Source organism: Pan paniscus, chromosome 3 (assembly GCF_029289425.2).
Source record: "Pan paniscus chromosome 3, NHGRI_mPanPan1-v2.0_pri, whole genome shotgun sequence".
Classification (NCBI taxonomy): domain Eukaryota; kingdom Metazoa; phylum Chordata; class Mammalia; order Primates; family Hominidae; genus Pan; species Pan paniscus.
Window position 1 is genome coordinate 70,721,657 of NC_073252.2, and position 144,179 is coordinate 70,865,835.

The window sequence follows — 144,179 nt, forward strand, 5'->3', positions numbered from 1 at the left end:
CCTCCAGTTTCCTTGATCTTTTGACAGTATTTGGCACAATTCACTATTTTCATCCTCTTGAAATGTATAGATTATATGACACTGTTTTTGTTTTGTTTCTTAATTTTCTTGCTAACTCCTAATTTATGTCTGTTTTTCTCATTTAAGAAAATTCTGCTCCCACTTTTTTTCTCTATGGAAATCTAATTCACATCAGCATTTAAGAACATTACAGACAATTCTCAGATCTCCAGCCCTATACCTCTTCTGTGAACTCTACACTGCATGGTGTCTCCAAACTGTATCAGTTGATGGGCTTCACAACACTTTTTTATTTCCCATTCACCCTTAACCCACCCAATGAGATTCACCTTTCAAATTCAAAACTTGGCAATCAATCCTGATTCTTCTCTCTCCATAACTCCCATAACTGCAAGCCCCTTCTGTCTTCTAATATATAGATAGCACCCACTCATCTCTTACCCACACTCTTGCAACTAAACACTTCTTATTGTTCACTCTTGCTCCAATATCAATTTATTTGTTTTTCAATATCCTATATTATCATGAAATAGTCTTAAACATGACATAGAAGATTCAGCATTATTTATATAAACTCTAGCCAGCTCCCCAAATTTCTCCTTTTCATCTGCTCAATTCCTCAGAAAGATCAATTTTCATTTTTTTCTTAAATATGTTGTGCTATTTCTTTCAGGATTCTGTATATGGACTTTGTTAATTCTACTTTCTCTGCTTGTAATTCTCTTTTCCTCACTCTTAGAATGACTACAAACATTTTATCTTTCAAGATTCAGATCACTTAAGCACAGGGACTATTCTTAACCACCATCTTATTTTTTTTCCTTCCTAGAATTTATTATTGCTGAGAATTGTTTTATAAATTTCTTTTTAGTTAAAGGTCTAGGAGAGAAGGAACATTGTTTGCCTTCTATCTCTGATTCTTCAACAATTAGCACCCTGCATAACTCATAGTAAGTATTAATTAATTGTTAGCCACTTTAATGAGTAATATCAGAAACTGGTTTTTGATGAGTGGGTGTAACATTTTATTATATCTTATTTTGTATTTTGTCTCTCAAAAAAGTAGATTTAATTCATGTGATTGTATCAAGTATTTATTCACAATGCTACTCCTTATCAAATAGCTTTTTAAGTAGAGAGAAGTGATAACTGATGATATCACATTATACATTACCTGAGCTTTCAGTAATCTATGCTGTGTTAAACTTTTTACTGGTCTACATAGTCATATGTGGATACAACAGTAGTTCAGAACATATTTGTAATTGTATATAGTGTGTTTAGAAAGAAGAAGATAGAAGAAGAAGGAGGAGGAGGAGGGGGAGGAGGAGGAAGAGGAGGGGAAGGAGGAGGAGGGGAGGAGGAGGAGGGGGAGGAAGAGGAGGAAGGAGACGAGGAGGAGGAGGAGGAGAAGGAGGAGGAAGGGGAGGAGGACTAGGAATTAACCTAGCACACCCAATTCTATTGCGTGTTGTTGCGTAGTGTTTTTAGAGGCAGGAAGTTGTTATTGTTTCCTCTCTTTAAAAAAACTGTAGTGATGTTCATAGATTTAACTCTTTCAATTGTCATCAGTCATTAGTGGACCCGAAAATTTAAGGTGGCACTATTTTGAGGCATCAATCTAAATCACATCCATCAATTTAGAATACATTTTATAAACTCTCCTATCAGTGAATGAATCAAATAATCTTTCAAGATTATCTTATTATTTTTTTCTGATAATCCAGTCTCTGCACGTTATATGAGCTTAGTGGTTGCTTACACCTCAATAAGCATTTTATAATCCTTCGGATCATTCTCTAAAAGAATCACTTTCCCATGTTACAGGTGTCAAAGCATATTTAAGTTAGAAGAATAGTGTCTCAGAGTAGATGATGAACAGCTCTTAGAGCTGATTTCTGAGTTCTTGTCCCTTACTTTTATAGCTCACTACTTTACAAGTTTGGCAGGGGAAAAACTATGGCCCATGTGCCTAATCCAGTTTATTGTCTATAAATAAAACTTTATTAAAAATATTCATCCTCATTTGTCTTCATATTCTCTGTGACTGTTTCTTTACTACAGCAGTAAAGTTAAGTAGTTGCAACTGACATCAAAGGGCCCTAAACACGTAAAATATTTACTATATGGCCCTTTGCAGAAAATGTTTGCTGACCCCTGGTTTAAGATATTGACCTTGGCATCTCTCATGTGTGGGCTTCAGTTTCTCTGGCTTTAACAAAAGTGTTGGGTTATGTGAACTCTAATACTGTTGCCGTCTCATATTCCTTTATCTTATATGCCTTTCTTTAGCTGTGTCTGGGTTTCTAGACCCAGACTACATTAACATTTACTATTTCATGTCAATAGTATAAATTTATGTTTCTGCTTTTCCCTTTCCTAGTTTGAAATATTAAATAAATATGTTATCATCAGTAGAGTAAATATTAACTGCATCAGGAATGAAGAATCAATATTTTCTGCCTCTGATTTATTTTTTATTCTACAGAGAAAGGTGAGGAGGCGCCATCAGGTGATAATAATCAATCAAAAATTTGCGGCATATTATCAGAGCTATAGTTTTGGTTTATTTTACTTATCTTAAACATCTTTGGCAAAAAATACTGCAATCAAGATGATACTAAATATCAATACACACTTATTTCATTTCAATCTGCAACCAACTTTCCTAGTTTATAATATGTAATATATTTTATTTACTTAAGTGCAGAAATAATTTTTGGTAAACCTGTTTCTAAGAGGGAAGATATTTACATATACTAAATGAAAAATGAGTGAAGTTTTTTTACATGTAAAAAAATAGAAAGAACATTTGTAAGATTTCTATATTTGTAAATTTGTAGAATATTTGTAAATCAAGGCATCTTAAAATTTATGACAACGACAAAAATGGACCATGCTATTTATTTTCAGCCTTTTTCTTCCTTTGCACATTTTGTTTTCAACTTCAAAAAAATTAAAATCACACATAAAATTATAAAGTACAGAATATATTAAAATAATTTCTTCAAAACCTTATATTGGGCATATTCATCTAAATCAATTTTTAAAAGAATGTAGTGCTGAATGAATGGTCTCAACTCTGCCTTGCTTTGCCCTTGTAGCTGTGATGGCATTGCCTTGTGAAGACATGCCAAAACATGAGCCAATGGCTATATCCCAACAAGAATCCAAAGGCTGAACAATGACTTCTTAATGGAAGGCTTAAAAAAATAAAATTGGTTTCTTCATGCATAAGGAAAAAAGAAGTAACGTCCTTCATGGCAAACTGCTGTAGAGTGTCATCTTGATGCTATTGAAAATGAAGTTTTAACTTCATTCTTTATAGGGACGATGATAGAAATGTACCCTGAAAATTGTAATATAATATTCAGGAGCCAGAAGCCATGCCCTTAAATATTCAAGTTTTATATCAGTAAGATACTAACTTTAAAACAGAAATACTACTCAGATTTGCTTGATTCACAGGGTTTGTTTTTGCTTTTCTCAAACTTTTTAATCTTGTCTCTTAGCTTATTCTTGGTTGAACAATGTTTTCTTTGATAAGCTTTGGATGCCTCTAAGAGATTACAGTGATGTGCTGTCAAAGAGACATGTGCTGTGCTTCCCTTAAAAAGGAAGATGTAAATGTGAATGACATTAAACGTCTTTATCCAAATCAGCTTCTTTCCTCCATCCTTCTCTTTCCGCAGGAGGAAAATCAGTCATGTCTGCACAAATCCCAATTCCATTAACCTTTCAGCTACTGCTGAGACATGGTTGTACTAAGGTCCCTAACATTATATATGTCAAAAATTGGCTGGCATGTCCTTTATAAGACTCTCTTGTAATATCGACTATTTCGGATAGTTCGTAGTTTTGTTACACGAGAATATTAAAGTGCAGTACAATTTTGACTTTTAGAATTAATACCTGAACTTGAAGTTCATTGGAGAGGTGAGGAGCAGCAAAGGCAAACACACACACACACACACACACACACACACACACTTTTATTTCTCTTATGTTACGTTTTGTAAAACTTAAAATTTTCTACGTTTAAAGTTCATAGAAAGACAACAAAGAGAAGAGTAGTGAACATTACTTCAAAACATATAAATGTATTCTCTCTCACACTCACTCTTGGAAATGATAGAAATATGTGTAAATTGAGCCCATGAGACAACACACTGTAGCAAATAAGAATGAGAACTCTACAACCTCATTGCTTAGTTCTCAATGTATTTTCACATTTTATAAAACATGTAGCTTGGGGAATATAACAACTTTTTTGTGTATCATTTTTCTCAATTGCAAATGGGTATAAAATTGACTAACCCAGTTATTGCAATGATTGAATTAGTCAATATTTGCATAGAAAATAGCAAGCATTCACTATACGGTAAATGTAATTATATTTACTCATAGATTCTAAAAAAAGTGATGGATAAAACTAATGTAACTTTTTAAATAATGAGCAATAAATATCTATTATAAAAGAACAAGGCTGGGCATGGTGGCTCATGCCGGTAATTCCAGCACTTTGGGAGGCCAAGGTGGGTGGATCACTTGAGGTCAGGAGTTCAAGACCAGCCTGACCAACATGGTGAAACCATGTCTCTACTAAAAATACAAAAACTAGCCAGGCATGGTGATGTGTGCCTGTAGTCCCAGCTACTTGGGAGGCTGAGGCAGCAGAATCTCTTGAACCTGGGAGGCGGAGGTTGCAGTGAGCCAAGATCGCACCACTGCACTCCAGCCTGGGTGACAGAGTGAAACTCCATCAGAAGAAAGAAAGAAAGAAAGAAAGAAAGAAAGAAAGAAAGAAAGAAAGAAAGAAAGAAAGAAAGAAAGAAAGAGAGAGAGAGAGAAAGAAAGACAGAAAGAGAAAGAAAGAAAGAAGAAAGAAAGAAAGAGAGAGAAAGAGGAAGAAAGAGAGAAAGAAACTTATAATACAAAGTAAGAGGCAGGATTTTTGAGACCATGTTAGAATAAATAATAACATTTCTCAAAATTATATTAACTCTTTTTGAATCTGATAATATTACCACCTTATGACTCAAATTACAGAACATCAAGCCACACTAGATTATGATATTTGCTTATCAGACACTCAAAAAATGAATGAATTATTTGCAGTGGAGAAAATGGAATGGATTCAGAAGGAAAGCAGAAGGAAAAGCAGATACAATGGTTCAGAGAAATACGAGTTTTGCAAATATCCTGTAATCCAATATGTGATCTTTTCTCTCTCCTGTATTTTAGCCTTTTTATGCATAGGCTTCATCTTATTATCTAATATATTTGGTTAGAACAATTCCCTTGTTGAAAGAAAACCAAAACCTATCATCGTTTGTACTTCTTCATGCTACCACTGTCTATTTGCTTTGAATAAAAAATAATTTAAAATATGATATAACATCTACTTTTCCTCTTTAAATCCCAATAATTTTGTTTTCAATACAAAAATTTTATTGAAATTACTTTCTTCAAGATTACCAGTTATTTCCTCCAAATTGAATAAAAAGTTTTCCATTTTTATTGTTTGCTTGTGTTTTCCTCTCATCTTTTAGCTACCTATAAGTGTTGGCTGGGAAACAGCTGATCTTGATCATCTGTGTTCCCAATATTGATGAGTATGGTTTGTCTCTTGTTCTGTGATTACGATTACTCCTCTACCTCATTGTTCTAGACTCTTTGTGTTCTCTGGAGCCCTTAATGCATGCAGCATCCACCAACGTTACGGATATAGGACTCCATGTTTTGTTTAAAAAATTATTTTTTCTATGCATTGTATAGTATTATGACTTCATCTATCACATCTGTGCAAAGAATGAGAATGTCCTTGATATTTATTATGAGAACCAGTACATAGAATGATAGATGGAATGATTTAGTGGAGAAGAGACTGATGTTTTTTGGTAAGAAAGGAGATACAGACGTAAACAACTTTTGTCCAAATCATCTCCTTTCTTCCTTCAGGAGGAAAATCAGTAAACAGAAATGATAAATAATGACCCATTATTGCCTAAAATTCACCAGTTTCAAAATAGAATATATTATTCCCTTTTTCTGTAACTGGCTCTGTGTTTTTCCTGGAGACTCAGGCTTTAAGCTAGGAGTAACTTTCGGGTCTTCCCTTTTTCTATCATATTTTATATATTCAATTGAAAATCAGTTTACCATGAATTCATACCCTACATTACCGAAAATTTAATTGTAGCTAATATGGGTTGAATTGTGTCCCTCAAAAGTTATGTTGAAGTCCTAACCTCTAGTACCTCACAATGTGACTTGTTTGGAAATGGGGTCATTGAAGATTTAATTAGTTAAGTCAAGATGAGGCCATACTTGAGTAGAATGTACTCTAAATCCAACGTGACTAATGTCCTTACAATAAGAGAAGAGACAGAAACACGGGGAGAATCCTGTGTGACAGCAAAAGGAAAGATTGGACTGATGTGGCTGCCAGTCAAAGGATGCCAAGGTTGTGTGGCCACCAACAGAAGTTAGGAAGAAACAATGAAGATTGTCTTCTAGAGACTTCAAGACAACGTGATTCTACCAACATCATGACTTTGAGTTTCTATTCTCCAGAACCGTGCAGCAATAAATTTCTGTGTTTAAGCTACCTAGTTTGTAATACTTTGCAGTGGCAGCCCTGGGAAAGTGATATAATGGCATTTCTCATTTCTCAATCACTAAACATTTGTGAGCCCACATACTGTTCTTGGCTTTCTATTGAAAGTTATCTACTTGTTCAGATTCTAATTGTGGTTATGTTTATTTTTCTGTGCATTTTTATCAATTGTATCAGATACAGTGCATATATCATGAAGCTCTAATATTACATGCATACATGTTTAGGTCTTCTTGATGAATTGACTGCATTACTGTTCTAAAATGATTTTTACATCCCTTGTGATATTCCTTTCTCTAGAACCAATGAAACATTCCAGTTTTTGTTTGATTAATGTATATTTATCCTGATATATTTTTATACCATGATATTAACATAGCGTATTTCCTCCATTATTATAATCTATGTGTGTCTGTGATCTAGTCAACATATAGTGGTGTCACTTTTTTTATCAAATATGATAATACCTTCTTTTGAGATGTCTAGATCATTTAAGTTATTGATGGTATAGTTCATTTTAAATAAACCACTTTGCTATGTATTTTCTTTTCTTTCTTCCTTTTTTTTTTCTTTTTTTTTTTTTTTTTTTCGAGACAGAGTCTGGCTCTGTCACCCAGGCTGGAGTGCAGTGGCGCAATCTCGGCTCACTGCAAGCTCCACCTCCCAGGTTCAGGCCATTCTCTTGCCTCAGCCTCCTGAGTAGCTGGGACTACAGGAGCCCACCACCACACCCGGCTAATTTTTTGTATTTTTAGTAGAGATGGGGTTTCACCGTGTTAGCCAGGATGGTCTTAATCTCCTGACTTCACGATCCGCCCACCTCAGCCTCCCAAAGTGCTGGGATTATAGGTGTGAGCCACCGCACCCGGACACTTTGCTATGTGTTTTCTATTAGTGATATCTGTTTTTTGTATACTTTTTGTTCTTTTTCTGTCTCTTGAAAATATATTGAGTATACAATTTACTCCTGAACAACCTGGGTTTGAACTGCATATGTCTACATATATATGAATATTTTTCAGTAAATGCATTGGAAAATATTTGAAGATTTATGACAATTTGAAAACAATCTCAGACAAAACACATAGCCTGAAAATATAAAAATTAAAAAAGATATGTCATGAATGCATAAATTATATATATTAAGAGAATCAATGAGAAGAAAGAATATCTGCCTGAACAAGGTTTTCATACAGTGCAAAGTGCTCTACTCTGGAAAAATATCCCAAAAAGGACATTTATGAGTAAGGAAGAGAAGCTATTACCAGGACTTGAGGCAGAAAACTTTAAGCTAACTCTACTGTTTTGTGTAAATGCAGTTGGGTTAATGATAAAGGCTGTCCTCATTTATAAAGCTGCTAACCTCAAACCTTGAAGGGAGATGATAAACACTAGGTGCCAGTCTTTTCGTTATATAGCAAGAAGGCCTGACAAGAAGAACATTTCATCTGGATTGGTTCCATTGATGCCTAGCCCTTGAAGTCAGAAGTAACTCAACAGTAAGGGATTGCCTTTGAAAATTCTTCTGGTATTGAACAATATCCCTAGCCACCCAGAACTCCATGACTACAATACTGAAAGTATTGAAGTGGTCTACTTGCTTCCAAATGCAATGTCTTTGATTCAGCCTCTAGATTAGGGGAGTCATAAGGCCCTTTAAGATTCACTATAAATGACACAGTATGAAAGGATTGTCAACATTATAGAGAAGAACCTCGATAGAGAGAACATCATAAAAATGTGCAATGATTACACTATTGAAGATGCATTCTTGTTACAGAAAAAGCTGTGAAAGCTATCAAGCTCAAACCAATAAATTTCTGCAGGAGAACTGTGTCCAGATGTTGTGTGTGACTTCACCAGATTTACAACAGAGCCAGTCAGGAAATAATGAAAGAGACTGTGGATTTAGTTAAAAGAAAAAGAAAAGAAAATGAGTGTAAAGAGTTTTAAGATATGAATCTTAGAGAAATTCAAGATCTAGTAGACAACATACTACAGGAATTAGGAGAAGACAACCTGATTGAAGATGAGTGTGTCCAAACCAGTGCCAGATGGTGAGGATGTATAAGAAGCAATGTCAGAAAACAAGTTGACATTAGACACTTTGGCAGGAACGTTCTGATTTTTCAAGACTTTTACTTCTTTTACCACATGGACACTTCTGAGATGCAGGGAATAAAACTAAAGAAAATGGTAGAAAAAGAATTGGTACCATATAGAAACATTTTTAGAGAAATGAAAAAGCAAAAACATCAGACAGAACTTATGATGTATTTATGTAAATTTACACAGCCTGGACCTGCCTCCCCTTTTTACCATCACTCGTTACATCTCTGACAGCAAGATTAACAAATCTGGCTACCTAAGACAAATCTTGCTACCTAAGAGAGCAAGATTAACCCCTTCCCTTCCTTCTTCTCCTTAGCATACTCAATGTGACAATGATGAGGATGAAGACCTTTATGATTATCTACTTCCACTTAATAAAGAGTAAGTATATTTTCTCTTTTGTTTGATTTTCTTATTTTTTCTTTACTCTAGCCTACTTTACTGTAAGAATAAAGTATATATATGTATATATGTATATATATGTATATATGTATATATGTATATATATGTATATATGTATATATATATGTATATATATGTATATATGTATATATATGTATATATGTATATATGTATATATATGTATATATGTATATATATATGTATATATATACACACACACACACACACACACACACAGAATATGCATTGTTCAATTGTTTTTGTTACCTGTAAGGCTTCTGGTCAACAGCAGGCTATTAGAAGTTAAGTTTTTGGGAAACTAAAAGTTATATATAAATTTTTGACTATTCAGGGGGCTGATGCAGCTAATCCTTGCATCATTCAAGGGTCAAATGTATTTTATTATTTTATTTTGTTTTTCTTTTTAGATTTTGGAAAATTTTTGTTGTGTTACTTTATTGTTTATGTATTGTAGTGTACAAGTATAGCTTATCACAAGCTATATTCAAATGATATTTTACCTTTCTGTGTTTAAAATTAGAATTTATAACAGTCACCTTTCAGCAATTGTCATATGTTTTATTCTTATGTATGTTGTAAAGAAGGATTGGTACACTGTATCCTGTGGGCCAAATTTAACAAACACCTGTTTTTTATAATCTCAGAACAACAAAAAAAGTTTTTTCTCTTTTAAAATGTTATGAAACAAACAGAATAATGTTCAACAGAGAAAAAATAGGTTCTACGAAGCCTAAACCACTATCCTCTATCCCATTATAAATCCCTGCAATGCATTGCCATAGTTTTTCCCTTAAACGATAAATTAACTTTTAAAGAGCTTTGTTTTAAATGCCCATTGTATCAACATTTCTGATTTTCTTCACTCCTATGTGTAGATTCAGATTTTTATTCCATATTTTTCCTTGCTACGTGAAGGACTCCTCATTATTTCTTGCAGTGAATATTTGCTGGTGATAAATTCTTTAAATTGTTTCAGCTTTTGTACATCTCAAATCGTCGAGTCTTCCCCCTAATTTCTGAAAATTATTTTCCCTGGTTTTAAAATTTTAGACAGTTAGTACTTTATTTTTTATTTCATTACTATATAGAGTTCTGCACTATCTTCCAGCTTACATTATTTCCAAAAAAAGTCAGCTGTCATTTTTACATTTGTTCATTTGTTGATTTTTTTATCTGACTGTTTTTGGAATTCTCCCTTTAAAACAGACTTTCAATAATTTTATGGTAATTTGGTGTAGTTATCTTCTTGTTTCATGTGATTAATGTTCTTTAATTTGTGTATTTATAATTCTCTTCAATTTTGGACAGTAATTTTTTGAAATATTTCTTCCATCCTTGACCTCCTTTGAGGAAATCCAGTTACACATATATTAGGACACAAACATACATACCCAACACCTCACTTATGTTCGGTACTAATTAGGTGTGTTTGTTTTCTGGTCACTCTTTTCTGTCTTTCATGTTGGATTATTTTTATTACTTTGATCAGTAATACTTTTGGCTACAATAAATAACTTCTCTTAATTCTATCTAGTGTAGTTTTCATCTCAGTCATTGTGGTTTTCACTTTTAGAAGTTTCATTTGGGTCTCATGGTATTTTCCACGTCTCTAATTTACATGTTAAAGTTTTCCTCTAGCTTTGTGGACCTATGAAATACAGTTATATCAGTTTTCATGCCTCCTATGCTGATACCAACAGGTTTGTCATTTATGTCACTTTTGATTGATTAATATAATCCTTATGACAGGTTTTATCTTTCTGCTTCTTTTTATGCTTGGCCAATTTTGACTGGATTATAAACATTGAAAACTTTATGTAATTGATTGCTGGGCATGTTTTTATTCATACAAAAATGTTCCTGTAATCATACAGACAAAAATTATTTAGCTTTCTTCTGGGATGTGTTTAAGTTACTTAGAAAGAGTTTGATACTTTTGTAACTTGAGGAGGTTTTTTAAATTTTTCGAGGGGGACAAGATAAAGATTTACTCTGTGTCCTTTTTCTCTGCTACTGAGGACTCTTCTGAGTGAGATAAGTAATGTGCTATAAATTATGAGGGTTTTCCCTCTGCCTGGTAGGAACAGAAAATATTCCCAGACCTACAAAAGCTTCAGATATTGTGCCCTCTAATCGTCGGGTGATTTTCCCCAGTCTTGAGTAGTTTCCTCACATCCATGAGCTGATCAGTACTCAGATGATTACTCAAAGTGTGTCCACTAAAGTAGGGTTTCCCAACCCTAGGCTGCCTACCAGTACTGGTCTGTGGCCTGGTAGGAACTTGGCAGTGGAGCAGGAGGTGAGCAGTGGGTGAATGCGCATTACCACCTGAGCTCCGCCTCCAGCAGCGGCATTAGATTCTTACAGGAGTGAGAACCCTATTGTGAACTGCACAGGCAAGGGATCTAGGTTGCATGCTCCTTATGAGAATCTCATTCCTGGTATCTGAGACCGAACAGTTTCATCCCCAAACCATCTTCCTACCACATCTGTGGAAAAATTGTCTTCCATGAAACTGGTTCTTGATGCCAAAATGACTGGGGACTGCTGTTCTAAAGATCTCCGAGCTATCTCTCTGAGCAACTCTCTTTTCTGGTACTAAGATCTGTTAATTGCAGCTTCCTTAGCTTCTCTAGACTGCCAGCTTCATCTCCTCATGTAAGGGAAACTCAGGCTGCATTTGTTTTCTTCCTTTTTGCAACAAAGCCTGAAAATATAGGGCAGTTGGAAGACTCTATTTGTTTTCAAAATCTCAGGTGCCATTGTCTTTTGTTGCTTTTTCCAATGTCTTAAGAACTATTGTTTCATTTTTTAAAAATTTTCTCAGTTGCTTCAAGCAGAAGTAAAAGGTTGGTGTCAATTTATCCATCTTGAATGGACATACAATTTCTAATATTCTATTTTTAACTCAAATTATAGTGGATTATTAATATAATAATAGAATTATTCATGAAAAGAATTACTTTATCTGCAATCTATGTAAAATATATTACATTATGCTCTACTTCATTAAAAACACATTACTATCCCTAGAATATTTAGCTGAGTGCGAATAAGCCCACAAGTATGAGGAAACTACCAAAGGCTGAGAAAATTAAGATAACATTTAAGCATAATATACGTAAGTAAAAATATGACAGCTATATACTAGTCAATAAACAATACGCTATTAGAATATATTTCAAGGCCTGAATATTTTCCTGTAGTTAGTGAAAGTCTCATTAAGAAAGTGATAATGGTTATCCACAATAGGAAAAACAACTTCCCTGATTATATAAAAGTCATTAATAAATACAGCTTTGAACAATAATTAATATATAAGGAATCTTTAAGACAATGAACATAAGATAATCATCATACATATTTTGGTGATAAGGCTTTTGTGTGACTCCTTCCTTTCATGCTTTTAGATTGCATGTAATAATGATGGAGTCAAGTAACATTCTCAAGTAACTAGAGAAGTTCTTTTCTGCATTTAATAAATATATACATAAAAATAAATGGAAAAATTGTATTCAATCTTAGAATATTAAATAGAAGAAATGAGACTTATCTACAATTAACTTCCTTAATATCATTCAAATACACTAAATACAGTAAATACACTAAATATAGTAAATGCACTTTTCTACAGACACTACTGTCACCTTAGTTCATGGTATCCTCTTCTCCTACTTTATCATTTTCATGGCTTACTTATTACTCTGCCTGGACCCAATCTTCATTCCAATTCATTCTGCACCTTCTTGCATAGTAATATTTTTAAATTCAAAGTAAAAAAGTATTTTTCTCACTGACGAATAACCTTCAATGAGTTCTCATTATCAGCAGGATAAAAACCAGCCTTTCTAAAATGATACTAAATACTCATCAAAATCCAGTTCACAAATGAATGGATGAAAAAAATGAACTAATCATATTAATTTTTTCATCCTCAAATGTTGGAATGGTGATTCACCCATAGTAGGTGCTCAAAATTATATATATGTCATGGTTGGATATTTAAAAGATAAGGACTTTTCTCTTTTTTAGTTTTTTTTTTAGCATATTGCTTTAATGAGGAAATATGTAAAAATTATTATTGTTCCAGAAGGTAGATGAAAAACAGCATTACTGAGCCAAGTACTGGGCCTGGCATAGCTTGCACCTAAGCAATGTTTATTGAACAAATGACTCTGCATTTATGTATTACTTGGATTAGTATTGCAAAAAATATGAAATTAAATAGTGTATACGCTGGACACTTAGCACCATTCACACAAATGTTGCCCAGGAGGTCTGCAGCATAGTTAACTCTAAATTTATTCAGCTATTCTGCCTTCTTATATAAAATAGCACTTCTCTCAAGCTGAATTATCTTTTTGTGTCTTAATATGGTTCTTAACTTCTTTCATTACCTGCCATTATATTTATTATATAACATAATGTGAATGTAAGGATTTTATTATTTTATATACCACTACCTGTCCAATACCTAAAATAGCACCTAGAGTACAGTAAAGATTCATTAAATAACTGTTAAATGAGTGAATACATGAACGAAAGCTTTCAGAGACCTCCCTCTTTATTCTTCATTAACTTCCATCACTATTAGAGCAAGGACGCAATTTTGCAGTTAATAAATTAGATGAAATCTAGAAGACAGAATTGTGGGTGGAAGAAAAACATTCTCAATATCATTGCTGATCTTTGAAATTTTGAAGACATAGCTTCACATATTTTAGAATGGCTATAAGTCTTTAATAAATGAAGTTCAAATACTATGTGCAAAAGTGTTTATCCTTCTGAAAGAATACCGGCATCATTAAATAAATTCTGCATCAAACTAAAGCCTATAGAATCTGTCACTTCCTGACACGGCGATTATATTTACAAAAAAAAATTCTATTTTATATTTAAGTCTACTTGAAAGACTCTTGAATCTACTGGATCCAAGTCTGACCCTTTTCTATTTCTATTTTATAACTTATCTAATCACTAAAATGAAGAGTTCATGAACGTAGATGGATAGCTACAATGTGCCATATATTTGATCTCTCTTATTTGCACAGCTCAATATAATGGAAATAGATATACTAAAGAACCAAATAATGAAGTCACTCTGTCTGTCATAACATTGGCACTTGTATTTTCTTTGTTAAATACAAAACAAAAAGCAGAACATGAAAGGGTGAGAAACACTCATGTTAGTGTACTGACTTAACTGCCTTAAGTTACAAAACACTCTACATTGTAGAAATTGTTTTCGCATAGATGATCTCACACTTTTTAAAAAATAGATGGCTGGTGTCTGCTTTTAAATATGTAAAACTTAAGAAACAAGCTATCAGTATATTTTATTCATTTAGCTGCCAAAGAATAATATTTTAATATGACAAGATTTAAAACACAAGAGTATATTTTTTACCTTTTCTTGTGATTAGAGATTTAATTGGCCTATATTGCTTTAAAATAGCCTGTGCTAGTTGCCCTATCCAATAATATTACTACTTAGGCAAAAGAGAGTAGGTTGAAATGAACTTTTATGATTTTCAAACATCATTTCGTCTTCATCACATTATTTGCAGCATTTGCTTGAAGTGAGTTCATTTGCCATCTTGTACCCTGCAGAGGCATCTTTATAAGGATATCTTTTATTTAAAATAAGGAAATCACTTTCATGATAGGTTTTTATGTCAATTTCAAAATATCTTGTAATTGTCCAATGTGTTTAAACTTGTGTCTGCCTTAATTCTTACCCAGGATATAAATAAACACTTTCAATTAATGGATTAATGCAGAATTACTGTGAGTACTTCAGAGAGTTAAATTCCATTACATTTCCTAAGTGTTAATCAATTAGTCATTTCACTAGCTGTAGGTCATAAGATTGGAGTGCCCCAATGAATTGATTCCCTACTCTTTTCATGAACGAAAATATGCTTATTAATTCAATTCAATGAAATGTGTCACATCTGTGGCTAATTTTAGCTTTCCCTTTTCAATCTCACTGGAAAACTCCACCCCTCACCTTTGGACTGCACAAAAGCTAACCTCTACACATCCCCCCTGACATGTGATTAAACGTGCTTCAAACTGCTGGCATATGCTGTATACCAAATATTGTACCTATCAAGCTTTTACATGTTTTCATTTTGAAATTTCCATTTAAATGCAAATTCCGCCATTTAAATAGAGTCCTCCTGTTCTTTATTACACTATAATTACTACTTCCCATCTTCCTCGGACTGACTGCAAGAAAGGGCATAGGTCACTTTACGAGCCCTCTAAAAGTGCAGTTGAAATCAAGAAGTCATCATCGCCAGCATTTCTGAGTGACACCCATTTGTTAAGGGAGGCCTGACGGACTGATTCAAACAGTGCCCTCAAACATGTCCTGTCCTATGATTTACAGGAACAAAAACAAACAAAGCCCACAGCTACCATTTCTTCAGGACCATGTGAGTTAAATAATGTAGTCAGGATTTGGCACAAGTAAATAGCAATTGAAACGCTGCCCTCATTTTGAAAGGAGACACATGCCAAGTGATACAAGCTAGTTCCCATGCCAAGAGATAAGCAAGAAATACAAATATATTTAGATATTCTCTATCCTGATTAAACAAAATGCAATCAATCATGAGTTAAACTGAATAAAAATATGTTAGAACTAATATTTTCCATAGGTCTGGTTAGTAATATCATTGGCAATAAAATACAATGTATAAATTTAATACAAATTTGAAAGTCCTTAGGGTGTATGCGTATAAATAAAATTAATACTAGGAATTTTAGATGGTAAAACTACACAGTAACAAAATCCATGAGATATAACATTTTGAATACTTAATTATTAGCATTTAATACAACCTTAAAATTATATATTTCACATATATATTTTGTGGCATTTTTTGGGGAAAGGTTGAAGGTGAGAAAGTGGGGTTGGGATGCTGTGAGTGTCAACCAGAAAAAAGCAAAATTCTATTAGCAGTTTATCTCCAAAATGTTTACTTGAATCTCTGTTTTGATAGGCTGCATTATATAGTGGAAAAAAAAAGAATATTTGAATCAGATGAACATGGGCTCAAGAGGATTAAAATTATGAAATTGGTGTCCCTGAGCAAGATATTTAATCTTTTTCTGAAACTGGAAACAGAGATTATAAAACATCTCTGAGGGAAGCACATAGTAAGGGGAGAGAGAGAGATGGACAGATGGATTGCTTTAGGTAATAACATCATTGAACACAAGACAGCTAACTTCCACAGACATTGAAAATACCTATGCACTCAGTTCCAAACTCATTGGAACTTGTGTTAATATTTGATTACAGGAGAAAAACCCATCCCTTAACTCATAATTTCTTGATACTTAAGCCTCTCTATTAATTATGACAAGATTTGAAACACAATTGAATATATGTTTACCTTGTCCTGTGATCAGATAATTAATTGGTCTATATTAGCTTAAAATAGGCTATGTTGGTTGTCTTATGGGTAATATCAATGCTGTATTTTTATCCCAGTTCATTGGGTTACAAATTCTAGGACACTGAGTGAAAAACATTACACCAGCACTGAAGGAGCCAAACACAACCATTTATATACAGGATATCTTCAATTTGAGCCCTGTCATCTTTAACCATATCCTTTTAAAGTGCATTAAATCACCAACTAAAAATTTATTATTTGTTCTTCTGCTTGCTTTCAACTGGACTCCTTGTTATCTGTCTCTAAAATAGAGGTAAATCAGGCTTCATTTTCTAAGTAGAATTTGAATATCATACTTGCTATTAAGCCAACTTAAATGTTACTCACAAAGCTCTGATTTGGGTAGTCACTGGTCCATTCTGAACTTTGTAAAGTACGTCGTGCCAAAGTTGCTCTTTCTATCAATAATATTATTTATTCTCAGTTGTCATCTGGGATTATGTCCCATACCAATATTGAGATCATATTTCCAAAATATTTAATGATCATTCAATTCTTTACAACTTCTCATTCAGGTAATTTATTATACTATAAAGTGCACGTATAAAAATATAAATATATTCTAAAACACAAAGCATTCCACAGCATATGATATTGCTATTTAATAGTGGGTATTCTTTTCTTTTTACAAAGTAATATAAAGATTTGGCTCTCTCTTTAACCTAAAAGAGCAAATAACCAGATCCAATATTTGTAACCATCTGGTTATACTTACATACCTGATAAGGCTGTGACTACAAGAGCCCATGGGGAACTTTTTGTCCAAACAGACCATAATGTTCAGTATTCTGACTCAGTGCATAGGTTTGGATTAATAAAATGTTACTCCTATTGAATGATTTAAATCCCATTTTAAATGTTGTTCACAATTGGTGAATCCTGTAAGTTTCAATTTTGCTTCTCAAACTATTCATTACATTTTCTTCTAAGATTATGTTCTGGACGAATTTTTTACTTCTTACATTCATTTCTGGAAATTAATAGCATGGCCCAAGCACATTTTTTTCATGTGAAAATACATATTCTTTAAGCCTTATGCTATGGATTTATCTTTACCCTTATTCTATTTTCCAGACAACAATATTTGAACTCCATAAATTGTTTCAAAATGTCAGCAGAACGCAATTGCTGTTGTCAAGATATTAACAATATCAATAATTGAATCTTTCTCCCTTCTCAATTCGTGGTGCTAGCTACATTATGACATCTCTCTAGTTTCTGGCAGTTCACCAAATTATTCCTTAACTTATTTCAACTTCAAAAAGTGGAGCACCTGTAGAAGATTGTAGTTACACCCACTTATATTTCATTCATTCATTTATTCTTTCACACAACACCATATCTCTTGAGTGCCCACTTTATGCCGGGTACTAATCAAGCACTGGGGATAGACATATAAGTGAGTCAGATAACTCTCTGCCCTCATTAATTCTTAATTTAGTGAGGGAAGGCATAGAATCATAACCAAATAAATATATTGCATGATGTCAACCACTAGCACCACAAGCAAAGTAGAGAGGACTAAAGTGAAAGAGAGTGGTGTGAGAGAGGAAGGAAAATGCGTTAGAAATGGAGTGGGCCTGGCACAGTGGCACACACCTATAATCCCACTACTTTGGGAGGCCACAGTGGGTGGATTGCTTGAGTTCAGAAGTTCAAGAGGAGCCTGGGTAACATGGGGATACCCCGTCTCTACAAAAACTAAAAAAAAAAAGTAGCCAGGCATGGTGGTGCACACCTGTAGTTCCAGCTACTTGGGAGGCTGAGGTGAGAGGATCCATTGAGCCTGGGAAATCATGGCTGCAGTGTGCTAACATTACACCATTGCATTCTAGTGTGGGTGACAGAGCCAGATCCAGTCTCAAACAAAAAAACAAACAACAACAACAACAAGGAATTTCGAAATATCTTTTACTAAGATATTAAGTTTGAGAAAAAACTAAAAACTTGACTAAGTGAATGAGAATCTTTGCAAAGATTTGGGGCAAAGGCTGTCCCAGGTAGAGAATAGCCCTGGAATAGGAACTATTTGTTGTGTTCAAAAAACAAAAATGCTGTTTGGTGCACATTGAGCAAAGGAGAAGATTGATTATAAATGAGGTTGGGAGGGGTCTCCCTGGGCTGCACCAAAGGGCATTTGAAATTCAAAGGAAGGGCTTTGAATTTTGATCTGTGTGATGAGAAATTTTGTTTTCAGAAAGATCCCTTGTGCTATTATCTGGAAAATTGACTGTGAGTGGAAGAGTGGAAAGAGTTTCACTATTGGAGGCAGTTTTAGTAGTTCTGGAGAGATGATGGTTACAAAGACCACGGTGGCAGCAGTAGGAGTGATTGCAATAGAGGGCCAAGTCACTACATCCATATTTAAAGTTAGAGCTTATAGGGCATATTAGCCCCTTAGTTTCCTAGGATAAGACTGTGATCTTTGAATTCTTTCTGTCTCTCTTACTCCGCCTACACTATCTATCAGCAAAATATATTAGTTCATTATTCAAAATACAAACAGAATCTAACCATATCACTTGCTTCATTAGTATCAACTTGGTTCAAGCCCATGGTGTCTCTAGCTAGGATAAATATCTCCTAACAGGCTATCTCATTTTCCCTAACTCCATGTCATCTATTGTCAATACAGTAACCAGGAAGATACTGTTAAACTATAGGAAGGACCATTTACTTTTTCTGCTCAAACATTTGAAGTGGCTTTAATTGATGTGGTTTATTGCTACGCCTTTTGTTCCCTCCTGTACTCTCTCAACTCACTCCCTTTCAATGCTAGACTCCTTGCTGTTGCAGCAGCACATGCCACAAATCTCTACCTCAGGAAATTTTTGCACTCTCTATCCTCTGCTAGAATTCTCTTCCCCCTCTGCCTTACCCTTCCACTTACTTCATATCTTAATGCAGTGTCAACATGTCAGCTAGACCTTCCCTAACTTGCTATTTTAAATTACAACTCCTGAAGCTAAACTTTCTCTTCAATATTTCTGTCTTTTTTACCCCATAACTCCTATATAGTCTATATATTCTATTTATTTTATTTCTTATTGTATGTTTAATTTGTGCTGCTCATGAAGAAGATCCAGCCCTCCATCTCCTGGGTACATGGAAGAATTACATTTTTGGCCCTTTTATGTTTGGGTGGGACCAGGTTACTAGTTCTGGTAAATGAAGTGTTGAGCAATAGAACTAGAAATATGTGTCATTTCTGTTCTGGAATATTTGACTACCGGTATGAGGCCCTCCATAGTCTCTTTTCCTCTTCATTTGTGATTGGTGGAAAAAACAATGGCTGTACCATAGGTCTTATAGAGCAGAGCCTCAAGCCAACCTCTAATAAACATTCAGCTTATACAGTAAATAAACCTTAATTGTTTTTAAGATTCTAAGAGTTGGGGGTTATTTAATAGGGCAGCATTTACTTAGTCTATATAAGCACATCTCTTTGTCTGTTTTGCTCATTGTTGTATCCTTAGAAACTGGAAGAATATCTTTCACATAGTAACTTACCAAAAAAATGTTGAATAAATGAATTAGACATTCAGTGACTACTAATTATGAGATTATAATTATTTCCCTGTTGTAGTCAAGAATGGCTCCTCACTGAACCCTACCATTAACCATTAAACCTCTTCATCTCCATAATACATTATACTGGAATATCAATCTGATTCTAATACTGAATCACATTTATGAGTTGTAATGTTCATTAGCCATGAGAGATTATAGATGAGCCAAAGCCTTTCCTAGAACTTGATCTGTATGGTTGTATTGTCAATCATGGTGAATACTGATGGCAAGGAGGCTAGAGAAAACAAAATGAAATGAGAAATTAGGCATGTTTGCTGGGGGTTTCAGTTATCTGTGTTGCATCGCTGGCAAGAGAGAATACTTTGCTCAATACCATAATCCTTTAGGAGGAAAGACAGTCTTATAGAACAGCAACTCACTTCAAGTCAACATGGGGTAGAGAAAAGGCTATGCCCTGCAGAGAGCAAAAATCCCATCTAAGAGTGCGAGAGTGCGAGGCTGCATACTGTTTATGCAGGCTTTATCATAGTATTACTCTAGGGTAATTTTTAATTTTTGTTTTTAAAATAATGAGCAGTAAATGCCAGCTCTAGTTAGAAATAAAGCATCGTTCGTGATTTAGCATGTCTGTGTAACTGATTCTAAATTTCCCACTCTGCTGCAACAAGCACAGCTTGAAGCAGCTGGACACATCAAGAGATGGCCATAGTTGATATTAGAGACCAGTAAATGAAAATAGAGAATTACTGAGTTGCTTGTGTCAAGTTATTAGTAGACTCAGCAATATTATTATTATCTCTTTTCTATTCAGAGTGCTTAAGTTGCTTTAGTCATTAACATTTCATCAGATTTTAAGCAGCTGCCAAGAACTGCTCTTACAAAATGACGACAGATACCATCGCTAATAATGTCTACTGTGGGTAGCAGAGAGGATGTTTTTTTTTTAGGAACACCACAAATCTCTGTCTTCCAAGCATGAGTCTCCTTGGTAAGATACATGACCTCACTCATCTAACTGCATAGCCAGGGTAAAGATAACACAGATTTTCAAAGAAAAATGATGGATTCACTATGAGTGGTGTTGCAGGGAGTACTTGAAACCCCAAACTGGAATTCATCCCTTTGGTATTTAGTAGCATGAAATCATCTGGAAAATAAGCACTTTGCTATCTTGATCTTAATGATATGAAGTTTAGCATACTTTATACACACACACACGCACACACACACACAGAAAGAGAGACAGAAAGAGAGAGAATTGTTTTAAGATGAGGAGTTAGCTTTTCTGTGTCACTTGAGTTTTCCAGACAACTGAATTTTATCCACAGTTAACTTTCACAAAATATTTATTCAGTTAGCTAATAAGTCCCAGTGTTCATGGGACTCTATTTCGTCAAACCAATTGTAAATGCTAAATAATCAATTTTGATTTTAATTTAATAATCATTGAGTCAGAGTATTAATGCCCACTACAGAGTAATGGGACCATGGAGATTTAAGGCAAGGTAATATTTCCAGTCATTAAGGTGAGATATGTCTGTTTGTCCTCTGTATTATGTTCAGTAATTCCCTTAAGGGTATAGGGAATAACTTGTTTAAATTTTGTGAGATCTTCAAGTGTAACTCTACTTTAAGCCCTAGTATCAATTAAGTCCACAAAATTTTGTCAATAGGGGCATTTCATCAGATGTTAAAGTTAATTCAGAATCTGTGTTGTACAAGTAAAGAGCCAGTTGGTGTCCTTTTATCTTTTCGTTTTATCTTTGTTATAAATTTCTTTCAGTAAATTTTGAATTTTCGATTGAGTTAAATTTCAGATGTTTTCATTTTTTTTGTTTTATCTCTCTGCATTCAGGTATTTCATTTGTTCGTTTGTCTATATTATCTTTTTTTGTGTGTTTGTTTTATTTCTTGATACATTTTAGGAAGTTCTTCTGTACTTTGCTCATTTTTATACACTTCTTCCTCCAGAGGGCCTCAAATCAGTAATTGCCAAAGTATGTACCTACCTCATGGCTATTGTTGCTTTATTGCATTTGAGAACCATAGGCTTGAAGTGGGTTTACTGTGCCATGGGTTTGCTATGGGCATTTTTCTTATGACTCTGAATGTCAGAATCTTTGTTGTGAGAGAGGTATAAGCAGCATCAGTAGCAAAAAGGCATTTTGTAGGATTCTAGTGAGCCATCTGCTTTTAACCCTGTGACTTCAACATAACAAGTGGTAAAATTGTTTTTCCACAGGAGCAACCAAGCATGCAATGGGGCTGTATATTTTTGGCTCTCAGTTTTTCCTCTGAACACTCTGTAGAATTGGGAGAAACCCCTGGTTGAGACACTACCAGTGGCCAATAGTTATTTTTTTCTTTGTTTTTTTTGTTTTGTTTTGTTTCTGTTTTTACTACCTAGAGTATTGTGTTTCACAGCTTTTGCTAGAACCAAAAGATAAAATTTGATCTAAAATGCCCAGATAGGTCTGGATCAAGGCCCCGAATCAAGCCCATTTGAAAAAGGGCATCACTTTTATACAGTCCCTATTCACCAGTTATTGCAACTTTTCACTTAAGTAGGCTAAATTTATAACAGAGGCTCAATAAGACTCAGACAATGCAACACAGAAGAACATTGCTGAAAATGCTTCTAAGCAGGCTGCAGAGCCAGCTGGTAATCCACTGCAAGAGAAGACCATAGTAGTAGGAGCATCATCCACACATTCTGCTCTAATGCCCACTGTTCCTATTATTATGGCCACAACAATATTGTATATGAGTCTTACCCTAAATCTAGTTTAAACAATAGGACTGATGATGCCACACTTGCACATAGATGGTACAAAAAGATTTATTTCTCACATAATGAAACTTTCCAGGGAGTGTAGGCCTGATTCACAGCTGGTGTAAAAATCACTTGAGAGAGCTGGGAAAGGAAAATGGCATGACTTTTATGGAGCTTAGGGCACTATGCTGGGGTTAAGTGTTTCTCCTCTGGCTGGGGCTGACATGAATTAAATTTCTTACAGGTACCAAAGTAGGGAAAACTGAACTTTCTTATCGGCTTGTCAGATTTGAAGGGGAAGAACACTGATTGGGCTTGAAATCTATTAGTAGTAAAAAATAAAAAAAGAAGTTAGACTCTTTTTATTTTTTTGAGGCGGAGTCTCACTCTGTTGCCAGGCTGGAGTGCAGTGGCACAATCTCGGCTCACTGCAACCTTCGCCTCCCAGGTGAAGCGATTCTCCTGCTTCAGCCTCCAGAGTAGCTGGGACTACAGGCATGCGCCACCACACCCAGCTAATTTTTGTATTTTTAGTAGTGATGAGGTTTCACCATGTTGGCCAGGATGGTCTTGATCTCTTGACCTTGTGATCTGCCCACCTCGGCTTCCCAAAATGGTGAAATTCTTATTATACTCAATCAACCTTACTTCCTTTGTGAAATTTTCTTTTCAAAGACACTGCCCCATATTTAATTCATGACAAGTTCAGCACAATAACACAACTTATTATGATGTGAGGCAAATCATTCCTTAGCATTCCTAGGAGGAAGGGCCATCCATGTCACTATCGGTTCTCAGCTGGACTGCTTAACATAACTTGTCCCTGCTTTCTCTTTTGACCACCTAAGACCAAGCAAAGCAATGGCACCATTCATGTTCAGTACAGCAGGATAAACAGCTACAGGTGGTTAAAGCGGCAAGTGTTATAATACAGAAATTAGGTGCATACAAAATGGTTGGATGAGTTCTAAAGAGAAGTTCTAGGCTTGATTTAAAAAAAAATGACTTATAGAAATGAATCAACAAAGGAGCTACAATCTAAGAGCTACTACTGAAGCCATGCCAGAATTCATTGTGTATCATCTTTTCTCAAAATAGGGTTGCTGTAAAGATTTAAATAACTCATATAAATAGTATGTTAGCACATTGTCCAGAACATAATAGAAATGATGGATATTTTTATTATCCATCATTTGTGGGTGGTATAGTTTGCTTTTTGCTATCCTTAGTTTAAATCACATCATTGTTTTATAGTGTTCATTATTTTGTTTTCTAATTTTTGAAATAAATATTAACTCTAGTAATTCTATATTTTTGTAACAGATAATATTTCTCTCAATTACATCACTTTATTTATGTTTATTTCAACAAAATGTCAGACTATCTAAAATACTTTGGAAATCTAAGTCTAATTGATCAACTTTCCAAAAGATTTTCTTATTGCATTATGTGTGAATTACTATACGCTAATTCACTTTATGAGTATAGACCTGATTTTGCTGAGGAGTGATGTGAAGCCTATTTTTTAATGTGTCCTTAAAAATGTTTTGGTTCTAATATTATTTGTATTCTAAAAATGATTTGTTATAAATTATATTATAACCTAAATATTAATAAGAACAGCATATTGGAACACACATTCTGTGGTCTTCTGTGCAGAAATAAAGGGTTAGGAAACACGAATGTAAAAGAAAAAATATTTCATCTTTTCTTCTATAGGATAATGATGGTTATTAAAATCCAAATCTCTCTATATATCTTTCAAAACCATGCAGATTAACATGAAAAACAAAATAATGCACAAACTATTGATGTCTAGTGTTTAATTTAGGAAATACTTCTAATTATGTTTAGGCAGACAAACTTTCTGAAAACATCAGAGCCACGGGATTTTTTTTCAGAACACTTGGCATAAGTAAATGAAATAATTTAGATTCTGGTCTTGCATAATTCTTCTACTAAAAGTAAAATTATATGTTAGAAATTTTATATTAATTGCATTCCAAAGACTTTATACATTGCATGAGTACTTTCTAATATCACACTTTAAATAATAACAACAACTGTTTCTTGAAGCTGAGTTAGCTTGACTTCTCTTGAAAAATGAAATAAACTTGAAGAATTGTTCAGATTTTCCTACTTGAAGAATGCTGCTAAAATTTTCTTTTTTTATTATGCTTTAAGTTCTGGGATACATTTGCAGAATGTGCAGGTTTGTTACCTAGGTATACATGTGCCATGGTGTTTTGCTGCACCCATCAACCCATCATCTACATTAGGTATTTGTCCTAAAATTTTTATATTAATTATTTTTCTGTCTTCTATAGCTGGTATGGTTCATATCTGTTCATATGTTCATATGTTCATACATTTGTTTTCTATCATATAGATATTGTGTCTGATTATAGATGGCCACCTAGTAACCCATCCCACTCCTTGAAAACTTTTGTGAGCTTCTGAGATATTGAATAACCAGATAAATTACCAACTCCAGAAAGGTAATTGAACATTTCTTGATACTTAAAATATATTTGAATATTTAAAGTTTAATGCCCAGACTCTGAGCAACACATTCTAATTTCATGTTTTAGTAAAAATAATTCACATATAGAAAATCACAATTCTAGTCACATGAGCAAAACAGTGTAACAAATAAATGTTCTATGAATAATGTGAATTCAAACAAAATTAAGTGAGGCTCGGAAATATCTAGTGGAGTTCTGATCTCCTCACAGAGAGATCACAGATAAGGAAGCTGATAAGGACAAAGTGCTATTTTTTAAATGAGAAAAGGGGATGAACTCATTACAATAAAGCCTAGGTCCAAGACATTGCATGATGCAGAGAAGCAGAAGTCACTTGGGATGAGAGATATGTGGAAGCATCTTTTCTGATAAGCTAAATTGAAACCTACACAGGGCTTCACTAGGAGGGCAAGAATTATCCCTCAAGGCCAAGAAGGAATCCATAACATCTAGTACACTCATGCATCAATGTAGTTCTATGGTTTTGACCTGGATAGAATTCAGACTGAACTTCTTCCTCTTAATCTCAGTCAAGTTATTTTATTCTCCGTGTGTGTGTCTGTGTGTCTGTGTGTGTGTGTGTGTGCATGTGTGTGTGTGTTTGTCTTAAGTATTAAATATGAAGACTACTATATTATGGATTCATTGTGGGAATTAAATAAAATATTCTGTGTAGATCATTTTAAATTATGGCTGTTATATAGAAAACTCAATAAATGGTAGACTATGGTAAGAACATTACACTTAGGAAACAGCATTTAAACACACCCTCTTCATTGGATGGAGCTTAATGTGATTGTAGTATTAGTGTAATTTTATTACTTTTATTTTAATGTAACAAGATTTCAATACACTTCTTTCAAATTAAGTATACTTATTAAGTTTACCATTGACAGGCAAGCATCTTACTTACGCTGCATTGAAAGGAAGTTATTTTCCTGCTCTGATTACCTCTGTTACCATAAAAGTTTTAATTTTTCACTACTCTGTGGTTCCTGTCTTTGGAATAGTCTAAATGTAATTTAGGTACTGCATCACACCAATATTTATAGAGTATATTGCATTTTATGATCGCATAATGAAATGCAAGCATATGTAATCTAATAAATTTAATTTAGAAGAAAAAGCACACAGAAGCAAATACACACACTGCTTTATATACTCCCTAAGGAAACGTTCTTGCTTGCAAACTAGCAGCCTAGCATTGGTGACAATCAACATATTATGAGACTATTGACAATCTTGTGAGTCACAAATGGAAAAATAGCCAACCTGATACAGCAGGAGGCAGTCAAATCCCTAAGCAGATGTAGGTGGGTCCCCAGTGAAACCCAGCCTTCAAGCCACAGACAGTTTAAACCCTGACAAGCAAGCTACAAGTCTCAAATAAATCTGTGGACCAGACTGAGAACCTCTCTTCTTGTTTGGTGCACTTTCCTTTTATTGATCCCCTCTCTTCACTATTTTACATATACCTACCCTTATTTAATTAGTTTCTTACATTGTTGTGCCCATCTTTGAGTGCTGGCTTCTTTTAGCCTTTTTTTTTTCATCTTTTTTTCATACTCACAAAACAATTATCACTCACTCCTCCATTTGGAGCCAATAAAAGCCCTGGACTCAGCCACACTTTGGGGAGCTACCTGACTTTGGGTAGGGGGCCGTCTCCTTCAGGTCCCCTCTCCGCTGAAAACTGTTCCATTGCTCAATACAACTCTCTGCTCTGCTCACCCTCCAGTTGTCAGCATAACCTCATTCTTCTTGGTCAGGGAACTAGAACTCGGGAACCACGGAATGCAGGTATGAAAAAGGTTGTATGTAACATTGTAGCCCTCCTCCCTCTCTGCTAGCACTAGGCGGTTGCCCCACATGATGGGAAACAGCCTCAGGACCCAGCCCAGGAGTCGCGGGCCAGGTCGGAGCAATGGGACTGAAAGAGTTGTTAACACACCCCGATTCACCAAGCAGATGGTGGGAATAACATGCACTCTGGGGCTCTGCAGTCACTGGTGTCTGAGTTTCTCCAGCACCACCCCATTCCCCTTGTCCAGACACCAGCACCCAAGGTGGAAGCAGGTCACAGGATAACCAGCCCAGCTGCAGGCTGAGTGCAGATCCCAAGGTGAGCATGGGATCTGGGCCAGAAAACAAGCCATGTGCAGCCAGCCAGGCCAAGTGGGTGGAGTACCTCCTGCGGGGAGCCTGGGGCCAAGCAAGACCCCGGGCAGTGGCACCAGCAGCCACAGAAGTCTCCAGCTGGCAAAGTGGCACCAAAAAAATCCTGTGTCAAACCCAGGGTTGTGAATAATTAAGCTATCTCTAGACAATTAATGATGAAATAATATTACTAAGTAGTTTCGCTGAATGCAAATTAACATGATGGGCACACGCACAGCTCTTGACACATTTGAAATTCCAAATAACTTACATAATTTCATACAGGGTTCAGAGATCCACCATTGGCAGAAGAGCAAGGACAACAGAGCACGTTACAATAGGGCCAGCCATCTTTCCTTTATGTAGCAATTGGGTAGCCAGATCACTAGTTACTATCTTGCTATTCACACATGAATCTGTTGGTTTTGGCAGACTGGACTGATCCTCAGATGAAGAGTTAATTTAACCCTCAAACATAGGGTTAAATTAGCTCTTTCTATACTAGTTAGCTAAAGGAGAAACACATGCCATCCTTGAGGATGGAAACTACTCTGGCCTTATAATGGGTTATAGAAATATTTCACACACATTATCTTCTTTACACTTTAATATAGTATTTTGGGCATAGAAAGCAAAACCTTCATTATTTCTACTTCAAAATTATGGAAACCAGATCTCAACAGATGAGGTTCAAGTCTTCAGTTTTTTCTCTAAAAGCAAATAATGTAATTGAAATATAAACCTCAATTCTGAGCCCATTCTAAATTCATTTTCTGTGTACTTCTTTGCCTTTACTATGGTTAGCAAACACCATACAACTTTGCTATGTGACATCAGAGTGCATGTCACAAATGTCCTACTGCTATAATTGAAATTTCCATTATATTTACAGCTAGTTCTTTGCCATCCATCTTATTTATATGGCCATCACAGATAAGCAGGCTCCTAATGAGACATCTAATGCAAAGAAGCTGTTAATAAAGAACATTCCCATATCTGAATGTGACAGCTATATCTCATACAGTTCTTGTTCTTTCAGATTATAATAGATGACACTCTATTTTGTTAACCTGTGATTTCAGAAAAAAGCATAATGCTGCAAAACGCCAGCTACTTGTTTGCCTTGCAGATAAACTTCTAAGTTATTTCACCCATTATTTCTCTTAATAAACTATTTAATATTTTGATGCTAAAGATTAGTGGCAACTTTCAGTTCATTCTTTCTCTGATGAATCCGAATTATGTATAGGTTTCTCCTCCTGAAAAAATTCTCCCTGGGACTGAGACACACAGAAAATTGTAAGAACTACCTGTGTTTCTCCTTTAGCTAAATACTAACAAAACCAAAAAGAAAAGAAAAACAAAGGTCCTTTGTGTCTTATTTCTAGAGCCTTTAAACAAGCTATGCAATTCTAAAACTGCCTCCTAGATTCCTAATGAGGAATTGTGATGATCTCTAGGCACAAGCAATTTTTAACCAGGAGAGCTAAGTGCATGCACATGCGACCGAAGGCACTCTTTATCTCACAGGTTTGTGGCAGCTCTGAAGACCCTTCTCACTAAACAACAAAATAAATCTTTCTAGATTCTTGAATTTCATTAATTTCTTTCTTACCAAAGGCTCTGCTATTATTATGTGTTGTTTCAATATAAGGAAAGAAAGAATACGATGTAGAGGGGTGGTCAATACAAATATAGATATGTATTTCAAGAATAGGTGGTTGACTTTCTCACTTCTCAAAGGAATATAATTTTAATTGATTCTAATCTTATTGTGTCTTTATATTGGTTCTATGTATTCCAGCATTATTAACCGCATTTTGTATTTCTATGTAGTACTTCTTCTCTTATGTTTTATTTTACTACTTTTAAATCCATCAGTAGGATGTAGAGTTTTAAATGGTATGACTTTATATTAAAAAGTTTTAACAATATATCTGATGCCACAAACTTCTCAATTAATAAGTTAATATTTTTAATTAATAATTAATATTTTTCTTATCCTTTAAGGAAGAATGGCAAAGAGTACAGGAATAATTTCAACAGAAAAAAATGAAATGAAACAATATTTGCCAAGTTCCATTATAACTACTTTACAAATATTGACTCATTTAAGCCTTAAAACATCTCTGCGAGATGGTCATTATTATTATCCCCATTGGACAAATGGGAAATGAAGGCACTCAGAAGTTGAAGAACTTGATTGCTCAAGTTTATGTAAACAATAAGTAATTGAAGAACAAACTGAGGCAAGCCCACTCAGGGTCATACTCTAAGCCATGATATCATACCTTACATATCAAATGAGCCTGTTCAAGATTTAGCAACCTCTGGACTGGGCGATTTTCTATATATCTGAAGAGGTAATTTATAATGAGATTATCACTGTCTTTCTGGTTTTATCCTATAGCTTCAAATTAATCCGAATAAAAATCTCAGCAAGTTTTGTTTAATAAATTGGCAAGCTGTTGGCTGGGTGCGGTGGCTCGCGCCTGTAATCCCAGCACTTTGGGAGTCCAAGGCGGGTGGATCACGAGGTCAGGAGATTGAGACCATCCTGACTAACACGGTGAAACCCCGTCTCTGTTAAAAATGCAAAAAATTAGCCGGGCGTGGTGGCGGGCGCTGGTAGTCCGAGCTACCCCAGAGGCTGAGGCAGGAGAATGGCGTGAACCTGGGAGGCGGAGCTTGCAGTGAACCTAGATCCCGCCACTGCACTCCAGCCTGGGTGATAGACTCCGTCTCAAACAAACAAACAAAAAAAAAATGGCAAGCTGTCTCCAAAATTCATATGAGAATGCAAAGAAAACTGAGTAGTCAAAATGATGGAGTAAAGGATAAAGTTGAAGGACTACAATACCTGAATTGAAGTTTTATATAAAGCCACTGTAACCAAGACCTTGTGGCATTTGTGAGGATAGACATATAGAAGAATGGAATAAAATAGAAAACCATAAACAGATGCACACATTCACTGTTACCTTATTTTCACCAAATATTTGAGGAAATGTAATGTCTAAAAGGTAATCTCTTCAACAAATGCTGTTAAAGCAACTGAGCATCTGTAGGGGAAAAAAATATTACCCTCTTCCTTACCTCAAACCATACCAACAATTAACTTGAAGTTAATAATAAACCTAAAGGAAGAATTTAGTCTATAAAACACTTCTGCAAACAGAAAATCTTTGTGGTTTTGGCATAAGTAAAGGTTGCTTAACTCGCATAGAGTAAGTACTCATATGAAAAATGAAAATTAATAAATTTGAATGTATTGAAATTAAAACATTCTGTTCTTTGCAGATATATTCAAGATGAAGGCAAGCCATATACTAGAATAAAATTTTATTTCTAAATTATTATATACATTGAAATTAGTTAAGATACCCATTATTGATATTATTTATAAATCACATATGACGAAGAACTTGTATCCAGCATATTAAGTATATATAAAGAAGCAAAGATATACAAATAAGTAATGAGGACACAACAACATCAAATATAGAAAAAGAAATCTGTACAGCTGCATTACAAAACAAAAAATAAAATATCCATACACATAAATATTTCTTAACACTATTATTCATTAGGAGAATGCAAATTTAAACTATTATATACCTACAAAAACAGCTAACATTAAAAAGTATGACAGTCTTTACATCGACAAGGATGCGGACTAACTGGAAGTCTCAAGCGTTACTGGTGGAACTGTAAAATGATACAACTACTTTGGAAAATAGTTTGGCACTTTCTTTTTATTTAAAAATATACTTGCCTGTTCATATCCTTCGCCCAATAGACACTTCTCAAAAGAAGACATTTATGCAGCCAAAAAACACATGAAAAAATGCTCATCATCACTGGCCATCAGAGAAATGCAAATCAAAACCACAATGAGATACCATCTCACACCAGTTAGAATGGCAATCATTAAAAAGTCAAGAAACAACAGGTGCTGGAGAGGATGTGGAGAAATAAGAACACTTTTACACTGTTGGTGGGACTGTAAACTAGTTCAACCATTGTGGAAGTCAGTGTGGCGATTCCTCAGGGATCGCCTGAGGAATACCATTTGACCCAAATAGAAATACCATTTGACCCAGCCATCCCATTACTGGGTATATACCCACAGGACTATAAATCATGCTGCTATAAAGACACATGCACACGTATGTTTATTGTAGCACTATTCACAATAGCAAAGACTTGGAACCAACCCAAACGTCCAACAATGTTAGACTGGATTAAGAAAATGTGGCACATATACACCATGGAATACTATGCAGCCATAAAAAATGATGAGTTCATGTCCTTTGTAGGGACATGGATGAAACTGGAAACCATCATTCTCAGCAAACTATCGCAAGGACAAAAAACCAAACACCGCATGTTCTCACTCATAGGTGGGAATTGAACAATGAGAACACATGGACACAGGAAGGGGAACATTACACTCTGGGGACTATTATGGGGTGGGGGGAGGGGGGAGGGATAGCATTAGGAGATATACCTAATGCTAAATGACGAGTTAATGGGTGCAGCACACCAACATGGCACAGGTATACATATGTAACAAACCTGCACATTGTGCACATGTACCCTAAAACTTAAAGTATAACAATAATAAAATTAAAAAATATATATATATATACTTGCCATTCCACCCAGGGAGTCTATTCTGTAGCTTTTTATTTTAAATAACTGAAAACATGTCTACACAAATACTTTTTCATGGATTTTTCTTGTAGCTTTATTAAAACTCCAGAACTCAGCAGAGTCCAAATGTCCATCAACAGATAAATTGGTAAATAACTTATGGTATAGCAAAAGGATGTGATACTGCTCATTAACTTAAATAACAATATACCAATGCATGCAAAAATATCATTGAATTTCTAAAACATTATGCTGAGTGAAATAAATTAACACATAAGAGTAAGACTTCTGTAGTTCCATTTATATCAAAGTATAGGACATACCAAACTAATTTATAGTGACAGAAAGCAAATCAGTGGTTGCCAGGGTCCAGAGTCAGGTAGAATTTATTGAATATATGGTGGTACAAATATTTTATATCTTGATTATTATTGAGACTACATTGTGGATTACAATTGTCAAAACTAGTTGAACTATATACTTAAAAATAGGTGCACTTATTGTATGCAAATTATCTCTCAATAAAGTTCATTAAAACTGTAAAATGAAGGACTGTGGAAGCAGTAACTAGAATAAAATAAGGAGCAAAAAGAAAGGAGCTCTCAATCTGAATTATCAAGTGGCTATATGTTGACTTAAAACACATCATTTATTTCAATGTATGTAATCAGATGCAGATTCACCCAATTCCCATACAGTTGGCACCTGCAGTGGGATAGCATGCTAGAAGAACTACTGGCAGAACAATCTAATACCTTTTGTTTTATGTAATTCCCAACTCTGAGAAGGAACACAAGCAATTGCATATCTCTGTTCTATATATCCATTAAGTAAAATATTGTACAACAAAAACTCTTTGATAATTGCTCACCTGGAAACAGGTATTGAATATCTATTCTCTTAAAGAACACTAAGAAAATACCCCAAGCTTTGTTGAATTATTATGAGCCTATTTTTTATTTTTCAATTTTTCATACTTTTTATGCATTTGGTTATATCTAAGCTGAGATAATAATTTATCTAAATAAACAAACTTCAGTCAAATACATATTCCAAAGCTAGGGATGACATGTTTCTTCATGTAGAAGAAAATTGAAGAGACTCGGAATCACAGAAAGAGAAAATAGAAGGTTAACTGTAACTTCATTTAAATCAACATGTTCACTTGGCAAGTAGGAAAAACAGCACTCTCAGAAAGAAACCAAAAGGAGTATGTTTGATAAAATTGATGATTTTCCTAATGACATATATTGTTACCAGACCGTATGTCAGAATTCCAACCTTCTCATTCTCAATTCAGTACTCTTTTTCTAATACCTAGGTACATATTACTAGGAAAATAGTTTGGGATTATTATTATTATTGATTATAATTATTATAATTAATTATTGATTGTAATTATTATAATTAATTATAATTATAATTATTAATTATGTCACATATTTCTGTGACATAATTAATTTACTGAATATTCCCATTCATATTGTCCTTATGTTGATATTATGGTTAACAACTTAAGTCCTTCATATTTCCCACTGGAGTATATAGAGTCTGTGAGGGATCTATGCATCTGGAATTTTTGTAATTCTCAATGTGATTTGCTTATACTTAGTAGAGTAAGTCGAATGTGGTATAAATTTATAAACTAATTTAAAAATAATAAAGAAGATACTTGGTAACTTCTCAGATTATACAGTATTATATTTGATTTTTATAATCACTTTTTTAAGAAATGAGGAAGATTAGACCCTGGAAGCTTAAAAGACTTTCTCAACATTACTTATTTAGGAAACAACCTTTATATTCTAGTGGAATGTTTTTATGAACTACACCGAGGGCTTTCCACTTTACCTAAGCTGTTGTCAACTCTCTTACACATGTTCAGTCAATATGAATAAAAGGAACTATCTGCTTTGTATTTGCCATTATTATTTCTTGCTCATTCTTGAAAAAAAATGAAAGTATTCTTATCAGTGAATTGAAAAAAGCATCATTTATTAGTGGAATAGACATGGAGATTATAAAGCCTCTCTACTAAGCACAGAGAATAAACTCTTCTCCACTTTCCATTATTACATACATAATTTATGCTTGAGGGATTTTTGAATGAACGATAAAATTTGTAAGAAAAATGTCTATGACATTTGTAATAAGTTGTGCTTGCATCAACTGCAGTGTCTGTTTCATCTCAGTGACAAGCTAAGAAATGAAAGTTTTCTCATAGCATCTTTAAGTATTTCATTTTGAAAGAGACCAGGTGCTTCTATATGTCATAAGGGTGGGGTTGAATTGTTTTTTGCTACATAGTAGGAAAGACTCAACTTATTGTGGTGAAATTGATAATTCTGATGACTTATGATAACTTGTCTTATTGTTTTCTAATAATATATTTAAATTTGCTTCTCTACCAGTATAATTGTATTTTATAGAGTTTTAAAAGCATCTTTAATAATCATTGCGCAAGCAGTTGTGTGTGTGTGTATATATGTATATCTATTCTATTACTTTTTAAATTATCTCTTGTTGCAAAACTCTGAGGAAACAGAATGCCTTAAAAATGCCTTATAACTTCAAGTTTATACTTGGCCATTTTAAGGTCATCAAATGGTTAACTCTTCTAGAAACCCTGATATTTCTCAGCTAAAGGTATATTTTTATTTACTTATGTACCTATTTACTATCCATGTGACATTGCTGCAATGACAATTCTCTCGTTTGTTTATATTTCCCTATACTAATCCCCTTGAATAGCCCCTGACACAAGGACTTTCATAAACTAACACTTTCGCTTGCTTGGGCCAATAGGCTAGCAGGCAATATGAGATAAATAGTGACCTAGGAAGTGCTTTAACACTGATGCTTGCTCTGATGCTACTCTGGAAATCTTGACAACATGTAAATAAACAATTGCAGCCTAGCCTGCTATGTGCTTAGAGACTAGGTGAAGTGATGTCCATTTACCCCAGCCCTCCTAGGCAAGACCATCATTAACCAGCAGCCCCACCAGCTCAGAAGATACATGAACAAACACAATTGAGATTAGATGAACCAGATCAAGAGCAGGATGAACAACTAGCTGGGCCTGAGCCAAATTGTCAACCTGGAGAACTATAAGCTAAATAATAGTTGACTTTTTAAGTCCTTAAATTTTGGAATGGTTTCTTATGTAACCAATGCTATCAAATATATTACCTGTCTTCAGTAACTGCACACAATTTTTATTAGGCAAGTATTTTATCTTGTTCTTTTTATAGTTCTAGCACCAAGAACAGTGCCTGATACACCATAGTGTTTTGAAAATATTGGGTGAATAAATAGTGAAGAAAAGAATAAGGGAATATTATTCTAGCTTCTCAAGATTCTTATCTGTCACAATGGGATCAGTATTTATTTGCTTCATATGCCTGTTTTTTTTTTTAATTTGAGATGGAGTCTTGCTCTGGAGTGCAGTGGTGGGATCTTGGCTCACTGCAACACCCCCCTCCTGGGTTCAAGCGATTCTCCTGCTTCAGCCTCCTAAGTAGCTGGGACTATGCATGCGACACCATGCCTGGCTAATTTTTGTATTTCTGGTAGAGACGGGGTTTCACCATGTTGGCCAGGCTGGTCTCAAACTCCTAACCTCAGGTAATACTTTCGCCTCACCCCCCAAAGTGCTGAGATTACAGGCCTGAGCCACCATGCCCCGCCTTCATAGGTCTTATTGCCCTTAAATTCTTTTTTCTCAATTACATTCAGAAATCTTACCAGAGAAAATTATGTCACTTTTCACAAGTGGGAGAGCCTCTCTGTTTGCTCAGATCCCTCCTCTGTGGACGATGGAGTGGGAGTGGAAAATGTGTTACAGATGTAAGGTTCTCTCTTACATTGAATAAAAATAAGAATACCTTTATCCAAGTACTGTATTAAGGATTACATGGAGTATGGGTGGATGCATAGTTTGTTTAGTGTAACATATTGTTAAATGTGTGTATAATCACTGTACAAATATAAAGTATCTTAATCATTGATATTCTCTGAGAGATATTTGCATTGTCGAAATTTTCCTGCATCTGTAAAAAGGTATAATGCCAATATTAACCTTCTGATTTTCTTTTCAGCTGAGTTTAGTTTCACATGCTATGGACTCTATCACAGATTACATGGAATAGTGGCAAGGGGACACTCAGAAAATGTTTTCTGTCTCTCTGACCCTGAGTTATTCATGTTACTTTGCAATGATCTGTAACAACACTGTGTTCTTGGTTTTATGAGTATGATTTTTTTATAAAATGGCTGCTCTTGTATTAGAATATGGCTAGTTTTCTATTTTATTTTAATTTAAGGTAGGTAGGGTTCATTTCATCATAACCTTGCATATTCTGTTAACACTTCATGCTTTTTATAAAGAGATACTCATAAAAGAGAGGCTTGAATCAATTCAAATTTGAAGGATAAGAAACAACTCATTACAATGAAAGATTACAGGCTATAGTCACTGAAAGAATCCTCAATTATTCCCATAAACTGAGATTTGTTATAATTGAGGCCAAGTGGAATAAGAATTTAGGGAGGGCACCTTTAAATACCCCATAGGTTACAAAAATGTAGATTACCTTTCCAGCAGAGGCTCTTCTTAGTGTGCCTCAAGATACTGTCTTCCTATGCAGTGACCAAAGACATGTACAAGAAAGCCCATAATATTATTAACAATAGTCAAATAATTTGAAACCATAGAATTATTCATTAACATTAGAATAGAGAGGCAGCTGCATATTTAATAAATAAAATATTATATAACAATAAAATTATATAAACTATAACTGCATACAACAAAGTAGATGTATCCCACAAATTAATCTTGGGAAGAAAATGGCAGCAATGTAAAAATGCATAATATATGGTCTCATTTCTATAAAATTAAGCAAGAAAAGCAAAAATAACTTTGATGTTAAATATCAGGATAACCGTTGCCTTTGGGGAAGAAACAATGGGGAGTGATTAGAAGGCAAAACAAGGGGGATTTACAGCAATGTGGGCAACTTTCCATTTCTCATTGCATTTTAAATTCAATGATTTTTAATTTGTGCAAATTACATATGTATTTTTTGTTAAATTTTCTAGTCATTTTTCATAGTTTTGATGTTTACTGTTTTTAAAAATATGTATTTTATCCCTTTTATTTTTAATTGTTAAAAATATTTTGAACTCCTGTTGTGATTAAACAGACAAAAATAATTGCCATCATAGAGCTCACATGCTAGTCAACAAATAAAAACAAAATCAAAATAAGGAATTGTTTAGTGACAAACACAATAGAATAGAGCTAGAGGGATTATGTGCCTCTTGGGAGGGTGTTTGTACAATTAATAAGATGATTCCAAAAGACTTTACTGACATGTCTGGGCAAAGACCAGAAGTGATCAAGGGAATGAACTTACAGATATCTGGACAAGAGAGTCCAGGCAGATGGAACATCAACTGCAAAGCTGAGAACCAACGTGGAATGTGAGCATTTGAGGACCAGAAAGCAAGCCACTGTGGCTAAATGAGAATGACAAGGGGGATAATGTTAGATGGTGAAGTCAGAGTTATAATGGATGGCCAGTACAGGCAAGGCATTGAAGACTCTGGGTTTTTCTTTGGATGATGTGGAAAACCACTTGAGAGTTTTAAAGGCTGATATGATCTATCCATCACTGAAAAACATCACTCTTGCTGCCCTGCTGAGAATTGATTCAAGGATGAAAAAGGCAAGGACAGAAGCATGAAGTCCTGAGGACTATTACAATAATCCAGAAGAGAGGGGATGCTGACTTAGACCAGGAAGATGGAAGGTGGATAGATACAAATAGTCAAATTCTGGGTTTATGTTGAAGGCCAAGCTGGAAATATTTGCCAAAAAATTGGATTTGGGGTGTGAAAGTAAAAGAAGAGTCAAGGATAAACCCATGCATTAATACCTGATCAACTGGATTTGCTGTCATTAATGAAATAAGAGCCATATCAAAAAGAGAAAGTGGCCGGGCGTGGTGGCTCATGCCTGTAATCTCAGTCCTTTGGGAGGTTGAGGTGGGCCTGTCACCTGAGGTCAGCAGTTCAAGACCAGCCTGACCAGCATGGAGAAACCCCCTGTCTACTAAAAATACAAAAAATTACCTGGGTGCGGTGGCTCATGCCTGTAATCACAGTTACTCGGGAGGCTGGGGTAGGAGAATTCCTTGAACTCAGGAGGTGGAGGTTGTGGTGAGCCGAGGTGGCGCCATTGCACTCCAGCCTGGGCAACAAGAGTGAAATTCTGTCTCAAAAAAAAAAAAAAAAAAAAAGAGAGAGAGAGAGAGAAAGTTCAAGGGGAGATACGAGATACATAGGGGTTTCAAGATGCCACTGATACACTCAAATCAAAGGACGGGCAGATGTGAAGCAGCTCACATAAGAGACTGAGTAATAGAATCAGTGAGCACAGGGAAAATTAGACAGATAAAGTGCTTCAAGAAAGAATAATTGATAATCCCGATTATATGTTCCAAATAGATCCATCATCATTAATATTCTGTGCCAGGTATTGCTTACAAATGTTAAGATAAAATAGTCACCATTTGTATGAGAATCCAGGACAACAATGTCTTCAAGGGAGAATCATATTTCCATAAGAGCAAGATAGTAAAAGGAATTTTCTGAGAAAGCATTGGGATATAGAACATTTGACAGTAACAGACCACACATTCTAAAAAATAAGGGTGGGGGATAAGGCCCAGAAGAAAGATAAGATTTAGTAATGCATATGAGAGTCACGGGCTTCTCTTGATGACTGACCCAGCAGGGATAAAGGGACTGCTGAAATGAAGCCTTCAGCTTCCTCTTCACTCTTGCCAATACTTATGCAAAAGCTGGAGGTTGGGGGTGGGAGATATATCAAAAGTGTATGGCTTTCTATTGCCTCATCTCTGCTGCTTATGCTCATGTAGATTTGTTTCTCATATTTGCATTGTTTCCTTTACCTCGGGATCTCTAATACTTTTGTTGCTTTTCCTTTTGTTCATCCTCTTCAACCCTGCTCAAATGTCTCTTCCTCTGGGAAAACTCCTCTCAATCCATCAGACTTACTCAATCAGAGCTGTTATTTTCTCTGCTTCTATATCATAAATCATAATAGTCAATTTCTCTTTCCCATGAGACAGTTATCTACTGGATATATTTTAAAAATTGTATGCTTCATCTTTACATTACTAATACTGGGTACATAATAGTTCACTTTTTGAATGAAAGACAAATAATTTGTAGTAGTCTAAATTTAAAAGAACATACTTGAATTTTTAATGAGACCATTGCAAATGCATAAGAGTGAATCTCTCTGTTTATGTATCTTTGCTATTAACCAGCACAAACACTGGGACATAAAGGCTTTCTAAGTAAGAATCAAGTATTTAAAAATATGTTTAAAAAAGTTTAAAATATCACAATGAAATGAGTGTTGCACATGGTATTCGTTTACATATAGATTTGAGGCTAACATTAGCTAATAATGGCTCATCTTAAAGCTTTAGGCAAGGTTAGCAGGGAATTCAGAAAAGATAGAAAAAATCTATTCTTATGTATTTTCTATCATCAGTGGCAAGAGAGAGAGACAGGAGTTGGGAGAAGGAGAGAATCACCTTCAAACTGAAAAATTAAATCATTAAATAAAGGAAATTTGAGCCCAAGATAAATACAGACACTTAAAAAGCCATTGACTCTAATAAAATAAGGCCAAAACATGGCCGGGCACAGTGGCTTATGTCTGTAATCCAGGACTTTGGGAGGCTGAGGTGGGTGGATCACGAGGTCAGGAGTTCAAGACCAGTCTGGCCAACATGGGGAAACCCCATCTCTACTAAAACTCTAAAAATTAGCTGGATGTGGTGGTGTGTGCCTATAGTCCCAGCTACTAGGGAGGCTAAGGCAGGAGAATTGCTTGAACCCAGGAGGCAGAGGTTGCAGTGAGCCAAGATTGTGTGCTACTGCCCTCCAGCCTGGGCAACAGAGTGAGACTCTGTCTCAAAATAATAATAATAGTAAGATAAAATAAAACAATGCCCAAACACTTAGTCTAGACATTTGGTGTTCAAGGATACTAACAGATCCTCATTAACACAATGATTTACATATATATAGTGATTTACTATTATCCATATCCTGTATTCTTTTTTCAAATACTATGCCATAGCCCAGACCTTTTTCCATATAACTGTTAAATAATTGTCTGAGAAATGTATTCTTATTTCTATTCTACAGATGAAAACAGCAACTGTACCTGACTTACCTAAAGACCTGGATGAGTTAAGAAGCAGACCCAGGACTTAAAGACAGATCTTTTGAATTCAGAGCTCTTTCTCCAGGAAAAGAGAACCTACAAGTATATTTTAAGAAACACTTTTGAGAAATAATAGCTCTTTGAGAAATAATAAAAAATGGGAGGGACGCAAGTATACTTGAGTCAGTTTGTGTACTAATGTTCAAAAAGATAAACTGGTATGTGATGAAATTAAGCAACTGAAACTGGGAAGTTTGATGTCGAATCCTTCTAAAATTCAAAAAGCACAGGTAAATACTTGCTTGGAGGGCATTAGAAAAGAATGTTCAAGCAAAATTACCTAATGCTGGTGTAATATAAGTATAATATAACATAAACTCAATATTGTCTTTCATTTTTGTAATTTTATATACATATGTTTTTCTTCTGCATGGGGCAGGGATATCACAGATCACATGACTGTTGGAGGACATTTAATCATTTTACTCAAAATTTTGTGGATAATACGAAACAGGTTAAACATTTATTCCTAAGGTGTACTGAGCAATGAAACAAAGATAATCTGTAGAAAGCGCTCATAGAAAATGCCGGAAGTATCCATTTCTGCACCTATTTCTTAATTCTGGAACACATCAGAGCATAACTTACCTCCTTAATAAGATTCTGACATTTTTCTGAAGAGCAGAAACTGATTTTCATATGAATTTAATAGTTAGGATTGATTGATCTTTTACAATTAACAGTACTGGGGCAAACTCAAGTGACTGGGATAATCATCCTAAATTATATTAAAACTGAATTGGACATAGCTGCATTTCTAGGCACACTATTATTCTTCCCCCATGTTATAATTAAACAATTAAAATTATTCCCTTTTTCATCAAAATGATAAATGGCAAAAATAAGGGGAAAGAAAGGAAAAACAGCAGAAATCAACCTTCCATTTTTCAGCATGAAATATTCTTGACACAGGCACAGCTGCTGCTTCTGGCAAAGCCTATTACAAATGCAAGTAAACTCATTTTTCCCTACAAATAATATTTTCATTAATTTCACAGTGTTTCAGAAATAAATCACATTGCAGTAGATCCTTTGGAGCTTCAAAGAAATAAAACTGGCTTTCTTAAACATCAAGTTAAATTATTGACCACAGCAAAGGTATGTTGATCATTAGTTTTTATTTCATTATCAATTATTGCTTTTCCTTATTTCCTCATAAAAGTGATGTTATTATTACACTTGTCATAATCACTTATAATTATTATCTCATTTCTTACATTATAGTTTTTATCAGAGTAAGAAAATTGGGTGATGCAGCAAAATTGACCATTTTATATTCAATAATGTTGCCACATCTGCTCATGTAGTATCTCTGTATAAAATTCAAAGTATTAATACGTCAGAGGAAAGAAAAAGTGTTCTGAAGGCAGAGAGGTGTTTTAATCAGCGTTCTCCAGAGAAACAGAATCAACAGGATGGATGGATACATACATGCATACATACATATTTACCATGACAAACTGGCTCACATAATTATGAATGCAGTGAAGTCTCATGACCTGCTGTCTCCAAACTGACAGCACAGGAAAGCTGGACGTGTAGCTACAGTGCACACCAGAAGGCCTGAGAACCAGGATCCTTATCATACATCCCCATCCAGGTCTGAAGGTCCTAAAGCAACAGCACCAACATCTGAAAACAAGACAAAATGGACATCCCAGTTCAAGTAGGAAGCAATTTTGCACTATTCAGGCCCTCAAATGATTGTAATATGCCTGCCACCACTGGTGAGGGTAATCTTCTTTATTCAATCTATCAATTCAAGTATTATCCTGTTCCAAAAACACCCTCACAAACACACCTGGAATAATGTTTTACCAACTATCCAAGCATACTAAGCTGTGTCATGTTGACATACAAACTTCACCATCTCAAGGTCAAGTTCAAATTCTTGTTCCACTATTTGTGTGACTTTTGGCAATTTACATAATCTGTATCAATCCTCCTACATTTTAACAGGAAGAAAAGAGAAGGAAGGACAGGACAAAAAATACAAATATCGGTAGATTTGTGTTATATCTTTTGGATATCGAAATAGTTCCCATCTATTTGTTTAGTTTTTATTTTTGCTTTTTACTGTGAAGTAGTATATAAAATCATTTTTTGAGAAAGAAATAAGATTTATTGGAGGTTTGATGATACTTTAGGAGGATTTAAAACTTACGAAAAGTGAAAAATAAAAACATTCAGGCAAATATACTCATTCAGTGGGATCGACGGTCTAGTTAAGACTGTTAAGAATCTAGAGTTGTAAATATGCTCAATTAAGTATATAGATGTTAAATATTCTTATAGTATTTATATTATATCATAAATGCTCAGCCGGCCAATTGTGGGCAAGACAATGTAGATAGTTGGATTATCCAGGATTAGCGTTTTGTTATGTAATGTAGTGAAAGGAAAAAAGGGCAAGTGAATTTGAAATTTTGAAAAGAGAGTGAGTGACAACATCATGGTGAGTGTATCAGAAGAACTGTGGGGACAGTAAAATAAATTGATAAAAACCGATCCACATAAATTTCATGTGATTTGGAATGGGCATAAGTTCAGCAAGAAATTCAGAAAAGAAGTAGAAATGTAAGGTCACAGGGCAAAAATAATTCAGGATTTTTTTTGTGGTGGGGAAGTATAACAATGAGGCTCATGAATTCAGTTATAGGCTAAAGAGAAATTGCATCATAAATGGTAGATAGCAATTGGTCACAAGTCATGCAAGTGTTCACATATGGGTGAACTCTAGCAATAAGCATCACTTTTAAGGATCATTACTAAAAGTTTTGAAAAAACAGACTTGAGTACTGTGTGTCCTGATTGAGTATAGGTTTTGAAGTCAAAAAAACCTAATTTGATGTATATCTCTGACACTTTCTTGCTTCGAAAACTTCAGGAAATTGCATGTTTTCTCTCAACCTCATTGTTCTTATGTCCAAAGTGAAGGTAGAGATGGGGGAAGATATAGACAGATTAGGTTATATCCCCTAGGTCATATATCACATAAGTGGGTAAAGACAATGAACCTAGATTTTCTAAATTCAGATTCATTGTGCTTTCCATTATATCACAATAACCTATGGTTAAATATCTAGAAAAAGCAATAAAGAATTCACAATTCATTTACTGGGTTTGGGGAATTCAGACAAGATTTATGTTAGTGCTTATCTCTACCAGCTGTCTTTAAATCGCAAGGCTAAACACAGGCAACAGTTTGCTTGGATTTTCCATTTTGGTTACTTAAAACATATTGCAAGAAGATTCTGCACCTAGGTTTAAAGCACAGTTTAGCTGGTGGCAAAGACTAACTGTTCTCTGCAAAAAATCTAAACAAGCACTAGACATTTCTTCAGTTTTCAATCAACTGTGCTACATGTTTAAAATATAGTTAAAGCAACAGCAAAACTAGAAAGATGGCAGAATGCAAAGGAGCATATAGGCAGGGCCACTTTGCCGCCAGAAAAGGAAGCAGATGGAGAATCATATAAGTAGGAAAAATTAAAGTCAGGAAGGGAAGGCAGCAGAGCCGACATGGTGAGAGCAACACCAGTGAGGAACACAGGCAGATTGCTAAGCTTCACTGCTGCTGCAGCAGCAAGACATTAGACGCAAGTCATGTGGGAAGAATTACTATCTGGGAATTTTAAACCACATAGATAGAGAAAGACTAAGAATATACTAATAAAAGAGTCACTGCACAACACCTGTTTTACATCTTCGGAACTGAAGTTTTTCCCTCCCTGGTACTCAATGAATAAAGCTCAATTGCCTCACTCTAGCTCCTTGTTAAGTATCTAAAATAAATTTAGATGTTAGTAAAATAACATAACCCCGAAGATCTGCACCGTCCCTGTTTATCCCAATATCCCTCATACATACCTTCCGAATTGTTTTAGGAATTTTTTCACTATGCTCTGAGCAAAATATACACATCAACCATTTAAATTTTTCTTAAGATTAGTTAACAAAAGTCAAAGACAAAAACATCAATAGATATTTGCAGGTATATTAACTGAATTGTCGTGTAAATAACTGCTTCTGTTGGTGAGATTAAAGCTTAGAAGATTATATTTAATCTTCTACAAGATTTAATCTTGTATTAATACAAGATTTAGTATAGTAATCTCAAGCTTTAAGTTCAACAACTGGAAAAATATCCAGTAAAATGAAAGTAACTCAAATCACACTGATTTGAAGGACTAAAAACAACATCATTATCATCATCTTCAACATCATCTAAAGCAAATTCCAAATGCAAGTACAGATTCTGTCTCTACCTAACACACTGTAGAGCACATTGTTATATCTTTAATTTCCTTGTCAAAAATATAGAAATTGATTCTCTCTTTACACACAATATGACACCAAAAAAAAGCCTTCTAAGATTTTCCAACCAAATTGGGTAATATGTGGAATGATTTCTTCTCTGATTCCACTGAATATAGAACTGAAGTTTCTACTTATCTAGTGAACACAAAAAACCAGAGCAAAGTATTCCCTTGTGGCTTGTTATATTGTTCTACAGAATCTATTCCACTATTGTGACATAAATGTTCATTTCTAGTAATATTGATTTTTCTGGCCCGTTTTGCTAATTACAGAGGGAATTAACTATGACAAAGCACAATTTTGCATTTGTCAACTGATAAGCAACCAAATTTGAACTTTGTTCAGGCCAAGAGAGAAGAATGAATATTATATATTGATTTTGGTTTTTTGCTAAACACTATAATACTTCCTTCTCTAAAGCCCAAATCACTATAAAACATCAGTTTAATACTTCTTTAAATCTTGCTATTTTGATTGTTTACAACTAACAACAATTATTTTGCCTGATTTACACAGAAAGTGAGATAATCAAATTTAAAGTCTGAATTTTTTGTTATATGCATGTGTAAACATATATACACTTAGAACCATCTCTATGTCCTTTTTACAACTTGTCTCGGTGGAAGAGTCAGCCTTGTTCTAACAATTTTTAAACCTAATTTAATATTTTTTGATATAAATTATCCTCTCTCATGTATCTTAACATTTCTCTTTTCTTCATATATATTTCAGTTTATAAATATGACCAAAGCATCCTTATCTCAAATCAATATCCACCTTCTGAACTCACCTTGACATATAGTAAAATAAACAATAACCTCCAGTTGAGAAAAGAGTATGTTACTAGAATAGTAATTGACAACCAAGAAATAATCCCTAGTAAAATTTTTGCCTTTATATTTAAAATATAAAGAATCTTTAGCAATAATTGAAATCAAAAGCATAGGAAAAATTACTATTTAGAAAAATACATATTTTTATGTATGTATGAGTTTAACCATTTTTATGTATGTATGAGTTTTACATATGAGTTTAACCTCATAAAAAATACCAGGTGGATTCAGTTACACGGTTAGAGAAAAATGCATATGTGAGTATACAGCTATAGTCTCTGGGGAATCTTAAAAATCATAACAAAAATGATCACATGTAAAAATAAGTTATATATTTTATAGTACAAATTTTACTGAAAAAAATAGTATATTGAAAGTTAAAGTAAGAAGTAAAAACCAAACAAACAAAAAGATGTAGGTAGTACATTTTCTATGACTGATGGCTCATTTGTTAACTGACAGGATATGTTTGTGTTTATTTACAAATTAGTGATAAGATATTTTCAATGTATTGCTGAGCTTTTGATGATTAATCTTGAAATGAGTAAAGGTTTGCCACAAGGTGAATTGTCTAACTTATCATGACTTTACTCTGTATGTTACATATCATTAATATTTAATAAAAGAAATAATTCAAGAAAATAGAGTCACCTTGGAAAATCTCCATATCCAAAGTAGCTTATTATTTTATACATTTCTAATAGTGATATAAAACTGTACTATATTAACTCGTGCTTATACAGAGTGAGGCTGATGAGAGAACTGTTATGTAGACTATGCAAATAAAGCTATACACAAATATTAGACATAAAAGATATTTCATATATATGTGGTTTGCAAAAATTTGGATTAATTATATAGTTAAATTTTTGGTTTCATGTAAACTTTTTAAAAATTTGTAGGACACTGAAAGACTATCATGTATCATTTTAGTTAGGATTTGTTTTTTACTGAATGAAATTTTTGAATTTTTCTGAGCCCTATTAAATAATCCATGATTCATTACTCAATAAATAACATAAATTCTAATATTATCTTCCTGAAACATCTGGGAATGTGGTCCTTTAGACGACAATTGTGCATAAATAAAAGTAATATTTTGAGAGTTGGTATTTGTACTGGTAATAATATGTTTTACACATCAGAATGGCAACAAGAAAATACCTACTGTATCAATTCATAGGCCTATGTCTGTCCTCCCCCTTGACATGCTTTCTTTGAGAGAAAAGACGTAAAAAAATGTGCTGCAGATTGAGTATTCCTGCTCCAAAATCTTAAACTTTTTGAGTGTTGACATGATGTCACAAGTGGAAAATTCTACACATGATGTCTTTGCTTTCTGATGGCTCAGTGTACAAAAACTTTGTCTCATGCACAAAATTATTAAAAATCTGTAATAAAGTTACCTCAGGCTATTTGTATAAGATGAATATAAAGCATAAATGAATTTTGTGTTAGAATCGCACCCCTTCCCCGAGATATTTCATCACATATATGCAAATATTCCACCCCCGCCCCCCAAAAAATCTGAAATCTGAAACACTTTTGGTCCTAAACATTTTGGATAAGGGATACTCACTTAACTCATCTTTCATAGATAAGTTACCAATTCATAAGCATAAGATTACAAGCCAAGAACTATGGCAAGAAAATTGACAAAAATCCATAACTTTGTGGTGTTTAAATTCTGTGAAACAGGCCCGGATACGAGACAGGTAAAATATGCAGTACATTAAGTTAGATGAGAATCGGGATGAGTATTCTGGAATAGTTTGTGAGATTTTTTGGATACATATATGTCTATGTTTATAAATTATTGTGAAGGACAGAGATGAAGACATTTAATTTGAAACTAAGAAGCACATTTAATTTGATGTGACCCAAATATCGACAAGGTGATTTAAAGTTTCTACTGTTATTTTCTGTTATGTCTGTTTCCCACCAGGCAGTTTACTTAGCAGTTGCTTTTTTAAATTATATTTTCAGTGTTTCTTATCCATCTTGTCCCTTACTTTAATAATAGCTGATATAGTTGGAATTCATTTATATTATTTATTGATTTATATTAATTATTGATTATGCATTTCACTATTATCTACTGGTAACTACAGTCTGTCAAGTGCTATTTTAGGTCTTAGATAAGTAATAGTAAATGAAATAGAAAACACTCTTGCTATTTTGGAACTCACAATTTAGGTGAAACTGTATGAAGACGAGTAAAGTCATCTTCCAATAACCCTTAAAAACTTGCAGGAACTGCCGCTATTTAATGATGATAGAGTGGGTTCTCAGCTCTGAAAGAATATTTATTAAAATGTGTTGTCACTCTTAGTTTTTTATTTTAGCTAAAAATATTCACAAGATTTTAATCATTATAATTTGAGAAGAAATACTGACTATATTTCACAAGTTATAAGTAAGGTATCCTAATTTTAAACATAACTCTAATTATTTTAGGTTAAGTTTTTGTATTTGAAATTGTTTCTCATAGCCCCAAGATTTTCTAAGCACCTATTTTATATGCCTTGCCACATGCTAGGTCATTATTGTGCTGCGCTTTGGGTAGGAATTATAATTAGTAGCATAGGCTCTATAGACGAGTTCCGGAGTACGACTGAGTAAGAATCCAGCCTCTGCAGTTTACCAGTTGTGTGAACATAGGCAACTTCTTTAAGTTCTATTGACTACACTTTTCCCATCTACAAAATACAGATACAATTAGTTAAATTAAAATAAAAAAAGAAGTTTTGGAGAATTAAGTGACATAATACAGGTGATGCAATTACAATTAGCTTGGTACTTGTCAAATCTTAAATGATTATTGGCAGTTCTTATCACTAGAAGATATAAAATTATTAAACTGTTTCTAATGGGTTTATAATATAATTGAGAAAATAATATGAATGACATGAAGCAATCAGCAAATGATAATTGCCAGAATATATTAAAGAGAAAAATTATGTGGTTAATATAGTACTGGATTGACAGAACTGTGCACTGGATTGACAGAACCGTGATTAATACTTGCACTTTTTTAGGTGTGGTTATTTTAGGTAAGGCTTAAGCATACACATTAATTTGCTAGGGCTGCCATAATAAACTATCACAGACTGGGTGGCTTGAACAACAGAAATTTATTTTCTCATACTTCTGGAGGCTAGGAAGTCCAAGATCAAGGTATTGGCAGGTTTGGTTTCTTGAAGCCTCTCACCTTAGTTGGAAGTGGCCATCTTATTAATGTGTTCACAGATGGAAAAAGGAAAATTCATTTTCCTCTACTCTCAGTATTTCTCACACCAAATGTGTGGGTTTTCTACACATAGCAATTATCCAACTCTTTGTAGACACCAAATGAGTGTCTTATAATTTAATTCAATTTTGACACTAAATAGTTGGAGTTAGTGCAAACCCCCAGGTTACAGGCTTAGCCTAAAAAGACCGCCCCCACTTCAGACACCAGTCATAAGTAGTAAGTCCCCACATTATCTGCACTTCTGTCTGACGTGGATACAAATTAGGGGTTTCACAACTCCCTTCTTGTTTGGTAATTTGCCTTAACAGCTCACAGAATTCAAGGAAACGCTTGATTTACCCTAAACATATTATTTTATTTATTTTTATTTTATTTTATATTTATTTATTTATTTAATTTTGAGATGGAGTGTTGCACTGTCCCCCAGACTGGAGTACAGCGGCATGGTCTCGGCTCACTGTAAACTCCGCCTTCCGGGTTCAAGGGATCCTGCCCCAGCTTCCCTAGTAGCTTGGACTACAGGCATGTGTCACCACACCTGGATAATTTTTGTGTTTTTAGCAGAGACAGGATTTTACCTTGTTGGCCAGGCTGTTCTTGAACTCCTGACCTCAAGTGGTCTGCCCACCTCGGCCTCCCAAAGTGTTGTGATTACAGGCATGAGCCACTGTGCCCAGCCCCTAATCAGGTTACTACAAAAGATATAATTGAACAGTCAGTTGCTGTGCAATTATACAAAAGCCCTCAAAATGCTATCTAAAGTTTTTTATAATCCTTTATGTAGGAACAATTAATAAAATTTTTTTATTGATTATTGGACTCCGTTTCCAATCCCTCTCCCTTCCCTGGAGGTGAAGGAGTAGGACCAAAAGTTCCAACCCTCTAATTATATGATTGATTGCTCTGGCAACCAGCCCCCATCCAGAAGGTAACTTGGGGCCCCAACCAGTGTTCCACTCATTAACATACAAAAAGACACTTATGACCTCAGAGATTCCAAGGGTGTTAGAAGTTTTTGTGTCAGAAACTGGAGACTAAGATCAAATATTATAACACAAGATGCTCCTATCACCATTATTATTTAGGAATTTACAAGTATTTTAGAACCTCTGTGCCAGAAACTTGGTGAAGAAACCAAACATATATTTCTTATTATGTCAGGTATGGCCATCCCTAAGTCTGTGCTGTTGTGTTTTACACAATTCTTCCTAGAAATACACCAGCCATATTGGATTAGGACTCACACATAGGACTTCATTTACCTAATTGTCTCATTAAAGACTGTCTTTAAATTTCTGTCATTCTGAGGCACTGGAGATTAGAATTTACACATATGAAATTGGCAGGAGGACAGTTTGGTATCTCAATTTTATCATCTCTAAAATGCAGATGATATTATACAAGCTGCAAATGTAATTGCAAAGATTTATTTTAAAAAGGTATGTAATGCTTTTAGCACACTGAGTATGATTTAGTGCTCAAATGTAGCTGTGTCAGTCAGTATCACAAAAGGGAACAGAAGACACATTCAAATGTAAGTCAAGAAGGGTTTATTTACAAAGGGATAACTGCAAATAAGTGAGTGAAAGGGAATCCAGATTTCTAAGGGAAACCACAAGGAATGGTGTGTCTAATAGCTCCAGCACTGTTAGAATCCCAAGCCATTAAGGCATGAAAAAAGTGAAGGTTACTAAAACCTAGAATTGGTCAATGTCTTGCAAAGGAAGCTAACAACAGGAAAGGTAACTTTCGATGTCAGAAAACAGCCAGTTCAAAGCAACTTTGAGAGAGGAAGTAGGGGAATAATTATCTTCATGTCAAGTTTTGTATTCCTTCAGATTTCTTTACAGGTTCTATATTAGTAGAACATAAATGTAACCCAGACACTTAATGATATGGTTTATACATGTCAGTCTCCTAGGCGAAGACAGTAGAATGGAGAAGAATAAAGAGTATTTCTGGAGTGTCCATTGGACATTAGGTAGTAAAAAATGTTAGGTGAAAGTTTGAGAGAAAAACATCTTTAGTATGTTTTTTTAAGGAAAACAGAATTGTTGCAGGTACCAGGATGATTTACCTTTAGTTACTCAGTTCTTAAAAGAAGGATGACAAGTTTAATCCTGGAAATTATGAATACAAAAATAGTAAATAAGAGGGCACCAATGTTAATTATATGAAGACTGGTCCTATTGAATAAGACTAAATTTAAAAAAATAAAATAAAAATCTGTGGAAATCATACTCCATAATGATGGAAAGACTAGGACAATTTTTTAGCATAGCAAAAGTCCTCAAGTTCAAAATTGCACAGTGTTAAAATTTATCAGAAAAATCTACTAATACAGACCAACTCCAATTCTAAAATGACAAATGCACACAAATAGCCTTCAAAGTTAATAACCATTTTAAATGTGAAAAAGAACACAACACATTCAAACTTACCTTATTATAATTCTTCAGATCTTATTATTTATTGTTCTGAGATTATTAGACAGTAGAATATAAATCAGAATGTTACTGTCACTTGGGAATAAAAAACATACATATGGGTTTTTGATTTTGTAGTGATTGTGTGTAATAATTTTGTCACACATATGTTTATGTTTTATTCTGAAATTGCAGTGACATTCTGAATCATATTCTACTGCCTACTAATCTGTCAATGGGAGCTAGTTAAGCTATAATATGCATAAATACTTAAAAGGAAGCTATACATGTTTTTACCAATTATTTTCTTATTATAGTTGTGTGTGAATTTATAACTAAACACTAAAATTAGAAATAGCTCAGTAATCTTAGAAAACTGGAAACACCTAAGAAACCTTAATATATTAGTTCACATATCAAAATGCTGATCTTTTTGACTTATTTTCTTGACTACCTACCTCAGTCAAAATACAATTCTTTAATTAAGGCAAATATGCAAGGCCACCTCTGAATTTGTATTCCCCACTAACATGGTCTTACAGTTGTAGGGATATAAAAATTAAAGATGGTAGGGTTGATATGGGATGGGATCTTAGATAATGAAGAAACAAAGAGTCGCCTGTGTATTTCTCTATCCTTTATTAATCTGTCATTTCCCACAGTAATGTAAGAATCTAATTGTTTGTGCTTCCATAAATCACTCTTCTCTGGATATAACTAGACAATTTTCTGTATTACTGTCTAAACTCTTACTGTAAGGAAGTCATTAAATACATCTTAGAGCTATTATCTCCACAACCACTACAAATCAACACATTTATACATACTGATTCAGAAATTAAATTGGTAAAGTTATCTGCCTAAAATAATATGTGACTCCAGTTAACACAGAAAGAAAAGGGAAGAGAAGACTAGAAAGAACTTTAGCCAGTAGTATAGTTTTGAAAAAGTTTCAGCCAGTCCAACAGAGAACTCCAGCGTAGATTGCCTATGAGGAAGTCATTTATTGGACAGAAATTCTGTGAAAGTGGGTCAGCCCCAGGTGGAGGATATGGGCTACCTTCTTTCTGGCAGTAGGTTCTCTAGAAGGGAGCTCTGAGATGTGCCCCTCCCAGAGACTGCCACAAAAGCACAGTGATGGCTAAATATAGTATCTAAATTGTTTTTATTTACGTACTACATATCAAGCAAACATATCACAATGAAAACACGTATCTTTTTCTGAGAAACAACAATGAACACTGAGCTTTGTACCCACACACAATTTATGCATGCATCTTCTATCATTTTCCAAATCTTCTACTATTTTCCAAATCTTCTATTAATCCCACCAAACGCTAGTATATCAGCTTCCTGAAATTTACAGAGGTGTAATCAAGTATGGCACAACTCAGAGTAACACCACTAGTTTTTTCATTAAATGGTCAGCAGTGGCAGTATTTAACTGTTTCAGACTGCTCCTGTCCAAAACGTTTTATGCCTTTATTTTATTTTAAATATTTTGTATCCAAAAAAAATTTTTTTTATTTATTTTAAATCATTTTGTATCCAGATTTCTGTTCTTGAATGGAGAGTGTAGATTAAATTGATTTTTTTAAAAAAGATGTTTTAAAAATAAGCTAATTCTGTTTCTGATTTAACAATTGGTTAAAAGTGAAACTCTTCAAAACAGACATGAACAAGGACCATCCTAGTCTGGGTAAGATTTTGTAACACTGGGTAGTAAAGCTTATTTCATTTTCCATAAATTGTGTATATTCTCTAAGTTCTAGGATGAATATAAAACCAGTGATAAATCACGATATATATTTTCCAGTTAATTATGATTACAAAATATACTTTTCTTGGACTATGTTTCCAAACTCCCAGCTTAAGAAAAACAATTATAAGCAGAATTCTCCAGCTACCTATAGACACTCCTGTCCCTGTTGCTCATTATGTTCCATTTGTATAGGGAATCTTATCATTCCTTAAAGTTCCTTTAAAAGACCTAGCTATTTTCCAACTTTGACTATGAAATTGCTCTTGTAGTCTCCTGGGATCTTTTTGAACAGGTGTCTCTTTCTTGCCATGTAGGGTGAACATTGCCTGTCATTTACTGAATGGACTCTTAATAAAAATTTTGTATAATTTAGCAAAATATCACCCACACTGTAATATTATACATTTTATATTTTTCATATATTCATTAAATAACAAGTTTTAAGCTAGCTATTACTCAGAATAAGATGTGAAGATATTGAAAAGATTTACATGATTTGAAACACCTTTTCTTAATAAGAGTTTTACTTAAATAAAATCCACTTATCAATAAAGTCACCATTTTAAAACATACAATTCACTGAGGGTTTTTTACTTTTGCTTTTTTAGTATATTTACATAGTTTGGAGCCATCACCGCTATTTAATTTTAGGACGTTTTCATGTTCACAAAAAGAAGCTCTGTACTCATTATCTCTCAATCTCCACTGCTTCCTTCTTCTAGTTCCTGGCTAGCACTAATCTACTTTCTGTTTCTAAGAATTTGCCCATTCTGGACATTTCATATGAATTAAATTTTGTAATATGTTGCCTTTTGTGACTACCTTCCCTCATTAAGCATAATGTTTTCAAAGCAATATTAAAAGTTTTAATATTATTCACTAATGAGTAATATTTAATTTTATTAATGTTTGAAAACCACATTTGTTTATCCACTATTTAGTTGATGGTCCTTTAGGTTGTTTCCAACATGGGACAAGTGTGTTGCTATAGAATATGTGTATATTGTGTAAACATATGTCTTCATTTCTCTTGAGTATATATCTATGAATAGAATTGCTGAATCATATGGTCACTCCATATTTAACTTTTAAAGGAACAGCCAAACTGTTTCCCAAAGAATCTGTATCATTTTACAATGCCATGACCAATCATGGGGTTTTCATTTTCTCCATAAAACTTACTATTTTCTGTTTTGTTTCAGTGTGAGTCATCTTTTGGATATCACGTGGCATCGCTTTTTTGGTTTTGATTTGTAGCTCCCTAATGATTAAACATAATTGAACATATTTCTCATGCACTTGTTAATTATTTTTGTATCTTTTTTGGATAAATAACTACTTAAATTCTTTGCCACTTTTTACTTTTCTTTGGTTTTCAGTTATTTCATTGTAATTGTTTTTCATATACTGTGGATACAAGTCCCTTATCAGAACATATTGAATTTGCAAATATATTCTAATATGTGGGCTGTCTATTCACTTTCTTCATGATATTTTTCAAAGCATTTTTAAATTTTAAGTCCAATTTATTTATTGTTTGTTTGTTTGTTTGTTTGTATATTGGGTGTCACATGTAAAAGAAAAACAATGCCTAATTCAAAATCACAAAAACTTACTCCCAAGTTCTCTTCTGAGAGTTTTCTAACTTTAGGTCTTAAACTTAGATATGATCAATTTTAAATTACTTTTTCAATATAAAATGAGGGAGAGATATAGCTTCTAGTCCACTTTTTTTCACCATATACAAAAATCAATTAAAAATGGATTAAAGACTTAAATCTAAGACCACAAATTATGAAAGTCCTACGAGAAAACATTTGGGATGTTCTCCAGGATGATGGAGTGGGCAAAGATTTCTTGAGTAACACGCCAAAGCACAGGCAACCTAAGCAAAAATGGGCAAGTGGGACCACATCCTGTTAAAAGCTTCTGCACACAAATGAAACAATTAACAAAATGAAAATACAACCCATAGAATGAGAGAAAATATTTGCAAACTACCAATCTGTGAAAGGATTAATAACCAGAATATATAGCTCCAACTACTCAATAGGAAAAATCTAATTATGCAATTTAAAAATGGGCAAAATATTTGGATAGATATTTCTCAACAAAAGATATACAAATGGCAAACAGGTATATGAAAAGGTGCTCAACATCATTGATAATCAGAGAAATGCAAATCAAAACTACAATGATATATTATCTTACCCCAGTTAAGATGGCTTTTATCCAAAAGGCAGGCAATAAGAATGCTGGAGAGGATTAAGAAAAAAGGAAACACTTGGTGGGAATTTAAATTAATGCAGGCATTATGGAGAACAGTATGGACATTCCTCAGAAAACTAAACATAGAATTACTATATTATCCAACATTTCCACTGCTACATATATAACCAGAAGAAAGGAAATTCATGTATCAAAGAATATCCTATGTTTATTGCAGTGCTATTCACAATAGCCAAGATTTGGAAGCAGCGTAAGTGTTCATCAACAGACAAATCAATAAGGAAAATGTGGTACATATACCTAATGGAATACTATTCAGCCATGAAAAAAATAGAGATCCCGTCTTTTGCAACAACGTGAATGGAACTAGAGGACACTATGTTAAGTGAAATAAGCCAGATTCAGAAAGACAAATTTTGCACGTTCTCACTCATTTGCGGGAGCTAAAATTTAAAACAATTGAACTCACGGAGATAGAAAGTAGAATGATGGTTACCAGAGGCTGGGAAAGATAGTGGGGGGACAGGGAAAGTGGAGATGGTTAGTGGGTACAAAAACATAGGTAGAATAAATAAGATATAGTATTTGCTAGCACAATAGGGTGACTACAGTAAAAAAGAATTATTGTGTATTTAAAAATAATTAAAAGAGTATTTTTAATTAGAATGTTTCTATAACAAAGAAATGATAAATGTTTGAGGTGATGGATACTCCATTTACCTTCATGTGATTATTACACATTGCATACCTAAATAAAAATGTCTAAGTATCCCATGTGAATATATACTTACCAAGTACCCATGAAAATTAAAATTTTAAAATAAATGAATTAACCATACGTATAACTTTTTATTAACAAACTTTCAATTTTCTTCCATTGAACCATAGGTATCTCCTATGCCAGTACCAAGCTCTATTAATTATGATGACTCTGAAGTATTTGTTTGCCTGTTAAAATATTCAATTTTTCTCCTATGTTGGAAATAGACTCTAGAGGACTGAGGGAAGAAGCAGGATATCACTTTAAATATTATATTTTTAAAGAATAGATAACAAATGGTAGCAGCTTGGTTGAGTATGGTAGCGATAGAGATGAAGATAATTGGATAAATTCTGGATATATTTTGAATTTATATCCAATAATATCGATAATTGATTAAATGTAAGGCATAAGAGAGCAGACTCAAGGATGAAGTTAATGTTTTTCTTAAGCAACTGGAAGGAAATGGATATCGTTTACTGGGATAGGGTTGAAAAGGAGAAGCAAAATTTTGGATTAAATAAATAATTCAATTTTTGATATATTAAGTTTCAAGTATTTCTTATATAGTCAGGTGGAAATGTAGAGCTATATATAAATCTAGCAATCAGGAGTGGGTGAAGATGTGAATTTGGCTTATAGCAAATTTTAACAACATGGAATTGCATCAGAGACTTAGATGTGAGAATAAATAAAGAACAGACAATGTTAGAGGGATAACTTCTTTGATATTTCTGCAGTTAGAAGCTGAGTTAGGAAGAGGGATTTTTGCAAAAAACTGCATGAGGGGGAGTAGCCAATGATGTGGGCAGAACACCAGACACATGTGGTGTACAAGAAAGCAAGCAAAGCTTTAGCAGGAGGGAATAGCGACTCTTTAAAGAACTGCAGAAGGGTATGGTAAAATGAGAATATGGTAATTAGGCACTGGATTTAACAAAATACAGATGACATTGTTGGCATTGAAAAGAGCGGATTTGGTAGAGTGGTAAAGATAAAACATTATTTGGAATAGGGTTAAGAGAAAATGGCATCAAGATGGCCGAATAGGAACAGCTCCGGTCTACAGCTCCCAGCGTGAGCGACGCAGAAGACGGGTGATTTCTGCATTTCCATCTGAGGTACCGGGTTCATCTCACTAGGGAGTGCCAGACAGTGGGTGCAGGCCAGTGGGTGCGCGCACCGTGCGCCAGCCGAAGCAGGGCGAGGCATTGCCTCACCTGGGAAGCGCAAGGGGTCAGGGAGTTCCCTTTCCGAGTCAAAGAAAGGGGTGACGGAAGCAACTGGAAAACTCGGGTCACTCCCACCCGAATATTGCGCGTTTCAGACCGGCTTAAAAAACGGCGCACCACGAGACTATATCCCACACCTGGCTCGGAGGGTCCTACGCCCTCGGAATCTCGCTGATTGCTAGCACAGCAGTCTGAGATCAAACTGCAAGGCAGCAGCGAGGCTGGGGGAGGGGCGCCCGCCATTGCCTAGGTTTGCTTAGGTAAACAAAGCAGCCGGGAAGCTCGAACTGGGTGGAGCCCACCACAGCTCAAGGAGGCCTGCCTGCCTCTGTAGGCTCCACCTCTGGGGGCAGGGCACAGACAAACAAAAAGACAGCAGTAACCTCTGCAGACTTGAATGTCCCTGTCTGATAGCTTTGAAGAGAGCAGTGGTTCTCCCAGCACGCAGCTGGAGATCTGAGAACGGGCAGACTGCTTCCTCAAGTGGGTCCCTGACCCCTGACCCCCGAGCAGCCTAACTGGGAGGCACCCCCCAGCAGGGGCACACTGACACCTCACACGGCAGGGTATTCCAACAGACCTGCAGCTGAGGGTCCTGTCTGTTAGAAGGAAAACTAACAAACAGAAAGGACATCCACACTGAAAACCCATCTGTACATCACCATCATCAAAGACCAAAAGTAGATAAAACCACAAAGATGGGGAAAAAACAGAACAGAAAAACAGGAAACTCTAAAATGCAGAGCGCCTCTCCTCCTCCAAAGGAACGCAGTTCCTCACCAGCAACGGAACAAAGCTGGATGGAGAATGATTTTGACGAGCTGAGAGAAGAAGGCTTCAGACGATCAAATTACTCTGAGCTACGGGAGGACATTCAAACCAAAGGCAAAGAAGTTGAAAACTTCGAAAAAAATTTAGAAGAATGTATAACTAGAATAACCAATACAGAGAAGTGCTTAAAGGAGCTGATGGAGCTGAAAACCAAGGCTCGAGAACTACGTGAAGAATGCAGAAGCCTCAGGAGCCGATGCGATCAACTGGAAGAAAGGGTATCAGCAATGGAAGATGAAATGAATGAAACGAAGCGAGAAGGGAAGTCTAGAGAAAAAAGAATAAAAAGAAATGAGCAAAGCCTCCAAGAAATATGGGACTATGTGAAAAGACCAAATCTACGTCTGATTGGTGTACCTGAAAGTGATGCGGAGAATGAAACCAAGTTGGAAAACACTCTGCAGGATATTATCCAGGAGAACTTCCCCAATCTAGCAAGGCAGGCCAACGTTCAGATTCAGGAAATACAGAGAACGCCACAAAGATACTCCTCGAGAAGAGCAACTCCAAGACACATAATTGTCAGATTCACCAAAGTTGAAATGAAGGAAAAAATGTTAAGGGCAGCCAGACAGAAAGGTCGGGTTACCCTCAAAGGGAAGCCCATCAGACTAACAGTGGATCTCTCGGCAGAAACCCTACAAGCCAGAAGAGAGTGGGGGCCAATATTCAACATTCTTAAAGAAAAGAATTTTCAACCCAGAATTTCATATCCAGCCAAACTAAGCTTCATAAGTGAAGGAGAAATAAAATACTTTACAGACAAGCAAATGCTGAGAGATTTTGTCACCACCAGGCCTGCCCTAAAAGAGCTCCTGAAGGAAGCGCTAAACATGGAAAGGAACAACCGGTACCAGCCGCTGCAAAATCATGCCAAAATGTAAAGACCATCAAGACTAGGAAGAAACTGCATCAACTAATGAGCAAAATCACCAGCTAACATCATAATGACAGGATCAAATTCACACATAACAATATTAACTTTAAATGTAAATGGACTAAATTCTCCAATTAAAAGACACAGACTGGCAAGTTGGATAAAGAGTCAAGACCCATCAGTGTGCTGTATTCAGGAAACCCATCTCACGTGCAGAGAAACATATAGGCTCAAAATAAAAGGATGGAGGAAGATCTACCAAGCAAATGGAAAACAAAAAAAGGCAGGGGTTGCAATCCTAGTCTCTGATAAAACAGACTTTAAACCAACAAAGATCAAAAGAGACAAAGAAGGCCATTGCATAATGGTAAAGGGATCAATTCAACAAGAGGAGCTAAATATCCTAAATATTTATGCACCCAATACAGGAGCACCCAGACTCATAAAGCAAGTCCTGAGTGACCTACAAAGAGACTTAGACTCCCACACATTAATAATGGGAGACTTTAACACCCCACTGTCAACATTAGACAGATCAACGAGACAGAAAGTCAACAAGGATACCCAGGAATTGAACTCAGCTCTGCACCAAGCAGACCTAATAGACATCTACAGAACTCTCCACCCCAAATCAACAGAATATACATTTTTTTCAGCACCACACCACACCTATTCCAAAATTGACCACATAGTTGGAAGTAAAGCTCTCCTCAGCAAATGTAAAAGAACAGAAATTATAACAAACTATCTCTCAGACCACAGTGCAATCAAACAAGAACTCAGTATTAAGAATCTCACTCAAAGCCGCTCAACTACATGGAAACTGAACAACCTGCTCCTGAATGACTGCTGGGTACATAACGAAATGAAGGCAGAAATAAAGATGTTCTTTGAAACCAACGAGAACAAAGACACAACATACCAGAATCTCTGGGACGCATTCAAAGCAGTGTGCAGAGGGAAATTTATAGCACTAAATGCCCACAAGAGAAAGCAGGAAAGATCCAAAATTGACACCCTAACATCACAATTAAAAGAACTAGAAAAGCAAGAGCAAACACATTCAAAAGCTAGCAGGAGGCAAGAAATAACTAAAATCAGAGCAGAACTGAAGGAAATAGAGACACAAAAAACCCTTCAAAAAATTAATGAATCCAGGAGCTGGTTTTTTGAAAGGATCAACAAAATTGATAGACCACTAGCAAGACTAATAAAGAAAAAAAGAGAGAAGAATCAAATAGACACAATAAAAAATGATAAAGGGGATATCACCATCAATCCCACAGAAATACAAACTACCATCAGAGAATACTACAAACACCTCTATGCAAATAAACTAGAAAATCTAGAAGAAATGGATACATTCCTCGACACATACACTCTCCCAAGACTAAACCAGGAAGAAGTTGAATCTCTGAATAGACCAATAACAGGAGCTGAAATTGTGGCAATAATCAATAGTTTACCAACCAAAAAGAGTCCAGGACCAGATGGATTCACAGCCGAATTCTACCAGAGGTACAAGGAGGAACTGGTACCATTCCTTCTGAAACTATTCCAATCAATAGAAAAAGAGGGAATCCTCCCTAACTCATTTTATGAGGCCAGCATCATTCTGATACCAAAGCCTGGCAGAGACACAACCAAAAAAGAGAATTTTAGACCAATATCCTTGATGAACATTGATGCAAAAATCCTCAATAAAATACTGGCAAACCGAATCCAGCAGCACATCAAAAAGCTTATCCACCATGATCAAGTGGGCTTCATCCCTGGGATGCAAGGCTGGTTCAACATACGCAAATCAATAAATGTAATCCAGCATATAAACAGAGCCAAAGACAAAAACCACATGATTATCTCAATAGATGCAGAAAAAGCCTTTGACAAAATTCAAAAACCCTTCATGCTAAAAACTCTCAATAAATTAGGTATTGATGGGACATATTTCAAAATAATAAGAGCTATCTATGACAAACCCACAGCCAATATCATACTGAATGGGCAAAAACTGGAAGCATTCCCTTTGAAAACTGGCACAAGACAGGGATGCCCTCTCTCACCACTCCTATTCAACATAGTGTTGGAAGTTCTGGCCAGGGCAATCAGGCAGGAGAAGGAAATAAAGGGTATTCAATTAGGAAAAGAGGAAGTCAAATTGTCCCTGTTTGCAGACAACATGATTGTTTATCTACAAAACCCCATTGTCTCAGCCCAAAATCTCCTTAAGCTGATAAGCAACTTCAGCAAAGTCTCAGGATACAAAATCAATGTACAAAAATCACAAGCATTCTTATACACCAACGACAGACAAACAGAGAGCCAAATCATGAGTGAACTCCCATTCACAATTGCTTCAAAGAGAATAAAATACCTAGGAATCCAACTTACAAGGGATGTGAAGCACCTCTTCAAGGAGAACTACAAACCACTGCTCAAGGAAATAAAAGAGGATACAAACAAATGGAAGAACATTCCTTGCTCATGGGTAGGAAGAATCAATATCGTGAAAATGGCCATACTGCCCAAGGTAATTTACAGATTCAATGCCATCCCCATCAAGCTACCAACGACTTTCTTCACAGAATTGGAAAAAACTACTTTAAAGTTCATATGGAACCAAAAGAGAGCCCGCATCGCCAAGTCAATCCTAAGCCAAAAGAACAAAGCTGGAGGCATCACACTACCTGACTTCAAACTATACTACAAGGCTACAGTAACCAAAACAGCATGGTACTGGTACCAAAACAGAAATATAGATCAATGGAACAGAACAGAGCCCTCAGAAATAACGCCGCTTACCTACAACTATCTGATCTTTGACAAACCTGAGAAAAACAAGCAATGGGGAAAGGATTCCCTATTTAATAAATGGTGCTGGGAAAACTGGCTAGCCATATGTAGAAAGCTGAAACTGGATCCCTTCCTTACACCTTATACAAAAATCAATTCAAGATGGATTAAAGATTTAAACGTTAGACCTAAAACCATAAAAACCCTAGAAGAAAACCTAGGCATTACCATTCAGGACATAGGCGTGGGCAAGGACTTCATGTCCAAAACACCAAAAGCAATGGCAACAAAAGCCAAAATTGACAAATGGGATCTAATTAAACTAAAGAGCTTCTGCACAGCAAAAGAAACTACCATCAGAGTGAATAGGCAACCTACAACATGGGAGAAAATTTTCGCAACCTACTCATCGGACAAAGGGCTAATATCCAGAATCTACAGTGAACTCAAACAAATTTACAAGAAAAAATCAAACAACCCCATCAAAAAGTGGGCGAAGGACATGAACAGGCACTTCTCAAAAGAAGACATTTATGCAGCCAAAAAACACATGAAAAAATGCTCATCATCACTGGCCATCAGAGAAATGCAAATCAAAACCACTATGAGATATCATCTCACACCAGTTAGAATGGCAATCATTCAAAAGTCAGGAAACAACAGGTGCTGGAGAGGATGTGGAGAAATAGGAACACTTTTACACTGTTGGTGGGACTGTAAACTAGTTCAACCATTGTGGAAGTCAGTGTGGCGATTCCTCAGGGATCTAGAACTAGAAATACCATTTGACCCAGCCATCCCATTACTGGGTATATACCCAAATGACTATAAATCATGCTGCTATAAAGACACATGCACACATATGTTTATTGCGGCATTATTCACAATAGCAAAGACTTGGAACCAACCCAAATGTCCAACAATGATAGACTGGATTAAGAAAATGTGGCACATATACACCATGGAATACTATGCAGCCATAAAAAATGATGAGTTCATATCCTTTGTAGGGACATGGATGAAATTGGAAACCATCATTCTCAGTAAACTATCGCAAGAACAAAAAACCAAACACCGCATATTCTCACTCATAGGTGGGAATTGAACAATGAGATCACATGGACACAGGAAGGCGAATGTCATACTCTGGGGACTGTGGTGGGGAGGGGGGAGGGGGGAGGGATAGCATTGGGAGATATACCTAATGCTAGATGACGAGTTAGTGGGTGCAGCGCACCAGCATGGCACATGTATACATATGTAACTAACCTGCACAATGTGCACCTGTACCCTAAAACTTAAAGTATAATAAAAAAATAAACAAAAAAAATAAACAAAAAAAAAAAAAAGAGAAAATGGCATAACAGAAAACCAAGTATGTAGGAATAGTGTAAATAAGAAGATCAATAGTGGGGGGAAGGGTACTAACTCTACCAGATATTACTACACACTAAAATTCTAAAGAATGTGGTATTTGTATATTAAAAATTTGAAAGGCCAATGGAACTGAATATAGGAAAAAAATCCGTCATCTACAATCAACTGAGAAAAAAATGGAAGTGGTAAAATTGGATCATTTTTCATACCATATGGCAAATCTTCCAAGTAGATTCAAAATTAAAATGGAAGGATAAAAACACATGTATTAGGAGAAAACATGACTTTCTTTATATTATCTAAAAAGAGAAATGTATTCTCTTACAAAAATCCAAAAGTTTTATGAAAATATATACTTTTTTAAAAATGGCAAACTGGTAATACACACATACACCCATATACACATAAGGCAACAAAAGGTAAATGTAAATAATATTTAAAAAGCTTCAAAAATAGAGAAGAGATAAAGTTATAACAATAAAAATGGACTAGAATATGTAGAAAAATAATTAAAATGATACTATTTGAATAAATAATTGTGAACATAATAAGTTGAATTCAAATTACATATGAATACAGATACTATTTATTATCAATTGGCAAAAAAATTCAATAGTTTGAAGAACTGCTGTTGTCGAAGTAGAGAAACAGATTCTCTCAAAATTTTTTGCTGAAAATGCAAAATGGCACAACACTTGTAGAAGATAAATTAGCAATATCTAGCAAAATTGCATATACATTTATACTTTTAAGATGACTTCTAAGAATCATTCTCAAAGAATTAATGATAAAATACAAAAACACATGTTTATCAGGTTATATATATTTTGCCAGTATATATATTTCATATATATATATGTACATATATATACACACACACACACATATACACACACATACATACACACACTACTGGTATGTGTGTATATATATACAGACACACACATATATATACACATACACACATACACACACACTATATATATGTATATATACATATTCACAGAATCACTGAAACTATTACAGTTTAGAAATATATATTGAATTCAATTAATTATTAATTATAATTAGTAGAAAACAAATACATAAGAAAATTTGGAAATAATTTAAATTCCCATGAATAAGGTACTGATTTTATAAACTGATAAACCCACATGATAACTACATAGCTGTAAAAGTGAATGAGGAAGAATTCTCTGTTACTGGTGTAATACCAGAATATATTTTTAAATAAAAAGCAGGCTTTGTGTGTATATTTATATGTGTGTAATTGTAAATGACATATATGTAAGTATAAGTACATATTATATATTTATCTATAATCAAATATACTATAAAAATATTAATTCAATATATAAATTATAAAAATTAAAAAAATTTGTTTTAAGGGGGAAATGAAGGCAAAGGGTAGAACAGAATGGGATAAATCAAAGCTAAACTTCCTTGAATAAATTTTCTTTTAAAGTTTTGACTTCAGAACCATAGATATATTTCACGTTAATTTAAAGAATTATTTAAAACCATCCTGAAAGATCAAAAACAGAATGAAACATATGTTCCTGGCTGTATATGGGTTAATGACAGAACCACAAAAACAATTTGTTTTTACTATTCATTATAAAATAACTTCAACTTGTAGAAGAATTTCAAGAATAAAAAAAAAATCTCCTATAAACTCTTACCAACATACAAGTGGTTAGAATTTTGCTTTATAATTCTCTCTTTCTTCCCCCATATGCTCTCTCTATATATATAGATATAGAAAGATATAGAGAGATATATAGATATAATACATGTATAGGAATTGATATAAATGTTGATATAGGTAGATTTACATAATCATAGTGATATGGTTTTGCATCTACATATAGGTATGTAATCCTTATTAGTCTTTTTCTAAACTTGAAAGTACGTTGTAGACATCATGCTTCTGTATCCCTAAATATTTCAGTGTATAATTCTTAAGAACAAAAATATTCTTACATAATTACACTACAGCTAGCTACTTCAGACAAATTAACATTGATATAATATTATTATCTATTACAGGCTATAGGTTATTTTTTGCCAGTTGTTTAAATAATGTCCTTTGTATTAATTTGTCCCTCTGATCCAGCACCCTATCACAACTGCACATCAAATGTAATTGCCCTGTCTGTATAATATATACGTCTTTACTTTGGAGTAGATGTCTGGATTTTAGTTTTGCAGATGGATTTATGTGTCAATATGCTACTCTGCAATTTAGCAATGAGCATTCTATCTCATGCAGAAATATTTCCAGTTTTCACAAATTAGAAAACCATCCTAGGTTTCCATTGTTGATGTACATGTCTCTTTAGTTTATATTATTTATATCTTTTGATTTAGAAATGAGAAGTTGGGAGAAGGTCCTACGTCCATTTTTTTTAATTATGTCACCTCCATGTCTTCCTATGATAAACTCACATGACATTTTACAAAATGGATGATTAAAAGAAGGAAATGTGCAATGGATAAAAGTGCAGAAAAGAAATAAAAAGGAATAATGCTGGATGTGAAATTAGATACAATAAGAAGACAGCTGACCATGGGATATTGACACAGCTGTCATTTGAGTGTCTAGGTATGAGGCCACGGAAACTTACTGGAAGAGAACTTAGCATAAATGAGAAAGGTAGTTGTGATGAACAGAATGAACACGTCCTAGAGGAAGTAATGCTGGCAGAAAATTTTCACATTAGAAAAAAACCCTTGAAGGTGCTTCAAGACACTGAAATAAAGAACACAATGCAGGAAGCCGATCCAAACTTTAAAAAGCATATGACAATTCACCAGTGCGTAAAAAAAGATAGTGCTCCACATTGTTAGGTGACAAGTAGGCAAGGATGGTTTAAACTACTTTTGATAAGTTTTCATGAAAAGTAAAACACTTTAGTTTTATGTTTTTTTCTAATTTTAGGGTTTTTTAAAATTAATTGAACTTTTTACTATAACCAAAATTGCTTAGCACTTGAAATACTTATTTTATTATTATTATATTTTAAGTTCTGGGACACACGTGCAGAATGTGCAGGTTTGTTACATAGGTATACAAGCGCTGTGGTGGTTTGCTGCAGCCATCAACCTGTCATCTACATTAGGTATTTCTCCTAATGCTTCCTTCCCCTAAACCCCCAACTCCCGACAGGCCCTGGAGTGTGATGTTCCCCTCCTGTGTCCATGTGTTCTCATTGTTCAACTCCCACTTATGAGTAAGAACATGTGGTATTTGGTTTTCTGTTCCTGTATTAGTTTACAGAGAATAATGGTTTCCAGCTTTATCCATGTCCCTGAAAAGGACATTAACTCATCCTTTTTTATAGCTGCATAGTATTCCATGGTGTATATGTGCCACATTTTCTTTATCTAGTCTGTCATTGATAGGCATTTGGGTTGGTTCCAAGTCTGCTATTATGAATACTGCTGCAATAAACATATGTGTGCATGTGTCTTTATAGTAGAATGATTTATAATCCTTTGGGTATATACCCAGTAATGGGATTGCTGGGTCAAATGGTATTTCTGGTTCTAGATCCTTGAGGAATAGCTACAAATGGGATCTAACTAAACTAAAGAGCTTCTGCACCACAAAAGAAACTATCATCCGAGTGAACAGGAAACCTACAGAATGGAAGAAAAATTTTGGAATCTATCTATCTGACAAAGGGCTAATATCCAGAATCTACAAGTAACCGAAACAAATTTACAAGAAAAAAACAACCCTATCAAAATGTGTGAAGAATATGAACAGACAGTTCTCAAAAGAAGACATTTATGTGGCCAACAAATATATGAAAAAAAGCTCATCATCACTGGTCATTAGAGAAATGCAAATCAAAACCACAATGAGATACCATCTCATGCCAGTTAGAATGGTGATCATTAAAAAGTCAGGAAACAACAGAGGCTAGAGAGGATTTGGAGAAATAGGAACATTTTAACACTATTGGTGGAAGCGTAAATTAGTTCAACCATTGTACATCCATTTTCTAAACATCACATTGCTTGAAAATGATCATCAAGGACTCAAAATTTAAAAAGTGGTAATTTATAGTTTTATATAAATATCAATTAATCATGATCAATCAAATATTTTGACAACTCTGTTAAGAGAAGTGCCAATTAGTTGCAATGAATAGTTATTATAGAAGTCAAATCTCCACATTTTTTCTGTAAATGTATATATTGTATTACAACTTCTTTAGGATATACCTTAACATATAGGAAAATACTGCTTTAAAGCCTCATCTAACATGGAAATCATACTTCTCTCATATACAGTGTGAAATAATTGTTCTTGGTTCATGGTATTTTAAAAAGCAAATAATTTTTCTTTATAAGTGTTGTTTACAGGCTCAACTGCAATGAAAAAATAAAATTTTAGTAGAATAGCGAGTCACATTTAAAAGCCTGAAAAAAAGGGCTGTTTAAAGTTAGAATTTTCTTAAACTACTAAGGTCAGATTTCAGAGAAAAGCAGTTAAGATGCCCTGAAGTCTGAAAATGCAGGCTTATAGACTTACATTTCCTGTTTTTCCCTTAAAGAACTGCTACCTTGCTCAGCATATGCACACACACACACACACACACTACAAAATATAATGGACTTATTTTTGTCTCTGGTACATTGAGCTAGATGAGAAAGATACTTAGATATGGGCATTAATGTTCCATTAAGACTCAATAAAAGGACTTTTAGAGCAAAATCTAAATATATTGTTTTCTAAATCAAAACTCTATCAAATGAATACTCTTTAAAGCCCCCCATCAAAATCATTTTCTTTATCAATATGGTAATATATTCATTTTGAAACAGTGTAAGTAGGATATCCATTTTCAGAAATGAGCAAACATGTCTAATTAGAATAAAGATGTACACATGTAAAATTAGTCTACTTCATTTATAGCTATAACTGTTATATTTAAATGATACTTATGGTTAATCAATGTTTATCAAACGTTTACATTTCATTTTTTCAGAATTCAAGTAGATAAAAATGAGATGAATGATAGAAATTGGTGTGAAAAAAGGATTAATGGCACACAATTTAATGTATTGTAAGGATCAAGTTAATTGGCTTACTTTCATAAGCAAGACAAAGAATCTACTTTTGCTCTAAATTCCATTAGTATAAACTATTGGAAGAAACAAGTTTATCAGCAGGTGTATTATTCTTCTACGTTGTAAGAGCCCATCATGCTGATGAATAGTTATTCAGTAAATTCTCTATTACCTGGGAAAAAAGAAAAACCCTCAGTCATAGTTGCAAATACTATGTCTCAGCTGAGATAAGGATAAGAATCTAAGAGATTTTCTTATCATCCACATAGAACAATTGCCTAAATTGGAGGTTAGAGTTTAGAAGGAGAGAAAGAATAAGAGGATCTTCAATATCACTCGCAAGCTGTTTTCTTAATTTTGAGCATCTTAAAAACAGAGTATGCATTGATTACTTTAAACCTGTGAAAACAAATTACAAGGTGTTAACAGATTTACAGACATATATAAAAATCTCTAAAACATATATGTGATTTTATATAAGAATCTCTAAAATAGCAAACTTGACTCTAAAAATGTGTATAGCTCATTTTGTCTGTCACTTATAAGATCGACTGATTTACTGAAAGCTTAAAGTATCAGCAACAGTCCGAATATCAACACCAATTAAACTTACATTTTACTACTATTTAATCAAAATTTAAAATGTGTTTTTATATCTTCATAGTATACTACACATGGAATATCACACTTTAGTATTCACAGTAGGGATTACTATACTTAAACAGTCAAATAAAGTTTTTATATTCAAAATTTTAATTATTTGAGAATTTTACATTGATGTAGTCTACTATTTACAGATGTGATCCTTAAGAAAAAAAAATTTTGAGCAGTAATTTTAAAGGCATCCAGCAGCATTTTGGTCAACAATGACATTGAACACAGTTGGTGTTATACGTCTTTCACGTTGGGGTTTTCAACCAATAGGAACCTACTTTCCTAATGGTAATCTCACATAGATTCTGTCAGAGAAACAGGCACAGAACAAGGCATTGAATTTTTTTTCTAAAAATTCCATTAGTTTTTGTTGTTGTTCTCCTCTGTGATATCTTTACAAACATGAAGCTGAATTTGTCAGTTTAATTTTACTTTAATATGCATACTAAACACAACCCGGCAATATTTTTACTAGACCATATCCTAAGTAAGCTTTTCAAATCAAACAAGGAAAGATAGCTATTGTAATAAATGAATTACCTTTGGTAGACTGAGCATTAGTCCTATTTACTGATAACTAGAGATGTACTCCATTTTTAAAATAGAAAAAGAACAACTCTTATTTCTATAAATAATTACATTTACAAATATTTATAAGGTTCTATGAGTCATAATATTGTACTTATCTTTAATTTGCTCCATCGTTAATATTCTATAGAACAATAATTAATAATAAATAAGGGAGATATTCTTGTAAGATTTTTATGCAAATAGCTGTCTCACGATGGCTTTTTCAATAGCCTGGAATTGCTTACCCAAAGGCTATATGTGGCATTGTTTAATATCTGATGGCCTCAATTTAGGTTCTTTTCTCAATCTAAAGGTAAAGTTTTAATCAGATTTATTTTCTTGACTTCCATTACCAATTACTATGTGTTTATCCTTATCATTAATTCAAATATTTCTTCTTCAATACATATCCCTTTATAAAACTGCCATAATTTATGTCTCAAATCATTTAAACAATTTCCCATTGTTAAAAAATTTCATGATCACCCTTCTAAACTTACACTTCTTTCCTAAAATTCTGTTTCATTGAAAATGAATTATTATCTCCAAAACTCTTTATTTAATTGATCAACACATTTTTCTTGATCCTCTTCAGAAAATGCTGACTCTCTCTTTTCTAATTGCCCCTCCATTGCCATGATTTCCAGCCGTTATCCTTACTAGTAAGGTGATGGTTAATTTTACATGTCAGCTTGACTGGACCATGAGATACCTAGATATTTCTTGCAACATTATCCAGTGTGTGTCTGTGAGAGTATTTTAGATGAGGTTAACATGTGAATGGGTAGACTGAGTGAAGCAGACTCTTTTCACAAATATGAGTGAGCCTCATCTAACCAGTTGAAGGTCTGACCAGAGCATAAAGGCTAATCCTCCCTCAAATAAAATGGAATTTCTCCTGCCTGATTATCTTGGCCTGGGACATCAGTCTTTTCCTCACATTGGACTTGAACTTAAATATTAACTCTTTTAAGGTCTTGTGACTGCTGGCCATGGGACTGGAACTTACACCATTGGCTCTCCTGATTCTCAAGACTTTGAATCAGACTGGAGCTAAACCACCAGATCTCCTGGGTCTCCAATGTGCTAATTACAGATCTTGGTACTTAGCCTCCAAAATCATGTGATCCAGTTCCTTTTAATAAATAGTTCTCTGTATACATGGACATCCTATTGGTCCTATTTTTCTGGGAGATCTTGACTGAAATAACTAACATTCTTTATAACCACTTAACTTTGGTCCCTGACTATCCCTTCTTCCCAAATGTTTTCTCTGAATTGTTGCCTGAATTGTTTTTCTAACTGATACATCTGAATATTTTATTCCTTTGTTTGTATTTTATGCTTTTTTATTATCATATATTGATATTGTAACAGTAATATGTAAATATTAATTATATGGATATTGTAGCAGGATAGTATCTCCTCTTTAATTAATTGATTCCCCATTGAGCTCACATGTGAGGAAATAAACAATAAACTGCTTACCAAATAACATGCATACTATAATTTCTAGTACTAATTAATACTGAGAAGAAAAAGAACATTTATGAGGGGATTCTTACTAATAGAAGATTGCCATTTTGAATAAAGTGGCTAAGGAAGACCTGCATGAGGAAATGATAACTGGACAAACATAAGAGATAGTCCTAAATATCTAAGGAAACTTTATTGTTTATCTTTTCACATGCAAACTCAATGAGGGAAGAAATTTTTCCAGGTGCATTATTATTACCTATTTGCCTAGCACAGTGCATGGTACATTTTTAATATACAATCAATATTAATTGAATGAATGATTAAATTAAGAAGTGAGATAGTTAATTAAATGAGATATTATTTTCTCAGTTACTCACATGACTAAATCTCAGCAGAGGTACAACTAGTAAAATGTATTTTAGATTTATTATGATGATAATGCTAAAGAACAGTGGGAAACATGTATATTACAATACATGGAAAAGAGTCTTTGGGAATTCTATGGGAAATCAAAATGAAAGTCAATCATATTATACTCCATAACTCTGAGTCAATTTCATGTATATGAAACATCTAAGTTTGCAAGGGCATAGTTAACAGAAAATACAGTCGATTTTCTTTATGATGTCAGTATGGCAAATGTTTTCTTAAACATAACAGAAAAGGCACTAATTATAAAGTCAGTCAGTGATTGACAAGTTTGACTCAGTTAAAATTAAATACTTGTATTCATCAAGAGACCACTAAAATAATGGATATGTAAGGTGGTGAGTGTGATAACTGTGAAGCATAAACCAACAAAGGCTCATATTTAGAACATGCAAACACTACTGCAAATTAATTAGAAAATGGCAGTCACCCAGTAGAAAAATGGGAAAAAATACTTAAATAAGCACTTCACAATAGAGAAAATCCAAATATCCAAGAATGTATTAAAAATGCTTAACTTTATGATTAACTAGGGGAATAAAAATTGAGGGCATTAAAACTTTGCTACTAATTGAGGGAATCATAATGTTAGGTACCACTTCATACTCACAAACACTAAATGTCTGACAAAACTAAATATTGAAGGGAATGTGTAGTAATATAGTGATGTTGGAGTAGAAATTGATAATATTTATTTGCAAAATAGTGTGGCCTGTCTGCTGAAGTTGAATATCGTGTTCTACTAATTTTACACTGTTATGCAACTTACAGAATTGTGTGCTTATGTGTGTCAGTTTAAACGTACAGAATTTTTATAATAACCTTATTCATAATTATCCCAACTGTAAACAAAACAAGTGTTTAGAAGAAGTGTGGACCAATAAATTGTGTTATATCTATACAATGTTATGGTGAGAAAAATGAAAAATATATATGTATATCCAAAAAGTATGGGTAAAATTTCACATAATGTTGGCACCAAAAGCCAGAAACAAAGAAACACAAAACTGTATGTAGTATGAACTATTTACATACACTTCTGAAAAACAACACTAAACTTTATTGTTTATTTATGCATCATTACGCATGTGCAAAAAGTATCAAGAAAAGTGAGGAAGTGATTATCATAAATTCTAGAATAGTTGTGATCTGCAGGAAAGAGTAAAGAAATTGTCACCAGTAAAACACCTGTAGGCCTCTTAAGAGTGCTGACCATAATATAATACAAATGTAAATTATAGTTTGCTACAAGATTCAAGATAGAGATAAAAAGGAATAAATATAAGCTGGGAGTTGCAGTTTTAAATGGGATAATTAGGAAGAGGCTCATTGAGTGGACAATGTTTGAGCAAATACTTGAAAGAAATGAGGGAATTAGCCATGTTGTGTTGGGAGAAAGGTGGTATGGTAAGGGAGTGTTCAGTAGTAGAATACCCAGAGCAGAGACACTAATGAAGTGAGTAGAACAGTGGCTCCAAAAAACTATGTCAAAATCCTAACTCCCAGTACCAATAAATGTGACATTATTTGAAAACAGGGTCTTTACAGATGTAACTGAGAATCTCTAAGTGAGATTATTTGGAGTTACAGTAGGCCCTAATTTAACAACTAGTTTTCTTGTAAGACAAAGCAAAAGGAGAGCTGGGACTCAGAGACATGCAGGGAACAAAGCCATGAGAAGATAGAGGCAGAGACAGAAGTCATGTAGCCCCAAACCAAAAAGTATGCCTAGAGTCACCAGACGCTGAAAAAGGCAAGGCAGGATTTTTCTCTACAGCCTTGAGTGATCAAAGTTCTGCTGACACCTCGCTATTTAATTTCCACCTCTAACACTGGGAGAGAATTCCTACTGATCTAAGTCACCAAATTTGTGGTAATTTGTTACAGCAGCCCCAGGAAACTAATATAAGGAGTATACTGAGACTGTTAATGTTGTTCTTCCCTAGTTTTCTTGATTTTTACTATTTGCTTAAGTAAATATTAAGGGTGACAAAGTTTTTGGCCTGTGAAAATCCACAAATTTGCTTATTAGATTAATATTATATGTTATATGTCTATGTAACTCAATAAAATATGAATCTAAGAACCCATGGATAGTTATGTTTTTATATATGACATATATTTCATATATAATTTGAATAATTAGGCATGATTTCATATAAAATTTAAAATTACAGAAAACATACTGAAAATTATAATTTTTTAAAATAGTCATAAACTAACCCTGCAGGGATAATCATTTGATAGATTATCTTCCAAATGTTATATCCATACTTGTTAGTATGATGGTAGTAAATATAAACTTTTAGTATTCTCCTTTTTAATTTAACTTTAAACATTTTGCCACATAATTAAGCATTCTAAAAAACACAATTTTATTGGAAGCATAGAGTTTTATTCTTTGAATATAACATAAATTATTTAGCTAATCCTCCAGTACTGAAATTTAGTTTTGTCTAGTAGTTGACTGTTACAAATAATATTGTAGCAACATCCTAAGGAGGACCCTGGAGCAAGTTCAAATCCTGGTTTGTTACATATTTTAATTTTGGAAAATAATTGGCTACTAAATATCCATATGTATAAACTGGCAAATGTATTAGTCCATTCTCACATTGCTATAATGAAATACCTGAGACTTGGTAATTTATAAAGAAAATAGGTTTCATTGACTCACGGTTCTGCAGGCTGTACAGGAAGCATAGCAGCCTCTGCTTCTGAGGAGATCTCAGGAAGCTTCCAATCAAGGAAGTAAAGAGGGAGCACCCACCTCACATAGCATAGCAGAAGCAAAAGAGCAATGTGGGAGGTGCAACACACTTTTAAATGACTGAGATATTATAAGAATTCACTATCACAAGGGTAGTACCACTGGGATGGCACTAAACCATTCATTAAAAACCTCCCCTATGATGCAGTCACCTCCCACAAGGTTGCACCTCCAACATTGGGGGTATCATTTCAACATGAGATTTGGGCAGGAATAATATCCAAACTATATCAGTGAAATAGTATAATAGATCTTATAAGACAGTTTTAATGCTTAAGTTAGTTCATCAAGACATTTTAACTCAATTCCCAGAATATGAGCAATCTCTCAAAAGGAAATTCCAGTGTATGCCTAAAATATTATTGATCTGAAGTGGTTGTCAGTGGTTTTGGGAAAAGGAAGGGATGAATAGACAGAACACAGAGAAATTTTAAGTTACTGAAAATGTTCTATACAATATGATAATGGTCAATACATGTTCTTTATACATTTCAACAAATTCATAGAATGTGCATTAACAATATAACAGTGGAACAACAAAGTAACTAACATAAATGACTTCATTTTTATTTAAAGTGTCTTTATCTATTCCTGTATGTAGACTAGGATACATTGAGAGCGGGGGAGGGGGGAGGGATAGCATTAGGAGATATACCTAGTGTAAATGAGGAGTTAATGGGTGCAGCACACCAACATGGCACATGTATACATATGTAACAAACCTGCACGTTGTGCACCTGTACCCTAGAACTTAAAGTATAATAAAAACAGCAATCATATAATTTTTGAAACTAAATCTGGGATTGAAGGGTAAGTAGGTAAACACCTAAGTTTTGTTATATAATTATAAGAAGCAAGGAGGAGGTGGGGCAAGATGGCAAAATAGAATCCTCCAGCAATCATTCACATCCCCTGTAGACACACCAAACTGAACATATTCACACAAGAAAGCATCTTTAAAAGAACCAAAAATCAGTTGCGTGATCACAGTACATAATTTTAACATCATGTCAAGGAACGAGGCACTGTGTAAGGAAGAAAAGGCAATCTTGAATTGTTGTTACACCTCTTCTCCATGCTCTGACATTAGCAGTGGCCATAAGACACACAGAGAGAATCTGTGTGCTTGGGGGAGAGAAAGCACAGTGATTGTCGGAGTTTGCTTTGAAATTCAGTGCTACCCTGCAAAGCAAAAAGCAACACAGTAGAGAAATCACCCAGTACCCATTCGGGGCACATTTAGACCAGCCGTAGCCATAGGTAAATTGTCCATCTCACCGGTTGGAATTTGAGTTCTGGCAAGCTGCAGCTATGTGTGCCAAACTGCTCTGGGGTCCTAAATAAACTTGAAAGGTAGTCTAGGCCACAAGAACTTCAATTATTCAGCAGGTCCTGGTTCTGTGCTGGGCTCAGAGCCAGTGAGCTTAGCATGCACATGACTTAGCAAGATACCAACTGGGGTGGCCGAGGGAGTAATTGCATCACTCCTTCCCCAACCACAGGCAGCACAGCTCACAGCTCTAGGAGCAACTCCTCTCTTCCACTTGGGGAAGGTATACGGGAGAAGAAAGAAGACTTTCTCTGGTATCTTGACTATCAGCTCAGCCACAGTAGAATAGGAAAACATACAGAGTCATGAGGCCCTCATTTATGGTACTAGCTCCCCAAGGACATTTCTAGACACACCCTGGGCCAGAAGGTAACCCATTGTCTTGAAGGAAAATACCTAGTCCTGGTAGGATTCATTGCCTTCTGACTAAAGATCTCTTAGGCCTTGAATAAATACCAGCACTTGCCATGGGGTTTGGGTGAGACCCAGTGCCACAGTGGCTTCAGGTGTGACCCAGCACATTCTCAACTGTGGTGGCCATGAGGAGAGACTCCTTCTGCTTGAAGAAAGGAGAGGGAAGGGTAAAGGAAGCTCTGTCTTGCAGCTTGGGTACCACCTAGACCATAGTGAAGTAGAGCACCAAACAGGCTCCAGGGGCTCGATTCCAGACAATGGCTCTGAGATGGTATTTTTGGACCTGCCCTGGGCCAGGAGGGAGCCTTCTGCCCTCAATGGGAAGATCTAGGGCTAGCAGCATTCACCACAAGCTGACTGAAGAGCCCTTGGATCTTGAGTGAATGCTGGTGACAGCCAGGTAGTACACAACATGGACTCAGGGAAATGGAGGCTATCATGAAAGACTCCATCTGCTTGACCAAAAAAGAGAGAAGAGTGAGAAGAACTTTCTTTTGCAGCTTGAGTGCCAGCTCAGCAACAATAGAACAGAGCACAAAGTACATTCCTAAGGTTTCTAATTCCAGGCCCTGGATCCCAGATGCCATCTCTGGACTCACCTTGGCTATTAAGGGAAGGCCACAACCCTGTATTGATTCTTCACCTGATGATTGTAGGGTCCTTGATCCTTGAGGAAACAGCAGCAGTAACCAAGTAGTGGTCACCATGTGCTTTGGGCAAGAACCAGTGTTGTGCTGGCTTTGGATCTGACCCAGTGCAGCCCCAGTCATGGATGACACAAAGCTGCTTGTGTCACTTTCCCACCAGTTCCAGACAACTTAAAAAGAAAAGTTTCTGTTTATTTGGGGGTAAGTAACACAAAAGAACAAGAGTCTCTGCCTGATAATTTAGGTACTTCTCCCAGATCTTACCCAAGACCATCAAGGTGGTAGCTCTATAATTCTGCAAAAATCATAGCATTATTATGCTTGGGATACCACCTAATGCAGATATGGCTGCAGAGAGCAAACACTTAGATCACAACATTCAATTCTCTTTGAATACTTGGAAAGCCTTCCCAAGAAAGACAGAAACTAACAAGCCCACCTTGTGAATACTACAATAAATTCCTAACTCTTCAAGGCCTGGACATTGATAAACATATATCAGAATCGAGATCATTTAAAAAAACATGACCTCACCAAACAAGCTAAATGTGGTACCAGCGACCAGTCCTAGAGAAACAGAGATATGTGACATTTCAGAAAGAGAATTCAAAATAGCCATTTTGAGGAAACTCAAATAAATTTAAGATAACATAGAGAGGAAATTCAGAATCCTATCAGATACATTTCACAAAAAGATTGAAATAGTTAAAAATAACCAAGGAAAAATTATGAAGCTGAAAAATTTAGTTGACATAATGAATAATGCATCAATCAGAGTCCCTCGATAGAAGAACTGATCAAGCAGAAGAAAGAATTAATGAGTTTGGAGATAGGCTATTTGAAAATACATAGTCAGAGAAGACAAACAAAAATCTTAAAAAAGAACAAAGCATGCATACAAGATTTAAAAAATAGCCCCCAAAAGGCAAATGTGAGTGTTCTTGGCCTTACTGGAGATGTGAGAAAAATAGCAGCAGGAAGTTTATTCAAAGTGATAACTATAGAGAATTTTCCAAACCTAGAAAGACAACAATATCTAAGTATGAGAGAGTTATAGGACACCAAGACTTAGCCAAAAGAGGAGTATCTTAAGACCTTTAATAATTAAACTCCTAAAGGTCAAGGATAAAAAAAAAAAAGTAAAGAAAAGGAAAGAAAAAAAGGATCCAGAAGCAGTAAGAGAAAAGAAACAAATAACATGCAAATCAGCTCCAATACATCTGACAGCTGACTTTTCAGTAGAAACCTTACAGGTCAGGAGAGAGTGGCATGAAATATTTAAAGTGCCGAAGGAAAAAACAAACAAACAAACAAAAACAACTTCCAAACTTTAATAGTATGTATAGTGAAAATATATTTAATCATGAAAAAATAAAAATAAACATTTTCTTAGACAAACAAATGCTGAGGGAATTCATCAGCACCAGACTTGTTCTATAGGAAATGCTAAAGAGAGTTCCTCAATCTGAAAGAAAAAGGACGTTAGTGAGCAAGAAGAAATCATCTGAAGGTATAAAACTGACTGGTAAGCCAGGCACAGTGGCTCAAACTTGTAATCCCAGCACTTTGGGAGGCCGAGGCAGTGGATCACCTGAGGTCAGGAGTTCAAAACCAGCCAGGCCAACATGGCGAAACCCTGTCTCCATTAAAAATACAAAAATTGGCTAGGTATGGTGGCGAACACCTGTAATCTCAGCTACTTGGGAGCCTGAGGCAGGAGAATCACTTGAACCCAGGAGGAAGAGGTTGCAATGAGCCAAGATCATGCCACTGCACTCCAGCCAGGGCAACAGAATGAGACTTCATCTCAAAACAAACAAACAAACAAACAAATCAAAAAACCTCACTGGTTCCACTGGTAATAATAAATACACAGACAACATATTATAACAGTGCAATCAATTGTGGTGTGTAAGATACCTGTATCTTTAGTAGAAAGACTAAAAGACAAACCTACCAAAAATAATAACTATAACAACTTCTCAAGAAATAAACAGTATAACATTAATAGAAACCACAAAAATTAAGGAGATGTATTTAAAGTGCAGAGTGTTTTATTAGTTTTCTCTTTGCTTGTTAGTTTTTGCAATCAGTATTAAGTTGTAATCAGCTTAAAACAATAAGTATAAGATGTTATTATAAAAATTCATGGTAATTTCAAACTAAAAAAACCTACAACACATGAACAAAAAATAAAAAGCAGGAATTTTTTTTTTAAATAGGTAGAGTTTATTTTTTTATTTTTTTATTTTTTTTTTAGTATCAGAATTCTTTTTTTTATTATTATACTTTAAGTTTTAGGGTACATGTGCGCATTGTGCAGGTTAGTTACATATGTATACATGTGCCATGCTGGTGCGCTGCACCCACTAACTCGTCATCTAGCATTAGGTATATCTCCCGATGCTATCCCTCCCCCCTCCCACCACCCCACAACAGTCCCCAGAGTGTGATATTCCCCTTCCTGTGTCCATGTGATCTCATTGTTCAATTCCCACCTATGAGTGAGAATATGCGGTGTTTGGTTTTTTGTTCTTGCAATAGTTTACTGAGAATGATGATTTCCAATTTCATCCATGTCCCTACAAAGGACATGAACTCATCATTTTTTATGGCTGCATAGTATTCCATGGTGTATATGTGCCACATTTTCTTAATCCAGTCTATCATTGTTGGACATTTGGGTTGGTTCCAAGTCTTTGCTATTGTGAATAATGCCGCAATAAACATACGTGTGCATGTGTCTTTATAGCAGCATGATTTATATTCCTTTGGGTATATACCCAGTAATGAGATGGCTGGGTCAAATGGTATTTCCAGTTCTAGATCCCTGAGGAATCGCCACACTGACTTCCACAATGGTTGAACTAGTTGACAGTCCCACCAACAGTGTAAAAGTGTTCCTATTTCTCCACATCCTCTCCAGCACCTGTTGTTTCCTGACAGGAAATTAAAACATAGCAGCAGAGAAAATCCTCTTAACAAAATAGAAGATAGAAAGGAGAAAAAAAGGAAGAGAAGACTGTAAAACAACCAGAAAATAAATAACAAAATACCAGTAGTTAGTCTTTACTTTCAATAATAACACTGAATATAAATGCACTAAACTCTCCAAAAAACAGAGTGTCTGAATGGATTTAAAAAATGAAAACAAGACACAATGATTTATTGCCTGTAAAAAAGCATGATTTCCATATAAAGATATACATCTTTATTTAATAAACTAAAAGGATGAAAAAATATATTTTATGAAAATGGTAATAAAATAGAGCAGGAATAGCCACAATTATATCTGATAAAATAGATTTCAAGATTAAACTATAAAAAGAGACAAAGAAGATCATTATATAATGATAAAGAGGTCAATTCAGGAAGAGAATATAAAAATTGTAAATATATATGCACCCAACACTGGAGCACCCAGATAGAAAAGCAAATATTAAAGAAAGAGATAGACCCTAATAAAATAATAGCTGGATATTTCAACTCCCCACTTTCAGCATTAAATAGATCATCCAGACCGAAAATCAACAAAGAAACATAGGAATAATATGCACTATAGACAAATGGACCTAATGGATATTTACAGCACATTTCTTCCAGTGGCTGTAATACAGTCTTCTCTTCAGTAGATGGAACATTCTCAAAGATAGACCCTATATTGGATCACAAAACATGTCTTAAAACATTCAAAAAATTAAAATCATATCAAGCATCTTTTCTGACTAAAATAGGACAAAATTAGAAATGCACAATGTGAGGAACTTTGGAAATAACAGAAACACATGAAAATTAACCAATATGTTTCTCAATGGCCAGTGAGGTCAATGAAGAAATTCACAAGAATATTTTTAAAATCCTGGAATCAAATGAAAATGCAAATACAGCATATCAAACCATACATGACACACCAAAAGCAGTACTAAGAGAAAAATTTCTAGCAATAAGTGCTCTCTCTCTCTCTATATATATATATATATGAGGAAAAATTTAAATAAACAAACTAATGATGCATCCTAAATAACTAGAAAAGCAAAACAAATCAAACTCCAAATTAGAAGAAAAGAAACAACAATGGTAAGAGCAGAAATAAATGTATTAATCCCCCCAAAATAACAAAACAAAAATGAAATAAAAAGTTGACTTTCCGAAAAGATAAACAAAATCAACCAACATTTAGCGAGACTAGCTAATAATAAACAGAAGATTAAAATAAATAAAGTCAGAGATAAAAAAGATACATTACAACTGATACCACAGAAATTCAAAGGATCATTAGAGATTGTATTAGGCAGGGTTCTCTTAGAAGAACAGAACTAATACATATATTCCATTTACATATATAAATACATATATAACATATATATACACATATATAACATATATATACATATACATATACATATGTACACACTTATATACAGGTGAGTTTATTAAGTTTTAACCCAAATAATCACAAGGTCCCACAATAGACCATCTGCAGGCTGAGGAGCAAGGAGAGCCAGTCTGAGTTCCAAAACTGAAGAACTTTGAGTCCAATTTTGAGAGCAGGAAGCACCCAGCATGGGAGAAAGATGTAGGTTGGGAGGCTAGGCCAGTTCCTCTTTCCACATTTTTCTGCCTGCTTATATTCTAGACATGCTGGCAGCTGATTAGATTGTGCCCACCCAGATTAAGTATGGGTCTGTCTTTCCCAGCCCATTGACTTAAATGTTAATCTCCTTTGGCAGCACCCTCACAGACAGACCCAGGATCTATACTTTGTATCCTTCAATCCTTCAATCTAATCAAGTTGACACTCAATATTAACTATCGCAGAGACTACAATAAGCAACTATACACCAATAAATAGGAAAAGCTAGAAGAAATGACTAAATTACTAGACAAATAAAACCTACCAAGATTAAACCTAGAACAAATTCAAAACCTAAATAGATCAGTAATAAGTAATGAGATCAAAGCCATAAATATATATATATGTGTGTCTCCCAACAAAGAAGACCTGAGATGCATTGGTTTCACTGGTGAATATTGCCAAACATTTTTAAAAAAATAATACCAATCCTACTCACACTTTTCTGAAAAATGCAGAAGGAGAAAATACTTCCAAAATCTTTCTATGAGGCCAATAGTACCCTGATACCTAAATCAGAAAAAAAAATTTAAAAAACTATAGGTCAATATCCCTGATGAATATCAATGCACAAATTCTCAACAAAATACTAGCAAATTGAATTTAACAATACATTAAAGACATCATTCATCATAACCAAGTGGAATCCATCCCAGTAATTCAAGAATGGTTTAATATATGCAAATCAATCTATATGATACAGTATTATCAACAGAATGATAGGCAAAAATTATGTATCATTTTAATTGATACTTAAAAAAATAAAATTTAACAACTCATCCTAATAAACACGCTCAAAAAACTGGATGTAGGAGGAACATATCTCAACATAATAAAAGACAAGTATAATAGGCACACAACTAATATCATACTTAATTTGAAAAAACTGAAAGCCTTTCTTCTAAGATTTGAAACACAACAAGTCTGTCCACTTTCATCATTGTTCCTCAACACAGTACTGGATGTGCTAGCCCTTGTAATTGCACAAGATAAAGAAATAAATAGCATCCAAACTTAAAAGGGAGAAGTCAAATCATCCTTGTTTTCAGATGATATAATATTATTTGGAAAAACCAAAAGACTCCACACATACAAAAACTAGTAGAACTCATAAAGAAACTCAGTAAAATTGCAGAATATAAAGTCAAAATACAAAAATCAGTAACATCTCTATATGCAAACAGTGAACAATTTGAAAAAAAATCAAGAACATAATCCCATTTACAATAGCAACAAGTAAAATAAAATACCTAGGATTAATCTTAACCAAAGAAGAGAAAGATCTCTACAATGTAAACTATGAAACAAAAACGCTTATGCAAGAAACTAAAGAAGACATAATAAAATGGGAAGATATTTCATGTTCATGAGTTAGAATAATCAATATTGTTAAAATGCCCATGCTACGAAAAGCAATTTACAGATTTAATACAATTCTTATCAAAATACCAATGACATTCTTCACAGAAATGAAGAAAGTAAACCTAAAATATGTAAGGAACCACTAAAGACCCACGATAGCCAAAGCCATGTTGAGCAAAAGAACAAAACTTGAGGAATCACATTACCAGAGTTCTAATTATACTACAGAGCTATTGTAATCAAAACAGCATGGTTCTAGCATAAAAACGGGCATATAGACTAATGGAAAAAATAGAGAACCCAGAAATAAATCCATACATCTACAGTAGGCTCAGCACAGGTGGCAAGAACATATACTGGGGAAAGAAGAGTCTCTCCAAAAAAAAAAAATTGTACTGGGAAAGTTGAATATCCATATGCAAAAGAGTAAAATGAGACCCTTATCTCTCAACATATTCTAAAATCAAATCAAAATGGGTTAGAGACTTAAATTGAAGACCTAAAGCTACTCCCTAAGAGAAAACGTCGGGAAAACTTGCCAGTACGTTGTTTTGGGCAACAATTTCTTGAGTAATACTCCAAAAGCACAGGAAACCAAAGCAAAAAATGGACAAGTGGAATCACATCAAGTCAAAAAGCTTTGCCACACCAAATGAAACAATACATAAAGTGAAGATACAACCCACAGAAAGGAAGAAAATACTTGCAAACTCCCTATTTGACAAGGGTTTAATAACTAAAATATATAAGGAGCTCAAACTAACAAATAGGAACACATCTAATAATTCTACTATGTACCCTTAATAATTAAAAATTAATAAAAGAAAAAATTTATAGGGAAATTTTGACCTGACCACAGTCAAAATGTTCCCAACCTTCTACAACTCTTGTTAGTACTCTTAATGTTTGTGTTTGTTGGTCACCTCTTCATCCCAACCCCTGCCTCTTCACCCTACCTTCAATATAAAAAGAAGCAGAAATTTGTTCTGACTTGAGATGGTCTTGGTGATAGTTGTTCACCATCCTCTTGAGTGCCTGGCTCCTGTATAAACTTGCTTTTCCTCTTCACTCTTGTCCCTTGAGTTTGGTTTTCAAACAGCAAGCAGCCAAACCTAGGTTCCATTACACCAGTGTGTTCCTTCATGTAAATTATGAACTTTGGGTGATAAGAACCTGTCAGTGTAGACTCATCAATTGTAACAAATGTATTGCTCTTGGGTGAGGTGTTGATAATGGGGGAGTCTATGTATGTGTACAGGTAGGGAGTATATGAGAAGCCACTGTACCTTCCAATCAATTTTGTTGTGAACCTAAAATGTTCTAAAACTAAAGTTTATTAAAAGAACGCTTTTGATATTTGTCACTTATTACTGCATGTGCTTTGTTCCCTGGCTGTCTCATGTTCATCCTTTGTTTCTAGGCCACATTCTTCCATAGTACACATTGACAGTGACATTGTGCTAGCAACATTTCCTATTAACTCCCAGATACTTCTACTCTTTCTCAGTTGTTATATTTTTCCCTTGAGATTATTCCACCTATACAATATCAACAGAAATTATTTCAATCTTGGAAATAAAGATTGCAGGCTTGCCTACATTACAGATTCACAGCAAATTTCATATCCATATTCCTTGTTCCCATATGATATCAATTTCCAGAAAAGTACTCTCATTCAACATACACCCTCTCCCACCCCCAAACAAACACAAGTGAATGTATTAGATTTATATGTGGAAACAATAAAAAGCTTAGGAGAAAGAGGCTCAGAGGTCAGTCATTCTCCCTTGACCCAGATATTAATTTAAAAGCTGTACACAGATGATGTACAGATCTATAAAGCAAATAGCACTTCGGTACCAAAATTTGCCTCCTCAGTTGTGTGCCCAATTTTTTGGCATGTTTTGAATATTTCTTCTTCAATACTTCTACACATGTCAATCTGCCTCAATTCTACCTGTTTTTTAAAGCCATTCTCACGTGTGATTTCCCTCATTTCGTCACTGGATATTAACACTAGTTCTTTGATTAGTATATTTTTAGAATATTTATCTTATTCAGCCCTGTATTGCAAGCATTGGGTCATCCACTTATTCAACAAATGTTTATAAAACCTTGACATCTGATGAGAATTAAGCCAGACTATGGGGATGAAGAGTAAGCAAAAGAGCTTCAGTTCATCATGGAGCTTACAGACTAACAGAGAAATAGACATCACTTATTATACACTGTATGCCAATTTTGAATAAGCAATATAAATTTCTATATGAGAGCAAATTTATATTTTACATAATTAGATTCTTATCAAGGGCTCTGTTCAGTCCTTCAACATCAACATCGAACAACTATCATACTGTCATGCATATAATATGTCATTTGTAAATATTTGTTGAAATAAAAGTAGTCGAAGAGGTAAGGAACTTGTTGCGCATAAAGATATTTTTTTCTTTATTCCCATCAGTAGACAAATGTAGGCAGTTTTGGTTTGTCACTGTGTTTTTGCTGTGCTGAGATTTCACTTTCAGCTGAGGTAGTATAGCACAGTTTTTCTATTGTGAAGTTATGCTTAGGTCTTAATGAGCATTTTGTGTGTGTGCCACACTTCAAATTTATTATAGATTTTGTCATTGATTTTTGAGAAATGGGCCATAGGAATTTCTATTTAAAAAGCTAAACCACATGTGTAATTGAAAGTGTTGCAAAGCCTCTACTGCATTCCTCATTAGATCTCCCTTTGAATTAAAATTGAGTTTTTAGGACTAGGTCAATACCTCCCATAGAGTAATTAGACTGTTTGGGCAATAGGTCAGAGTTCTAGACTCCAGCTGATACCATATATCAAAATTATGTATTAAATTATCTTTATGTGTTGCTAGAAATATGAAAATCAAATTTTATACTGAGATTTACATATATTAAAAATGAACAGAAAATTATTCTACTAGAAGACATATTCTCCCAAGGCTACTTTTGTTTGGTGTTTTGTTTGATACTTTCCAAGCTACAACCTTCAGAACTGAACAAAAGTAATATATTTTTTTCTTAGCAGATGGAGCCAGGTCATATGTCTATTGCTATAGCACAGTCACAGAGTGGAAAGATACTGAACTAATTGGCAATACTGGGAAATAAAAAGAAGATCTGGATTAGAGTGATAATGTGAGAAAAGGCTCAATAAAATATGTGGGCTTGTAAGGAGGCTCGTAAGCCTGAGAGAAATGAAGCTAGCAGTAAATGACCTTGGATGTCTTAGACAATGATAATATGCAATATTGGTATAAATAAATAAGGGGGAAAAGGTAGAAAATACTGACTATAAACTTAGCAACATGGAAAGCCAATTTACCAATAAATAATGCAATGTCCATATTATTATTTTTTATTTTTTTTAATTATACTTTTTTAGGGTACATGTGCACAACATGCAGGTTTGTTACATATGTATACATGTGCCATGTTGGTGTGCTGCACCCATTAATTCGTCATTTAACATTAGGTATATCTCCTAATGCTATCCCTCCCCCCTCCCCCCACCCCACAATAAAAAATGATGAGTTCATGTCCTTTGTAGGGACATGGATGAAGCTGGAAACCATCATGCTCAGCAAACTATCGCAAGGACAAAAAAAACAAACACTGCATGTTCTCACTCATAGGTGGGAATTGAACAATGAGAACACATGGACACAGGAAGGGGAACATCACACACTGGGGCCTTCAATGTCCATATTATTTTGAAATGTGTGGGGAACTCACAGGTGAGAAGTAGGGATAATACCCTTGTGTTATTTTTCTGAGAATAGCAAACAGAATGGGACACATATGGTAATAAAAATAGTAAAACAGTCATAATTTGATTTCATATATGTCCTAAACTGAGAGTTCTTGAATAAAGGCAAACTGATATCTAAAGTAAATTTTTGAAATATAGTAATAATATCAAGGCAGAATTTAAGTAGTTTTTTTCTGAAAATGTCCTATTTATGATAAAAAATTGACTTAGAATTTTAGTCTGGTTATGAGGTCAGTAAGTTAAAGTTTAATACACTGATTAATTTCTCCAAAATAAAAGATGAATAAATATTATCTTTAGATTCAAAATGTATTTTTTCAATTTAGTACCTCATTATATGTCTAGTACTTTAATGTGAAACTATGAAAAATTTAAAAATTCCAAGGTATTGAGAATGACATTGTCCAGTTTTTAGACCATTCTCTAGGCATGAATTCAATAAATTTAGAGGAATAAATGTATATTTTATGAATGTCAACATGATGATATCCTAGACTGCAGAAAGTTGCAACAGTTTTTTATGACTGCACGTGAACGTTCATATAAATGCACTGAATAGAAATATATATTTCATTAATTTTAACCAAAACATGGTTTGTTTTTTTAAATTGACTTTTTAAGAACCAACTGAATATTTCTAAATTTTGCAGAATATATTTATATTAAATTTATAATGCAATAAAATAACCAATGTGACAATAAATATCACTTAAATATAATCTCAAAAGATAGAAAACAGTGTCATGGAAGAAAATACAGCTAGCATATTCCAAGATATTTGTGACATACGAATTATTTTAGTAAGTCTTGGACTAAAATTACTATTTTATGCATTTTATTTATATTACATATAAATTATGAGTAAAGCTAATGAAAAAACTTCTATGAGATAGCAAGCTCTTTTAGCAATTCTCATTGATTTTACCTTCTCTATATATATCAAATATGTATTTCATTCATTTTATAAACTAAGTTTAATAAAATATAATTTAAAAATTTCCTCAAACCCCTCAGCTCTGTTATAATATATACTACCATCTATAAAATTTCTAAAATGACTGTTAATATGTAGTACAGAAACATATTCTTTTCAAAGAAAATTAAATTCTAATAATGAGTGGTCAAACATTTCTCTCTATTCATTTTCTTTTAGTGAATTGCCTATAAATAACAAAAGTGACACCCATAAAAAGCCGTTGTGATGTCCGTATTGGTATTATGCCTAAAATTAACTACTAATTTATTTGTATGAAATAGTTCCTTTTATAGTTCATTAAAAAGTAGTTCTTTGTTGAACATCAGAAACATATAACAACCAGTAACTTTGTTACATCATCAAGTAGCTCTGCCACGATTAACAAGCTTCATACGGGGATTGCTTCTTATTTGTACCTAATTATGCGGGCATCAATTCGTAAAAGCATCATATGACTTATGTTTTACTACTTTTGTGTGAGTAAATTACCTTTCAATGAGTTGGTTGTAATGGTAACATAAAATCAATAACATGAACTCTTCAATTAATTAACTACTTAGGCAAATATTAAAATATCTTTAAATGCCTTCTTTTGTAAAAGGCAATAGCAAAACATCTAAGATGTTAAAAATGCAAAGAAGTTAACACCCTATTCGTACACTCCCTCCCCTTTTGAAAATCACTGATAAAAACTTGCTGGTTTTACGGCTCGGGTGGCATCAGGGAACCTGCCGACATGTGATGTCTCCCCCAGACACCCAGCTTTAAGATTTCAAACAAACAAACAAACAAACAAAAAAACAGTAAAAAAATTTTCTGCTGTCCTTTATCTACACACACTTAAGACCTGTCTTTCTAGAGGCAGTGGCTGCCATGGCCAATTTATTGTAGATCTCAGCAGGGACAGTCTGTACATTGACACAATTATACATATATCTATATTTGCAGTTATATCTATATGAAAGATTGTATATATGTGTATATTTAGATAAACGTATATACTTATATACATATATATAGATATATATTTATTTAGGGACAGAGTGTAACACTGTCACCTGGGCTGAGTGCAGTGGCACAATCACAACTCACTGTAATCACAAACTTCTGGACTCAAGAGATCCTCCTGCCTCAGCCTCCCAAGTAGCTGGAAGTACAGGTATGTGCCACTATGTGCAGCTAATTTTTAAATATTTCATAGAGACTGAATCTTCATATGTTGTCCCGGCTAGTGTTGAACTCTTGGCCTCAAATAATCCTCCTGACCTGGACTCCCAAAGTGCTGGGATTACAGGCATGAGCCACCATGCCTGGCCTTATATATTTACAAATTGCAATACTCTATATGCTTGCTCTGTACTGTTTTTTTCATTTAAGATTTTTCTGAATACATCTATATTAGCACAAATAGAGCTGCATTTTTCATTTTCACAACTGAATATATTTTTGTATGGACCTTTTAACTATGATTTTCTTTTACCTTAGATACCATAGGACCTCCTATATTTTAGAGAGACTTTCCAAAATAAAAATAATTACTATCATATTATGTATATTTCCTCAAATTCCGCATGTTGTTCAGTGCTTAATACATTTTTTCTTTGAAAATGCACTTTTGAAAACATTTTACTTTTTATTCTTTACATGTCTCTCATTTGAGATGGATGGGATCAAAATACCCTCATAATATTTCCAGAGTAAAAATGCAATTATTACTACAAATTTGCCTTTTATTTATTAAGCAATAAAATTGATAATACATGATATTGTCAAAATAAATCTGTGTCATTATTTGATGCGAAGAGGTGAAGACTGATATAATGAGTTTTAAAAATATGCTAAGAGTAGCAAAACAGATAAGTTGAACTAAATGCACTTTCATATATATTAAATTTTCAGACATGGAAGAATAAGAAGAAATGTAGAATAGAAAAAATAAAGAAAGGAGTAGGAAGGACAAACACAAGGAAGGAAGGAAGGGAGGGATAAGATCAGTTTTCATACATAAAAATGTAGCATGCTAAGCTATTCAACTTACATTATTTTATTTTACTTTAACAATTTCCTGAGAAGTAAAGACAGTCACAAGTGAAAAACCCTTGGGCCAAGACTTTTCCATCTCTTGCTTTTTTATAAATAAGGTTTTATTGAAACAGCTATTGTCATTTATTTACTTACTATTTATGGCTGTTTTTTCCTGCTACATTGGCAACACTGAACAGCAGCATCGGTAACAGAAGCCATATGATCCACAAAGCTTAACATGGTTATTATCTGATCTGATACACACACACAAACACACACACGCATAACATTTTGGGAGAATAGTTCAAGCGTTTATTATATAACAACTATGTGTGTCCTTTTCAATGATTATACTGTGTAATAAAATATTTGAATATACTTATTAAATCAGAGTATTTCTGAAAAAAATCCAAAATTTTAATGTAGACGTTAGTGTCCAAAGAAGCAAAACTAGAAATTTCAATTATCTCACTTGTTACCTCCAACTATTTTTGTTTTGTTGTTGATTTTTGGTTCATTTCCTCACCCAGATATCTTGATTACACAAACTCAGTCTCATCAGGACCTACAGTCTGTTGATCCTACCCTTCTCTATCTTTCAGGGCTTCTATTCTTTGTTGTTTTTTTTTTGTTTTGTTTTGTTTTGTTTTTTTGAGATGGAGTCTCACTCTGTCGCCCAGGTTGGAGTGCAGTGGCGCTTCCTTCTATTCTTACTCACTTAAATGCGATAGGTCTTTCCTACAATTTTGCCCTTACCTAAGTCCTCAGCTCCTTTATTCCTCTCTTGCCTCTTCATATTTTCTTAGCAAACTAAATCTGCTTAAATTCATGCTTTTGTGCCTGTCTTCAACACTCCTAAACAGTGCTGAACTAAAAGAAAGAACTAAATTTCTACCACCTAACTTTACCTGTGTTCATCTACTGTATCTTATATGCACTATCTTCTCTTTTGTTACTACAGTAATTTTCATGCTTCTAATAAAGATCATCCCCTCTAACTAGGCACCCTCTCCTTCCACTTCCAGAAATTCTTCTCTTTCTCTTGCATCCCAGCGTTCTCCTCCTCAAATTCCCAATGGCATAAATACATATCATTTTTCTTATTTTGAGATAAAAGAATTATTGCTTTTGTAGTCACATATAGGTGCCTTTCCATTTTGTTCCTTCCCAGGACAGAAAAATGCTTTATGTGCATCAGTGTCAACATTTTTATCTCATTCTATTCCAATAGAGTTTAACCTCCTCTCAAAATTGTCCTGTCAAAATTACCAGTGTTTGCATTTTGTTAATCTGGCAGTTATTTCTAATCCTGATTTTAATCAAACAAACAGCAAGATTTGCTCACTCATTTTTGCTTAAAAAACTTTTCTAATTTGTTTTTTAGGGTGTGTACTTTTCTGCTTTTTCTTTGACCTAGTGGCTTTATGCTCCAGCTCTTTATTTATCTCTTCATCTCCCTGAAATCTTTATTTTATACTCTGAGTTTTTTTTTGTTTGTTTTGTTTTGTTCTTTGGATAAGTTCTTTTCCCTCTGAACATGCACTTTCTTGGTGATCTCAATCAATTATAAACATGTAAATGCAATCTATATGTTGAGGTCACAGATATTTATATTTTCAATTGAGCCATCTTTCCTGAACTCCAAATGTATATACCCAACTCCCTAATTCACATCTTTCCTCATTGTCCGTACATCCAAAAACATCTCTTGAGTTCTTACACACCTCAGTCTTAAAATGTTCAAAACAAATCTCTTGATTTCTACTTTTTATCCAAACTTGCTTTTTCCATAACCATCCCAATTCTCAATACTACTAACTTCTTTTTGTCTAGCTACTTTAACCAAAGACCTTAGAAATATTCTTGAACTCTCTGTTTCTCCCAGGTCCCCATCTGATCTACCAGAAAATCCTGTCAACAGTCTTTTCAAACTTTACTAACATATAACCACTACCACTACTTCTACTGCATGTATATGGGACATGGTCTTTCATTTAAAAAAAAATAATTTTTTTTAGAGATGATGTCTCACTATGTTGCTCATCCTGGAGTGCAGTGGCCATTCACAGACACTATCATAGTTCACTGCAGTCTAGAACTCCTGGGTTGAAGCCATCCTTCCACCTCTCAAATAGCTAGGACTACAGGTGCACACCATAACATCTGCTGGGCCAAGATCTTTCTAGGAATACGTAAGATTATTAACTGATACTCTTGTTTCAGCAACTGTCTTAAGCATAAATCAGAGAGAGTAATCCATGCTCTCTAAGTCAGTATTGAAGAATAGGATAAAGCATTGTGACTGGTGTAATCACACAGTGAAGTGGCTTTGTTGTGTGGGGAAATACCTGAGATTCATCATTTGGCGGTGAGAAAATTAACTACATGGACACACGCCCATGGAGTGGGTTAAGAAGCGAAAAGTTTAATAGTTGGGAAAGAAGAGAACAGCTCCCCTATGCAGAGGGAGGAGGGCTTGGAATGGAATCTCCACTCATGGCTGGAAGCAGCAGGTAATATAAGGAGGCTTGAGGAGAAGGTGTTTGATTTACATAAGGCCCAAGGGATTGGTTTGACTAGGTGTGCCATTTACATAGTCCATGAAGAAACTGGCCATCCCACCTTAATCTTTTATTTGGTAAATGGGGTTGTTTACCTGGCTGGCCCCATGACACCCTCACAGGTGGCAACCAAGAGAAGGGCAGGGGAGTCACCATATTGGGTGTACCTGGCTTTTAGTATAGCTGCTGGCATTCCCCTCTGCAAGCTTCCAGCTTGTTTATCTATACTTGCAGCTTGGCTTTTCAGGCTGCTTTCTGTTAGAAAAGAAATAGTTTGGGGGATGCTTTTTATTAAAAGAAAAACTTTACCGAGGACTCCTGTACCCTCACTATCTGCCTAAATAAGTCCTTTTTAGCTCCTTTATTAACGGGGCTATAAACTCAGATTCCCTAATTGTTGGGACTTGATGTTCTGTGGTTGTTGTTTTAAAATTCTTGATTGTATCTTCATTTCTGCTTTGTAAGTAACTGCAATAAGAAAATGAAGAATATGCTTCCACTATCTCTATTCTTCTTGGGATGGATTCTCATCTCCTGGCTTCCTATATCTTGCTCGATTGCCCTTTTCTTGTCCCCATCATGCAAATCAAACACTGCCGTATTGTGCCTGGGTAGATGACTGGGTAGCACAGGCAACAGTGGACCCATGTTTCACTGTTGCTTGAAAAACAGGGGAGAGAGGATGGAAGGGCAGAGAGCAGGTATTGTCAGACTCACCATGAGGGTCTCACAATGCCTGGGGTATGACTATTCTTGCTCCCGATTACAAAAGAAGGTGTTCTCAATTTGGAGTGGGAGGATGGGTGTAAAACCACAAATCTGAAAATTAAATGAAGTCTTAAGTAGAAAAAAAAAATGGAGAAAAACCATCCTTTTGTTAGCTTGAAGTTGTGATCCTAGTTAAAGCAAGAGGTGATCCAGCAAGAAATCTAGCAGGTGTCAAAGCAAAAATTTTATCAAAGTTAAACAGGCAGGGCAGACCCTATTCAAGGCCATTATAATGAGGGAGTGTGTTAATTTGCTAGGGCTGCCATGCCAAGATATCACAGACAAGGTGGCTTAAAGAACAGGCACTTATTTTCTCAGTCTGGAGGCTAGAAATCCAAGATAAAGGTGTTGGTTTGTTTTACTTTTTCTGACGCATCTCTCCCTGGCTTGCAGGTGGCTGCTTTCTTGTGTCTTCAGTTTTTCCTGCTCCCCATGTGTCTCTTTTTCTATCCAAATGTCCTCTCTTTGTAAGGACAATAGTGAGATTTTGTTAGGACTCACAGAAATGGCCTTATTTTAACCTAATTATTTTTGAAGACCTTATCTCCAAATACCGTCATATTCTTTGGTTCTGGGAGGTCAGGGTTTTATCATATAAATTTGAGGAGACTACAATTCAGCCCATAACCAACAGAGAGGCCAAAACTCAATCTGAACTCAACTCTGCTGAAACAAAGTGTTAGAGAGATTTTATGAGTTGGCATGTGGAGATTGTAGGCCATCTGTGTTTGCTAATTAAATTTGTAAAAAGAAAAACTAAACTTCTCATAACTTTATGACATGAAGAAGATTTACAACTTGGAGCAAGGTGCCTACTCCAAATTAGGCTTCCATTCCTGCACAGAAATTGGGATATAGGAGCATTATCTTCCTTGGTGTTTACATTTTTAAAGGATAGCTCCCCACGTCTTTGAGAAGACAATCCTGGGTTTTAATAGCTGGAAGAGGCTTTTTAAAATATTTATATCTCAAAGGAACAAAAAAAATTATAATGAAAAGTTTTCTGAAATAAATACTCTATGAGAAAAAGAGGTCAAAAGCCTGGAATCAGGAAGAAGCTGAAGTTTAGTCAAGCCGAAGGGAAAGTTAAGTCACTCTTGTGACAGTAAAATCCTGGAAATTAGAGGCAGATGTATGGTTATGTAATTCTCCACATATATTTTCCCAGGTGGAAAACTATGTCAAGTGTAGGGAATGCCAGTGAGAGCCTGGAAGAAAGTAAAAACCGGTGGAGAATTGAGAGTAAGAATTGAGTGTGCTTCCCAACCTATATGCTGGTCCATGCGCAAAGGGAAAACCTTATGGCTTGAGAAATTTGATACAAACTCAAACTAAAATCCTTTACTTAAAGAATTGTTTTATGAAAATGAAGGCATAGATTTTCTCCAACTTCACAGCAGTTAGTGCTGTGAATCTATTTGTCCTTGCCAGAGACTGCAGAGAGCATCTGTATTTTCCACGGACATTTCAGTTCTCATTAGATCAGCTGGATCATAAGGGCCAAGTTGAAGAGTGGTTTTTTACTACATCCTGAACATGCTGCAGACCTTCTTTTGATCTGTCTCCATTTGAAACTTTAAGCCTTATTGGTGACTCTGTAGACTGGTCAGAGTAACACACTCAGATGTAGTATCGCCAAAATCCAAAAAGGCCGACTACGGGCACTATGCTAATTTGTTTTTTCTGGCAGGTCATGTGAGCTATAGAAACTTGTTTTTCACCATGAACAGACTATGTTGATATGCTCCAGAGAAATGAACCATCAGAAAATTTACTGAGATGACAGGTCTATAAATTTGTATGGATTTTAAAATCTCTTACCTTCAAGTTTTCATTTAAAATATGTGCCCATTCCTGATTATCATATACAGTCTGCCCAATGTTACTGTAGTAAATTTTGTGATGTCTTATGGAATTTCAAGACAAATCAATATTTCTTCAGATCATATTATGGCAAAGAGCAGGAAAATTAGCATTTTCCTGAAGTAATACTGTGAAGATATACTATTGACCAAAATGTCCATGAAAAATATCAAATGTTCTCTGCCATCTTTTAGCAAGCAAAAACAAGAGATTCAGCTCACCTCATACTGTCTCTACAGATGCTTAAAGAATATTTCCTTTTCAACCTCTTAGTAACCACTTCATTTCACCATTTTATTTAACTCTTATCTACCCTAGTGTGATCTGCAATCTCCAGTTTCTATGAATTCTCTGCATTAATCCCATCTTTTATCTTTAACTTCTACTCATCTCTTATTTTTTCCCTACTTGTTTATTTTACTTTTTGTAATTTTAAAAAATATTTCTGTATTTTTTTGCATTTGTGCTTAGATTAGTCAATATTCAAAGAGAGTGAAATACCCCCCCCCAAAAAAAGAGGTTTTTTTTACCATCAATATCATATTTTCTTATGTCTGGGAGCATTTTGTATTATGTTTAAATTCATGTTCAAAGTATTCGTATGTAGACAATTGGGCTATAAAATAGGGACAGAATAGATATTTAAATTATTTATATTCCAAACAGTAATTATCAAAATAACATCTTTCTTATAAAGATTTGTTCCTCTAGAAACAGAGAAAGGAATGTGTTATACAATATTTTTTGTTGTAATCATAAAAACAGATTCTCTTATTATGAGGTACTAGCCAGGATATTGAAGTATATTTAATGGCATTGCCGGATAAGAGTACACTTATAAAACATTGCATTCTATGAAAAGTAACACATGTATTTTTGCCACTTTTTATTGCTTTCTTCTAAGCTGCATTTCTTTTCAATTATATTCAGCAGGTAATCGGAGAAGAGGAAAACACAATGCTTTAGATCACCTGTACAGAATATACTGCCACCTAAAGAATACTCTTTGGGTAAAATTCTGATAAGGTGATTGACTTTTTATTTTTTTAACAGAAAACATGAACAGTTGTGTGTATATGGGGTTGCCAAAAGACAAAATTACCACAAATTTTGATTAAAGATCTAATTGGATTTTATTTGAAACTCTAGAATCCAGCACTATCTCGTTTTATAAAAGAGAATGAGTGTTCCAATGAGTTGAGCATAAGATTTTGGCTTTACAAATAAAAAAGGGCTGAACAAAGCAGAAATAGAAAACAAGAAACAGATTCATCTTTTCAAAGCTGCTTTCCTTATAAGGTTAAAGTAGAGGGACATTCTTTCATGCTGGTTTGGATAAACTGGAGGCACCTTCTGATTGGTTGCTGTGAGTCTCCGGCTTTTGGAAAACTGGCAAATTTCTGAATTCAGTTTGATTTCACGGCACCTAGCATTAGTTACTCCATTCTAGTTTGGTCTCTTCAGCCGGATCCTAGTTTAGGAGCTTCATTCAAAACAATAGCCCCCCAAAACTTCATGTAACAGGGCCATATTTCTAAAATGAGAACACTTACTTATTCCTGTTTTGTAGACTTTACTAGTTTTAATTAAGGAAGAACTACAAAAATTGCACACAAAAAGGTTTATATTTCAAATACAAAATATGAGATCTAATGAATCAACACAGGCAAAAATACAATATTAAGAAGTGTTACTTAAATGTTATTAATTTTTATTGACACTTTGTGACCTAAAGAAAATCACCTACTTTTATAAGATGAGTTAAAATTGTAAATATTTACCATTGAAGAAAGAACTTGAATTTCTTCTTTTCTTTTAGGAAAACAAAAACTATAAAGATATGAATGCATTTTAGGAGGTATAAAAATGGGCTTTACTTTCAAATGTGCAAGGCAATAATAAATATAATGTACCTACAATATTTATAATATCTCAGGTATGTCTTATTAATTAATCTTATCAGATATCCAATGAGGTGCCATTTACTTAGAAAGAAACTTCATGTTAGGCAGGTTAAGTGATTTATCCATACTTACATATCTTAAGTAGAAGCCAGATTCATGTTTTTTTAAAAAATATATTTACCACAATAAGTCACAATAGAATTGTAAATGTCATGCTGAGAAACAAAAATATGTTAATATGCTAATGACTATAATTTGACAACAGTTGTCCATATTTATCTTTAATCATAATATAGTAATGATGGGGATCGTTTTAAAAATAGAGAAGGGAGTTGCCAATTCAGCAAAATTGGTAGAGTATTCCATCTCCAAATAGCCCCCTAAAATGATTTCTCATGATCTGCTATTCCATTGTTAGTGTATTATTCTTCACTCAGGAAGACCTTTTAGAAGACGTATTTTCCTTGTAGGGCATTCTATGAAGTCTCTAACACTTAGTTATGGTATAATTTATAAGTCATTGTTTTTCATACTCATTAACCCTTTCCTTGTAATAAAATATATACTAAGACACTAATTTTTAGTCCTAGCATTTATCAAAATACCAAAACAGTAGCAACAGATGGCTAACATTAAAATAGCAGTACTTTATGGACCAAAAGGGATACACTAGTTTCCCTATTTAGTGACAGTCGCTTTTTACTGGTGCGGGATATTTGCTCCTTATTTCAGATCAAACCAAGTTCTTGTCACTTGACCAAGAAAGATTAGGCACGTGGACATATTAAAAGGTGAGGAGAGCAGAATTTATTAAAAGAAAGCTCTCAGTGAAAAAAGAGGGGTCCCAACAGGCTCCCACTTCACAGATTGAATACCAGGTCATCACAAAGGAGCTGAAGAGGTCAGGCTCCTCCTCCCTTCACAAGGCACAAACTTCCCATTAACTCCAACCAATCTCCCAGCTGCTGGCATGAGCAGACAAAACCCTGGGCAGGTTCCCTTATCTGCACAAAAGCATCTGATGTAAACACTTGTAGGATGGGTTGGAGATTCTCCCAGGACCACCCCTCCCTCCTTATCTGCCTCCTGCATCTATCACAACAATCAGTTTATCTGGTTAACCTCTTATAACCTCTAACACATCTTCATTAAGGAGAACAAGGCTGCCATAGGTTGGGGAACAAATAAAGACAAAAAGTTCAGCACCCCATGAGTCCTTTAGATGCTTACAGAAAATATTATTTGCAAAATTACTATAAAGTATTCCACCTAACCATCCCTCAAGAAGCTTTTTCTCAATTTATCTTCATAGCTCATAAGCTGTGCCTTTTTTGTGGCAAAATGTCCTGAAGAATTGTGTAAGAACACTGTAAAGTTGTGTACTACTTGCTTAAGGTATACCTTAGAAGCTAGGCTCAAAAGAGAGTCCCATACTAGAAAGATACAGAGGCCAGATAAAGGGGTGAGAACAGAGCTGGTATGGGTAGGCAGAAAGATGTTGTAAAGCATTTGGCAGCTAGTAACCAAGGTATCAGTGACCATTCTAGATCATTATTCATGGAAAAACCTTCCCAGATCCTGGATAACACAGCATTTTAGTACTTTGGAGAGCAAATTCTTTCACTGTACTCAAATCTGAAGAACAAATGTAAGGAATGTATAATAAGATTATTTCATCCTGAGGCACATAAAACCAGATATTAACCAGTAATCTAGAAACACATATGGTTCCAAATACTATAGAGACCTTAGAGAAAGCAAATTTGGGCCAACTCCAGCAGAACCATAAACCCAAGAAAATGCATTTAAATGTGATTCTACCTAATTTAAGATCCTCGGAAAACGTGAAAAAGAATGAGTATAATAAATAACCCAATTTTCCCATTCTATGCAATTCAAACCAACAGCCTCTTCTCTCATCTCTAATAAAATTGGAGGTGATTGGATGGGAGATGAGAAGTAAAAAATCAAGGGATATGGTTAATAATAAACCCAAACCTATTAACTCATCTTAAATTTGAAGGCCAGAGTAGCTAATTTTGATATTATTGCCACTTTTTTCCCCAATTTTACAAATCCTTATGCTTCCTGTATATCTTCAACTTGCTTATTTACTTTTTAAAGATAATTTGAAACAAAATGTATTATCTTCACAATGTCTGTGGGACAAGAATTTTGGAATGACTAAGCTAGGTGATTTTGGTTCAGGGTCTCTCATAGAGTTCAGACAAAGTATCATCCAAGGCTACAGTCGTCAGAACCTTGATTGGAGCAGGAGCTACTTCCAAGGTTACTCACAGGCTGGGAAGTTGATACTGACTGTTAGTGGATGTCTTCAGTTACACTCTCTGTCCCCTGCCCTGATATGGCCCATCTGCTGCTAAAATGGTAGCATGCTCATGATATTACATAATTGACGTTCAACTGGTCCCCCAAATGAAAGACAATTCTACCCAAGAAGAAGCCAATTCAATAGCTTATTTAGATTCGACACATCTTCTGAAAGTTTCATAGAAATATCACCAGTTTTCTTGGGCTTCAGTGTTGATCAAGAGATGATAAAACATTCCTATACATTTATAGCAATATAAATTTGTTAATGGAAATTGTAAAAAAAATCGCTTATAGACTTTTATTACATCTCTATAATAAATTTGAGATATGTATTATTTCCCTCATTTTACAATGGAAGTAAAGCCTTTAAAGCACTGTCCATAATCACAGGAAATTTACTAACCTGAAGTCCAACAAAAATATCAGTATTTCAATATTTATGTTTCTTTTCGTTTCCCAGTGAATATAATGGATATAAATTGAAAAAAAGGTGAGAACCCATATAGCCAAAAAACTGTTAGCAAAATATTCATTTTAAAACATGATTTCTGGCTGAGTATAGTGGCTCCTGCCTGTAATTCTAGCATTTTGGGAGGCCGAGGTGGGTAGGTTGCTTGAGGACAGGAGTTCAAGACCAGCCTGGAAAACATTGTGAGACCTTGTATAAATTAATAAATAAAAATTTAAAAAATCAGCAGGGCATGGTGGCACATGCCTGTAGTCCCAGCTACTTGGGAGCCTGATGCAGGAGGATTGCTTGAGCCCAGGAATTAGAGGTTACAGTGAACTATGATCATGCCACTTTAGCCTGTGACAGAAGAAACCCTGCCTCTGAATACAAAACAAAAGAAAACAATTTTTTTCCGACTAATTGGAGAAAACATTCCAAACTACAGCTTGCACTCTATCTTTATGTATTTTCAAAAACTATTAACATTTCAAACTTGTATAATGCAAATGTAGCAATGCTTATCATCTTAAGCACCAATGGATTTCAACACTTGATAAAATTTAGCTCAAGCTTATCTCTGAACACTCTGCCAGAGGAGTTAAAAATATAGTCAAGCAGTAAAATAGCAACAGAGACTAAGTGAGGATTGACTTGAAGAGTAGGATGGTAAATTGTACTGATTCTACTGAATTAATCATTTCTCATTGATTTTTAAAATCCTTAGTGGCCCATTACAACGATCTCTATCTCCAGCTGCTTAGATGAAAAGTTTTTTTTTTTTTCTCCACAAAGATGAAGATGTTTCCATGGAAATGGGCCAATTTATCATAGCAAAATTAGATTATATTTCGGTTTTTAAGAATTTTGTATAACTGATTAAATCTTTTCATTTGGGAGATGTGAAGATTATTACATTATCTCCATCTCATTTCCCATTCAGTGATGTTTATATGAGGGCAATCTCACTTACATGTGCCCAAAATATAATGTGACCCGGTGACTTCAAATGCCAAAACAGATAAAAAACAAATGGCATCTTCATTCATCATTTGCATATCTCTGTTAGAACCTGCATTTGTAGGTTTCCAGGCAATGTCAATATGTCAGAACACATACAATGCTTTAGTTCATGTTAAAGAAAGTGCCTAGAATTATGAGAGGTAATAACAAAATTAGCAAAAACTACTTGCTGTATTTCTCTTTTGGATTCCTCACTTAGAATTTTTTAAACTTGTATTCATCAGAATAAGAAAGAATGCTACTCGTATGAAATTGAGGAGTGTCCTTTTTAGATTAATAGAATTCTAGTCTGGTTTATGGTTCAAACAGGCTCAGGAGTCATCAACTTACAAAATATCCTAAAAACAACAAATAAGGACTATGTTGACAAGACTAACATTAAAGACGAAGCAATTAATGGCAGCATATTTTATGCCATAGACAGTTGAAAAACGATTTTTCTTTACAAATATGACAGTTTTTGTTTTCATTTTTATGGTTGGCATAAGGCCAATTATTATTTATACTTTAATGTGTAAATAATTGGATTAAAGTGTGACAATTACAAATTGAATAATATTTGCAAAATATCCTTTTAATTCTCTCTTGTCAAGAAACTATTTTAATTTGATATAATTAATGTCAGAGACTAGAAAAAATAAAGCATTCCGATAGTTTACTGACCACTGCTCTTTTTCAGAGTTTTAAATAGAAACCAACTTATAACTGTTCCTTAATGGATTCAGTCATATACCCATTTGTTCTTCACGTATGCTGGGCCACGTAAGAATGTTTTAGTGATTATAACACATGGGTGCTCAGCATCTGGTAGCTTAAAACCTAGAGAAACCTATCACACAAAATTGTAAGTAATTTATCAGTTTTTTATACTAATGTAAAAACTTCAGCTAAAGTACCTTTGATAAAAATTTAAAATATTTTAATACAAGTATCAACATAAGAAAAAAATTAACAGAATTTAACCACAATAAAAAAACATAAACTTCCATTTTTAACCATGACATTTTAAATAACATCATTCTGAAGTCTACACTGTGATAAATATATCAGCTACTGCAGCAAGTTCTGAAATAAATAAATCACAAATTCTTTACAAATAGGTCCCCATCATTAGCTTTACAACTTCCTTGACAAGAGGCTTGATGTGATTACGAGGTAATGTAAAACATCTGTAGTTTTATCTAAATATTCTAAGTTTTTTTTGAACATAGTCTTAATCTTTATTTAATAAGCACTTTACATAGTGCTTATGATGTGTCAGGTACACTTTTTTTTTTACTTGGTATTCCATGGTATATATGTACCACATTTTTTTAATCCAGTCTATCACTGATGGGCATTTGGGTTGATTCCAAGTCTTTGCTATTGGGAATAGTGCTGCACTGAACATACGCATTCATGTTTCTTTATAATAGAATGACTTATATTCATTTGGGTACATACCCAGTAATGAGATTGCTGGGTCGAATGGTATGGCTGTCTTTAGGTCTTTGAGGAATTGCCCAGGTCTTCCACAATGGTTGAACTAATTAACACTCCCACCAGCAGTGTGTAAGTGACCCTTTTCTCCAGAACTTCGCCAGCATCTGTCATTTTTTAACTTTTTGATAATAGCCATTCTGACTGGCGTGAGATGGTATTTCATTGTAGTTTTGATTTCCATTTCTCTAAGGATCGGTGATGAGCTTTCTTTCATATTCTTGTTGGCCACATGTATGTCTTTTTTTGAAGAGTATTTGTTCACGTCCTTTGCCCACTTTTTAATGGGGTTTTTTTTTCTTGTAAATTTAAGTTCATTAAAAATGCTGAATATTTCACCTTAGTCAGATGCATAGTTTGCCAAACTTTCTACCATTCTGTAGGTTGTCTGTTTACTCCGTTGATAGTTTATTTTGCTGTGCAGAAGCTCTTTAGTTCAATTAGATCCTATTTGTCAATTTTTGCTTTTGTTAATATTGCTTTTGACATCTTCATCATGAAATCTTTCCCTGTGCTTTTATGTCCTAAATGGGATTGTCTAAGTTGTTTTCCAGGCTTTTTATAGTTTTGAGTTTTACATTTAAGTGTTTAATCCATCTTGAGTTAATTTTTGTATATGATGTAAGGAAGGGGTCCAGTTTCAGTTTTCTGCATGTGGCTAGCCAGTTATCCCAGCACCATTTATTGAATAGGCAATTGTTTCCCCATTGCTTGTTTTTGCCAGGTTTTTTGAAGATCAGTTATTTGTAAGTGTGCAGTTTTACTTCTGGGTTCTCTATTCTGTTCCATCGGTCCATGTGTCTGTTTCTGTACCAGTACCATGATGTTTGGTTACTGTAGCCCTGTAGTATAGTTTGAAGCCAGATAGCATGATGCCTCCAAATTTGTGTTTTGCTTAAGATTGCACTGGCTGTTTAGACTCTTTTTGTGTTCCATATGAATTTAAATTTTTTTTCCTAGTTCTGTGAAGAATGTCAGTGGTAGTTTAATGGGAGTAGCATTGAATCTATAAATTGTTTTGCATATTGTGGCCATTTTAATGATATTGATTCTTCCTACCAATAAGCATAAAATGTTTTTCAATTTGTTTGTGTCAGCTCTGATTTCTTTGAGTGGTGGTTTGTTCTCCTTGTGGAGATCTTTCAGTTCCCTTGTTAGCTGTATTCCTAGGTGTTTATTTATTCATTTATTTTTTGTGTGTGTGGTAATTGTGCATGAGAGTTCGTTTGTGATTTGGCTCACAGCTTGACTATTGTTGGTGTATAGAAATGTTAGTGATTTTTGCACATTGATTTTGTATCTTGAGTTGTTGCTGAAGTTGTTTATCAGCTTAAGAAGATATTGGGCTGAGACTATGGAGTTTCTAGATATAAGTTTATGTCATCTGCAAAGAAGGATAGCTTGACTGTCTCTTTTCCTATTTGAATTATTTCTCTTTCTTTCTTTCTTTCTTTCTTTCTTCATTCTTTCCTTCCTTCCTCCTTTTCTCCCTTTCTTTCTCTCTTTCTTTCTTTTCTTCTTTCTTTCTCACTCTCCCTTCTCTCTTTCCTTCCTTTCTTTTCTTTCCTTTCTTTCTCTTTCTTTTTTCTCTTTCTTTCTTTCTTCCTTTCTTTCTTTCTTTCTTTCTTTCTTTCTTTCTTTCTTTCTTTCTTTCTTTCTTTCTTTCTTTCTTTCTTTCTTTCTTTCTTTCTTTCTTTCCTGCTTTCCTGCTTTCCCGCTTTCCTGCTTTCTTGCTTTTTCTCTTTCTTTCTTCCCTTTGCCTGATTGCTCTGGCCAGAACTTCCAATACTATCTTTAACAGAAGTGGTGGAAGAGGGCATCCTTGTCTTATGCCAGTTTTCAAGGGGAATGCTTCCAGCTTTCACCCATTCATTACGGTGTTGACTGTGGGTTTGTCATAGATGGCTGTTATTATTTGGAGGTATGTTCCTTCAATACCTAGTTTATTGAGAGATTTTAACGTAAGTTGATGTTGAGTTTTATTGAAATATTTTTCTAAATATATTGAGATAATTATGAGGTTTTTGCCTTTATTTATGTTTATGTGAATAACCACATTTATGAATTTGCATATTTTGAACCAACATGGAATCCCAGGGGTAAAACTTACTGGATTGTGGAGGATTAGCTGTTTAATGTGCTGCTGGATTTGATTTGCCAGTATTTTATTGAGGATTTTGACATTGATGTTCATCAAGAATATTGGCCTAAAATTTTCTTTTTTGTTGTTGTTGTATCAGCCAGGTTTTGGTATCAGGATAATGCTGATACCAGTTAGTTAGTAGGCTATTTATTACTGACTCAATTTCAAAAGTAATCAGGAGGGGAAAGAGAGAGGGTATGGTAATCCACATGTTGTAAGAGAAAAGGAGCAGGTAGGAGAATAATCAATTATATTTTTGTCTTGTTCTCAGCAAATTGGCACTTTATATAAGAGCATGTGAACATGGCATAGCTGCCTATGGAGATATTTTACCTTTCATCTGTAGCTGTCTGCTTAAGAACAGAAGCACAGTAATTTCTTGCATGGTTCAGCTTTCAGCTTATTATTATTATTTTTCTTTGGCATAGTGAATTGAGTTCTCAAGTTTGTATTTCCCTGTCACCTATCTTTTGGGGTATTTTTCAAAATTGTAATTTTAAAACATGCACCCTGAAGATTCTGATAGGAAAAAAGTCCCTCCTCCTTGAATTTTTGAAATAGTTTCATCAGGAATGGTACCAGCTCTTCTTTGTTCATCTGGTAGAATCAACTATGAATCCATCTGGTCCTGTGCTTTTTTTAGTTAGTAGGCTATTTATTACTGACTCTATTTCAGAACTCATTATTGGTCTATTTAGAGATTCAATTCCTTGCTGGTTCAATTGTGGGAAAGTGTATGTGACTAGGAATTTATTTATTTCTTCTATATTTTCTAGTTTATGTGCATAGAGGTGTTCGTAATCTCTGAGTTTTGTTTGTAGTTCTGTGGGGTCAGTGGCAATATCCTCATTGTTTCTAACTGTGTGTTTTTTTCAATTTTCTCTCTCTTTTTTCTTTATTAGTCTAGCTAGAGTCTATCTTTTTATTATTTTTTTAAAATAAAACCAACTCCTGAATTAGTTCATCTTTTGAATGTTTTTTTTTTTTTTTTCTGTCTCCAATTCCTTCAATTCAGCTCTAATTTTAGTCATTTCCTATCTTCTACTAGCTTTGGGATTTGTTTGCTCTTGGTTTTCTAGTCCTTTTGGTTATGATGTTAGTGTGTTGACTTAAGATATTTCTGACTTTTTGTTATGGGCATTTAGTGCTATAACCTTTTATATAAACATTGCCTTAGCTGGGTCCCAGAGCTTCTGCTATGTTTTATCTTTGTTCTCATTAGTTTCAAAGAACTTCCGAATATATGTCTTAATATCATTATTTACCCAAAAGTCATTTAGAAGTCATTCGATTTCCGTGTAATTGTATGGTTTTGAGTGAATTTCTTAGTCTTGATTTTTAATTTGATTGTGCTGTGGTTTGAGAGGTTCTTTGTTATGATTTCAGTTATTTTTCATTTTCTCAGGAGTGTTTTATTTCCAATTACATAATTAATTTTAGAGTAAGTGCCATGTGACAATGAGAAGAGTGTATATGCTGTTGCTTTTGAGTGAAGAGTTCTGTAGTTATCTAACAGGTCCATTTGATCAAGTGCTGAGTTCAGGTCTTGAATATTTTTGCTAATTTTCTGTTTCAATGACCTGTCTAATATTGTCAGTGGGGTACTAAAATCTCCCACTATTATCGAGTGGGAGTCTAAGTCTCTTTGAAGGTCTCTAACAACTTGCTTTATAAATCTGCGTCCTACTATGTTGGGTACATATATATTTAAGATAGTTAGCGCTTCTTGTTGAATTGAACCTTTTACCATTACGTAATGCCCCTTTTTGTCTTTTTTGATCTTTGGTGGTTTAAAGTCTTTTTTGTCAGAAACTAAGATTGCAACCCCATCTTTTTTATGTTTTCTATTGTCTTGGTAAATTTTCCTCCAACCCTGTATTTTGAGCCTATCTGTTCATTGTATATGAGTTGGGTCTCTTAAAGACAGCATAACAAGGCCTTGGTTCTTTATCCAGCTTGTCACTCTGTATTTTAGCTGGGGCTTTTAGCGCTTTTACATTTAAAGTTAGTGTTGATATGTGTGGATTTGATTCTGTTACCATGATGTTGGCTGGTTATTTTGCAAACTTAGTTTATGTGGTTGCTTTATAATGTCACTGGTCTGTATACTTCAGTGTGTTTTTGTAGTGGTTAGTAATAGTCTTTCCTTTCCACATTTAATCCTTGTTTCAGGAGCTCTTTTAAGGCACGTCTGGTGGTAAGAAATTCCCTCAGAATTTGCTTGTCTGATAAAGAACTTATTTCTTCTTTGCTTATAAAGCTTGGTTTGGCTGGATTTGAAATTTTTGGTTGGAATTCTTTTCTTTATAAAATGTTGAATATTGGCCCCTAATCTCTTCTTGCTTGTGGGGTTTCAGCTGAGAGATTCGCTGTTAGTCTGATGTGCTTCCCTTTGTAGGTGGCCTGGCCTTTCTCTCTAGTTGCCTTTAACATTTTTTCTTTCATTTTGACTTTGAGGAATCTTATAATTATGTGTCTTGGGGATGTTTTTCTCATGGTGTACCTTACTGGAGTGTTTTGCATTTCCTGAATTTGAATGTTTGTCTTCGTAACTAGGTTTGGGAAGTTCTCATAAATGATATCCTAAAATATGTTTTCCAAATTGTTTCCAATGTCCCCATATCATTCAGGAACACAGTCAGTCACAGATTTGGTCTCATTACATAATCCCATATTTTGTGGAGGTTTTGTTCATTCCTTTCCTTTTTTTTTTTTTTTTCCTGTTTTTGTCTCATTGTCTTATTTCAGAAATCTAGACTTCAAGCTCAGTGATTCTTTTCTCCACTTGGTCTCTTCTGCTATTAATACTTGTATTCACATTATGAAATTATGTAGTGTGTTTTTGAGCTCTATCAGGTTGGTTACACTCTTTTCTCTATTGACTATTTTGTCTGACAGCTCCTGCAATGTTTTATTATGACTTTTAGCTTTCTTGCATTGGTTTGCAGTGTACTCCTTTAGCTCAGTGTACTTCATTTCTATCCAAATTCTGAATTCTAATTCTGTCAGTTTAACTGCCTCAGCCTCAGCCTGGTTCCAAACCCTTGCTGGAGAGGTGATGCAGTCATTTGGAGGAAAGAGGTTACTCTTGCTTTTTGAGTTTTCAGCATTCTTGTGCTGATTCTTTCTCATCTTGGTGGGCTTATTTAACTTCAGCATTTGAAGTTGCTGACTTTTGTTGACTTTTGTATGTTTTTCTTCCTTTAACAGTCTGTGCATTTTTCTGTAGGGTTGCTGTGGTATGCTGGGGTTCCGCTTCAATGCCTAGTCACCTCAGATTTTCCTGTACCTGCAGGTATCACCAGTGAAGCCTGCGAAGCAGCAAAGATGGCAGTCTGCCCCGTCTTCTAGGAGCTCTGTCACAGGGAGGTACGGACATATTGCTGGCTCAAATGCACTGTAGGAGGTGGCTGGAGACCCTGGTTGGGAGGTCTTGCCCTTGTCAGGAGGAATGAGACCAGGAACCTGCTTTAAAAAGTGCTTTGACCATGTTTGCATAGACAAGCCGTGCTGTGCTGGCGGACCACTTCAGCTCATGGTCACCTCAGACACCCTGAAGCCTGAAGGCTGGAACAACTAAATTGCCCAAACAGCAAATATGACAGCATCTACAGAAATCATTTTATTTGAGTTATGTAGCAAGAACCCAACTTAAGCAAATATAAAATTTACAACTAAGTCACTATTTGGATATTAATGTGTATGCTAAACTGATTTGTTCATGGGCTAGTCAGCTATTCATATGACCTTTACAATTTTCTGAATTCCATTTTTTGGTTTAAAAAAGAAAACAAGCTGATACTTATCACTTTCTAAGAAACATTTGATTTAAATTCTTATGCCTTCAATATCTCATGTAAAATGCTAGTTTCATTACTACTCTAAGTAAATATGTGTAAAACAGAAAGTATCTGAGACAAGTCTCAATCAGTTTTGAAGTTTATTTGGCCAAGGTTAAGGATATGCCTCGAAGAAATAAACATGCAATCACAGAAACAGTCCCTGGTCTGTGCATTTCTCCAAAGATGATTTTGAGGACTCCAGTATTTAAAGGGGAAAAGTAATCTGGAGGGGAAAGAGAGGGTACGGTAATCCACATGTTGTAAGACAAAAGGAGCAGGTAGGAGAATAATCAATTATATTTTTGTCTTGTTCTCAGTAAATTGGCACTTTACATAAGATCATGTGAACATGGCATAGCTGCCTATGGAGATATTTTACCTTTCATCTGTAGCTGTCTGCTTAAGAACAGCAGGAAAGGTAGTTTCTTGCATGACTCAGCTTTCAGCTTATTATTATTATTTTTCTTTGGCATAGTGAATTGAGTTCTCAAGTTTTTATTTCCCTGTCACCTATCTTTTGGGGTATTTTTCAAAATTGTAATTTTAAAACATGCACCCTGAAGATTCTGATAGTGATAGCAAAAGATGTGAGACAAAATCTGTACTTTTTAAAAGTCTCTAGGTGATTTTCTTAGCAGTCCAATTAGGGAAAAACTGATTAAGGACTCTATACTAAACCAGACTTGCAAAAGAGAGATGCTAAAGCATTTGAAGACTCTATAATAACAAAATTAAAAATATATATTTATTTCAAGTATCCAATACTGACTACAGAAGATAATAGACTTATTTCTAGAACTCATGAGTATACTTTTAGAAATCTTATAGAAGACTTTTATGTTTTGGTGTCCAGGCTGTGTCATCTGGTCACAGTTAGCCGGTATAAAAAATATGTAGACTTATAGGTTCTTTTTTTTGTTTTTATTTATTTATTTTTTTGAGACGGAGTCTCGCTCTGTCGCCCAGGTTGGAGTGCAGTGGTGGGATCTCGGCTCACTGCAAGCTCCGCCTCCCGGGTGCACGCCATTCTCCTGCCTCAGCCTCCTGAGTAGCTCGCCACCACGCCCGGCTAATTTTTTGTATTCTTTTAGTACAGACGGGGTTTCACCGTGTTAGCCAGGATGGTCTCGATCTCCTGACCTCGTGATCCGCCCGCCTTGGCCTCCCAAACTGCTGGGATTACAGGCGTGAGCCACCGCGCCTGGCTAGACCTATAGGTTCTTTAAAAAAATTCCAAAGAAGTGGGTGGGCAGAGAGTAGTAAGTTATTCACTGATAATATCTCTACTAATGCCCACTCATGATGGCTAAAGATACATAGAATTTAAACTTACACACACACACATATAAGCACACACACACACACACACACACAAAGACACACCACCCTTCTCCCACAGTATCTTCTGCTGAATATTCTCTGTATCTTCATTGGTACTTTGATTATAAGCTGATTTTCCTGAACTTTCCAGAATATCTTTAGTTTAGGATTTCGTTTTCCTGAATTATCCATATATCTACTAAACATACCCTTACTGGCTTTTTTTTTTTTTTTTTAACATAACTCTAACATCTTATTTTACCCCACAGTTCCCTACAGATATTCCTATAATTTTACTTTACCAGAATTATTTGGTCTTCTTTTCCCTCGAAATATCTCAACAACTCTTTCATCAATAGATTCTTTGAGTTCACAGCTCTCTTTAATCACTACCAGTTACTTCACCCAACTTCTCAGTCTTACTAAAGAAAAATAAATTACGCTGGAAAACATTAATAGTTGCTGCCACACTATTACTTACATGTCTGCCACACAAGGTAAATAAAAAGAGTTATAAATATTCTGAAACCAAATATATTAGAAGTTTGGGGTGTACTTTGGTTTTACACAGTGCCTAATAAAAATGATGTTTCTATTTCTATGAAATGAATATACTTTTCAATTATCTACCTCATTGTCATTTACTTAACCAACATTCTAATTTTCAATGTAGGAAAGAATAGAGAGATTTTTCAAGAATAGAGCTGCCTATCAAAGAGGAAGTGCCACCCAAATCTACTTACTTTATAAAAATAGCTTAATTGAAATTGACATAAGCTCAAAACAAATATTCAATTGAAAGAATTTTAAAAAACAAACTAAGTAAAAAAATTATTGTACTTCTATAGGAAATATCTCAGGCCACAGTTCTTTGTCTGAATACATTATAAGAGAAATAAACTGAAAAATCCAGATATTTTATCTCATTTTACAATACTCATGCAGTTATTTATTACTTTTATTGACATAGATGACATTCTAAATTATAAATGACCATTAACTTAAGCTACACTTAATGTCATGAGAATTCTACTTATCTTGTTAAAAGATAATTCCTGATGTAAGAGTATTCTGAACTAGTTTTGAAAACTTCAATAAATGAGAAATAATCTCTAGATAATTCTTGTAAAATTATCAAATTTCTTTCCTTAGCTCACTAAGAAAAACATACATTCCAAGGACTTGGTAAATTAAATTTAAAATAACTTTTTCTGGGACTGTTTCTTTAAGTTTCACTGGTCAACAATGTTGCCATTCTTTATATTTTACTTTATTTTATTAGGCAGAGTCTTGGTCTGTCACCCAGGCTGGAGTGCAATGGCTCCATCTCAGCTCACTGCAACCTCCGTCTCCCAGGTTCAAGCGATTCTCGTGCCTCAGCCTCCCAAGTAGCTAAGACTACTGGCACGTGCCACCACACCTGACTAATTTTTGCATTTTTTTAAGTAGAGGCGGGGTTTCACGATGTTGGCCAGACTGGTCTCAAACTCCTGACTTAATATGATCCACCCTTCTCGGCCTCCCAGAGTGCTGGGATTACAAGCGTGAGACACAATGCGTGCTGGGCCTAACAGTGTTCCCATTCTCAACTCATAGATCTGGTTTATAAAAGTCAGTCAGATATTTTCTAGACCATATAAATGTCAGTCACAATATTTATCAAAATGATCACTCACTTTAAATTTAGCTGTGGTACAGACTGTGAACCACTTACGCCTAGTTTGACAGAGCAGATGTGAGGATCAATGTTTATCTTCATAATTATGTCATAAAGTTCTTACATCTCAAAGACTGTGTGCTTACATTCACAAAATTCTAGAACTCGACATGTATAATTCGACAGATTTTCTCTTCCAACTGATGTGATGTATCAAGATGAGCAACAAAAGAAGAATCCCAAGATAATCACGTAATTATGTTAGGAGAGATTCTCAGTTCGATCTAATCCTGTCTAAACAGGCTGAAAGAAATTAGTCACTCAGAATTATATAAAAGGCTCTATTGAGGTATGTAAAACAATCTGCGCAGATTTTTTCAATCTCTTGTTGTGCCACCTAGGATATATGAATAGAGTTAAATTAGAATGTTGCTGTGAACTATTTCTTCAACTTTATCTTCTTAGGAAGTTTTGTAGTTGTTTAGGACTGGGGAGAGAACTTAAAGAAATAACAGGAACTTGAGAAGAAATCACTTATACAGGGGCACCTCACTTAAAATTGCTGAGCAATTTAAGCATAAATATAGGGCATAGATATAGACAGATAGGAAGACCAATAAATTGATCAAATCAATTATATATATATATTTATACATATATATATACATATACATAAGTAGATTTACAATGTCTTTCACATTACATGCAGATATTAACCATCAAATCCTTGTTATGTAGAAAGAGTGACCACAAAATATGCACCGATTTATTTAATGTCTAATTCAGTAAATAAATACTCATCAGCTTCCATGCATGTGCCAGGTCTTCAGCTAGATTTAAAAAAAATACAATGTTGAATCAAATAATTAAAATTCATTCTCTTATATAATATAAATATAAAAAAATAAAAAATACATTTATTTCAAGTATCCAATACTGACTACAGAAGATAATAGACTTATTTCCAGAACTCATTGCATTTATGTCTAGAAAATTGCATTTTCAAGACAAAGGACTTAGAGAAATGAAATAGCACAAGTGTGTGCCTGTGCAGACATGCATTAATTGGTGAAATAAAAATATTAAATATATAATATACTAGGCATACTAGGGTGTGAACTAAATAATTGTATTAAGTGTATGTAATGTATATTCTGTGTGTGTATGTGTTTGAGCATATGTCTGTCTGTATGCATGTATAAATATTTAATATATATGTACAGTACATGGTATTTTCTACCTATGTCATGGTTTCTATCAGATAGTGACAATTCCAGTGAAGAAAAATAATACCAGAGGGCCAGGAGTGGTGGCTCACGCCTGTAATTTCAGCACTTTGGGAGGCCGAAGTGGGTGGATCACCTGAGGTTAGGAGTTCGAGACCAGGCTGACCAACATGGTGAAACCCTGTCTCTACTAAACATACAAAAATTAGCCAGACGTGTTGGCAGGCGCCTGTAGTCCCAGCTCCTCGGGAGGCTGAGATAGGAGAATTGCTTGAACCCAGATAGTGAGGAATAAGTTGCTGTGGGTTGAGAGTTTGCTAGGTTTATTTAGAATAGACAGATAAATCTTGATATGACATAATCTGATCCCAAAATTTGGTAGATGTTTCACGTCCATTAGGGCAGTGTGGACAGTTAGGTGCTTTGACTTTTGCCTTGAATGATACAGAAAACCATTGTAGAGTTTTAAGAAGAAAAAGGCAATTCATCTTATGTATAATGTGAAAAGCCTTCTCCTGCAATGAAGAGAAAAGATTATAAAGGTAAATGAGCAAACGGAGAAAACAGTTGGGGACCCCTGTAATAAATGCGCTAGCCCAGGGATGCCAGTGGCTTGGGGAAGGTGGCAGCTTTATGAATTTTTCATATCTTTATAAAAGTCTCAATTCTTCATGGCACAGTCTTGTGCTGTAAGCTGTTGTTTCACATCATGCGTGTTTCCTCAATTCCCCATTTTAAATCCATATATTAAGATATTTTTGTTTCTCTTAAATATATGATATTGAGGTACATTATCTTTATGAACTACTTTATATATCAATATATATTTAGACTATATTTTTAATTATATTTCTAAGTGTTCAATTATTATATAATAATTATAGAATATTTAGAGATGAGGGCAAATGAAGATCACCTTTAAGTCTACCATTTGAACCTTTGCATTCTTTTGTTTTGAATACATACATGTATATATGTGTATGATTATGGTCACTATAAAAGTAGATTGTTGTCTGATTTTTGCACACACAGGAAAATTTATATATGCTTAAATATGCCTAAATACTCATTATGTTTTAAAACATAATTTTATTATTTAGTAAATAATAAAATACATATATAATAATAATATTATTAATTATTTTAATCACCAATTATTTACTGAGCGGTTAATATAGACAGGGCCTCTTCTTTGCACTTAGAATACATGAGTTAACACAGTTAGGAAAAAAAAATGGCTGCACACATAAAACTTATGTTCTGTGGCAGGAAGTAACTGATAAATGATAATAAATAATAATAAATAATTGTAACATTATGATAGAAGGTGATAATTTTCATGGGAAAATATAGAACTACACAAAAAGGATTTAGAAAGAGGCTGAAATAAGCCCGTAAGTTGGCCTCATTGAGAAGAGATTGCAGTTAAATTTTTTTCATTATTATAAGGAGCTATATGTATCTTTGTTCATAATTTTTGTCTCAACCTCTGAAATTTTTCTTGGATGCATTCCTAGAAAGGGAATTAATGGGTTTAAGATAATATTTTTAAGCATTGTCATCCTATAGCCAAATAGCTATACAGAACTATATTTTAAAGCAATTTATGCACATACCAACAGAGTTCAAGTTATTATTTCAATGTTCCATGCTATTAATATTTGACAAAATCAAACAATAAATTGTCCAATTTCTTTTTGTTTATTCATTATTGTTATTTTTGTTTGTATTTCTTGAATTGTTTGATGCACCACCCCCCCTTTAAATATGTTAAATCATTTACTGTTTCAATTTATTATTTGTGTAAAAGGCTATTGCTATTCTTTGTTTGGCTTGTCTTTTATTTTTCTACTTTTTGTGTTCAACTGTATGCATGTTTTAAAAATGATATTCTAGGTTTGATACACATGATAAAATATTTTTTCTCATTTTTACATTCCTTTTTAAGATAAATTTTGGGAGGTGATCACACATATTTTTGTATTTTATCAAGTCTCTAAATTCTTCTCATTGAATTTATTATATTGCTTGTGTAGGAATCTGTTTATAGACTAAAGTCAAACAATCACATGTATTTTCACCTAGAATTTATTGTTTCTCTTCCTCCTGCTTTATCTCCTTTTTTTATTACTGTTCAACTCTTTAATATACTTTCTATTTAATTTGAGACAATATGTTAGGCACTGATCTAGCATTATGTTTCCCCAGATAGGACTTCAAATGTCCCATAAACATATTATCTCCAGTGATTTATTATAATTTTATGGTAATAAACCGTCTTGTGAAACAATTGTTTCTCTACCATATATCCTGTTTCATTAATAGGTGGAATCATCCTTGAGCATTCTAGAATATTAAGACAAGCAAATAATACATTATTAAAATGTTGCATGTGTATAATATGTTTTGATATAACAGTAAATAATCCAAATCCCCCAAGATAAAGAATTTTTACTTCTTTTCTGAAATGTTATATAACGTAGTATAATCAGATTTTTAATTTTAACTAATATTTTAGGTAGGTAGGGGTATATGATTGCCAATTTCATTTGAATTTTTTTACTTTTTAACCATTTTTCTTATATATTTATGTTCTTATTTATCATTCATGTATCTTTGTTAAAGGGTTCAAACATTTATTTTATTGTTGAGTTTTCTTCTTCACTGAGTTTTAAGTGTAACTTAGAAGTTCTGTACACAATTTCTTTACTCATTTATATTTGAAAACATCCTCTCACAGTTTTGCTTGGTTCTTCAATGCATTGAGCCTCTTTTGAAAATGAATTTTTAAAAAATATTTATACATTGAATTTATCTTCATTCTAAATTAGAGCTCATGCCCTTTGAGCATTATTTTAATCTTTCCTGATTCAATGTCACAACATTCGTTTGTCCATTTTGTGCCTGTGTTCTTCCTCAACTTTTGAAGTTGACCACTTATATTTGGGTTTATGATTTAAGTTTTAAGACGTAAAACTTTTTCTATTTTTGATGTGGACTCCAATTACTTCAATATTATTTGTAGAAAACTATCATTTTCTCATTTATTTCCTTGGGATCTTTGGCAAAAATCAATTGACTGTATATGTGTTTATTAATTTTTGTACTTTCTATTTCGTCCCATGCTGTATGTCTGTCCTCCAATACCACACTGTCTTTATGACTATACTTTATAGTGAGTCTTGAAGCAGGAAAAGTAAGTCCTCTATGTACTTCTCTTTAGTAAATAAAAAATAAATTAAAAGCTTTTCTACTTTCTTTATAGTTCCAAAATCAGTTTAGAATATCCCTGCCAAGTATAATTGGAGTAATTTACAATCTCACCAACAGTCTGGTTTGGTTTTCTTCACATTCTCATCAACACTTTTTATCTTTCATCATTTTGGATAGCAGCCATTCTGACTTGTGTGACTATCTCATTGTAGTTTAATTTGTATTTCACCAATATTTAGTGATGTTGATTATTTTTTCATATATCTGTTTGCCGTTTGCATTTAGGAGCAGCTTCTTTTGAGAAACATCTATTTGGGGCATTGACTACTTTTAATTGAGTCATTTGTTCTCTTGCTCTTGATTTGTTCCACAGAAAACTGTAGGGAAGTTCCTTAAAAATCTAAAAATAGAATTACTATATGATCTAGCAACTCTACTTCGGGGTCTATATCCAAAGTATTTTATAAACATAAATACGTTGAAGAGCTATCTGCACTTCTATATTCATTGCAGGATAGTTTACAATAGCCAAGTTATGGAATCAAACCAAGTGTCCATAAACAAATCAATGGATAAACAAAATGTGATACACACTCGCACACTCTTTATATGTAGTATATATATATACACACATGTGCACACACACGCACACAAACACAACACACCCAATGGAATACCATTAAATCTTTAAAAAGAGGGAAATCCTATCATTTGTGACAACATTGATGAACCTGAAGACATTATGCTAAGTGAAATAAGCCAGGCACAGAAAGACAAATAGTACCTGTTTTTGCTTATATGAGGAATCTTAAACAATTGAACTCATAAAGGCAGTGACTAGAATGATTATGATCAGAGGCTGGGGACTGGGGAGAATTGGGAGATATCAAAGGGTACAGTGTTTTAGTTAGACAGGAGAAATAAGTGATAAGTATTTGAGGTGATGATATAGCAATTACCTATATCATTTCATATTATACATGTATCTGTTTTAAAAACTTAAAAATATGTAGCATAGTGAGACATCATTGGAATTTAATAAAGCTAGCTACTAATCTTTTTAATAAGGCTTTAATTAAACCTGTATAAATTTCTGGATAATTGAAATCTTAACATTATTGAATCTTTAGTTTCCTTAACATATCTTTCCATTTATATAGGCCTTCTTTAGCTGTCAATAACGTTTCACAGAATATCTCAACAATCTATATTTTGGTAAATTTAGCCATACATACTACATGTTTTGGATGTTATCGTAAATGATACAATTTCCAAATGCTTATTGCTAGTATAAGCAAATATCATTGATTTTCTTTAATAATCTTGTGTCCTGTAGCTTTATTAAATTTATTTATTTGTTCCAATAGCCATTTTGTATATTCTTCAACATTGCCTGTACACTCAGTTGTGTCATAATTTATCTGTAAAGAGAGTATTATTTCATCTCTCCTTATCTGTGTGCTTTTTGTATCTTTTTTTCAGCTTTATTACACTGGCTGGGGGCTCTAGTAAAATGTTACAGGTGGTAAGAATAAACGTTCTTGCTTTTTCCAGGTATTACAGGAAACTTATTCAGTTTTTCACCATTAAGTTTAATGATAATTGCAGGTTGTTTGCAAATCCCTGTATTGGTTTGCTAAGGCTGCTGCCAAAAAGTATCACAGAAATTTATTTCCTCACAGTTCTGGAGGCGAAGAAGCTGAACTCTAGATGTCACCGCATTTGGTTACAGCTGTGAGGAAAGGATCAGTTCCAGGCTTCTCTCTTTGGTTTCCAAGTGGCTTTATTCTCTTTGTGTCTTCACAAGGTTTTCCTTCTGTACGTGTCTGTGTTTCAATTTTCTCTTCTCATAAGGACATGAATCATATTGGAATATGGCCCACCTGAATGAACTCATTATAACTTAATTATCTCTGTAAAGACCCGATCTCCAAATGTGATTACATTTGGGGGCACTGAGGATTTGAATTTCAACATATGGAATTCAGGAGAGGGAAGCAATTTAGCCCATAATGACGCCTTTATTAAGTTAATACAATTATAAGACTATGTTTATGAATGATTGTTGCATTTTTGTCAAATGCTTTTTCTCTGTATCTATTGAAATGATTCTTTGGATTTTCTTTAGTAGCCTATCTGCACGCTGAATTATATTAAGTGATTTTCTAATATTTAAACAAAGCTCACTTTTTGTAATTTACTATCTATATTTAATATTGCTGGATATGACTAGCTAAGATTTTGTTGAAGATTTTGGTGTATATTTCCTTAGGGATATTATTCATTAGGTTTCTTTCCTTTTATATATTTTTTCTGGTTTGGTAACAGAGTAATGCTGACCCTGTAAAATGAGCTGCAAAGTGTTTCTTCTTAACTTGTATAGAATTGATGTTATTTCTTTCTTACATATGTAGATTTTTAGCAGTGATAGATAGATTTTGGCAGTAGTAAGTTTTTATCTTGCCTTGGAAATTTTTAGGGAAACATTTTAACTATAAGTAAATTTTATTAATCCATAAATAACCCTTCTGTTTATCTATATTTTTCTTAAATTAGCTATGGTAGTTTTACTGTGTGTCAAAAATGGAAAAGTAAGTCAACAGATGTTCTCGAAAAAAAAGGAAAGTCTGTCCTTCAGGCCTTCTGTGGACTAAATATTTGTATATCCCCAAAATTCATATGTTGAAAGGCTAATTCCCAATGTGATGATATTTAGAGGTGAGGTCTTGGAAAGTAGCAGTTCATAATTAATATCCTTATAAAAAAAAATGAGTAGACATGGGCTAACTCTCGCTGCACCCTACGATAAGGACACAGAAAGAAGAGGCCCATCTGTAAACCAGGAAAAGGGCCCTCATCAAACTGAGCTCTGCCAACACACTGATCTTGGACTTCCCAGCCTCCAGAATTGTGAGAAATAAATGTGTGTGTGTGTGTGTTTAATATCCAGTATATGATAATCTGTTGTTGCAGGCTGATCTGTGGAGATGAAGGCTGGGGAAGCATTTGTTGAGATAGTTTTGTCCTTTCATTTCCTCTCCAAGCCATATTCCCACATATCTAAGAATGTTAAAAGAATTCCTAGAGCTGAGATATTTTGCCCCACCTCATTTTGAGGTTATGCAAAGGATTCCTCAAAGTTACCCTTGAAGTATCCTAGTACTGTCCAATACATAAGCAAAGACAGAAAGCCTATGTTATTTTCTTCAGACATCTTCCTACCAAAGAGGTTTTGTTTGACTTCAGGACATATGAGAGATATCTAGTCACTTGCTCTCCTTCTTAAATACTAAGGTAATAACCACAGGTTCACATTTTGTCTCCCTAGAAAGTATTAGAGATGCCAAAGTTTTCCTCTTAGCATAGAAAATGCATTTTCATTTTCTGAACTTCCTATCTATGATCCCATAAAAGTAAACAGTTAAATAATTTAGTTCAAAGGTACAAATTATGAATTCCGTGTGGTAATTATACATTCTTTATCTTTAATGAGGTGTGCGTATGTAACTGGCTACGGTGAAACAAATTTCAGAAGCATGGGCTAAAAATAAATATCACTGTATTTTTTTTCATGAAACCTAGTATTGAGTTTTTATACCTAAGTCACAGGTTTTCTAAACTTTTATAGCATAGTAGTATGTGCACAAAATATTTTTAGCTAAAGCTTAATATTTTAATTTTCGAAATCATTATTTGAATTTTAAAGAGATTGCATCATTAAAATCAATAATTACATTTTAAATAGATAAATGTAAACAAAATTTGAACTCTGTTTGTGTGTGTTTAATAGTATACAAGAAAATAAGGCCAGGTGCGGTGGTTCACGCTTGTAATCCCAGCACTTTGGGAGGCCAAGGTGTGCGGATCACGAGGTCAGGAGATCGAGACCACGGTGAAACCCCGTCTTTACTAAAAACACAAAAAATTAGCCGAGCGTGGTGGTGGGCGCCTGTAGTCCCAGCTACTGGGGAGGCTGAAGCAGGAGTATGGCGTAAACCCAGGAGGCGGAGCTTGCAGTGAGTCGAGATCGCGCCACTGCACTCCAGCCTGGGTGACAGAGCGAGACATCGTTTCAAAAAAAAAAAAGAAAAGAAAAGAAAAGAAAATATCACCTGTACATCTACAAAAAGCATTTTTTAAACCAATGGAATATAATGTTGCTCTCAAGATATATATTTAGTGTAATTCTAGAGTCATATAAACAAATCATTCTTTGAAGCCTGAAAACATGACTACTAATTGCTTTTGGTTTTACATTTTCAAGTTGGAACTTCCAAAATACTTTTAACACAACTAAAATTCTCTCCATAAAGTAGTAAAGAGTTGATGTTATAGGCTGTAAATAACAATTTTAGAAAAGACTCTAGCAGAGATACAGCATGAAGAATTATCCTTAAGAATGATATTTATGCTTTATCTGTATTCTCTGATTCTCAACATGTTTTAATTCATTTCACTTTATTTTAGACACAATCTGATAATCTTCCACACATGTATTTGACAGTCTCCAAAGCAATTACTGAGAATTGCTTTTGGACTCTTTAAAACATGTTTAGTAAACAGATTAATGGAGTATTTCTGGTCTTTCTTTTTAGGTGTCCTATATTTAATTACATTTCTAATTTCTAAGTTCATTTTTCTTTATTTTTTTATACAGGCCTTATATATAATTTTTATTTTATATTTTATGTTATTTTCTTAATGATTGATAATAAGAATAATTGACATTATCAATAGTGTCAATAAATGTTATTGATAATGTCAATTTTTGACATTATCAATCATTAAAGAAATAACATAGAAATACAATCAAACAAAGAGTAGTGGGATTTTAACTCACAAATAATAATCCTGCTCTGATATTCTTTTTTTAAAAATAATTTACCCATAAAAGTTTAACTAACTTAACCTAAATTTGTTTTGGGAAATACTGATATCTGCATAAAAATACAAAAATATTAAATAATACTTGATAAAATAATAAACTCCTATTGATGTATTTCAGCTGTAATTTTTATCTATGAAAATGTAAAGATATTTATTTTTACTCATATTTCATGCTTCTATAAATAAGAGCCATCTTATAATCAATGTGTAATTATTTTTATCTGAATATATTTTATTAAACAAAACCATGCCTCAGAATTAACATTATCTTAGAATTAAAGTAATATGTCCCTAAAATATCGAATACCATTAACAGAGTTATATTTTCAAATATTTAGCATCCCTCACTGTACATTAAGCAGATGTTTTCATTTAGCTGTAGGATGGCCATATGATCACATTTTCCTAGTTGTGAATACAAAGGCAATATGAGATATCATGTTGATTTAGTGTAGTGGCTGTGGAGACAGATTGGTAGGCAAATCAAGTTCTAAACTCTCTGGCTTGATTTCTTTATATGTAAAGTGAGGATAACTATATAATAGAGTTCTTATGAGTATGAAATGACCCAACACCTCTCCTAGTCAACATAGTGTTGGAAGTCCTTGCTAGAGCAATGAGGCAAGAGAAAGAAATAAAGGGCATTGAAATAGGAAGAGAGGAAGTCAAACTATCCCTATTGGTGGATGACGTTATTCTACATGTAGAAAAACCCATAGTCTTGGCCAAAAGCTCCTTCAGCTGATGCATAACTGAAGCAAGCTCTCAGGATACAAATATACAAAATCACTAGCATTCGTATACACCAACAACAGCTAAGCTGAGAGCCAAATCAGGAATGCAATGACATTCACAATTGCCAAAGAGTGAACAAAATACATAGGAACATACCAAACAGGGAAATGAAAGATCTCTGCAATGAGAATTACAAAACACTGCTCCAAGAAATTAGAGACAACAGAAAAGGGGAAAAGCATTCCATGCTCATGGATAGGAAGAATCAATATCATTAAAATGGCAATAATGCCCAAAGTCATTTATAGATTCAGTGCTATTCCTACTAAACTACCAATGACATACTTCTCAGAACTAGAAAACTATTTTAAAATTCATATGTAACCCAGAAAGAGCCTAAATAGACAAAGCAATCCTAAGCAAAAAGAACAAAGCTGAAGGCATCATTTTACCTGACTTAAAACTATACTACAGGGCTACAGTAACCAAAACAGCATAGTACTGGTACAAAAAAAGACACATACCCCAGTGGAGGAGAATAGAGATCCCAGAAATAAGACCAAACACCTACAACCATCTGAGGTTCAACAAAGTTTACAAAAACAAGCAAGAGGGAAAAGACTCCTTATTAAATAAATGGTACTGGGCTAACTGGCTAGCCACATACAGAAGATTTAAACTGGCCTACTTCCTTGCACCACATACAAAAATCAACTCAAGATAGTTTACAACTTAAAACATAAAACCTAAAACTATAAAATCCCTGAAAGACAACCAAGGCAATACCATCCTGGACACAGGAACAGGGAAAGATTTCATGATGACGATGCCAAAAGCAATCTCCACAAAAGCAAAAATTGACAAATGACATCTAAAAAGTGTCTGCACTGCAAAATACTCTATCAACAAAGTAAACAGACAAACTACAGAATGGGAGAAAATGGCTATTATTAAAAAGACGAAAAATAAGAGATGCTGTTGAGGCTGCAGAGAAAACGAAACACTTATACACTGTTTCGGGGAGTGTAAATTAGTTTAACCATCATAGAAAGCAATGTGGTGATTCCTCAAAGGGCTAAAAACAGAACTACTATGTGACCCAGCAATCTCATTACTGGGTATATACCCAGAAGAATATAAATCATTGTACCATGAAGACACATGCACATGAATGTTCATTGCAGAACTATTCACAAAAGCAAAAACATTGAATCAACCTAAATGCCCATTAATAACAGATTGAATAAAGAAAATATGGTACATATACATCATGAAATACCATGCAGCCATAAAAAAGAATGAGATCATGTATTTTGCAGTAACATAGATAGAGCTGGAGGTCATTACCCTTTGCAAACTAACACAGGAAGATAAAATCAAATACCACATGTTCTGACTTATAAGTGGGAGCTAAATGATGAGAACTCATTAACACAAAAAAGGAAATTACAGACACTGGGGCCTAATTGAGGGTGGAGAGTGGGAGGAGCAACAAGAGCAAAAAAATTAACTATTGGGTACTAGGCTAGGACCAGAGACACAAGTTTACCTATGTAACACAACTTGACATGTACCCCGGACCTAAAATACACGTTTTTAAAAAAATGACTAAATTCATGTAAATATGAATACAAACTTAAATCACTGTAAATATGTACCCTCTATAAAACATAAGATTCGATCATTTCTGATTAATTCCTATTATGACTTTGAAGTTTCCAAGAGTGTTATTTAAAGGCAGATAATACTTTGGCAGCTTTGTATGTGTATTCATTTCAAATGTCAGTACTGACTTTCTAACCCTAAAGGCATTGTCAAATAGGTTTTGCTTTGATTGACTAAACTTAAGAACAGCTTCATTTAAATTAAAGTGAATGTAATAAGTTAGATTTACTAAATAAGCCAATCACACACATTAAAAAATGTTGCAGAAAATTTAAATGTGCTCCCTCTGCTTACTCTTGATTCTAAGGAAAAGTATCAAATGGTTGTCCCAATATTTGCTTGCATGTACATTAAATCATATATATCTATAATCTACATAAATATCTCTCTATATGACTAGTGTTTAATAAATATGTAATTTTATTAATAATATTAATCTAGAGTTTAATAAATATGTATTAAATTGATGAGGAATTTTGAAAGAATAGGTTATCATTTACCCAAACAGTAGGCACCACTTGATACCTTAAAGGAAACTGAAGAATATGATACTTTTAATTCTGGAAGATTGAAAATTAGCATATAAACATAAATTGGATATTTCAAAAACTACTGAAGTCCCATTTTGTTGAGCTGAATATGTCAAGTCATATTAGATTTTCCAATTCATCACAAGGACAGGAATAGCAAAAGCCTTAAGCCACCAAAGTGAATTTATAAGCAAATACTGAGTGCTTAATACAATACACTGGGCTGTATATTATCTGTATGCTAAAAGAAAATGTAACACTCCAGGGGGAAACAAATCATGTACACATTAAACCTTTTGAGAAGAATGCATGGCTATATATAAACAAGGGGTAAATTACAGTTCTGGTTATCTATTACATTTAAAAAATTAGTGACTATAAATAAAATGTGTTATTAGTTTCTTTTTATGATATTGCCTACTAATACTTGTAATACTTATGACTACAAAGATGATTCATCTCAGTAAAATCAAATAAATTTTCAGAATGACATAAAGTATTATTGAGATTTTTTTAATATGCTAATATTTAGGTAGGTGATTAAGTTTTACTTCTAGACTGAGCAATGAGTCTTTGGCTATCTACGAGATTGTTATCTAACATCTCTGATAAATTAAAACAATATTATCTTCTGTATATGTTACTTTATTTTCAAATAGAATATACATTCTGTGTGCTTGTAGTGGAAAGCCAAATACTCTGGATATCAAGAGACTAGATTTTTCTCACCACAGTTCTGATATTTTCTTTAGAAAAGTTGTTTTTTTTCTGGAACTCATTAGAATTATTTTTAAAATAAGGTTTCAGAGTAGATAAGCTCAAGAAGCTTTTTTTTTCTTTAAGTAAACGTAAACGTGACAGTGAATATTGAGTGTCAACTTGATTAAATTGAAGGATGCAAAGTATTGTTCCTGGGTGTGTCTGTGAGGGTGTTGCCAAAGGAGATTAACATTTGAGTCAGTAGACTGAGAAAGGCAGACCCACCCTCAATCTAGGTGGATACAATCTAATTAGCTGCCAGCACAGCCAGATTAAAAGCAGACAGAAGAACGTGAAAAGGCTAGACTGGCTAAGCCTCCCAGCCTACCTCTTTCTCCCATGCTAGATGCTTCCTTCCCTCAAATATCAGAATCCAAGTTCTTCAGCTTTGGGACTCTGAGTGCCCTCCTTGCTCCTCAGCTTGCAAACAGCCTTTTGTGGGACCTTACCCTGTGATTGTGTGATCAATACTCCTTAATGAATGCCCCTTTATATATACATCTGTCCTATTAGTTCTGTCCCTCCAGAGAACCCAGACTAATACAGTAAACGGTCAGATATGTGAAATAGATTTTTTTAAGTTACTAGATGTAAAAGAATACTTTAAAAAAACATATTGTTTTGCTTTATACCATAAATATTTAGAAAATGAAATTTTAAAGAAATTATTTGTAGTAGCATTGAACATATCAAATACTTGGAAATGAATCTAATAAAAGATGTTTAGAACCTACAACACACACATACACACAAAACATCTATAACTAGAAATTAAACAATAACTAAGCAAATTGAGGAAAATATTTTCATAGATTAAAAGATTAAATTTTGTTAATAGTTTTTCTTAAGTGTCTCTACAGAGTAAATTTAATTCCTTTTATAATTGCTTGTTTTTATTTGAAACTGATAAACTGATGCTCAAATATGCATGGAATAAAATGGGCAAAATAGCCAAGGCAATTATGTAAAACAACAAATCTAAGGAATGTATATTACCAGATTTAAAAAAAATGAGAATGTGCTATTGCTATAAGAATATGCAAAGAGACCAATGGAAAATTATTTGTAGATTAGGGACAGATGACATATAAATGATTTCATGATTATGATAAAAAGGATAGTACTATATAAAGAAAAGGTAAGTGTTTTCAAATTTGATGCTGATTGAATAAATTTTTGAAAATTGCTGGGCGTGGTGGCTCATGCCTGTAATCCCAACACTTTGGGAGACCAAGGTGGGTGGATCACTTGAGGTCAGGAGTTGGAGACCAGCCTGACTAACATGGTGAAACCCCATCTCTACTAAAAATACAAAGTTAGCTGGGCATGGTGGTGCATGCCTGTAATCCCAGCTACTTGGGAGGCTGAGTTAGGAAAATCCCTTGAACCCAGGAAGCAGAGGTTGCAGTGAGCCAAGATAGTGCCATTACACTCCAGCCTGGGCAACAGAGCAATACTCTGTCTCGAAAAAAAAAAAAAAGAAAGAAAGAAAAAGAAAATATTTATCTTTACCCCTACCTCACACTGTAGATACAAATCAATGATATAAATATATAAATGTAGAATCAAATCTTTATGAATCTGGCAGGAACAGATTTTTAACAAGGACTCCATAAGTGAAAATCATCAAGGCATAAAATCAATAATTGGACTACAATCTAACTATAGTTTAAAAATCTATTAAAAGAAATATGCATTTAGACTTTCCCGCTATTTTTCAGTTTGCCTCCCCCCAGTGGCATGGGTTTGCTCTGAACCTGCTTTTGGGGTGTGCCTGCTTTGTCCTCTCCATCAGATGAGGCTCAGAGAGGTGAAGGCACTTGAGCTGGGTAGTGACAGTCAGATCTCAAGTCCCTGCTTTTTCTAAAACATGTTGCCTTCAGAAAAGAAGAGCTAGAAGGATGAAAATTACTTAGAAAGATGAATACCAACTTTGAAAAAATGAAACATGAAGAGGAATTGAAGGAGTTGAGGCACAAACTTGAACAGGGCTGCATGTTTGGCCCGTGATTATAAACACTTATCGCCGCACCTGCTCCTCTTACTTGAAGAGTTGCAGCAGAAGGAGCAGAGGCCTGAGATTCCAGAGAACTGGGTTCCCTCTCCATCTCTGCGGGGACACCACTTCTTGTGGGCCCTTGGGCAAGTCACTGCACTCTCTGAGTCTCAGTTTCCCCATTTGCAGGATAACTACCTGCAATAACTACCCCTTTCTGCCAAGTTAGAATTGCTTTGCGGATCTGATAAGGTGGTGTGGATGATGCTGTTTTGGGGGCTTTAAAGTATAAACCTGGGCTTATTTACTCCAGAAGTGGGCAGGACAGAATTCTGATGAGAGTTCTTTTCTTTTTCCCCTTTTTTCCTTTCCAATCTCTTAGTTTTATTTCTGTTATTTTACAATGTCCCTATAAGATGAAACAAGTGATGCTGAATTTTTTTTTCAACTTTTATTTTAGAATCAGGATACATGTGCAGGTTTGTTACATAGGTATATTGTGGGATGCTGAGGTTTGGATTATGAGTGAATTAGTCACAGAAGGGTGAGAATAATGCCCAATAAGTAGTTTTTTTCAGCCCTTAGTCCCTTTCCTACCCCTTCTTATATTCACCAGTGTCTGTTGTTCCCATTTTTATGACATGTGTACTCGGTGTTTAGCTCCCACTTATAAGTGGGAAAGTGCAGGATTTGGTTTCCTGTTTCTGTGTTAGTTTGCTTGAAGTGGTGGCCTCCGGCTGCAACCATGTTGCTGCAAAGGACATGATTTCATTCTTTTGTGTGGCTGCATGGTGTTCTATGGTGTATATGTACCATATTTTCTTTATCAAATCCACTGTAGTTGGCCACCTGGGTTGATTCCATGTCTGGTGCTATTGTGAATAATGCTGCAGTGAATATGCGGCTGCATGTGTCTTGTGGTAGAACGGTTTATTTTCCTTTGAGTATGTACCCATTATTGGGATGATGCTGAAATATTTAAAATAGAAATGAAAATCTTCCTGTGCTCCCCCAAGCCCCTCCATCCTACACTGCAGAGACAGCCATTGTTTGTGGTTTAGTACGCTTCCTTCCAGGCTTTAAATAAACAAAACCCATGCATTAAAAAAAAAGAATTTGCAGTAGGCTTATTAATTAATCTTCTGAATAATTAATCAGGATAAAAAGCAGGTAAGGAAGAAAATGAGAAACCAAAAGAAAACTGGTTCAATGACTTGAATAGATAGAAGTTTTACATAAAAAGAATAACCAATAGCCAATGCACACATGTAGAGGTCCTCAACATCATTAGACATCAAGAAAATGAAAATTAAAATTATGTAAGATATATCTACACATGCACTAGCATTACTAACATAAAACATAATTGCAAAGTTTTTATAAAACAGAGGAGCAACTGGAATGTTAACACACTTCTGATAGTAGTACAAATTGGATTCAACCCTTTAGAAAAATGCTTGGAATTATCTACTATAAACAAGTAAGTCCAATCCTGTGCAAATACCCAAATAAATATTTAAATTCATTAAAATACATGCACAAGAATGGCATAGCAGTATAATGTGTAATAGCCCCAAACTGGAAAATTTATAAATACTAATTTACAACAAAATGATAAAGTAATAATGATATTATTATACCATATAAATACATTGTTATAAAGTATTGAGGATAAACAGTTTTAATACTGTGTGTACAACATTTATAAATATATTCATTAAAAGATAAGGACATAAGTACTGTTTCATTTCATTTATATAAACTTAAAAAACAGAATAATATAATATTTGACTATGGATGTAAAAATAGGGGTTTCCTTTGGGGAGACTAGCGACTAGGGAAGTAAACAATGGCCACCTCTGAAACGCCAGTGATTTCATGTTCTCTCTCTCTCTCCTTTTCTCTCTCTGTCTCTGTGTGTGTGTGTGCGTGTGTGCGTGTGTGTGTGTGTGTATCCTAAGTTTCACGGGTATATTCACTTTTGAAACTCATTAAACTGTGACATTATAATTTGTGCACAATCATTTATTCATATTTTATAATAAAAATATCTGAGTAACAAAACCCTGAGTCAGTCTAAAACTGACAAACTATACAATAAGAGAAGTTAAGATAAAAATAAAGCATTATTTGATTAAAAAATAGAAATGATAGTGTATTCCAGCTGTCATTTGTAAATTCTTAAAAACCATATAAAATAAAATTAATTACCCACTTTAAAATTCAAATGGTAGAGAGTTGAATACTTATGAGGTGTCTCCTAACCATATTTGAAATTAAGCAATTTAGGGAAAACAAAACATATAGAAGAATGGAATTATTTTAATAATTATATTTTTATGACTTTGTAATTAAGTTGCCCCATAATCATGGGATATAGGTGTATCATAAACTTAGATATGATTTAAGGACTTTTCTAAATACTACCCTATTCTGTAATCTTGTGAAAAAAATGATAAACTGAAGATTTTCTGAATATTATAATGACAAAATATTTTTGATTCCTCAATTTGTCCTTTATCTATATGGAGTTACCTTTAGACAGCAAAACACAGCATTTACTAATTCAAGGAAAGTTAGTCTTTGCCATTTTCCATGTAGTTAGTTTTGCCATTGGCAGTTTTACCATTAACCATGTAGTTAATCATACAGCTAATCTAAGACCTAAAATTATAAAATTTCTGAAAGATAATATAGAAGAAAATATTCGGGATCTTGGTTTGGGAAAAAATTTCATAGATTGATATGAAAATTATGAAGCATAAAAGAGGTAAACTATACTTTATCAAATGAAATGTCTCCTTTTTAAATGTTTCTTAACAAAATAAAATAATAAAAACCATTTTCACTTAAAAAATATAAAAATATTATATAACCAGAGTAAAAGAACAGCTTTGTATGTTTCAGACAATATGTATGTGCCCATTTAACCTGTGAGGTCTTGGGCAGTAAGATGTAGATAGTAGTTACTACCAATTTTACAATTATACAGCATTCTGGGTCTTGAAGTTGCAGAACAAACATAAACAATCATTTTGCTAAACTCTAATACCCTGACTTTCTTTGAATTTTCATTCTCTACCATATTTCAAAAACATCCATTCAAATACTTAGTGCTGTTTTTGTTAGTTAAGTGTCTTCCCAGTATTCATGAAATGAGTTTTATAGTAGGATAAAACAGAATGTATAAGTTAGTTTGTGATTTATGTCAACCACAAAATAGCAAATGTTTTCTAAATTAGGCCACTATTCTCTAATGCAAACATATAAAAATGTTGAAGAAACCTCTATTTTATTCAGTATTCTGAAAAGTTACTATATTTTGTATACCTTGCTGACTCAAGAAATAGATAATTCCTTAGAAAAAGATGCCACCTGAATCTATAGTAAATTATGATTCTAATTTATTATATCAGTTAAGCATGGTCATATATGCCAATCTTGCTTGAAATAGAGTAGAATTTATTGTAGCAAAGTAGAAGTACCTGTTTAGCTGAAAAACTGAGCTCTGATTTTCCTTTTCATTAATTCATAATGTGGATGTTACTACCACAAACACTGTAGCCAGTCTTTTTTCTATTAAATTATCCTGAACAAAGGATAAAAAGGTAATATATATGAAGTGTTTTCTAATTTACTAGGTGCTGGAACACACTTTATATAATCAAATGTTATTTATTTCATACAACAATCTTACAATAAGTAATTGGTCTTAGGAGAAGAAAAGTTACAATTTAAACATCACTCAGTGAGGAATTGATGGATTGGAGGTGCTAAACCATTGTCTTTCTGGCCACAAATTTCACTTTTTTTTCCCCACGTACACAAAGTGAATTTTCCCCATCAAGACCACACTAATCTGGCATACGGTTAGATATCAGTGTATTGATCTAGGATGGACAGATAGATCAATATACTAGAAAGAAGAGTTCAGAAATAAATTGCATATATGGCCTATTCATTTAAACAAAGCAGTCAATTTAAGAAGAAAAGATTGTCGTTGCAACAAAAAGTGCTGAAAAATTGGTTATCTACGAGCAATAAAATGGACACTTTTTAAAAATAAATTATACTGTATATATTTAAGATATAAACTATGAAGTTATGGGATACATATGGATAAAAAGGTTACTATAATGAAGCAAATTAACATATCTATCATCTCACATATTTACCCAAGTTTGCTTTTGTTTCTGTGGCAAGAAAAGCTAAAATCTATTCATTTAGCATGAATCGCAAATATAGGACAGCTATTACCTATAGTCTTCATGTTGTACATTATACCTCTAGATTTGTTCATCCTACATAAATACTACTTTGTATCTTCTGACCTACATCTACTCACACCATAAATGTCTTAAAGTTAATCATACACCTAATCTAAGAGCCTAAATTATAAAACTTCTGAAAGATAATACAGGAGAAAATATTCAGCATCTTAGATTGGGAGAAAATTTCATAGATTAATATGAAAAGTATGAAGCATAAAAGTGGTAAACTAGACTTTATCAAATGAAAACATTTCCTTCTTAAATGTTCCTTAACAAAATAAAAAAATACAGACACAAATTAAGAGAGAATATTTGCAAAACATAAATGATAAATGATTCTTCCCAGTTATAAAAGAAGCATTTTAATACTAATGCACAGATAAACCATCAAATAAATACAGTGGACAAAATAATTGCATACAAACTTTACCTTACATATGCAAAAAGACAATAAGCATATGGAAAGATGCTTTACATCATTTGCCATTAGAAACATGCAAGTTAAAACCATATGGATTACTACTTCATATCTACTATGGTGATTTTTTTTAAATTGACAATACCAAGTATTAAACAGAAGGTGGAGCTTCTGGAACTCTTACATATTTCTTTTAAGAATTCAAAATTGTACAGCTACTTTTGGAAAATAATGTAGCAGTTTCCTATAAAGTGAAATGATATGGTTTGACTCTGTTTCCCCACCCAAATTTCATGTTGAATTGTGATCTTCAATGTTGGAGAAGAGGTGTGGTGGGAGGTGATTGGATCACAAAGGCAGATTTCCTCCTTGTTGTTCTCGTGATAGTGAGTTATCACAAGATCTGGTTGTTTGAAAGTGTGTTGCACTTTCCACTTCATAATCTCTCTCTCTTGCTGCCTTGTGAAGAGATGCTTACTTCCCCTTGGTGTTCTGCCATAGTTGTAAGTTTCCTGAGGCCTCCCAGCCATGCTCCCTGTACAGCCTGTGGAACTGTGAGCCAATTAAACCTCTTTTCTTTATAAATTACCCAGTATCAGGTAGTTCTTTATAGCAGTGCCATTAGGTTGGTGCAAAAGTAATTTGCCATTAAAAGTAATGGCAAAACACCAATTACTTTTGCACCAACGTAATAGAACTGACTAATACACTAAACATATTTCAATCCAGTAATCTCAAAAATCCTTTCAATAGAAAAGAAAGCATATGATCACACAAAGATTTGCACATTATTGTATATAGCGTCTTTATTTACAATAGCCAAATCCTGGAATCAACCAAATGTCTATCAACTTATGAACAGATAGTTGGTTCTATAGAGTAATATGTATTAAAAAAGGAAGATACCACTGAAACATACATGAACTTGAAAAACACAATTTCAGAAGTTGAACACATAAGACTGCATTTATATGATTCATTTACATAACATTTTTAAAGACACTAAAGATATTTTGAAATAATGCAGAACTGTAGTTGGGATGTGAATATGTGGGGAGAGAATTGACTGTAAGTGGACATGAGAAAACTTCATGGGGTGGAGGATGTGTTCTACCTCATGAATCAAAGGGTGTTTATACAACAGTATGCATACATTTGTCAAAACTCATTCAATTATGTACTTGAAATTAGTAAATTTTACTGTTTGGAAAAGTATGCTTCTGTAATCCTGATTAAAACACCTAAGAGTGAGAATGATTGTTGTTCATAGCTAAACATAGGGTCAGTCAGAAAAGGCTGGATAAATTCAACTTGCCATTGATACCTGGAAAGTCTAAGTGCTGTAAATAAGAAAAAAATAGTTTATTTTTGTTTATTAAAGACTGTCATATTAATTACTTTTTTATATAAAATAGTCACACACATAGGGAAAGCCACATAAAGAAAAACAACCACTTCAAGTAAAGTATGAAGAGAGATTTAAAATTTCGATATCTAAATCGATGTTAAAAATGACAAGAGTAAAGGATATGTCTAATCTAAGAAACTGTTGCTATAAAGTTTGTTTCAAAATGAAAGAAGAAGTTCTAAAGTTGCAGAGGATGTTACCACAGCTTGAGTTTCTTGTGATTTTTAAATCATGTATCATATTTTAATGAGCAATGACTTCATATTTTTAATTACACTTCTGGCAGGAGACTGCACAAGATATTATATCAAGGTATCCTGTTGCAATGCAATTAGAATGTGGTCATCCCACAACACACTTAGATACTGTTGCGACATAGAAAAGTGCAAAATGTTTTCAAGAAAAAAGAAGGAGGGTGAGATGAAAGAAGAGGCAGAAAATAAATACAGAAAGAAGAAAAAGAAGCAAAACTAGGGCAAAGAGGAGGGGAGGAAAGAGGGTGGAAGAGAAAAGGGTTGAATAGGAGGAGAACTAATGAGTCAAACTGAGAGTGGGGTGAGCAGCAAACACTCCATTTGGGACTTCACCCAGGTGCAAATGCTGAAATCTGTAACAAGAGCTTCAGAGTAGTACAGGTGGCCTGAAATTCGTAACTCACATAAAACTAGGAATCTAAAACAATATGACATGCCTAGGGGCAGCATTAAATACATGATAAAAGGAGAGGTGTTCAGTCCTCCCTCTCACTTTATTGAGTTCACTAATTAGGCTTATGCAGAAATTGGATAGCCTTGGTCAACGACAGTACATTATCATAAACAGGGGATGACTCCAATTACAGCTGCTGTTCCAAATTTTGTCTTTTATAGAGCAAGTTAACACAGCCCCAGAATATGGTATGAAACTAATGAGCTGTCATTGCTTTTGCCTCTATGTCATTTAGCAAAGACCACCAGAAGCAATTTCAGTGGACAGCAGAAACATATCACTTTCTCAGGCCCATGCCAATTCTTCCTAAACGGAAGTGATACTGATTGTTTTATGCTCTCGCAGGACATCTTGGTTTAACGGCTAGCATCACGGCTAATGGACCTAGAAAGGAGGAAGTAGCAAAAAGCCATCATATACCATAAACATGGCAGAAAATGAAGTACACCTCACCAAATTCAGAGACTTCCATCTTGGTAGAATTTCTAAAGTCTCAGTGGTCTAAGTTGTATTGAAATATGTGATATCTGCTTGTGATAAAAATGATAGTAGTAATTGCAGAACTCAGTAAACTTACTAAAATTCATTTATTTTTGCTCTGTCAGACATTGTTAAAAAGAATGAAAGGGCAAGCCACAAAGAGAAAATATTTGCAAAACACTTATATAGTATAGGTCTTGAGTGAAAAATATACAAATAGCTCTTAAAACTCAAAAACAAGATAGCAACCCAATTCAGAAAATGGGCTCTTCAGCCCACACAATCAAGGAATAATTCTCTTTCGTATTTACCCAAATAATTTGAACTTATTTCCATACGAAGACCTTCTCATGAATGTTTGTGACAGCTTTATATGCTTCTGTATTTTTCTTTGTATCCATCTCTGGGACCCAGATTTTCATAACAGACATGATAGTATGGGCTTTACTGTGCTAGGCAATAAGAGATCACTTACCCAAAGAAGAAAGCCAAAAACATGTACGGAGTGAGACCAACAAATTCTAGAAATGAAGTCATAATGTGGAAGTGAGAAGATTTACTTTTCACAATGCTTTATAATGTATATTTTCTCATAGTATTGACCAGCATACAGTGCTATGGGAGGGCTGGAGGGAAAGTTTTAGGTCTAAGTGCTAAAAAATAACAGGCCCTACACTGTTCACATTCCTTTTCTGGGATTACTGATGTTTTTATAACAAAAAAGAGAGGTATCCAAAATAAAAGGAAAGTTCAGGGACCAGATTTTCCCTGTCCTCACTTGGAGATTCTTCTATAGAATTAACTGGAGGGAACAGCATTTTATTTCTTAAAAATTTGTTTGTGATTTATAAAGAAGGGAAGAGTGTTCTAGTGTGACACATTTTCCAGAGTATAATTTAAAATCCAGCCCCTAATGGATACATTTCCTAAAAGAAGCCTTTGTTACCCATAAGAATTTACATATTCAAGAGATCCTAACCACCAATGAGGGACTTACTTTATTGTGGAATCTATGCACAAATAGCTTGCCAGTTTGATTCACAATATGGAGTGGATCTGAATTTCTGGTTTGAAATTTTGTCCACAGTCTTCTACTAGACAACCCAGATTCTTTGACTCCCATAATTTCCCCAGAATTTTTTCCTACTGCATGCAGAAATATTAGGTAATTAAATATATTGTCTCTCATTCTTTGATTTGCAGATTGGTATTTGAGTAACTATGTGAAGCTCTCAGCTTTATGCTTCTGACTCAAAATAACAATACATCCTAAAAAATTAGGGTTATTTATGTGTGGGTCTAAGTATGTATGCTTTCTTGGCAGTACTGATCTCCACATCTATTACACATACCATTTATAGTACCAAATACCTGGACAAATATTGGCTAATATCAATTAAAACTTTGAACTTTTTCAAATACCAAATATTTGGTACTATTGGAAGATAAAACATAGAAAGAATAATTGGTGTTTGCATAAAATTTTAAAACATAAAATGCATTGAGATGCCCCATTAATACACAGAATATAAAATGGTGAATTGTATTAGAGTTTCTATCCATTCTGTATATCCTTATGAAAAATCATGAACATGTGAAAAACAGGTGAAATAATCTTGATTAGTTTTCTCAGTTGATGGATGTGATCCTTTTCCAATTTGGAGTTTCAAAAATTAAAATAATATTCTCTTTTCAAAGCACAAGGACACAGGTTTCTAATAACATTGTTTAATGATTACCTTCAAGATAATTTAATATGTAATTCATTAATAATTTGCTTTTTTCAATATCTAGTTTTTTGTGTGTATGCATTCATGTTTTGATTGTTAATTTGCTAAGCTAGCAAAAAGTAGGAGGAAATTGGTTGGTTTGTCTTCTTCTTTTGAATGAGGTTTCTACAAGTTTTTAAGGGAATACTTGACATATCTATTACATACACATTTAAGACATAATCACATAGCAGAGATTATATTTGTATATTTGGCTCATACACATACACAAATGAACACACATACATTTTTCTTTTTTTCATGTGAAATAATTTCAAGTGTCTTTGAAAGTGAACAGATCTGATTGAAATAACCTTACATTGGAACAAAATCTCAAATACCTAGCAAGCCCCTGTTTATTGAATATTTGCTTTGGGAAAGGTGTAGTAAGTTTCTAGGAAATAGAGACGAATAATGTATAGTTATTGCTCTTTATAAAAGGAATGCCTAATGGGGAAGACATGTATGTTGGTAAGTGATTACAATAGACTGTAGTCAGAACTACCCTGCATTTGTGTTATAATAACCATCCTTCACCAAGAAGTTGTTGCTTGTGTTCTTTATAAAGTGTGAGTACACTTTCATAAAAATATAATATCAATCCAAGCAAAGAATATATGCTATGCACTAATGCGTGGGTTCATATTTAAGCTCCGTTACTTCATAGATGTAGCTGCAAGAATATTTCCAGATAAGAAAACAATGGTGTTCTTTAGTGTTCTTATTTCAAAACTAAGGATAATAATGATGATGCCTGTCTCACATAAGATAGCTAACATGTGTAGACAAGCTTCTGACTTATGGTTTAGTCTCAGTAAATGTTAACTTATTTATTTGTTTTATATTATTATCAAATAAAAATATCATTTTGCTAAAGGTTGCAATTGTTAGCTCCTATCTAGCGTCCTAGACAGGCAGTTCAGCCATCTTTCTGCCAGTTTTGTTGTGTCCTTCTCTCCGTTAGTTATTGGTAACACAATTCTGATCCTATATCCAAAAGTTTGACTTGTACTCTGTCCTAATAAGTTTTTCTCTGGTGGTCCTTTTGTCTTGAGTTTTTACCGTTATGAACCCAGATGAGCCATATATTGTACTAGGTTCTGAAGATACAATAATAAGCAAAGATCTACAGTGTCCCTCTCAATGAGTTTAACACGTAGTTCATGATGTCAATAATTTGGTAATATATATTAAAAAGCAATGCAGATAATATTACAATCTATAACAGGTGGACATGGTTTGCTAGGTAAAGGGAAGAGGGAGTATGAAAAGGTCAAAGATTTAAACCAAAGTCATTGTACCTGGAGTTAGCAAACCACGGAGAGACTACCATTAGATAAGGTGGAAGAGGTCGGTCAGGGCCTTGTCAGAAATGTTAAGATTTTTAGATTTTATTTATTATTGTTTTTTTCTTTTTTAAAACTACGAGAGTTCTAAAGAATTATTGAAATACAGTGTGTGTGTGTATATATATATGTATGTATATATATATGTGTATATGTGTGTGTGTATATATATACATATATATATGTATATATATACACTTACGGATGTCTGGAGTGGAATCAATAACAAAATCAAATTTAAATTTTGAAGAGCTCAATATCCAATTCCTACAATATTACAGCCTTCTATTTTTCTTGTCAGATCTCTCCAAGAACATTAAGGACTTCCACCTGTTAATATTCCTCTTTGGCATCTTTTACTTCTCTGAATGAAAAGAGTGCCATGAAATTCCTAAATGTATTATATATCCCTACATAGCAGACATACCTTCTCATGCTGGATGTCCATGACAGCATCTTTGAAAGTGTTTTCACTTAGCCTTTGCTATTATTCATTCCAGAAACATGCCAGTTGCTGTCTCCTCATACTTTTTCTAATCACTTTTATTGGGTCCTGGCCCAAATGAATTGGTTTAACTTTTTATGTTCATATTTCTGATTTCAACCCAGCTATCCCACCACTCACTTAGCTTCTTAGATTCATTTTGGCATATTGAAAAGTCAACTAAATCTGAGCTCAGATTTAAGTGCCTACTTTCCTATATAAATTTTATCTCAGATTTAGTTCCTATATAAGGATTTAGTTCCTGTAGAATGATTTTTTTTTCTATGTATACTATATGGAAATAGACATTTTAACTTATTTTACTGTATCTTTTCTAACCATTTGAAAGCAGAAATTGGAACGAGAATAACTACTGGGAATTAGCCTGAATTCTTGGAAACACTTAAATTTTCTGTATCTGATTTTAACCCGAGGGCAATGCTTTTGACAGCATTCCGTTTAGATTTGGCAGAAGAATGGAAGCATGCTGAAATCACTGCCTAGGGATTCACAGCCCTTTAATACAGAAGTGTTCCAGTTAGATTTGGTCAGAGATCACAGAAGTACATTTCCAGAGAATGCTACGAGGCATGAAATATCCTAATGAATACAGCAATGCAACCCCACAATCACTATTCAGCAAACATTATAGGTAGCCTACTATATTTCAGCTAATTCACTACACATTTGGGACATAAGAGTTTTGAGGTTTTAGTCTCTTATTACAATTACAACTTTGACCTAGTTCTTTCCTCAAACACTTCATGTTTTAAAGGTACAAGAGGTACCTAATAATAGAATGTGAAAGTACCAGCCTAGCAATTTTACTAAAAAGTCTATGAGAATCTAGGGAAATAAGCTATTTGCCCAGGCAATGTGGGAGAGGGAAGGTATTACAGAATAGGCACCATTTTATCTGGGTTGTAAAACATGAGTATGTACAGGAGTGGGAAATGCCATTTCAGTTAAAGGGAGCAGTACATGCCATAGCAGAGAGATATGAAATTGCATGGTGAAGCAACATCATCCAGGAGGACTAAAAATTATATGGAAGCCTAATTATATAAATAGCTACAGAATTAAAGATTTTGGAGTTAAAAAGACAGATTCGTGTCAGTTCACAGGTGATGCATCATTAGAATTGATGCTTTGTTTCAAAATATTTCAGGCTTTGATTACATAAAGGTGGTTTTGGTTTGCAAATGACCTATTTTATAATCACAAAAATATATTCTTGAAAAATATAACAATATCCTAGGCCTCAAGTTATCTCTATTTTATGCCTTGTCAGGCCACATTTCAAAATAAACATGAATAATTAAAGGCATGGTATCATAATTGATATGAAGAGGAAGAATAAACGGAGTTATCAGGTGCGGGTTCTAAAAAATAGTATGCTTGCTATCTTAGAGATTACTAATGACAAGATAGTGTATTCTTACAGCTCTATGCAGACTACATAACTTTTTCATGAAAATTATAGATTTGAAAAATTTATAGATGAAAGTACACGTTTAATGAATGGGTTTAACAAAGATTAAACACAACAGAAAAGATAGTCTGGCAAGTAAAAAATAAGTAAAAAATAAGTACACAAAATACAGGAAAGCAAAAGTTTGACAAAGAGAGAAAGGTGAAAGAGATGCAGGAAATACAATTCATAATATATTATAGCATACTGATAATCTGAGTTCTCAAAGTACAGCAAGGAGAAAAAAATGGAAAGTACAGTATATAAAGATATGATGGCTCAGAGTTCTCAAGAAACACATACACACACAAATAAAATCAAGAATTATTGCACACCCAAGAAGTATAAATAATAATAAAACCATATTTAGATATGTTACAGTAAAAAAATTTTAAATAAAAAGAAAAAAATCTTAAATACAGCCAGAGGAAAATATGTTCTACAGAGAAGATACAATAAGACTGATAGCTAGCTTCACAAGACATAATGCAATTTCAGGAGATTTTTTTTAAAGGGCTATCTTCACAAGAGGAAAAAAACTGCTATCCTAGGATGCCATGCCCAGTGGAAATTATATATATATATATATATATATATATATATATATATATATATGACATATTTTTATGAAAACTTGAATTCTGCTTCCAGCTAAAATGGAGTAACATGACCTGGAATTTCTCTTTCATTTGAAACAAGCAAAAATCAAACCAAATATATGAAACAACAGAGCTTTCAAGTTATTGGACATCAAGCAACAAAGGAAAGTGATCCCAGAGAGACAGGAAACCAATAAGTTCACCCCTGTGATTGTCCCAGCTCACTGCTTTGAGGAAATCTCCATGCTGCCGTGTGTGGAGGGGAGCACATGGCAGAATTAGCAGAAGACAGAGCTGAATGTTCAGAGAAACCAAGGTAACCAGAGGTTGCTGCACAGAGTACAAGAAAAGAGAAAGTTCACAGAAAAAGAACGTGAAAGATTTGCCGAGGATCCTCCTCAGGTATTCAGTGGAAAATTTATTAGCGTGTGCATGTCACAGTATCAAAAAAATAAAAATAAAAAAGAAGAGTCAGAAAGGATGACAAGAGAGATACCAGGCACTCATACGGTGTGGGTGTCCATTTTCCTCAGTCAGATGGGAAAAAAATCTCATAATTCATTAGACATAGGGTAGAAAACAGAGAAGGGCCTTAAGTTGTGGGGAAGAATTAGGTCAAGACCAAACATGGCTTTACTTCTGCCAAACAAATCTTAAAAGCAAGACCTGAAAGGATCAAACTAATTAAGTAATCTGATTGTGTCCCAGAACCAGACACAAGAATATAAAAATGTTTAAAACCCAACAGGGTAAAATTTACAATATAATCAAAGATTACTAGGCTATAGAGGAAACAACACAATGATATCCTAAATTAGAAGAAAAATAAATCAATCAAGGTTGACCAAGAACTGATGCAGATGGTGGACTCTAGCAAACAAGGATATTTGAACAGATATCATAACCATATTCAGCACATGAAAAAGTTAAGCAGAGAGCATGAAAACGTTTTTAAAGACACAAAAGAAAACTTTTGAAGATAAAATCTGTGATGACTAAGAAGAAAAAAATACACTGAATGAATTAAATTCAGATAATTTCAGAAGAAAAAAATAGTGAACTTGATGAAAAAGCCATAGAGACTATTGAAATGATACAGAGAGCAAACAAATGTAAAACAAAGAGTATCAGTGAACTGTAGGACAACTTCAGTTGGTCTAAAACATGGGTGGTTGGATTCCTAAGGAGAGGCTAGAGAAAGGAGACATAAAAATTTAATGAAAAATAAATTATGATTATCCAATGATTAGCCAAATTTGATGAAAATAATAATTCAGGAGATCCTAAGCACAATGAAACTGAAAGCCCATCACTTGAGATGATGTGGTAAGTTAGCGGTATACAATGACTGCTAAGGTAATCAATAGCATTTTTGTTAAAAAAAAAAAGGCATTTATACTTTATAAATCAAACATTGAGATCAATCGGAATTATTTGCAAAAAAAGCCTCAATCCAAAGTAAAAAAAAAAAAAAAATGGAAAAAGGGAACAAGAAACACGAGGCAAAAAGAAAACAAATAGCAAGATAAAATACTTCAACCTAACTTTATCAATAATCGCATGAATTCTAAATGGTCTGAACAACAGAATCAAAAGTCAGGTTGTGTACAAATACAGCACCAATCTCTATACTCTGCATATAAGAAACACATTTGAAATATGAAGACACATATAGGTTATAGTAAAATGATAAAATATGTGTCCCATGATTACTGTAATCATATTAAAGCTGGGATAGCTATAAATAATATCAAAAAACCCCACACACTAGATTTTAAAGGAAATAATATTGCCAAATTTTTAAAGCAAATAATATTCCAGAGATAGAGAGATATTTAATAATAACAAAGGGGTTTATTCATCATTTCTATCACAACTACAAGTATCAGACTGTTATTGTATTGCACATACCTGTAGTCTTACATATTGTGATACATATGTTTCTTTATATAAATTAATTTTATTTCTTTTGAGGTACTGAGTCTGAAAACGCTGAGCTACTGTCTTGAATCTTCATACTCTCATCAGTTTATTGAGGTCATTTCTTTCTCATCTATGTTCACCTCTTTCTTTCATCACCAGAAGTTGGTGGAAATATGAAATTCTTCCTTTCTTTTTTATAACATAATTCATTTCATGGTCTACCAAGCTAGGATCAAACAACTAAAATGGCATATCAGCATGTTTTGGTAAACAAACACAATCTCTGGGCTAAGAAAAACTGCCATATGTCTTAAAATTGATATATTTTTCCAACGATGACATACATTATAAAATTATAAAAAAAGAAAGAATCACAGTTGTCTTGAGAAATCTTGTACTCTATCTCCTTATACATACAGAGAGATATAAATGTTTTTTGACTGCCATTTATAGGTGATGACATAATGCCAATAAAGTACAAGATTCAAGGAGTTTTCTGCCATAATAGCATGAGAAGATTTACTTTTTTCTCCCTCTTCTCTGTGATCGGCAACCCTTGTATTCAAAATGGTTGTCAGAATAAGAAGGAAACATAGCAAGTGCAGAAAGCTCTACACGTGTTTAGCAGAGGTCTTTATTCACTCACAGGCACTTTCAGCTCGGCAGTGTTCTTTCCTAGACTGAGCATCTCAAGGAGATAATTATCAAATCAGAGAAAGATGCCCCAGGTTTTCAGTCAGGCATTTACAAGAATGGTTGAATATCTATGATTTAAAATAATTGCAAAATATATCAGAGTGATTGCTGAGTCAAACTGTGCTGTAGTTGTCACCAAGTTAGCACACATGCCAGATTAGTTTATACTTAGACTTTACTCAAATTATGCATGTGGGGAATAGATTTTTTATGTGATTAATGCTCTCATGAGTGAAAATTCTGAAATTCCAAATCAAATGCAACGTTTTGATAATAGTGTGAAATATTAGCCACAATTTTTGCAAACACTTGATAGGTCAGGATGAATGAACTGATTCCAAAGGAATCTAATTTTAGCCCACAATCTAATTCATCTGGATACGCTGGATACGCTGTCTGTGGAGGCTAACATTATTTTGGATACACCTTCTGCTTGGAGGATAGAACATCTCCACTTTTCATCTTTTAATGAAAAACTACTTCAGAGCAGGAATTAAGAGACCTTGATATGTAATTCTGGTATTTAAGGAAATTAACATCATCAGCCAACTGATTTATATTTTATTGTGTTGTAACATAGACCACTGAACAGAAACACAAAAATATTTAACATTTGTGTGCTGAAATCCTTATATGGTGATAGTAACATGGAACATATAATGCACATGAATGCTCAAGTCTGTGATATAGATCTATTATATGGAATTACATTTCACAGTGTCTATTGATACCTGATCCTTCTGAGGTAGATACTTAATATTAAATACAAAATACATTGTAGAAGTTTCTAAATTCTTAAAAGTTTGATTTAGGGACAAATTTTAATAAAAGCTATCAAGAATAGAAAACTAAGATTTATTTACTTTAAATATATGAGTGGCCACAATTAATCCTTCAATAATATACGAAAGTAGGTAATAAAGCAACATTTTGCAGGTAAAGAAACCAAGGATCATAAAATGACAGTTAATAGGTAGAGTAGAAGGCTTCATACATATGCCCACCGAATTCTATAATTTCTGAGCTGTGCAAGTCCAAATAAAGTACAGCATATTGGTTAATAAGCTTGTCATCCAAGTCAAATGTTCAGTTTTTATAAGTTTTCAACAATTGAAGTTATCATACCACTTCTTTCAATACTGAGATTTCAGGACTAATAAAGTTTAATCGGGATGTTCATACAGCTAGGTATTTATTGATAAAAATAAAATGTACCAACACCAGGAGCTGTGATAACAAGGTCAAATGGCAACCTAGAATTGGATACTACAAGATGTTGCCATTCCAGTGAAATTAGGAGGAATAAAAACAACAAAAACTAAAACAACAAAAAGCAAAAACTAAACATCTACATATATAATTTCAATAAACAATTAAAAATAAATTACTCCTTTAATTGACTAGTGTAATTTATATAAGAAACACATGTAGGCTATCCCTGTAATAATATTAGTATTGAAAAATCAAACAGCAATCCCTTTAATTAATTAATTAATTGTTTTAATGTTTTAATGATATTCATTGTTGTTCTTGAATACTCAAAAAGCCTCTGATATACTTCTCAATTATATCTTATTCTCTCAGGAGATATCAATAGAATCATACAGCCCTTGTTCTTTTCAAAATAACTAATCTAATGTGCTGTACCTGAGAATGTCCTGACTAGAAAAGCCATCTAGCCGATAATAGAACGAACGTTCTATAGTTTTTATTATCTGTCACTACTGAAAGTTACTTCAATTCCACATATAATGATTTCAGAGGCTAAGCCTCATAGTCTGATACTTTACCAGATTTAGGAAAATAGGTCCACTATGATAGTCATACTTTTTTTACCCTAAAAGATGAACTAACATGCAATCTATCTCAGGTTATGTCTTTGTGTCCATAAAAGTCTATTTGTCGTGAAGTCATCATGATATGACATTGTTTCCCTTATGATTATATATCAAAGATTATATAGGCAATTCTAAATAGAAGTATGGAGCATATGGCAATAAACTAAGGCAAGTAGTCCTTAAAATATACACACTCAATACATACACATATGCACAGCTATTTTCTTCATTTTATTGCTTTTATGGGGCTCAGTGTTAGTTGTAGAAATGTTATGAAATTGTTTTTGTCAGATTTTCTTAGCTTGTGGCTAAGAGAACTTGTAAAAGTGTTGATATCTTTAGCAAATAGGAACTGTAAAACTTGACAAATAAATATAAATGTATTTTGTATATTAGTCAACCAATATTGTTATTAATGTGTAGGAATGGAATTGGGTTGTCTACCTTTGGAGATACATTTTCAAAGTATTCTAATACTTGTATGATTATTTTTTCAAATTTTAACACTTTTCTGGCAATAACAGTGAAAGTTGGGAGAAAGCTGGCTTACATTGTGTCATATAGTAAGATAATGCAATATTTGTGCTTTATCTTTTTGTACTTTAATATAAATATTGATTTACTTAACCTTATCATTGGTATCTCAGTGTTTAGTGATACAGTGTTAATGTCAGAACACTTAGCCTCTGGCTATTCACTTTTAAATGTAATACATATGGAATAAGAAAACTTTTATATAAACCCTTTGAGTTTTGAATGTTCTGCTAATACAGGACAATGACAGTTAGAGACCATATATGCATGACCATGAATTAATTTGGGGTGGAATAATTATCTCAGTATAATATGCAATCTTTGGAGGATAAGGGAGCTTACACAATCCCATCCTTTTAAAATTGTACTCAGGGAGAACCCTAGTGTAGATGTCTTATAAATCCTG

The 144,179-nt window shown here is 34.1% G+C and overlaps 1 long non-coding RNA gene across 1 annotated transcript; it reads right to left on the reverse strand.

Annotated features, from left to right (window-relative positions):
• Positions 1-41,717: 41,717 nt before the first annotated feature.
• On the reverse strand, positions 41,718-110,890 carry LOC130541489 (uncharacterized). Its single transcript, XR_008955544.2, has 3 exons — positions 110,837-110,890; positions 47,961-48,065; positions 41,718-42,250 (listed from the first exon to the last, which is right to left on the reverse strand). It is a non-coding gene; the product is annotated as an uncharacterized LOC130541489 (long non-coding RNA).
• Positions 110,891-144,179: the final 33,289 nt, after the last annotated feature.